Source organism: Oryctolagus cuniculus, chromosome 7 (genome assembly GCF_964237555.1).
Source record: "Oryctolagus cuniculus chromosome 7, mOryCun1.1, whole genome shotgun sequence".
NCBI classification, from domain to species: Eukaryota; Metazoa; Chordata; class Mammalia; order Lagomorpha; family Leporidae; genus Oryctolagus; species Oryctolagus cuniculus.
This window is the reverse complement of record NC_091438.1, coordinates 41,931,759-42,040,206: the sequence shown is the minus strand read 5'-3', so window position 1 is coordinate 42,040,206 and position 108,448 is coordinate 41,931,759. Positions and strand designations below refer to the sequence as shown.

General features: G+C 56.7%; 4 protein-coding genes and 1 long non-coding RNA gene across 14 annotated transcripts; 2 read left to right on the top strand and 3 right to left on the bottom strand.

The window, feature by feature from the left end:
- Positions 1-7,722: 7,722 nt before the first annotated feature.
- LOC138850526 (uncharacterized) lies at positions 7,723-9,058 on the bottom strand. The gene is made up of 2 exons (XR_011390356.1): positions 8,900-9,058; positions 7,723-8,680 (listed from the first exon to the last, which is right to left on the bottom strand). It is a non-coding gene; the product is annotated as an uncharacterized lncRNA (long non-coding RNA).
- A 683-nt stretch (positions 9,059-9,741) lies between these two features.
- PRCC (proline rich mitotic checkpoint control factor) lies at positions 9,742-40,192 on the top strand. Its single transcript, XM_051858531.2, has 7 exons — positions 9,742-10,501; positions 25,838-25,885; positions 27,915-28,481; positions 33,124-33,219; positions 35,452-35,595; positions 38,064-38,129; positions 39,745-40,192. Exons 1-7 carry the CDS (start codon positions 10,034-10,036, stop codon positions 39,829-39,831), a joined length of 1,476 nt encoding a protein of 491 aa, XP_051714491.2. The 5' UTR covers positions 9,742-10,033; the 3' UTR covers positions 39,832-40,192.
- A 4,003-nt stretch (positions 40,193-44,195) lies between these two features.
- Positions 44,196-52,485, bottom strand: SH2D2A (SH2 domain containing 2A). 5 transcript variants are annotated; one of them, XM_008264291.4, is made up of 9 exons: positions 52,301-52,443; positions 52,074-52,201; positions 51,606-51,766; positions 50,753-50,937; positions 50,222-50,311; positions 49,875-50,043; positions 46,822-46,974; positions 46,410-46,691; positions 44,196-45,265 (listed from the first exon to the last, which is right to left on the bottom strand). In XM_008264291.4, the coding sequence occupies exons 1-9, from the start codon at positions 52,309-52,311 to the stop codon at positions 45,110-45,112; spliced, it is 1,335 nt and encodes a 444-aa protein (XP_008262513.1). In that variant the 5' UTR covers positions 52,312-52,443; the 3' UTR covers positions 44,196-45,109. The 5 variants fall into 5 exon arrangements, with proteins under 5 accessions (XP_008262513.1, XP_008262514.1, XP_051714492.1 ...); XM_008264292.4 differs by having other exon boundaries at positions 46,822-46,971; XM_051858532.2 differs by lacking the exon at positions 52,074-52,201 and having other exon boundaries at positions 52,301-52,485.
- Positions 52,486-70,053: 17,568 nt separating this feature from the next.
- Positions 70,054-87,952, bottom strand: INSRR (insulin receptor related receptor). 6 transcript variants are annotated; one of them, XM_002715312.5, is made up of 22 exons: positions 87,367-87,939; positions 83,186-83,737; positions 80,548-80,851; positions 80,309-80,451; positions 79,978-80,122; positions 78,621-78,835; positions 78,341-78,467; positions 75,740-75,978; positions 75,198-75,365; positions 74,912-75,107; positions 74,705-74,746; positions 74,400-74,620; positions 74,028-74,164; positions 73,782-73,944; positions 73,514-73,619; positions 72,967-73,019; positions 72,645-72,874; positions 72,047-72,157; positions 71,749-71,908; positions 71,347-71,476; positions 71,116-71,250; positions 70,054-70,921 (listed from the first exon to the last, which is right to left on the bottom strand). In XM_002715312.5, the coding sequence occupies exons 1-22, from the start codon at positions 87,449-87,451 to the stop codon at positions 70,621-70,623; spliced, it is 3,963 nt and encodes a 1,320-aa protein (XP_002715358.3). In that variant the 5' UTR covers positions 87,452-87,939; the 3' UTR covers positions 70,054-70,620. The 6 variants fall into 6 exon arrangements, 2 of the variants coding, with proteins under 2 accessions (XP_002715358.3, XP_051714489.2); XM_051858529.2 differs by having other exon boundaries at positions 70,780-70,917; positions 87,367-87,941; XR_007924213.2 differs by lacking the exon at positions 71,347-71,476 and having other exon boundaries at positions 70,780-70,917; positions 87,367-87,942.
- Positions 87,953-89,454: 1,502 nt separating this feature from the next.
- Positions 89,455-107,911, top strand: NTRK1 (neurotrophic receptor tyrosine kinase 1). The gene is made up of 17 exons (XM_008264290.4): positions 89,455-89,736; positions 92,627-92,698; positions 92,937-93,008; positions 94,597-94,665; positions 95,395-95,540; positions 95,775-95,917; positions 98,080-98,218; positions 100,470-100,796; positions 101,225-101,242; positions 101,410-101,465; positions 101,760-101,862; positions 102,369-102,515; positions 102,938-103,068; positions 103,187-103,359; positions 105,635-105,875; positions 106,102-106,260; positions 107,521-107,911. The coding sequence occupies exons 1-17, from the start codon at positions 89,525-89,527 to the stop codon at positions 107,704-107,706; spliced, it is 2,394 nt and encodes a 797-aa protein (XP_008262512.1). The 5' UTR covers positions 89,455-89,524; the 3' UTR covers positions 107,707-107,911.
- Positions 107,912-108,448: the final 537 nt, after the last annotated feature.

The following is a 108,448-nucleotide window of genomic DNA, read 5'->3' as shown; positions in this document are numbered from 1 at the left end:
CCAGTGTCCCAAGCAATGGTTCAAGCACTATGCCAAACACCTACCCCCGGTTTCCTTCATAGAAATGTTATTAATTTGTGTGCACTCTTCCAGTGATGTTCCATCTATATAACTTTTTAAAAAGATTTATTTATTGGGACCAGCATGGTGGTATAGCAGGTAAAGCCGCTGCCTGTGATGCTGGCATCCCATTTGGGTGCTGGTTTGTGTCCTGGATGCTCCGCTTCTGATCCAGCTCCCTGCAACAGCCTGTGAAAGAAAAGCAATGGAAGATGGCCTAAGTGTTTGGGCCCATGCTACCCACGTGGAAGACCTGGATGGAGTTCCTGGCCTTGCCCTGGCCCAGTGGTGGCTGTTGCGGCCATCTGGGGAGTGAACCCCGGATGGAAGATCTCTCTCTCTCGCTCTATAACTCTAACTTTCTTTTTTTAAAAAAAAAAAAAAAAAAGATTTATTTATTAATTCGAAAGTCAGAGTTATACAGAGAGAGGAGAGGCAGAGAGAGAGGTCTTCCATCTGATGGTTCACTCCCCGGATGGCCGCAATGGCCAGAGATGCACTGATCCAAAGCCAGGAGCCAGGACTTTCTTCCGGGTCTCCCAAGTAGGTACAGAGGCCCAAGGACTTGGGCCATCTTCTACTGCTTTCCCAGGCCATAGCAGAGAGCTGGACAGGAAGTAGAGCAGCCGGGTCTCAAACTGGCGCCCGTATGGGATGCCGGCGCTTCAGGCCAGGACGTTAACCCACTGAGCCCCTCTACCTTTCAATTTGCCATTTATTTGAAAGGCAGAGTTACACAGAGAGAGATAGTGAAACACAAAGACAGTGATATTCCATCCGATAATTTATTCCCCAAATGGCCACAATGGCCAGGGCTGGTCTAGACCAAAGCTAAAAGCCAGAAACTCCACCCAGGTCTCTCACATATGGGTGGCAGGGGCCCAAGTCCTTGGGCCATGCTCTGTTTCTTTCCCAGGAGCATTAGAAGGAAGCTGGATCAGCAGCAGAGCAGCCAGAACTTGATCTGCTGATTTGATATGGGATGCTGGTATCACAGGCTAAGTCCAACACCAGCTCCAATCTATGTAATTTTCATTTTATTTTTTTTTATTTATTTTTTTTTTTATTTTTTATTTTTTGACAGGCAGAGTGGACAGTGAGAGAGAGAGACAGAGAGAAAGGTCTTCCTTTGCCGTTGGTTCACCCTCCAATGGCCGCCGCGGTCGGCGCGCTGCGGCCGGCGCACCGCGCTGATCCGATGGCAGGAGCCAGGAGCCAGGTGCTTTTCCTGGTCTCCCATGGGGTGCAGGGCCCAAGCACCTGGGCCATCCTCCACTGCACTCCCTGGCCACAGCAGAGGGCTGGCCTGGAAGAGGGGCAACCGGGACAGAATCCGGCGCCCCAACTGGGACTAGAACCCGGTGTGCCGGCGCCGCTAGGCGGAGGATTAGCCTAGTGAGCCGCGGCACCGGCCGCAATCTATGTAATTTTCAAGCAAAACCAGAGATGCCTGTTTCCATTACACACACTGTAACAGGCTGTATAACCCGCACTTGAATTTTTGTTAGCAGATGTCTGGAGATGCCCTCACGCTATTACATGAAGATCCGCCCCATTCATTTTAATGGTAATTATGATATTATGATACTTTTTTTTCATCCATGACTATTGGCTCCTAGCTCCCTCTCCAAGGCAACTCCCTAGAAAGTAAAACTTCACTTCCCTGAGTTGGGTTGTAAGAACTCTAATCTCCACCCGCTCTCGGCCTTGGAGCTGGCCATAAAGCAGCTGTCTGACCTCCTTGTCTGAAAGCACATTGTAAGACCCCACTGCAGAGGGTCCAGCCCCATCCCATCTCCCAGCTTGAGGAGGGGAAGCTGGAGAATCTGGACAGGCCTTGCTGGACTTCTTACACAGCCGCAGTCTATTAGCAGTCATGCCCACGCATCCAGGTCTGCGCACAGGCCCAGATGGACAGGGTTGGGAGGGCCTCAGGAGAGCCAGATAATGGAGGTTCCTGGAGAGAGAGGTGCGCCTGGACAGGGCCTGGAAGCTCCGTGCCCTTCTCCCATCCCTCGCTGTGTGCGGCGCTCTATCCATCTCCTTTGTGCCATCCTTTACGATGAGCCAGTAAACCTAAGGAAATGTTTCCCACTTGGGCAAATCAGCCCAGCCCCAGCAGGGGTCCTGAGAACACTGATTTAGAGCTGGTCAGTTGGAGCACAGGTGGAGTGACCTGGGGCTTGTCACTGGCCTCTAAAGTGGCAGGGGCAGCGTTGGGGACACCACCCAACATCACCTACCTAGAGGCGGTAGGATTTAGGGGAACACCACTGGTGCCCAGCAGAGCTGTGTGCCTGCTTCCTGCTAGGGAGCAGTACCCACACCTGTTGAGCTCCTGGAAGCCTGTGTTGACTGTGGTCTGAGTTTGAGTCTCTTTCCCCCCCTCCTTTTTTTTTTCTCAAAAAAGATTTATTTAGGGGCCAGCACTAAGGCATAGTGGGTAAAGCCACTGCCTGCAGTGCCAGCATCCCATATGGGCACCAGTTCAAGACCCGGCTGCTCCACTTCTGAATCAGCTCTCTGCTATGGCCTGGGAAAGCAGTGGAAGATGGCCCAAGTCATTAGGCCTCTGCACCCATGTAGGAGACCTGGAAGAAGCTCCTGGCTCCTGGCTTAGGATGGGTGCAGCTCTGGCCCTTGCAGCCTTTTAGGGGAGTAAACCAGCGAATGGAAGACCTCCATCTGTCTCTCTGTCTCTGCCTCTCTGTAACTCTGCCTTTCAGATAAATAAATCTTTTAAAAATTATTTATTTGAAGGCAGAGCGAGCGAGAGAGAGAGAGACAGAAACAGAAAGGTCTTCCATCTGCTGGTTCATTCCCCAGTGACCGCAACGGGAGCCTGGAACTCCATCCTGGTATCCCACACAGGTGGCCAGGACCCAAGCACGCGGGCCATCTTCTGCCTTGCCAGGCACATCAGCAGGGAGCTGCATCAGAAGCAGGGCAGCCAGGACTCAAACCAGCGCTCTGATATGGGCTGCCGGCATCTCGAGCAGCGGCTTAATCCATTGTGCCCCAAGGCTGGCCTCTGAGTTTGTTTTTTCTAAACTCAGTAATGGTTCATAATATTTCTGCGTCATAAATTACTTAACCAGTCCCTTGTTGGTAGGCATTTGGGTTGATTCCTTGCTTTTGACAACCCAGACAGTTCTGTTGGAAACAATACTGCGCCCACCGCCTGTCATTCCGGAGCGAGTGTCTCTCACTATTTCCTCTCCGCTTGGCCTGTGAAGAAGGTATAAGGCCCCTTGTGGCAGTGCCTTGCAGGGTTTGCCCTGTGCTGGGCAGCAGGTCTGGCCTTGCAGGACGGGCTGAGTGTGGTTTCTATGGAGACAGGTGGGAGTGGGAGTTGGGAGTGCTTAGATGCTTAGAGGCCATTTCTTATGATTTTTAACTTTTTTTTTTTTTTTTTTTTTTTTTTTTTTGCCAGGCAGAGTGGACAGTGAGGCAGAGAGACAGAGAGAAGGTCTTCCTTTGCCATTGGTTCACCCTCCAATGGCCGCTGCGGCCGGCGCACCGCGCTGATCCGAAGGCAGGAGCCAGGTGCTTCTCCTGGTCTCCCATGGGGTGCAGAGCCCAAGCACTTGGGCCATCCTCCACTGCACTCCCTGGCCACAGCAGAGGGCTGGCCTGGAAGAGGGGCAACCGGGACAAAATCCGGCGCCCTGACCGGGACTAGAACCCGGTGTGCCGGCGCCGCAAGGCGGTGGATTAGCCTAGTGAGCCGTGGCACCGGTGATTTTTAACTTCTTTTTATTTGGAAGGCACAGAGATAGAGACAGAGGGTGATCTTTCATTTGCTGATTCACTCCCCAGATGCCTGTAACAGCCACGGCTGGGCCAGGCCGAAGCCAGGAGCCTAGAACTCCATCCAGCTCTCTCACATGGGTGTCACGGATCCAAGCACTTGGGCCGTCACCTGTGCCTCCCAGGGTGCGCATGAGCAGAAAGCTGGATCTGAAGCGGAGCAGCCAGGACTCTGCCCAGGCACTCAGACAAGTGGTGCCTGACAAGCAGCGACTTAACCACCCTCACAGGTCATTTCTGCCACCACATCGCCTCTGGGCTCGGGTGTCATTCGTTTGCCAGGTCATCCATTCATTCACCCCCACATATATTCCTGGGATGCTGGTAGGTACTGTGCCAGGCCCTGGTGAACGGGGCGTGGGGGTGGCCCTAAAGATGACAAGGACAGGTGGCTGGCCAGGACCGTGAAAAGGCTCATCCACGAGGAATCTGTTCTCCAGCCCTGGGCCTGTCAGTCTCCCTGCCACACCCTGCTCCTGCCCTCGTTTCAGTGTTCCACTTTGGAAGCCTCTATTTTTCTCCAAATGTCATGCTTTCCTGCCCTTTCGCCTTTTTTTTTTTTTTTTGATGCTTTTTTTTTATTCAAAGTATTTATGCAAACCAAAACAAAATTATGTCAGAACTATACATAGTGTTTACAAATCCATAAAGAAAAAAGACCACAATGCATGAACAAGAGTTTCATACAAGCAAAAAATATACATCTCTGATCCACATGTGATGGGGTACATAGTCTCATTAGCGACTGGCAAAATTCGAACCAGGATCACAGTAAGAAAGGAAGGCATTGTGGGTAAACCACTGAGTCCAGTTCCAGTCCAGGCTGCTTGCTTCCAAGCCCGCTTCCTGCTCATGCACTGGGAAGGCAATGGATGGTGGCCCAAGTACTTAGGTCCCTGCTAGCCATGCATGCAATCGGCACAGAGGTTAAGCTGCCACTTGCATCCCACATGTCATATGGAGACCTGCCTCTTCCACTTCCTGCTTACGGGCACCCTCGGAGGCAGCAGCGGGTGATGACTCAAAGTACTTGGGCTCCTGCCACCTGCATGAGGGATGTGGGTGGAGTTCTGGGTTCCTGGCTTCAGCCTGGTCCAGTCTCTGTCTCCCTGTCTTTCAAATAAAATGAAAAAAATTTTTTTTACTTTGATAAAAGATCCCAGTAAGAAACCATGTATACTCATTCAATAGACAAAAATTATGAAATCTGACAGTACCAGTTGTTGGAGGGGTTGTGGAGCTGCAGAATCATGGCCAGTGTGATTTTTCCTTCCTTCCTCCCTCTCTCCTCCCTCCCTTTCTCTCTTTTTCTCTTTGTTTCTTTCAGATTTATTTATGTGAAAGGCAGAGGGGGAGAGGGAGAGGGAGAGGGAGAGGGAGAGGGAGAGAGAGAGAGAGAGAGAATCTTCCATCTGCTGATTCATTCCCCAAATGGCAGCCATAGACAGGGCTGGCCCAGGCTGAAGCCAGGAGCCAGGAGCTCCTTCTGGGTCTCCCACATGGGTGGCAGGAGCCCGAATACTTGGCCCATCTCCTGCTGCTTAGCATCTTCAGGTGCATTGGCAGGAGATGGATCAGAAGCAGAGCAGCCAGGACTCTGGTTTGGGATGCCAGTGTCATAGGCAGCAGGTGGCTAGACTACCATGCCATCCCCAAAGCCATATTATTAAAATAGGAAAGTAAAAAAGAGACATGTTTAATGTGGGTGAACCTAAAGATTTTATAGGGTAAAAAAAAGCCATTATGTATAACTTGGTATTCTTTAGACAAGGTTAAAAACAGCTCAAACAGGAGTACCTACACATGTCAAAAAATCTGTGGAAAATGGACTTAAAACCTAAGTTTTGGGGCATACATTGTGGCACAGCAGGTTAAGTCACTGCTTGGACACTTGAATCTAGTGTCAGCGCCTGGGATTAAGGCCTGCCTCTGCTTCCAGTCCAGCTGCCTGTGAATGTTCTTGGGAGGCAGCAGGTGATGGCCCAAGTACTTGGGTCTCTGATACCCATGTGGGAGAGCAGAATGCAGTTCCTGGCTCTTGGCTTTGGTCTGGCTCAGCCCTGGCTGTTGCAGGCATTTGGAGAGTGAACCAGTAGATGGAAGATCTCTCTCCCTTCCTCTGTCTTATGCTGCCTCACTATGCTTTTCAAATGAATAAATCAATAAATCTTTTTAAAAATTAAAAAATAAAAGGTAAGTTTCTTCTGATGCAAAAAAATTAGAAATCCATGGATGGTTTTTCTTTCTTTCTTTCTTTCTTTTTTTTTCTTTTTTTCTTTTCTTTTTTTTTTTTTATTGACAGGCAGAGTGGACAGTGAGAGAGAGAGACAGAGAGAGAGGTCTTCCTTTGCCGTTGGTTCACCCTCCAATGGCCGTTGCTGCTGGTGCGTTGCGGCCGGCATACCGCGCTGATCCGAAGGCAGGAGCCAGGTGCTTCTCCTGGTCTCCCATGGGGTGCAGGGCCCAAGCACTTGGGCCATCCTCCACTGCACTCCCTGGCCACAGCAGAGAGCTGGCCTGGAAGAGGAGCAACTGGGACAGAACTGGCGCCCTGACCGGGACTAGAACCTGGTGTGCCGGCGCCGCAGGTGGAGGATTAGCCTAGTGAGCCGCGGCGCTGGCCTGGCTGGTTTTTCTTAATACACATTTCCATGAACTTTTTGAAGGCCCTCGTGTATATACCTATATGAGTATATACCGAAACAGATTTCAGGGCAATGATCTCGTTCTTTCTTTTAAGATTTATTTATTTATTCAAAAGGTAGAGTTACAAGGAGAGAGGAGGCAGAGAGAGAGAGGGGCAGAGAGAGAGAGATCTCACTGGTTCACTCCCCCAATGGCCCCAACACCCGGGCTGGACCAGGCCAAGCTGAATCCTTGGTACCTGCTCCTGGGTTCAGAGTAGGGTGCTAAAAAGTCACCTTGCTCTCCTGGGCACGTGCCTGGGGCTTCTCAACTGACAGCTTTGCATGGGGGTGAGCTGGTGTCAGACTCCAGAGGTCTTTCTGTTTGGGCTGAACAGATTTTCCACAGAGACTTTTCCAGAATCTTCTCTGGGGCCTGTCTTCTGGCAGAAATGGGGCTGGGTTCTGGATACCGCACAGGCATCTTGCTTTAGTTCCCCCGATTTCTGTGCCATCCCCCTGCCCTGGACTGTGCCTGGCTCTCTGCATAGCAGAAACCATGTCTTATCCTCTCTTACGAATAACCCGCTTTTATTTTTTCTGGGGTTGGAGAGAGCAGGTTTCCTCGAGCGGGCGTGGGTGTCTGTTTCTCAAACAGCATTTAACCCGCCCTCGGCTGTCTTCGCTTCCAGAGCTCCTTGATGCCACCGCTCTGTGCCTTCTGCGGCTTCTGCACTGTGGCTCGACATCCATGAGGCTGATCCATACCCCCCGCCCCGCCTCTCGTTTCTCAGCTTCTCTGCGATGTGCCAAGTCAGCTACCTCTGGTGAAGCTGCCCTCCACCTTCCAAAATGCTGCTATAGTTTACCTTACTTTCTACAGTAAGAGAAAATACAGCTTAGAAAATAGTTATTGGGGGGCCGGTGCTGTGGCATAGTGGGTAAGGCTGCTGCTTATGGCACTGCCATCCCATGCAGGCATTGGCTTGAGTCCTGGCTGCTCCATTTCTGATCCAGCTCTCTGCCTGGGAAAGCAGTAGAAGATGGCCCAAGTCCTTGGGCCCCAGCACCCATGTGGGAGACCTGGAAGAAGCTCCTGGCTTAGCATCAGCTCAGCTCCAGGCATTAAGGCCTTTGGGGAGTGAATCATCGGATGGAAGACCTCTCTCTCTCTCTTTCTCTCTCTCTCTCTGCCTCTCGTAACTCTCCCTTTCAAATAAATAAAGTCTTTTTTTTTTTTTTTTTAAGATTTATTTAAGTTGAAAGTCAGAGTTAGAGAAGAAGAGACAGAGAGGGAGGTCTTCCATCCGCTGGTTCACTCCCCAAATAGCTGCAACAACTGGGACTGGGCCAGGCTGAAGCCAGGAGCCAGGAGCTTCCTCCAGGTCTCCCACACGGGTGCAGGGGCCCAAGGACTTGGGCCATCTTCTACTGCTTTCCCAGGCCATAGCAGAGAGCTGGATGGGAAGTGGAGCATCTGGGACTCCAACTGGCACCCATATGGGATGCCAGCACTGCAGACAGCAGATTAACCTGCTACGCTACAGTGCTGGCTCCCATAAATAAACGTCTTTGAAAAAGAAAATAGCTACTAAACAAAGGTAGGTGTCTGTCCTCCCCCTACAGGTCAGCAAGCCGTGCTAGTGCTGAGCCCTCTCCCTGTGTGCTAACGGCAGGCGTTTCTTGCGCAAGTGGGACAGGGCCCTGTCATGCTCTATGCATTTTTCAGAGGTGGAAAGTGAGACTCAGAGACCGGTCTACCTAAAGTCCCCAGGGTGCAGCGTGGGGAGGCCAGATTCCAGGCAGGCTGCAGAAGTCAGCGTGGTGCAAGGCCTGCCAGCTGCCCGGCAGCACTTGCCAGGCCAGTTTCTCCACATGTGCCTTTTTTGGGTTTCTCCAAGATGCAGATCCCACACAGGGTGAAAAGGAGCCTCTGAAACCAGAATCCAGGAGTTGGACTCGTTCAGAAGCTTTCCTCGCGATGGTCGAGCATATTGAGGTTCGAGCACCATTGCAGAGAAGAAACTCCAGGCATCCAGAGGAGAAAGCCAATGTGCATGGAGGCTCAGCAGGCTTTGTGGAGAAGGCGGTGTGATGAGTTTGCCTATGAAGCCGGATGCACTGAGCTCAACAGGATTCTGCTAGCCGGGAGCAGGGAGCTGGCGCCCACACAGGGGTGGATTAGCCTGTAAAAGACAGGCAGGGCTCTCAGCCCCGGGCAGGCAGGCAGGGGCAAAAATGGAGAAACAAGAGGACACAAAATCACGAGGGGACAAGGAAGGCGAGCTGCTGGGCAGATGGCCCCAGGCAGGCATGAATGCCCACACACATGGATGGACAAGGAGGGCCAGCGCAGCGGCAAATACCATCGGGACACACCCCGGGGCATGGCAGACAGCACTCACGGGGGAGGCAGAGGCCACCTGCTGACGGACCTGCGGGGCACAGGCCAGTAGGGACGGACGCGGGTGATTCCTTAGAACTGTCCCTTTAGGGCGCTGAGCTGAGGAGCTGGAATCAGCCCCTAGGACCTGGCTCCCAGGGCGCTGCCATCTTTCCGTCTCGCTGGTTGCTGCCGGGGAGGGGGTGGCCAGGCCCAGACTCCAGGGTGTGGTGTGCTCCTGGATGCATCCTAGTCATGGCAAAGGAGGTCGCCTCCTTCCTATTACGCCACAGTTACTTCAGCTATCTTACACGTTTATTAATGGGTCTGCAGCCTCGCTTTCTTTCTGGCGACTTGCAGTTCAATTTCGTACAGACGCCTCGGATCCTGGCTTTTTTTTTTTTTTTTCCTCCTAACTCCCAGTCTCAGCGGACTCAGGAGCTCCATCAGTTCACTTACAGATCACTTTCCCTTTAAGCTATTTACACCCACGCCCCCTTCCCCCGCCCATCCAATCCTCCACCTTCCCAGACTCCCTCTCTTTGCGACATCACTTGGAGTTTGTAAGCACACCACATATCCCATAAGGCTTAGCGCCCAGGGGCCTACCCTAGTGAACTACAAGTACCGAAATGCTCTCTCCTACAAGTCTTCATAATTACCGCGGTTGCCGATGGGGCTGGTAGTCACCTAGGACTTACCATGTAAACAACAAAACTACTCAACCCACAAGTCCCTGCGCCAGAGGCGGGTTTCCCTTCTGTCTTTCTGCGCGCCCCTTAATCCTTTCTCGGACTCCAATTCCCGCCTTGCCTTGCGCTGAGATCCCTGTGGTGGAGAATGGGGCTGTTTCCAAAGTGTTCTCTGGGAGTAGTAGTTCTTATATTGGTGCGCCGAAGAGGAGGCGGAGTGACTCGGCGGCCATTAGCTGTGTGTAGTTGCCCGGGACTAGGAGCTTAAGTGAAGAGGGAAGAATTACTCGGTGGAAATCAACCGTGGCCATGGGCTTTTGCCGGGGCTAGACCTAGAGTTCAGAGCAAACGGGCTTTTTGGTTTCCCGCCCTGCCGAGTAGCGGGGCCTACTAGGCCTCCGGGCATCCCCGGTCTCAAGTAGGCCTCGTCTGCCGGCAAGGGCGCCCCAAAGGCGGGAGGCGCCATGTCGCTGGTTGCTTACGCCAGCAGCGATGAGAGTGAGCCGGATGAGGCTGAGCCGGAGCCAGAGGAAGAGGAGGCAGAGGCCCCTACATCTGGGCCCGCTTTAGGGGGCTTGTTCGCTTCTCTCCCTGCACCTAAGGGTCCGGCCTTGCTGCCCCCGCCCCCCCAGATGCTGGCCCCAGCCTTCCCCCCGCCGCTGCTGCTGCCCCCACCCGCCGGAGACCCCAGGCTCCAGCCTCCTCCCCCGTTGCCCTTCGGCCTGGGCGGCTTCCCCCCACCTCCAGGCGTGAGCCCTGCAGAAGCGGCGGGAGTCGGGGAGGGGCTGGGATTGGGGGCGCCCTCGCCCCGAGGCCCTGGCCTCAGCCTGCCCCCCCCTGTCGGCGGTGCCGGGCCCACCCTGGGGCTTCCCAAGCCAAAGAAGAGGACGGAGCCCGTGAAGATCGCGGCGCCGGAGCTGCACCAGGGGGATGTGAGTATCGGGGAGGGCACCCCCGGACTGTCCGGCCAGGCGGCGTTTGGCTGTGGCTCGGACGGATGCTGCCGTCGGTTGAGGGCCGCTGGAATCCTCTGACGACGGGATGGAGCTGAAGTCTGGTGACTTGCTAGGGAGTTGGGATGTTTGGTCCGTGCGGGCCCCTCGCGCCCCTTGTCACCCTCACCTGGCGCCGACGACCGGTCCAGGCCTCGGACGCTGGCTCCGCATCTTCACTCCAGGCTGGGTCTTGACAAAATGCCATGTGGCACCTGAAGCGGTGACAGGAGGCCCGGCTCCTGGGCCCTTGGCCAACCTTTTCCTTTACCTCCGATCTTAAAAAGCATCCGTCAGGGCCGGGAGGAAAAGGGTAGGATGCCTGGCCTCTGTTTTTGGGGCGGAGTTAGAGAAGAAGTCCAGCATTTGTTGGATGCAGATCACTTGCCGGCCGGTGGCCCCTGTCTGCAGTTATTCCAGAACTCGGGAGATAAAGCCGTAGCCTCAGAAACAGGGGTGCGGCAGCCAGTGCCTCCCCTGTCGAGGGAAGAGTGGGGAGGTGGGCCTGCCTGCACCGCAGACCCGATGCCTCCGTTTCGCCCAGCCTAGGTGGATTAGCACACGTGAACCCCATTTCTAGAAGAGGCAGCTCCGCGTGTGTGTCGGAGCCAAGAAATACTGCACACTTGCGCTGTGAGGGCTGTGGGATGAGGGGACTTTCAAGGTTTCCCAGGAGCTGTCCCCGGCTCACCTTTGTCACTGAGCGAAGTGTCCTGCCGTTGTCTTTGCTTTTCTTTGCCCTCTCGACTCTGCTGGGGCAGAGTTTCCATTTTCTCGCACTGACTGATGCTGCTGTTTCTCTCTCCAGGTAACCCTAGCATTTTCTCCCCTCCTCGCTCAATCTTGGGTTAAAGGACTATTCTCAGTGGGGACTTCCTGAGCCTTACCTATTTATTGATTTCTATTTAAAATTTTTGTTTAGTTTTATTCAAAAGGCAGAGAGAGAGAGATTGATTTTCTGTCCTCTGATTCCTTCCCCAAATGCACACAACTGCCAGGGCTGGGCCAGGTTGAAGCCAGGAACCTGCAACTCCATCCAGGACACCCGTGTGGGTGGTGGGACCCAAGCGTTGGAGCCATCATTTGGCACCTCCCGGAGTACACAGCAGATCTGGAAGCTGGAATCAGAAGCAGAACCAGGATGCAAACCCAGGCATTCCGATGTGGGGTGCAGGCTTTGTGAGCTGGTCTCAACCTGTGCCAGATATGCCTACCCATTTATGTAAATACAGCTTCTTATCGCCGATTCGCATCCCGCTGAATAAATATGCTTATTTTTTCCCAAGGCACCCACAACAGCTCACGTACCATATATATATATATTTTTTTTTGCTTCACTTATTTTTAAGAAGGCTTATTTATTTATTTGAAAGGCAGAGTTACAGAGAGGCAGAAAGGTCTTCCATCCGCTGGTTCACTCCCCAGTTGGCTGCAAGGGCCGGAGCTGGGTCGATCTGAAGCCGGGAGCTTCTTCCAGGTCTCCTACACGGTGCAGGGGCCCAAGGACTGGGCCATCTTCTACTGTTTTCCCAGGCCACAGCAGAGAGCTGGATCGGAAGTGGAACAGCTGGGTCTCAAACCAGCGCCCACATGGGATGCCGGCACTGCAGGTGGCGGCTTTACCTGCTATGCCACAGCGTCGGCCCCTGAACTTCACTTCTTCTATAGTATACAAACTCTTTGAAGGTAGGAGTTTTTTGTTTTCTGTTTTTTTAATTCAGAGGCAAAGAGTGAGCCCCCGTCCACCAGTTCACTCCCCAAGTGCCTGCAGTAACTTCGGTCCCAAAACTCACTCCCGGTCTCCCAGGTGAATGCAGGAACTCATGTACTTGAGCCATCACTGCTGCCTCCCAGGGGTGTGCGTTAGCAGGAAGCTGGAGCTGGAAACCAGAGATGGGCATCTCACCAGACACTGCCGGTATGGTTGCGGGACTGATTGTTAACTGCCAGGCCAAACACTTACCCCTCCCTCCCCGCCACCTTTTTAAAAAAATTCTTTATTTTTTAAATAAATATTTTTTTTGAAAATTTATTTATTTATTCGAAAGAGTTGCACAGAGAGAGAGGCAGAGAGAGAGAGAGGTCTTCCATCCGCCTCTTCATTCCCCAGTTGGCCACAACGGCCGGAACTGCGTTGATCAGGAGCCAGGAGCTTCTTCCGGGCCTCTCATGTGGGTGCAGGGGCCCAAGGACTTGGACCATCTTCTACTGCTTTCCCAGGCCACAGCAGAGAGCTGGATCGGAAGTGGAGCAGCTGGTCTTGAACCAGCACCCATATGGGATGCTGGCACTGCAGGCCAGGGCGTTAACCTGCTGTGCCATAGCACTGCCCCCCCTCCCTTTTTTAAAAATTCTTTGTTGTATCCCTAGTGGTTAAAATAGTGTGTGGCACATGCTAAGTACTCTATAGATATTTTTTGATTGAATGACTGAAATGAATATGAATTCTTCTTGGAAGGAGGTTCTGGAATCTCCCTCCTTATATTGTTTCTTCCATATCATTTCCCTTCTCTGAGTCTATCATTTTGAAGTCTTGGATCCAAAATAAAGCCTTCTGTTGTGCCACTGAAGCTCACCTCAGCCTGGATAGAGCCTGGGACAAAGGCCCCTGGGGGTGGGCTAAGCCGCTTGCTGTGCGACGCCACCATCCTGCAAATGCTGGTTGGAGTCCCGGCTGCTCCACTTCTGATCCAGCTCCCTGCTGATGTGCCTGGGAAAGCGGTGAAAGATGGCCCCAGTATTTGGGACCCTGCAACCACGTGGGAGACCCGGATGGAGTTCCAACCTCCTGGTTTTGGCCTGACCCAGCCCCAGCCGTTGTGGCCATTTGGGGAGTGAACTAGTGGATGGATGCCCTTGTGTGTGTGTGTGTGTGTGTGTGTGTGTCTTTGTCTTTCTCTAGCTCTGCCTTTCAAGTAAGTAAATGCATCTTATTTATTTATTTATTTAAAAGAAAGAAATGTCCCTTGCATTTTGCTTATTCGCCTGTTCTTTTTCTCCTAGGCTTTGTATCTACCAAATTCGGATATGTGGGGGAAGGTGACTTTAGCAACAACAACAAAAAAAATTGTTTTATTTATTTGAAAGGCAGAGTGACCAAGAGAGAAGATGAGACAGAGAGAGAGATCTTCCACCAACTGGTTCACTCTGCAAATGCTGCACTGTCCAGGGCTTGGCCAGGCCCAAGTCAGCCTGGAGCTCCATCTGGATCTTCCAGGGAGATCCCAGGGACCCAAGCACTTGGACCATCTTTCACGGCATTCCCAGGCCATTACCAGGAGCTGGATCAGAGTGGAGCAGCTGGGATTCGAACTGGTGCCCCTATGGGATGCTGGTATTGCAGGCAGCAGCTTTACCCACTTCATCACAATGTAGGCCCCAGGTTATAGAGTACTCTATTTTTAAGATTCATTTATTTTATTTGAGAATTAGAGAGAGAGAGAGAGAGAGAGAGAGAGAAGCAGAGACAGATCTTTCATCCACTGATTGACTCCCCAAATGGCCGCATTGGCTGGAACTGGGCCAGTCAGAAGCCAGGAGTGAGGAGATGCTTCCTGGTTTCCCACGTGGGTGCAGAGACCCAAGTACTTGGGTTGGGGCTGGCATAGAAGGTTAAGCCTTTGCCTGCAGTGCCAGCGTCCCATATGGGCGCTGGTTCTAGTCCTGGCTGCTCCACATTTGATCTAGCTCCCTGCTAATAAACCTGGGAAAACAGTGGAGGATGGACCAAGTGCTTGGGCCCCTGCACCCATGTGGGAAACCTGGAAGAATCTTCTGGCTCCTGGCTTCAGCCTGGCCCAGGCCTGGCTGTTATAGCCAGTTAGAGAGTGAACCAGTGGATGGAAGATTGTCTCTCTGTGTCTTTCTCTCTGTATCTCTGCCTTTCAAATAAGTAAATAAATGTTTTTTTTTTTTTTTTTTTAAAGATACTTGGGCCATCCTCTGCTGCTTTCCCAAGCATGTTAGCAGGGAGCTGGATCTGAAGTGGAGCAGCAGGGACTGGAATGGCGCCCATATGGGATGCTGGCACTGCAGGCAGCTGCTTTACCTGCTATGCCACAGTGCTGGCCCCAGGTTGTAGAATATTCTATGTAGGTTGGCTGAGGCAACAGCAAGCTGAGGATTCCTAACTTGATTTCTCCTTTGTCGGTGTAATTCACTAAGTATCTGAGGTGTGCTGTGACATGGCTGATGAGATTAAATTTAGTCCTAGCCCTCAGATAGTTGAGCTCTTCACTTTTGTTTGGTTCAAGTGGTGTTTTTTGTTGTCTTTACACCTAATTCCTGGGGTAAGGCAGCTTAAGAATGTTCTAGACGGTCGCCTGGGCAACCTTCGTCTTTGAAAGAGCTGCCCCTCATGTTCTCAGCACTTAATTTGCCCTCAGTGCACAGTGAAGGGATGAATCAGCTTTTCTTACATCATTTCCTTTTGGAATCTGGTACTGAAATATAAGTAAGTAATTCTAAACTTTTTTTCTTTTTTTTAAAGATTTATTTATTTACTTGAAAGAATTACACAGAGAGAGGAGAGGCAGAGAGAGAGAGAGAGGTCTTCCATCCGGTGGTTCACTCCCCAATTGGCCGCAACGGCTGGAACTTTGCCGATCCGAAGCCAGGAACCAGGAGCTTCTTCCAGGTCTCCCATGCGGGTGCAGGGGCCCCAGGACTTGGGCCACCCTCTACTGCTTTCCCAGGCCACAGCAGAGAGCTGGATCAGAAGTGGAGCAGCCAGGTCTCGAATCGGTGCTCATATGGGATGCCGGCACTTCAGGCTAGGGCATTAACCCACTGTGCCAAAGCGCTGGCCCCTTCTTTTTCTTTTTTAGATTGATTTATTTGAAAGGCAGACTGACACACACTTAGACACATGGATATCTTCCATCCCCTGGTTTACTCCCCAGATGGCCACATCAGCCGGGCGTGATCCAGGCCCATGCCAGGAGCCTGGAACTCTCTGTGTCTCCCACATGGGTGGCGGGGGCCAGGCGCTTGGGCCATGCTCTGCTGCTGTCTCAGGCTTCAGCAGGGAGCTGGATCAGAAAGAGGAGAGTTGGGACTCAGACTGGCGCCCGATACAGGAAATGGACATTGCAGGTGGTGGCTTAACTGCTGCCACCACACTGGCCCCTAACTCCGTCCTGTTTTCATCCATTCATTCATTCATTCATTCGTTCTGTATTGAGGTGCTTCTCTGTGTGGAGCTCAGGGTGGCAGTGAGTGTGACGGGCTGCCCAGAAGGAACGAGTAGTCATCTGGGGAGGTAAACAAGGAAATAGGTTTTAGGTCTCGTCAGAGAAGACCACGATGCAGCTGGTGCCAGTGGGGCACACCACAGGGGGACGCACCCAGTGTGAGGAGGTTGGGAAGCTCCTAGGAGAGGGAGGTGTCAGCGCGGATGAAGCAGGTGAGCAGGAGGCGGCAGGAGAAGGGGCAGCGTGGAGAGGAGCGTGTCGTCAGAGGGAGCGGGCTGTGCAGACGCTCGGACGTGAGGGGAAGATGCTTTGAGGGACTTGAGTGAGAAAGGCGTGGTGGTGAGAAACAGGGCGTGAGAGAGAGGCAGAGGCCTCAGAGAGCGGGCCTTGGATGCCTGGCTGAGGTCTTTCTGCTTCGTTCTGGGGTGGTGGAGGAATTCCCTGATTGCGGTGTGCTGAGCGCCTTGGAGGGAGCAAGACCGAGACGTGCAGCCGCAGTGTGAGAGTTGCGGGGGGCCTGGGTGAGGCAGCAGGGCATGGAGAGACCCAGAGGATTGAGGTCTGTTCAGGAGATGGAAGCCAGGCGGAGGACTGGGTCGGGAGTGCAGAGAGCTGTCAAGGTCGACTGCCCCCTCTTCTGGCGCAGGCACCAGGGGAGGGTAGTGCGGTCTTTTAATTAGGGACTGCAGGAGGCAGAGCTGGCTGGGGATGAGCTGGATTTTGTGGGTTGCAGTGTCAGAAGCCAACTGAAGTTAGCTTAAATGGTAACGCACGGGAAGTACACCGGGAGGGGGGAGCTGGAGATGGCCTAGGGGGCCCACACGTGGCCTGTCTGTGCCTTGGATTCTCTCTCTGCTGTCCAGTTTGTTCTGTCTCTCAGCCTTTGTTGCAGGTGCAAGGCTGCCACCCACACACACCTTCTTGGGTTTTGTTTTCTTCCCTTTAGAGATCAGGCAGACTGAACTACACTGTTAGTACCAATCCTGATCGTCCATGGGAGAGAATTAGATTATTTGGATCTGGGTCAAGGTAGTGTCAGATTCTCGCTCCAGGGGTGTTCCTTGACCACTTTCCGTCAGCTCCTGTTTGGTGTGGGAATTTTGGAATGGTCCACAGAGAGGATCAGCACCCTCTGCTTCCCCCTTTGCTTTTCTAGCTGTGACCCAAGCCCTAGTGGCTGATTTCATGGCTTCAGGGGATGCAGGCTTCTTGAAATTAGGGTGTGAAGAGTACAGAAAAGATGAGTTTTGTGGCATCAAATGTGTATTCCAAAGCAAATAGAACTCTTAGGGTGCCCTGGTGTTAGCATTCCCACTGTCAGAGTGGTTACTTATCTAGTAGAAAATTCAGAGCTCTGAGGCTGTGATTTCACGAGGTGTTGTCATTCCTCGTAACCAGATCATTGAGATACCTGCAGGAGATGCAGGGAAGCTCTGCCTGGATGGAATGGGCAGGTGAGTGCAGTCGCGTTTGTGAGCTACCTGCTCCGTTTCTGACTGTGCTTGTCCCTAGAAGGACATGGGAGAGCAGAGGTGATTTACCTAACACCGCATAGCTGGGTTGTAGCAGAGGCGGAATTTGGTCTTAGTGCCTCCTGATGAAAGATAGTGGGGCCTGCGTTGTGGCTCAGTAGGTTACTCTGCCCTTGCGATGCTGGCGTCCCATATCAGTGCTGGTTTGAGTCTCACCTGCTCCACTTCCAGTCTGGCTTCCTGTGAATGCGCCTGGGAAGGCAGTAGATGATGACCCAAGTGTTTGGGTTCTTGCCACCCATGTGGGAGACCTGGATAGAGTTCCTGGCTCCTGGCTTTGGCCTGGTTCAAACCTGTCTATTGCAGCCATTTGGGAAGTAAACCAGTGAATGGAAGATATCTATCTGTCTCTGTCTCTCTTCCCTCTGTCACTCTGACTTTCAAATAAATAATAAATAAATATTTTGAAAATATTTGAGAGGTAGAGTTACAGAGAGAGGGAGAGACAGAGAAAGGTCTTTCTTCTGCTGGATCACTCCCCAAATGGCTGCAACGGCTGGAGCTGGGTTGATCAGGAGCCAGGAGCTTCTTCCCAATCCCCCGCACAGGTGCAGAAGTCCAAATGTTTGGCTCATCTTCTACTGCTTTTCCAGGGCATAGCAGAGAGCTGGATTGGAAGTGGAGCAGCTAGGACTCGAACCGGCGCCCAGATGAGATGCCAGCACTGCAGGCAGCAGCTTTACCCACTCTACCACAGTGCCAGCCCCTACTAAATAAATATTTTTGGAAAGGAAAAGAGAAGGAAGAGCCACAGGCAACCCGAATTCAGAAAACGATGTAAATGAAGAGCACAAAAATAGGAGGAAAAACAAATCCTCACTGATGGTCGGATGTAAGCAGGATACTGGGGACTGGAGAGTAAGAAGTTGATGAATTGAGCTAATCAGGATAATCGTGGTAGTAGTTAAGAGTTGGGAGCCCTGGGGGGAAGGAGTCTGTTGTTGAACCCTTATTTCCTCCTTGGCTCCTGGCCCTGGCAGTGAGTGATTGCTTTTTGGAGAGGACTCTCAGAACCAGGGCCTGAGAAGATAAGAGGGAGGCTGCCATGGGGAGTGAGGCTCTGATAGATTAGCAGATCCCACTGGACCTGGCTTAATGGAAAATGTCTGTTTCCGTTCTTGCTCAGCAGTCTCGGGGTGTGTGTGTGTCTTGTCACTCCTGGCAGCTGGAACGGAGAGGACAGCAGTGGCCGTTGAGGTTCAGGTGCTTGTGAGGCCAAAAAGAAATGGAATACTTTCTTCTTAAGGACGCAGTCAGCTTGTGCCCCAGAATCTGTGTGTGCCTGTTCTGACCCCGCACACTCTTCCAGCCCTGGGTGCTCTGCTGTTCTCGCTCTTCTCTCAGCCTGATTGCACGGGCACAGTTAGGTCACCGTTCGCTGATCTGCAGTGTGCTCTAAGATTGGACTCCACAACCTCTGTTTAATATACCCCTAAGTATAGCACATCTTGGTGGTTCCTCAAGAAGTTAACACACGGCTGGGTATCTGGTGTATTGATTAAGACACTGCTTGGCAGAGCTGCCTGTGCTATCAGAGCCTGGGGTCAAGTCCTGGCTCTGCTCCGGATTCCAGCTTCCTGCAGATGCGTACCCTGGGAGGCAGCAGTGATGGCGCAAGTACCTGGGTCCCTGCTGCCCACATGGGAGACCCAGAGGGAGTCCCAGGCTCCTGGCCTCAGGCTGTCCCAGTTGGGGAGTGAACTGGGGAGTGAACCAGGGGATGGGAGAAATCTGTTTCTATTGCTCTTTCTCTCTCTCTTAAATAAAGTAAGTAGATGCAAATTAAAAGTGAAAGAAAAAACTAAAACGAGGGATGACCATACAATCCACCAGTCTCACCCCTAGATGAAAAGAATTGGAAGCAGGGACTCAGATACTTGCACACCCGTGTTCACAGCAGCACTACTCCCAGTAGCTGAAGGTACCAGCCCCAGTGTTCACCAAGAGATGAACATGACACATCCATACACTGAAATATTCAGTCTTAAAAAGGATCGAAGTTCTGACACATGCCACAGCGTGGATAGGCTGTGAAGACATTGTGCTCAGTAATGTAAACAAAAGGACAAGTGTGTGTGATGCCACTCATGTGAGGGACCGAATAGGCAAAGGCGCAGCGACAGGAAGCGTGTTCTGTGTTCCGTGTTCTGTATAGAGGCTACCAGGGGCTAGAAGGAGCGGGGTGAGTTGCTGTTGTGCATACAGTTTCTGTTTGGGGTCATGGAAAAAGTTCTAGAAATAGATAGTGATGATCGCTGCACAACACTGTGAATGTATTTCGTGCCGTTGAATGTATACTTCAGAATGGTTTGGGGGGCTGGTGCTGTGGCATAGCAGGCCAACCGTTCATCTGCTTAAAGATTTATTATTTGTTTGAGAGGCAGAGTTACAGAGAGAGAGAGGGAGAGGGAGAGGGAGAGAGAGATCGTGATCTTCCATTTGCTGGTTCACTCTCCAAATGGCTGCAACGGCTGAAGCTGGGCTGATCCAGAGTCAGGAGCTGCTTCCAGGTCTCCCATGCGGGTGCAGGGGCCCAAGCACTTGGGCCACCTTCCGCAAGAGCTGGATCGGAAGAGGAGTAGCCAGGACATGAACCAGCACCCAAATGGGATGCTGGTGCTGCATGTGGACTCTTAGCCTACTACTACTACACAGTGCTGGCTCCAAAAAGTAAAAATCTTAAAAAAAAAAAGAAAAAAGAATGGTTTGGAAAAAGTGGTTACAATGGTAAATGTTGTGGTATGATTTTACCATCACAAATAATTCAAGTTCTCTTTAATGTCTAAATTAAATCCTATATGCTTAGTCTAAACCTGGTTTCTCTAGTCCAGTTCTTTTTTATATGTATTAAAAAATTTATTTGAGGCCGGCGCCGCGGCTTACTAGGCTAATCCTCCACCTGCGGCGCTGGCACACCGGGTTCTAGTCCCGGTCGGGGCGCCGGATTCTGTCCCGGTTGCTCCTCTTCCAGGCCAGCCCTCTGCTGTGGCCAGGGAGTGCAGTGGAGGATGGCCCAGGTGCTTGGGCCCTGCACCCCATGGGAGACCAGGAAAAGCACCTGGCTCCTGGCTCCTGCCATCGGATCAGCACGGTGCGCCGGCCGCAGCGCGCCGGCCGCGGCGGCCATTGGAGGGTGAACCAACGGAAAAGGAAGACCTTTCTCTCTGTCTCTCTCTCTCACTGTCCACTCTGCCTGTCAAAAAAAAAAAAAAATTTATTTGAAAGGCACAGTTTCAAAGAGAGAGAGCGAGATCTTCTATTCTTCCATTCACTGGTTCATTCCTCAAAATGGCCACAACAGCTAGGGCAGGAAGCAGAGCAGCTAGGACTTGAACTGTCACTCCGGTATGGGATGCTGGCATTGCAAGCAGTGGCTTCGCCCACTGTACCACAGTGCTCACCTCTTGTTAGTGTTCAGTCAGGCCCCTGCATGCCCAGAACTGTTCTGAGTAACATTCAAACCTCTTTCCATAGTGAACCTGTGAGCTCTGTATTTCCCACCTCTTCTAAAGTGGAGCTGGCTGAAGTTACTACAAGGGGCAGGTGGCAAGTCCTGTTTGCCCGCCTCCCTGTTCCCCTGGCTTCCTTTGGCCATGAGGATCCCTGCTTGTCAGCTTTGAGAAGTAAAGACAGTCCTGCCTCTCCCTCAGAGATGAGTAACAGTGACTTAACAAGAGCTCAGAGCCCAGCACATTCCTGAGTTCCCTGTTTTAGCGCTTGTGTCAGGAGGTGTGTCATACTTAGTGTGTGTCATGAGGTGGCTTACAGTGGGATTTGGTAAAGGTATAAAATGCACAGAGAGAAGGATTATTGTGAGTAGTCATAGCAGTCCTCCAAACCCAGAAATAATGGGGTGTTCTGAAGTCTCCCTGCAGTGTTTTTTTGTATTCATGTGTGTGCTGTTCAACTCAGGTTGTCAGTATAATGGAAACAGTCTGCCTGTGACATTTAAAGAAAAATTGAATTTTCTTCCCACAGTTTATCTGGCCTTCAATCCTGTTAGCCATAGGACAGTTTGCTACATTGCACAGTTCTGCTTTTTGTTTGTCACAGGAGCCCACAAATGAAAAATATACACGTGCAATTTTATAAAGATAATCTTAAATTTGGGTAAAATGTATTTATTATCTGATTGTTGCCATTGGACCTGTTGCCTAACTTGCTAAATTTTGTTTTTCCAAAAGATTTATTTATTTATTTGTTAGAAAGGCAGAGCAAGAGAGAGAGAGAGGGAGAGATAGTGACAGATCTTCCATCTACTCCTCAATGGCCACAGTGGCCAGGGTTGGGCCAACCCGAAGCCAGGAGCCAGGGACTCTATCCAAGTCTCCCACATGGATGGCAGGGGCCCAAGTGCTTGGGCCATTGCTGTTGCCTTCCCAGGTGCATTAGCAGGGAGCTGGATTGGAAATGGAGCAGCTGCAACAGGAACCACCACTCTGCTATTGGATGGGATGCTGGTGTCGTCGCGGCAGCTTAACCCCACTGCACCACAATGCCAGTTCTGTAATGTGTTAGAATTTAAATGTGCCCCTTTTCACCCAGTGTCTCTACATCACTCATTTTTGCGGGGATGGTGTCCTCTGTTAATTCTGGGTCATTTGTGCCTGCTCTGTAACTGTAACATCTTTCACGTGTGTATTCCACCTGCACGTGACAGCAAGAGCCGTACCCAGCAGGCAGGGAGGCAGTGGTTTTCACCCGTACCTGCTGCCAGATAGATTTGAAAAGCCAGTTAAGGGAAGTCAGTGTTGGTGCTGAAATGTGGGGGATAAAGTGCAGCGCACTGGTTCTCAAATGACAAACTCCTGCCTAACGGAGACCGTGCTCCTGGGACCTTTGACTGTCATCTCCCCAGCCTCCATTAGCTCCACTCTCCTCTGTGCTTCTGTGAATCCATTCTTTCAGATTTCGACATACGAGAAACACGCTATTTGTCTTTCTGTGTCTGGCTTATTTCACTTAGCATAATGTTTTGCAGGCATCTCTTCAGTGTGCTGGGTTCAAATCTTTTGGGTAAATACTCAGTCGGGGGCTTGCTGAATCATATGCTAGCTCGGTGCTTAATTTTCCACAGTGACTATACTCATTGAGGGGATGTTTGAACCTGATGTTCTGATCCTTTCCTGCTGTAATCTTTTATGACAGCTGGTTGCATGCTTGTCATTCTTACTGGAGTGCAAGTTCTTTAAGGACAGGTCATGACACACAGAGAAAAGCTTTGAAACACCCTGCGGTAAAGTGCCCGGGTTGTATCTCTGGAGATTTGGGCCAGGCCTCCAGCTGCTGTGGGCTCCGCCCGGGACACTGGCTGGGAAACTGCGGTACATAGCGTAGTCGCTACAGGACCTGGAACCATCTTGCATCCAGTAGGTTCTCAGTAATATTATCATAGGAGAGAAAATAAAAAAGGAACATAGGAGATAGGGGGGTCAGTTGCGAGACAGGATTTGAGTTCTTAAAGAATCTAGGAGCCGGCGCTGCGGCTCACTAGGCTAATCCTCCGCCTGCGGCGGCGGCACCCCAGGTTCTAGTCCTGGTTGGGGCGCTGGATTCTGTCCCGGTTGCTCCTCTTCCAGTCCAGCTCTCTGCTGTGGCCCGGGAAGGCAGTGGAGGATGGCCCAAGTCCTTAGGCCCTGTGCCCGCATGGGAGACCAGGAGGAAGCACCTGGCTCCTGCCTTCGGATCAGTGCAGCGCCCCGGCCGTAGCACACCAGCCATAGCGGCCATTTGGGGGGTGAACCAATGGAAGGAAGACCTTTCTCTCTCTCTCTCACTCTCACTGTCCAACTCTGCCTGTGGAAAAAAAAAAAAAGAATCTAGGAAGTGGGGGCCGATGCTGATGTGCAACTGGTTGACGCCCTGGCCTGAAGTGCCGGAATAATCCCCTATGGACTCCAGTTTCAAGTCTCGGCTGCTCCACTTCCAATCCAGCTCTCTGCTATGGCCTGGGAAAGCGGTGGAAGATGGCCTGGGTCCTTGAGCCCCTGCACCTGGGTGGAAAACTGGGAAGAAGCTCCTGGCTCCTGGCTTTGGATTGGTGCAGCTCCGGCCATTGTGGCCAATTGGGGATTGAACCATCTGATGGAAGACCTCTCTCTCTTTTTTTCTCTCTCTCTCTGCCTCTCCTCTCTGTGTAACTCTTTCAAATAAATAAATAAATCTTTAAGAAAAAAAAGAATCTAGAGGTGAATAGGCGTTTAGATTCCTGCCTAATCATGTCAGAACCTTGGATTCGAGGGTTGGGGGCAGCATTGTGGCACAGCTAGTTAAACCAACTTTTGCTACGGAGCCCTGGTTTGAGTTCTAGCTGTTCTGCTTCTGATCCAGCCCCCTACTAAATGTTCCTGGGAAAACAGCACAAAATGGCCCAAGTGCTTAGTCACTGCAGGCCTGGCCCCACCTGGCCCAGCTCCGGCTGCTGTCATCTGGGGAGTGAGCCAGTGAATTCATGACTGTTTCTGTCTGTCTCTCCCTCTCTCTGCCACTGCCTTTCAAATAAACAAAATAAATCAAATAAATCTTTTTTTTTTTTTTTTTTTTTTTTTTTTAAAGGTGAGGGCTGGCGTTGTGGCATAGCAGGTAAAGCTTCACCTACAACACTGGCATCCCATATGGGTGCCAGTTCTTGTCCTGATGGCTCCACTTCTTCTTCTTTTTTTTTTTTTTTAATATTGATTTTATTTATTTGAAACACAGAGTTCCAGAGAGAGGTAGGCAGAAAGAGAGGTCTTCTATCTGCTGGCTTACTCCCCAGAATGACTGCAACAGCTGGCGTTGGGCCAATCAGAAGCCGGGAGCCAGGAACTTCTTCCGGGTCTCCCGTGTGGGTGCTGCTGCTCCACTTCTGATCCAGCTCCCTGTAATGGCCTGGGAAAAGCAGGGAAAGATGGCCAAGGGGCCCCTGCCTCTCACGTGGGAAACCTGGAAGAAGCTCCTGGCTCCTGGCTTCAGCCTGGCCCCGCCCTGGCTGATGTGGCCATCTGGGGAGTGAACCAGCAGATGGAAGATCCCCCCCCTCCCTCTCTCTCTCTCTCTCTCTCTGAAACCATGGCTTTCAAATAAATTAATATTTTTTAAAAGACCTTGGGAACAAACAAAAAGTTTCATGGGCCTTGGTTTGGTTTTGTGTGTGTGTGTGTGTGTGTGTGTGTTTTGAGACTGACTTATTAATTTGAAAGAGTTACAGAGAAAGAGGGAGAGACACAGAAAAAGAGGCCTTCCATCTGCTGGTTCACTTCCCAGATGGCTAGAATGGCTAGGGCTGAGCCAGGCTGAAGCCAGGAGCCAGGAACTTCACTGGGTCTCTCACATGGGTGGCAGGGGCCCAAACACTTGGACCATCTTTGACTGCTTTTTCCAGGTCATTATCAGGGAGCTGGGATGGAAGTGGAGCAGCTGGGACACTCACTGGCACCCATAAAGGATGCCGGCACCACAAGCAGTGGTTTTACCTGTCATGCCACAATACCAGCCCCCGGGGTAATTTTTTAAAAATAATAAAAAGTTTGTCAGCACTTGCTATTCATGTGCTCTTCATCTTTCCCTTTTTTCTTTAAGATTTATTTTAAGATTTAAGAAAGAGTTATAGGGGGAGGGAGACCTTCCATCCACTGGTTCACTACCCTGATGGCTGCAAAGGCCAGCGCTGGGTCAGGCTGAAGCCAGGGGCTTCATCTGGGTCTAGGTGGCAGGGGCCCAAACACTTGAGCCATCTTCTGCTGCTTTTTCCAGGCCATTATCAGGGAACTGGATCGGAAGTGGAGCAGGACATGGACTGGCGCCCGGGGGAAGCTGGCCTTGCAGGTGGCGGCTTTACCCTGCTGTATCGCAGCGCCGGCCCCCGCATCGCTCTTCAGCTGAGGGTGCTGAGGAACTGTGTTGAGCATAAAGTGTTGATACTTCTCAGCTTCGCTGCCTCTCTTAGAAGCAGTCACGTTGCGTTGGGGGACTGCGCTGTGACCTCCCGTCTTGCCCCAAATCCTCACAGCCATCATTTGCCTGCCTTCTTCCTGATGGTGGGCAGCTCTGTCTGGCAGACAATAGATCATACTCGGAGAGGGAATGGATTTCTCCAAAGGCTTTGACCTTTAATGCCTCATAGAAGAGTAGTTAACACACCGCTTAATCCCACCGGAGCTCCCCAGCCCTGTGGTTATGTAGTCTGTGTAAGTGGTTTTAAGTGAAGCTAGATTGGGTGAGATTGTGGGCCAAATACCATTCATCTTCCAGCGGACAGATTTATAGAAGAAGAGGGGATGGCCTTTTCTGCCCACCAAGGACCAAATGGAAGGAAATAGTCTTAATTTAACAGAACAGAAATTGACACCAAGAAGGCTGTGCAACAAGTCCAGGGGAGGGGAATGAGGCGCTGGGATGGCGAGCACGCCCTGTTCTCGAAGCTCTTGGCCATCAGGAAGGAAGCCGCGCTGTTTGGCTGTGCCCTTGTGGAGGGGCTGCACAGACAACCCTGATGCTTATGGGCTTTGTGTCATGTGGTTCTTCCACTGTCCTAAAACAGGGAGGCCTTATTCCATTTCTTTTTCTCTTAGTCAGATTCCGAGGAAGATGAACCCACAAAGAAGAAAATTGTTCTTCAGGTAAGCTTTGTGTCCCCCCCAGGAGCCGGGTCTTATCTTCCCGCGTGGTTTCCTGAAGACAGCACTTGCAGGGCCCAGCAGCGTTCACGTCAGATCAAGAGCAGGTGTAGGTGTGCGCTTTCGTTTTCCTTGTGCGACTTCTCCCCATGTGGCTTTGGTGCAATGGTGTCACCTCCGCCAGTCGACAAACAGTGGCAGGAAGATGGAGCGGGACTTGGTTCAGTTCTTCACATTTCAGATTATTTAAGGAGGGCCGAATAAATGGATAGATCGACGATGTTAGGGAGTATCTGTATTTTAAAATTTGTCTGCTTTGTCCCAGTCATGTTTTTATCCTGGGAACTACATACTTAAATAGCACTGACTGTTAACCAGGCACTGTTCTCTGCTTTCCTGACACGGAACTGACGTCACCCTCACAGTAGTGCCTAAGCAGTGTCATTTTCGTTCCTGTTTTCCATATGAAAAAACCGAGGAACTGGCCCAAGCAGAGACAGCTACAGGGGCAGAGTTTGGGGTCAGACTCAGGCAGTGACTGCCGCACTTAAGCTTCTCCCCATCACTCTTGACCGTGAGGCCTCACCCAGATGGTGCTGTTGGGTGCTGTCCCTGCTGCTCGTGTGTGTTCCCCCGCGTCCCAGGACCTTTATTCTGGCCCCCAGAAGCTTCTTCCTGTTCTGCCCACACTTGGTGACACTCTGACCTCGTGTTGATCATGTGTGTCAGGAAGAAGCAAAAGCCATCCTGCCTTAGTAAATAAATAAGGTGGTTGTCCCAGGGTTCGGGTTTGTGATGCTGATGCTGCCCCTCCTGCTAACTCTGCCAAGGCAGAGGCCTTAGAAGGACGGGATTGTGCACAAGTTAGGAGACAACTGGCAGGGGTAGTGTGGTGTCCGTGTTGATAGTGAGTGCGACGGAGGAGGAGTCATGGCAGGAGCTGCTGAGCCAAGGCTGAGGCCAGTGATTCTGTTGCCAGGACGGCTTCCCGGAGGAGGTAGACTGGCCCAGGAGGCGCCCCACAAGCCAAGAGCAGGGTTCCAGAGCACAGGGAGACATGAGGGGGTAGAGGCAGCATAGGCTGGTAAGGCACCGAGGGGCGCAGTGGGGACCCAGCGCTATAGAGGAGGTCGCAGGCTCAGAGGTAGCCTGAGGATGTGCTCTGACCACACCTCACGGGTTCCCATGACCCAGACCTGTGCGCACTGCCAGCGCAGAGGAGCCCGCCCTCCACCCAGGACAGGCCTCCTGCCTCGCCCACTTGACCTGGTCTTATTCTGTTCATTCAGGGCACTTCTTGCCTGAGGACTGGGGCACACTGGGACTCTAGGACAGTGACACCGGGTGCCAGTCAGCGCCCCTTCACCCTATGGTTAGACCAAGCTGGCCTTTTGACATGCAAAGAGCGGAGTCTGTGAGATTCTTAGGAGCAGTGGGAGTTCTGGGTGGGCTGGGCCACTTAGTTTAGATGTTGCTAAGTTGAGTATTTGACTCTGGCATCAGCAAGCTAATGTCCCACCTCCATAGGGCTTTCCTTGGGCAGGCAGGGGCCTTCGGGTACCTGATATGTAGATCTCTTTTGGACAGTTTGTTCTTGACTTGGGGTGGCAACCCGCAGGACAGGTGGGTTCCTATGTTAGGAGGCCCTTTCAGGCCACGGAGGGAGGTGACGGGCTGGAGACAGACTTAGGCTCTTTGGGAGGAGGGGTGATGCGAGATGAAGGTATGGAATTGCTGGCAGCACAGAGTTGGGGAAGGCTCTGGCGTTGGGGCCAGTGGAGCTGGGCTGGGGAGGGGCGGGGGAAGAAGGGTGGTGTCTCTGCTCAGACGTGCAGCCCGCAGAAGGGCCTGAGGTCGGAGGAGGCAGGCCCAGGTTGGATGGCCTGCGTGGGTGGAGGGATGGTGGAAACAAGGCTGGTGAGATTTTGGGCTGAAAGTGGAGCTGTTACTCCTGTTGGCTGTGTCGCTGGTTCCTGATATGAAATTCCACTTGTTGTCTTTCTTCCTTCCTGCCCAAACCTGGGCTCATCAGGGATCCGGTGAGGGGACTGGTTTGTCTGCCTTGCTTCCCCAACCTAAAAACCTGACTGTGAAAGAGACTAACAGGTTGCTCCTGCCCCACGCCTTCTCCCGGAAACCCTCGGATGGCCCCTCTGAGACTAAGCCCTCCAGACTGGGTTCTAAGACCAAGCCTTCCTCTCTTGCCCCTGTTGTGGGCACTACAACCACCACTCCGTCGCCCTCTGCCATCAAGGCTGCCGCCAAGAGTGCTGCCCTGCAGGTGACGAAGCAGATCACGCAGGAGGAGGATGACAGCGACGAGGAAGTAGCCCCCGAGAACTTTTTCTCCCTCCCTGACAAGGCTGAGCCGCCGGGAGTCGAGCCATACCCTTACCCTCTCCCCGCCGTCCCTGAAGAGCTGCCTCCAGGCACGGAGCCAGAGCCCGCTTTCCAGGACGACGCAGCCAATGCCCCCCTTGAATTCAAGATGGCGGCAGGCTCGAGTGGGGCTCCTTGGATGCCTAAGCCTGGGGACGACTACGGCTACAATCAGTTCTCCACATACGGCGATGCCAATGCTGCTGGTGCTTATTATCAGGTGGGTAGGGGCCCGGAGGGCAGGCCTGTCAGTGCCAGAGGCCCCTGTGCCGTCACCTGGGTGGAACGGAACTGACCTGCTGCCGTCAGGCCTCGGAATTTGCTACGTGTGTTCTAAACCCTGTGATGTCAGGTGCCCAGATCTTTTTTTTTTTTTTTTTTTTTTTTTTGACAGGCAGAGTGGACAGTGAGAGAGAGACAGAGAGAGAAAGGTCTTCCTTTGCCGCTGGTTCACCCTCCAATGGCCGCCGCTGCAGCCGGCGCACCGCGCTGATCCTGGCAGGAGCCAGGAGCCAGGTGCTTTTTCCTGGTCTCCCATGGGGTGCAGGGCCCAAGCACCTGGGCCATCCTCCACTGCACTCCCTGGCCATAGCAGAGAGCTGGCCTGGAAGAGGGGCAACCGGGACAGAATCCGGCGCCCCAACCGGGACTAGAACCCGGTGTGCCGGCGCCGCAAGGTGGAGGATTAGCCTATTGAGCCACGGCGCCGGCTTAGGTGCCCAGATCTTAAAGTCTGGCAGGGTGAACTTCGTAACTAACACTTTTATTCTGAAATCGCAGCCCTGTGTGGGAGCTGCTGCAAGGTGTAGGGAGAAGGGAGGGGGCCAGGTGCTGAGCCCAAAGTACAGGAGAAACTCAGGTGTGGACGAGAGGACAAGGCAGCTGTGGCCTAGGTTCTCGCAAGTAGCCCCAGAAGCGCCTGGGGAGAGTGAGAGTACTGAGAAAGCAGGGAGGAAGAGGGCAGCTGAGGAAGGGGTATCTGTGGGGCTGATGGAGAGGCCTTGATGGAGTCGGAAGCTGGGAGGGCGTGGCAGGTGCCCTGGAAGGAGAAGGCAGTGGTGGAATGCATCCTGGCCAGTGTGGGTTCTGAATCCCAAGCTCCGTGAGTTTGGGCAGATTGTTTACCTGCCTTGCCAAGTCCAAGACCTCAGCGGCAAAATGGGATATGATAGCAGCCTCATCGGGTTGCTGGGAGAATTGCATTAGCTTAGTATAATGGTGCCTGCAACATAGCAAGTACTCAATAAATGGTTATTATAACTATCTCTAGTCACATGCTGTATTCAAGTGTTATCTGCAAGAGGTATTTAGATTGTGTGGCCTCAGAGAAACCGTAGGATGCCAGCTTGTGACTAGATTTAAGAAAGAACTTTCTGGTAATCAGAGCCTTCTTAGTAGGAGAGGGCTCCCAGAGGTGGGGGGACTCAGCAGCCGGAGGAAGTTTGACTGCTGGCTGGGGATGTTTGGGTGACAGGAGTCCCCTTTGATCCACTGCGGTTCTCTGGTGTCAGTCTTATTTTCAGTCTAGGCGTGAAGAGGGAGGCCAGGTGGGCTTTGGGGGGGACCCTGTTCTGACCAAAGACTCTGAAAACAAGTGTGTTTCCTAAATCTTTGCTGTTAAACCTTGTTGAATGCTATAGGTTGTTCAGAGCTGGGCCATCTCCCTCAAGGTTGTTGTCAGAAGGAGGGAGGAAGATGATGAGTGACCTCTTTAGCAAAAAAAAAATAAAAAAATAAAAAAAAATGCTGTTAGAAACTAAGAAACCACTAATGTACATACAGCAAACAAGCAACACATTGGCACTCTTTTTTTTAAGATGTATTTTTTATTTTTATTTTTATTTTATTTTTTTTGACAGGCAGAGTGGACAGTGAGAGAGAGAAACAGAGAGAAAGGTCTTCCTTTGCCATTGGTTCACCCTCCAATGGCTGATCCGATGGCAGGAGCCAGGTACTTATCCTGGTCTCCCATGGGGTGCAGGGCCCAAGCACTTGGGCCATCCTCCACTGCACTCCCTGGCCACAGCAGAGAGCTGGCCTGGAAGAGGGGCAACCGGGACAGAATCCGGTGCCCCGACCGGGACTAGAACCCGGTGTGCCAGCGCCGCAAGGCGGAGGATTAGCCTAGTGAGCCGCGGCGCCGGCCTGTATTTTTTATTTTTTAAAGATTTATTTATTTTTATTTGAAAGTCAGAGTTATACAGAGAGAGGAGAGGCAGAGAGAGAGAGGTCTTCCATCTGATTCACTCCCCAGTTGGCTGCAACGGCCGGAACTGCACCGATCTGAAGCCAGGAGTCAGGAGCTTCTTTGGAGTCTCCCATGCAAGTGCAGGGGCCCAAGGACCTGGGCCATCCTCCACTGCTATCCCAGGCCATAGCAGAGAGCTGGATCGGAAGAGGAGCAGCCGGGACTTGATCCAGCGCCCATATGGGATGCCGGCGCTTCAGGCCAGGGCGTTAACCCACTGTGCCACAGCACTGGCCCCAAGATTTATTTTTTAATTTGAAAGAATTAGGGGTGGGGGGACAAAGAGATTTTCGATCTGCTGGTTCACTCCTGAAATGGCCACATGACTGGGGCTGACATTGGAGTTCCATGTGCAGTTATCAACACACTGAGGTAGTCTGCAAATTGAAGCACTTTATTTTATTTATTTATTTATTTTTTGACAGGCAGAGTGGACAGTGAGAGAGAGACAGAGAGAAAGGTTTTCCTTTGCCGTTGGTTTACCCTCCAATGGCCGCCATAGCTGGCGCGCTGCGGCCGGCGCACTGCGCTGATCCGATGGCAGGAGCCAGGTGCTTTTCCTGGTCTCCCATGGGGTGCAGGACCCAAGTACTTGGGCCATCCTCCACTGTACTCCCTGGCCACAGCAGAGAGCTGGCCTGGAAGAGGGGCAACCGGAACAGAATCTGGCACCCCGACCGGGACTAGAACCTGGTTTGCTGGCACCGCAAGGCGGAGGATTAGCCTAGTGAGCTGTGGCGCCGGCCTGAAGCACTTTAAATAGGGAACTCTGACATGATTTGATTTAGAAATTAAAAAAAAAATTTTTGTTTAGATTTATTTATTTGAAAGGCAGAGTTACAGAGAGGGAGAGGCAGAGGCAGAGAAAGAGGTCTTCCATCTGCTGGTTTGCTTCCCAAATGGCTGCAGCAGCCAGGGCTGAGCCAGACCAAACCAGAAGCCAGGAGCTTCTTCTAGGCTCCTACACAGATGCAGGGACCCAAGCACTTGGGCTGTCTTCCACAGCTTCCCCAGCTGCATCAGCAGGGAGCTGGATCAAAAGTGGAACAGCTGGGACTTGAACTGGTGACCAAATGGGATGCTGGTGCTGCAGGTGGCAGCTTAACTCGCTATGGCCCCTCATTTAGACATGTTTTAAAAATTTATTTGAAAGGCAGAGAGTTAAAAAGAGAGATCTCCATTGCTGATTTATTCCACAAATGCATGCAGCAGTCAGGGCTGGGCCAGGCCAAAGCCAGGAGCCTGGAACTCAATCTGGGTCTCCCACAAGGGTGCAAGACCCAAGTATTTTTTTTTTTTTTTAATTTTTTTTTTTATTTGACAGAGCTATAGACAGAGAGAGAGAGAGAGAGAGAGAGAGAGATAAAGAGAAAGGTCTTCCTCCCATTGGTTCACTCCCCAAATGGCCGCCACGGCGCTGCACTGATCCGAAGCCAGGAGTCAGGTGCCTCTTTCTGGTCTCCCATGTGGGTGCAGGGGCCCAAGCACTTGGGCCATCTTCCACTGCCCTCCCAGGCCACAGCAGAGAGCTGGACTGGAAGAGGAGCAGCTGGGACTAGAACCCGGCACCCATATGGGATGCCGGCGCTTCAGGCGGAGGATTAACCATGTAAGCCACGGCACCCCCCCCCCAAGTACTTAAGCCATCACCTGTTCCCTCCAGGGTGCATGTTAGCAGGAAACTGGAATCAGAAGAGGAACCAAGACTCAAGCCCAGCACTCTAATATGGGCTGTGGGTTTCCCAAGTGGCATTGTATTATTGTGCCAAATACCTACCCTGACTCTGAAATCTAAACGTATCTATTGAAAACTATTACAGAAGATCAATACTCTTAATTGCTCTGGATTTTTATATTATTTTTTTGTAGTGACTATTAAACTTGTTTCCCATTTAACCCATTATAGGATGAATGTTCTTAGAAGGGCATCTCTGGGAGTTTGGGGTGAAGGTGGGAAAGTAGGAGGAGGCAGCCCTGTGGCTGCCATGGGGACCTTGCCCTCGCTCCACCCCCTCTTCCTTGGGAGTCCATGGCAGTAGCTGAGCAGCTTGTGTCTGTGGGGAATCAGATTCCTGAGCTGAAAATCTAGTACCATAAACCTAGTTTGTTCTCAGCTTTGTAAATCCCTTGGTTCCCTAACAGTGGTTTGTTTCTTAGCAGAGATCCACAGCCTGCCCACCCCCTACAGAGAGTCTGTTTGTGTCCAGAGGGCCTTGGGCGGAAGCAGAGCAGGATTGGCCTTGTACCCTCTCATCCCTGCCCACGGCACAGCGCCCTGGGGGCTGATGAGCGAGAGCAGTGGGGCTGAGGGAAGGTGAGGGGAGGAGAAAGCAGCAGGAGGCGCTCTTGGGAGGCAGCCGAGGGAGTGGGGCGCAGATTGAAGCAGGAGGGAGTGTCTTTATTCCTTGTCACGCTTTCCTAAAACATACCCATGTCTGCGTAGTGCAGATCAGGCAGCTGCAGGGACTGTTCTCGGAGCGCAGGGCAGGTCGTTGGGATCTGGACCTGCAGCTGGCCTGTTGGCGGGGACTGTGGGGAGGGCACTGATTCTCGCAGACCTCGTCCCCCTCACTGTGCTCTCAGTTGGTGTGGCTTTCTCTCTCCTTGGCTGCAGGATTATTACAGTGGTGGCTACTATCCTGCACAGGACCCGGCCCTGGTTCCCCCCCAGGAAATCACCCCTGATGCCTCCTTCATCGATGACGAAGCAGTAAGTGAACCATTGTGGCCTCTGGGTTTCAAATCTTAGCACAGCTGTATCAGTTAGGATTAGGTGGGGCAACATGTGACTGAGAAGCTGTACAAAATGGTGGCGTATATAAGGGAATACAGGAGGTTTAGTTGGCCTCATAAAAGAAGACCAGAGCTAGGCAGGAGGTGGGGGTAGCAGCTCCATAGAGTTGTCAGGGATCAGTCTTTCTGTGATCATAGCTTGCTCTCCCTGGACTGTGAGAGCAGCCAAGCCTCAGCTACCATGTCGGGATTGGAGGTGCAGAAGAGGAAGGGGTGCCTTCTCTTCCTTCCTAGGAGACTCTTGAGGGTTCCTGTGGAAGTATCCTTTTTTTTTTCTTTGAAGATTTATTTATTTAGGGGGCAGAGTTACAGACCAAGAGAGGGAAGGACAGAGAGAAAGGTCTTCCATCCACTGGTTCACTCCCCAAGTGGCTGCAGTGGCTGGGGCTTGGCCAGGCTGAAGCCAGGAGCTTCTTCTGGGTCTCCCATGTTGGTGCAGGCCCCTAAGCACTTGGGCCATCTTCCACTGCTTTCCCAGGCCATTGGTAGGGAGCTGGATTGAAGTGTAGCAGCTGGAATTTGAAGCAGCACCCATATGGGATGCCGGCACTGCAGGCAGAGGTTTAACCTGCTGCACCACAGCGCCAGTCCCAAACGTGTCGTGCGTCCTCTTGCGTCTTGCTGACTAGAATTTGTTCGCATGCCCATAGCTAGTTGTGGGGGGGCTGGGGAATGTGGGCTTCCCACTGGGTGGTAGCATGCCTAGCTAAACTCCTGGAGAGAATGGGTTTTGGGAGACCCCCAGCAGCTATGTTAAATAACCCCTGTGTTTCACATGACTGTCCCCCTGCGGAGCCTCTGGGAACCTGTGTAGGAGGAATGGTGCCTGCTGCTCTGGGGTCACGTGAGAGCCCTCGGGGAGTCACAGCCTGTCAGGAGAGAGTGGAGACCGCTGCTGTGTTGGTGTGGAGGCTCTTGGAGACGTAATTCTCCTCCGCCTGCCTTTTCCCGGAAGGGTGTCCCTCCTGCATGCTCGGGCCTGGGGTTGATGCTGTGCTCAGCCGCTCCTCCAGGTGTAGTTTGTGTGGCAGGCTCCATGGTGGGGTCCTTTCTGACCTAAGCCCAGGAGGCAGCTGGGAACGCGTCCACTGGTGAAAGTCAGTATCTTACAGGTAGAGTGAGCCCAGGGGGCCTCACTAACATTCAGACGAGGACCTTGGTCTCACGGAAGTGTTTAGGTTTTCTGGTTTTTGTTTTTTAAAGATTCATTCATTTATTTGAAAGGCAAAGTAACACAGAGAGGAAGAAAAAGAAAGAGAAATCTTTCAACCGCTGGCTCACTCCCCAAATGCTCACAACAGCCATGGATGGACCAGATTAAAGCCAGGAACCTGGATCTCCATTTGGGTCTCCCAGGTGGGCAGCAGGGACCCATGTACATGGGCCATCACCTGCTGCCTTCCAAGGTGCATCAGCAGGGAGCTGGATCAGAAGTGGAGCAGCTGGATGTAAACCAACCTCCAGTATGGCATGCTGGCATTGCACGTGGCAGCTTAACCTACTGTACCTCAATGTCTGCTCCGAGTTTTCTGTTTTGGATGTATGGGAGCACCTCTCTGACTTCTCTGGCTGACTTGGGGTGTGATCTACGTCTTTTTGAAGCATGGGGAAGAGGAGCTCTCTCCTAGATAATTTGCTGGCCCTTTTTTGGTTTTGTTTTTTTGCGGCCCCCTCTACCCAGCTCAGTTCTCCCTCGCTGACAGCTGCTCTGGTTTGGAGCATTCTGATTTGGTGATGTGGAACCAGTGAGAAGGAATAGAGATGAAAAACCAGTGTTTAGAGGAGAGATCCTTGAATTGTTTTTTCCTTTTTGGCCCTGAATTAATAATTTGAAAACTGTGTGCAGTCCTTTTGGGCAGTTAGAATTTATATGTAATTAGGGAACCAGTTCATACTCTTGGTTCTTTGCACTCACTTGTTCGGGGAGACCTCTTGCTTCCCTTCCCCTGGCTCAACGAGACCTTCTGAGAGGTGGCCTTTGGTCTGGTCTGCAGGCAGCGAGGTCAGTGGCAGGTGGAAGGAAGTACAGCAAGGAGGGGACTTGCAGGCGGTGGGCTTGTGGTCACAGAGCCTTCCGTAGACTCCAGGTCCTTAGCAGCGTCTCCTGATCCCTCACTCAGATTTCTCACTGCTGCATTTTCTTTTCCAGTTTAAGCGGCTACAGGGCAAGAGGAACCGGGGGAGGGAGGAAATCAACTTCGTGGAGATCAAAGGTGATGACCAGCTCAGTGGGGCCCAGCAGTGGATGACCAAGTCGTTGACGGAAGAGAAGACCATGAAGTCGTTCAGCAAAGTGAGTGAGGAGAAAGGTCCAGGGGGTGGTCAGCGTGGGAGGCTCCAAAGCAAAATCTGTTCTCTTCCCCATCCTGTCCCCACACCCCATTGTTACTGTCACCACTCCTTAGCACACACGGGCTGCCCCCGGTGCCAGGTCTGCACTGAGCCTCTGAGAGTTGCTGCCTTCTAGAACTCTGCAGCCTGAAGCTGCCCTCCAGCCGGTGCAGGAGTCTGCTGCTGGATGGAGCGGCTGGGCAGAGCTCTGACGTGTGCTTGCTCCTGCCCCGCTGGTTTGCCCTCTCTGCAGCCCCGGCCCTCTCTCATCCTGAGAAGTGGGGCCTAGCTCGGCCCGTCTTTTCGGTTACAAGCTTGCCACCCCTCTCCTTTGTCCTTGTAGCCTGCCACCATCTTGTCAGACGCATTTCTCCTTCACATTTCCCTCTGCACACGCCTGCCCTGTCAGTGCTCGGTCTCAGTGCCGTGAGCGTCTCTTCACTCAGCAGCTGAGTGTAGCAGATACGGACATTTGTGTGCCTGCCACAGTGGGGAGGACGTGGGGAAGCCTTGGATGTGCTCCCAGCACGAGCAAGGCCAAGGTCGAGGATTTTATTCCCTTCTCCCCTCGCCCTCCCATTTGCTTCGCTTTGTTCTGTGACCACAGATGGCCATCGGAGCCCTGGCTGTTTGTTTTAACTGAATGCTGGCGGTCATACAGGACAGAGCAAAGGATTGTGGTTAGATCAGCTCGGATCCATCGCTGTTTACTGGAAAAACCACTTTGGTGAGCAAGGCCGAGTAGCTGCAGGTCGAGAGTGACGACACAGTGATGGCTGCTGTTGGTGCTCACTGCGGGCCAGGAGTGGAGCTGTGGGCTTTAACGTTGTACCTGCCACATGGGGGGACACCACACAGCAGCAAGGGACAAGCATTTGCTGTTTTCCCAGTTCCAAGTTTTCTTCCCACCATCTCTTTGTGTGGACCTAGGTTTTTATTTTTTATTTAATTTTTTTACTTTTTAAAAGATTTATTTATTTGAAATGCAGAGGTACAGAGAGGGAGAGACAGAGAGAGAGAAATCTTCCATACATTGGTTCACTCCCCAAATGACTACAATGGCCAGGGCTGGGCCAGACCGTAGCCAGGAGCTGGGATCTTCTTCTGGGTCTCCCATGTGGGTTCAGGGACCCAAGGACTTGGGCCATCCTCTGCTGCTTTCCTAGGCACATTAGCAGGAGCTGGATCAGAAGTGGGGCAGCTGGGACTTGACTGGTGCCCACAGGATGCTGGCATCTCAGGTGGTAGCTTTATCTGCTGTGCCACAACACTGGCCCCAGACCTGGGTTTTTATTTCTTTGAAAGGTAGAGCTACAGAGGGATTTTCCATCCGCTCGTTCACTCCCCTGATGGCCACAACAGCAGGAGCTTCGCCGATCTGAAGCCAGGAGCCAGGAGCCTCCTCCTGGTCCCCCATGCAGGTGCAGGGGCCCAAGGACCTGGGCCACCCTCCACCGCCTTCCCAGGCCATAGCAGAGCAGAATCGGAAATGGAGCAGCTGGGACTCAAACTGGCGCCCACATGGGATGCCAGCACTGCAGGTGGCCGCTCCGCTTGCCGCGCCACAGCGCTGGCCCCCAGACCTCGGTTTTTAAAAAGCAGCTGTGATCGCTGCCATGGAGGAGTTTGAGAGCGTAGTTGAGGTTCGAGGACAGCACAGATGGATTACCTAGGCATGGAGGAGACTCTGGAGATGAGTTTCAGGAGTGGGGTGGGGCTGATTAGGAAGCTTCTAGCCTGAAACAACTCTCTCAGAGGACAGGAAAACCACAGAATGAAAGCCCAGGCCAGGATAGTCTTTAACAGTAACTCATTTGCGTCCAAGTTTGGTTGGGGGCTCAGTACAGCTGTGGGTGGGGCCGGGAGACGGGAGAGTGGTGGAGTGCCTGTGAGATTTCTAAGCCCGGGGAGCTGCTGGCACTAGAACTGGGGGGCGGGGCCTCAGCCGAAGGGCACTGGTGAGAGAGTTCAGTGAGCAGTAGGTAGGAGATGGCGAGACCTTTGTGCCTACTGGGGCCAGGGTGCAGGGATGAGAGGGCCTAGAGGAAGGGGTGAGGAGCTCCTGCGCCCGGCACCTACACTGCCCTGGACACTGCAGGCAGCAGCATGGGTGTCAGGCCCACTGTGGACAGAGCCCTGCGCTCGCTGCCGGAGCTGAGGTGGGGTTGAAGCAAGCCGGTCCTGACCTCACGAGTATTTCCGGTCTGAAAGGGACGTTAGCGGCTATTTCAGGCAAGTATTCTGAGCTTGGGTTTTTTGCATAATGGCTTCTGTTTGATGAGCATACAGACAAAAACAGCTGCACGCTGGCTCTTCTGCCCCAGGATTTGGGCTCTGAGGTTGATTTCCCAGTGCTCAGCTACGCTGTCTGCGGGTGCAGGAGACACTGCTTTTCTTCCCGGGATTAATTGCTGTTTTCATCCCTTGCAGAAGAAAGGTGAACAACCAACAGGCCAGCAGCGGCGGAAACACCAGATCACGTATCTGATTCATCAGGTGAGAGGGCTGAGGGCCTGGCTCAGGAGTTAGGCTGCTCAGAACTTGGCCCGCTCTCAGGCGTCCTGCCTTGTTCTCCGTGCGGCCGCTAGGGGGGGATGTGTGCTTCTGCGGGATGGGACTCTACCTCTGCCTGCAGACGCTCGGGTGCCAGGCCATGCAGTGAACTCTGTCAGTGAGGATTCAGATCGCCAAACGTGACTGCAGAGGGGCCTGAACTAGTTTATCTTAGGATCCTTTTAAATAGCAGTTTTTCCCCTCATAATTTAAAAAGCTTGAAAGTTGAGTTGCCAATTTAGCAAAAACATCTACTGGAAACAAAGTTGGTTTTATATTTTCTACTTCTGTGGAGGGAAACATCAGCACTTTTGATTGAGAATTAGAAATAATCCAAAAAATGTCTCTTCGAACTAGACTGTGTTCTTGGTTTTTATTTGCTCTGAGCAGGCAGCTTGCAGGTATTTGTCTGACATTGAACATCCTTTTGAGGCCTACACAACTAAATGCTGCCAATGACAGACATGAGTAAGACCTTCCCCGGCTCTGCCCAAGTACGGACGTTTGGGTTGGCAGCACAGGGGCAGATCTTGCTTCCATCTGCTTGTTGTACGTTCTCCGTCCTCTGGGGAACCCATGCGCACTCTTTTCCTAGGTTGTGATTTTGCATTTGCCCAGGCAGAGTCTTTGTCAAACCCAGATTCTCAACACTGTGGCTGGTGTCAGATAACCCTGGGCTCGGGGAGCCCGTGTTCCAGGGTGGTGTGTGTGCATTCCCAGAATGCAGTGCAGAGCCGGGAGTTGTTGAGACAGAACAAAGTCGCCATTCTTGTGCCACACGGTTTTGCACAGCTGGCGAGGCTGTCGGGGGTCCCTCCTCCGCTCTGCCCAGCACAGCAGCCCAGCGGTGTCTCCAGACTCGCTCGCTGTTGGGTGGTGGCCTCCCCTCTCTGCCGCTCTGGTCTCTCTCTGAGGGAGCGGACGTGTTCTCCTATAAGATGCCGAATTCTAGTTCTCGCTTGTCCGTTTGCCACTTTAGTGTTTCAGCTTTAATTCTTTTAAGATTTATTTTGTTTATTTGAAAGGCAGAGTTACAGAGAGAGAGCTTCCATCCACTGATTCACTCTCCAAATGGCCACAAAGGCCAGGGCTGGGCCAGACTGAAGCCAGGAACCAGGAGCTTCTTCCAGATCTCCCACGTGGGTGCAGGGGCCCAAGCACTTGGGCTGTGCCCTTTGCTGCTTTCCCAGGCATAGTAGCAGGGAGCTGGATTGGAAGTGGAGCAGCTAGGACTTGAACTGGTGCCCATATAGAATGTTGGCACTGCAGGCGGCGGACTTACCGCTATGCCACAGTGCCTGTCCCATTGGTTTTAATTTTACCAGGAGATATATCGGGATTCCTGAGTATTTTTTGTGGTAAAACCTTGTTAGCTTCTGAAAGGGATGATTTCGCTTTGCTTTCTTATAGTCTTGGCCTTCTGCTTCTGTGTGGCTGAGGGGATTTGCGGCTTTCCCCGTAACTCTTAGGATCGGGGACTGTTTTAAAGTTGGGGAGGCGCGATGGAAGTGTCTCTCAGGATCCCCGTCTGACTGCCCCACCCTCCTTCTTGCTGCAGGCTAAGGAGCGGGAGCTGGAGCTGAAGAACACCTGGTCGGAGAACAAGCTCAGCCGCCGTCAGACCCAAGCCAAATACGGATTCTAGGGCTCTGGAGCTGCTCGCCCCCAGGACCGCCTGCCAGCCCAGCTGGCCTGGCCCCCGGCGCAGCCTCTGGGACCCCAGCTGCTCCAAGCCCAGGACCTCGCTCCCTGAGGACCCAGCCCTCGCCTCTGCGAGAATGAACATATTTGATAGATTTTTCTTACCACAAGTTAGAAAATTCAGCTCCTTTCTGTCTTGGAGCTAGCAAAGGCTCGAGCCATGCCTAAGGGGAGGTGCTGAGGTCCGGGACGGGCGCTCTGCTCCCTCTGCGTGTGTTGAGATGGTGACCCCTCCCCGCTACTTTTTTTTTTTTTTTTTTAAACCAGGGATGTCTGTTCAAATAAAACCTTCAGTCTGACAGACACCGGCTGCCCTGTCGCTGGCGCTCCGGGTTGACCACGTGGAAAGCGCTCCGCAGGCCGTCTGAGCTGCCCGCCCATTGCCGAGCTCAGGCGTCTCCAGAGCCTGGGGGAAGTCGGGAGCTCCTGGGGCACGAAAGAGTGGTTAGGCCTGGCGCTGCCTCCAGCAGGGAGTGCAGTGTGGTGTCTGTCCCCAGAGCCGATTCATGTGTACCCTGCTGGTCACAGGCCGAGAGCTCAGCAGCTACACAGATAGCGGAGACTTCAGGTCCCGACCAGGCTGGGGAAGGGAGGTGGCGGGGCCTGTAGGCTGCAGCAAGCTGCTGGGCACCGCGACAGGACCTGACGGATGGCATGACTGCTTCCTGTCAGGGCAAAGGTCAGGTAGGGCGGGTCACGAGAGCAGCATGCAGATCATAGCCCAAACTACCCCTGACACGCGGCAGAGGGTGCAGGGCTCCAGGAGGCGGCTGCCGGGGCTTCCTGCAGGAGAGGCAGGTTGAAAAGCCACCTGCAGGAGGACCCTTGGGTGCGGCTGGGGGAGCCACTGACCAGATGTAGATACCGGAGACCAGTTCCAGGAGCACCTGGAGAGGATTGGTGTTGGGTGGTCCCCGGGACAGAGAGGACAGGAGGGCAGTGTGAGGAAGTGGGGGGGGGGGCAGGAGTGAGGCGTCTCCTGTGCCTCTGGGTCTGGTGCTGGGGTAAGTTGAGGAGTCTGTTTCTCATTAAGTACAGAGGAGGGTTTCATCACTTACAGGAAAACCACCGCTTATCTGAAATCTGACCTACTTCGGGTACAGCCAGACAGGGCTCCTGCGTCCCACAGGGACACTTGGGCTGGAGTTGTCCGAATCTGTGCATCCAGCCAGCCCTCGGCAAGGAGACCGGCTCCTCCCACACTCCTGCCGTGCATGGAGGCCAGGGCCCTGCTCTGTCCCCTGGGGTGTCTGGGGGGCGAGGGAGGCTCAGCAGGGCCCAGGAGTCTAGAGATGCTGAGTCAAACGTGCGTGCTTTCCTGTATGCAGCGTGGCCGACGTGGCCCTTCCCACCCGGACTGCCCCGCTCTGGGGATCACCAGTTCCACTTTCTCGCCCTGGGGACTCATGTGGGAGCTGTGGGGAGGCTGAGTCCCAGTCTCGGAAGGGGCAGAACTCGGGAGACATCCCGCGGGGGTCCTCTTGGCTCCGGCCTTCGCAAATTCTCCCCAGGTAGTCTTAGGCTCCCCTCCAATGGCCCCTTCCGCTCCCTCCCCTTTGAAAGCCATTTTTTAGTTCTACGAAACACGGCAATTTATTTGGTGGCTGGGACTCCCTGGTCGCCAGGGTCATACTAGCAGGGCAGAAGATGAACAGCCTTCATTTGGGAGGGCTTCCTGGAGGTAGCACCTCAGGTTCTCATGAGTGAACAGGAAGGCAGAGGGATACATGGTGAGGAAGAGAGAACAGGTGGAACTTGGTAGAATGCGCCTGGCTCGGAGGCGGCTGCCCCTGGTCCCGGTGTTGCACTGGCTGGGACGCGGGGCTGGGGTCGCAAGCAGAGATGGCGGAACTGCTGTAATGCGGTTTCAGGGGCTCCCCGCGCCACCCGGCGCTGAGGAGGGCGGGGCCGGCTGTCTTCACCCCCACTGGGTGCCGACCTTGCTGTTGAGAAACCCCAATATGCTGAGGAGCCAGTTGAGGTTGTGGCGGCGGAAATGCAAGGGTGTGGGAATGATCTGGGTGGCCTTCGCCCGCCTCTGCTCAGCTGTGAGGTGAGGGCTGGCAGAGCTGAGTAAGGGGGACAGCTGGCCCCCAGCCCTCCCCAAGGGGCTTGTAGAATGTCAAGTGGGTGCTCCGTGAGCTTTTGGTGTGCCCGCAGGGGTGTGAGGGGGTGGTAAGAGACTCATTCCGCAGGTGTAGAGTGCCGTGGGCCACAGAGGCCTGGTGGGAGGGGTGGGGGCACCGTGGGTGGCCGTCTGCTGAGAAGTGCCCTCCCTGTCCCGGCAGGGTGGAGGCTGGCCGGCTGTAGGGGAACCCTGCTCAGCACAATGGCCCAGTACCACTGACTCAACTCCTCCTCTTGAGGTCTCCCCGCAGGCCCTGGCCTCCACGTGGGAGTGAGGGCAGCAGGCTGGGGAAGGGTGCCCCCGCTTGAGAGGGGAAGGGAGTTTCTGCCACCTTGGCCTTCAGGGCTGGGCTGCAGCTGGAGCCCTGGGCAGCACTGGGCCTTCATCCTTTTCCCTGGTTGAACACTGGGCTGGAACAATATCTGGGCCCCGCGGCAGGCACTGTGGTGCCGTAGGTGGTAGCCCCACTTGGGATGCCCACGTCCCACACTGGAGTGTCTGGTTGGAGTCGTGGCTGCTCCACCCTTCCAGACCAGTTTCTCCCTAACGTGCCTGGGAGGCAGCAGATGGTAGCCCAGATGCTTGGATCCCTGCCACCCATGTGGCCCGGTTGTGGTTCCTGGCTCCTGGCTTCAGCCTGGCCCAGCCATGGCTGTTGTAGGCAGTTGGGGAGTGAACCAGTGGATGGAGGATCTCCCCTCCCCATCTCTCTTGTCTTACCTTCTCTGTCACTCAAGTAATAAATAAATCTTTTCTAAAAACACGGAGTCAGGCCCTGGGGCCTGCCTGCCTCCAGCTCCCTGTCTCCTGCCCTCTCTAGATTGAGCCCCAGTCAGTTACAGAGGCTCTCCGGTTCCCTTCTAGCCCCAGCAGCCCTGCCTTTCCAAGCTCTTCGCTTGTATGGGCTCCGGTACAGCAAGCCCTGAGCAGATAAGGAGGCCTGAGCTCCCTCTGGTAAGGGGCGGGGGGCACAGCGGCACAGAGGGGGACTCCCTTGTGAAGGCTGCACGGCCGGCCGGCAGCGCTGTGGCAGGGGCCTGGGGCTCCTGATGGCATCCTGTCCCCTGGATTCTGCCGCTGCTTCCGTGTGTGCACTCCAGGCTGAAGGAAGGGGAGGGGCCTGGGGCTTTGCTGCTCCACAGCAGGTGGGTCACGGGGCGTTTCTGGCCCCCGCCCTGCACCTGCCCGAGGCAGAGGGAAGCCTTTCTGTCCTGTTTTCCCTCTTCCATCTCTGCTGCCTTTACAGAAGCCACTCTTCAGCCCCCTCTCTCTGCCATGAGGCATCGGCCACGTGGTGTCTCCCTGAGCCTCGTCAGACCTTGCACGTTCAGCAAAGCCATCTGCTTTCTCGCTCCCTCTCCCTTTCCCCCCGCCTCACCGCCCCTCTGAGGGCCTCTAGACCCGTGGACAAAGGAAGCGGAACCCCAACTCTGTTGACTCAGCAGCCATGTTGCTCCTCCAGCTGAGAGCACTGGAGTGGAAAGCGGGGAACTGGCTGTCATTGAGCTGCCGCCGGGCCGCCTGGGGGGGCATGAGTTCCCTAAGCAGCCAGGCCTAGAGACCACGTTTGAGGAAGCATTTCTGGGCCTCACACAGGCACAGGGCCCCTGAACAGGTGTGCAGGAACAGGCTGCCCAGGTGGGACCCACCAGTACCAGGCCTGAGCAGCTTCCAGGGCGAGCTCTGTTCAGCCCTGAGGGCCATCAGGAGCAGAGCTGGCCCTGCCTGGAAAGCCCCCAGTCCCAGCCAGGGCAGACACTTCCAGGGGGTTGGAGCTGGGGCGGCAGCTGGCCTGGAGGTGGGCGTGGGCAGAGAAGGAGGGGAGTAGGGAGGTATCACAAAAGGATGGGAGTGGGCAGGGGGCCTGAGCCCTGGGGGTCAGGAAGGCCTTGCAGGGGGCTCCCCCTGCCGCCCCTCTTCACCAGCACCCCCAGGTGAGGCAGCCACCCCTCTGCCCCAGGCTGCCCGCTTGGCTCACCCCGATTGGGGATAGCATCTTTTGCAGACAGAGGTCTGTGTCTCTTGCCTTGGAGTGGCACAGCCAGCAGATGTGTGGCCCTTGCCCAGGTGCCTCTGAGCCCCCAGACCCTCTGCCCTCGCTGCAGTGGCCGTTCAAGCACTTGCCTTCCACAGTGCAAGAGAGACAGAGGCACAGAGACCGAGACAAGAGCCTGGAGGACTTGGATCCCTATGCGGGGAGGTTGTTGGTGATGATTTATTAGCCAGACAAGAATCAACAAACAAGTTCCAACATCTGTTCTCACCAAACCATTCCTCAGACAACAGCAGCATTGGACCAGAGCCCAGACTCAAAGGTGCAGAGGGCCAAGGAAATTAGACTCCAGGAGGAGAAATGGGGCTGCGGGAGCCAGCAAGGCTCTCCTAGCACACTTCCCGGCTGTCCTACAGGGTGGCCAACCCCCGAGCCACTGGGTTCCTGGGGACTCCCGGGAGGGAGCCAGTGTTCCTAGGAGGAAGCAGACCCCACATCTGCGTCTCAGACCTCCAGGCCTCTTGGGTGGTGGGTGGTGGTGTCCAGAGGAGGGGACCCTGCACCCAGGCACCCATGCGGCAGGACTGGGGAAAGCAGCCAGGTTTCCTATTTGAGGAAATCTCTGATGCTTCCTGTGCAGAGAGCCGGTGGATGTGGGGTAAGAACAGAGCACTAAACGGGGGGATCAGGAAGCCTGGGTTCTCAGTCCTTAACCTTGGTGGGTCACCACCATCCCTCTCTGGCTTTGTTTTCTCATCTGCCTCCAGAGGGAGGTGGACTTGATCAGTAAGGGCAAATGAAATGCTGCTGCTTCTCCTCCTCCCTCCCTCTCCCAGGGCAGACATCACTAATCAATCATGGGGTTCTTTTCTGCTGAGTTCAGACATGACCTTAATATCCTTTCCAAGGCAGCGCTCTAGGCAGCCACGACCAATGGATTGGAGTTGGCATGCGAGATGACACCTCTTTGCCAACCTTGCAATAGATGAGGCTGAGGCCCTTTCCAGCTTCGATCACCCATGCTTTGTTCCACCCGCGTTTCCTGAGACGGCCGCCCAGGTGTGTGTGAACCCGATGTTCCGAGTTATCCTGACTCACCACCTACTGAGGAGGCCCAAGGGGTCCTCTGTCCTGAAGCACCTGTCTAGAAAGGTTGTGGGGGAGGGTGTGCCTCCAGGGCAGCGGGGGCTGCTGGGGCAGAGGAGGGCCTTGTCCAGCCACGGCGCTCTCAGATGGCAGCTGCCCGCCACATGGGTTCTGTAGAGAGAAAAACAATCGCAGGTCTCTCTACCTTCTGTCTCCTGGGACTGCCTGCAGCTCAAGGGCTAAGATGCTTGGTCCTTATTAGGACTATTGTCTTTGACTTCCAGAGTGGGGGCCCAATCCCTTTCATTCATTCATTCATTCATTCATTCAACAAGCATTTCCTGAGCACCTGTTCCATGCCAGGCACCAGGCTGAGTGTTTTGGAAATAGAGCTGGGTGGGTCCCGGTCCCTGCCCTCAGGGAGCTCCCACTCTCTTGGGGAGCTAGAGAGATGGGAAGGGAGGGTGTCCCCGGTGACCAGTGGCAGGGCAGGTGCAGTGCGTGGCTTCTGTGGTCCGAGAAGGGAAGCCTCTGGAGAGAAGTAGGCACTCAGCAGGAAGTAGTGGCGTGGGGGTGTGTGGGAAAAGGGAGATGGTTGAGCGGGCCCTAGGACTCAGGCTGGAGAAATCGCAGTCAGGATACGGAACATGGCAGGGAGGGAGCAGTCGGAGCTAGGGCCAGAGCAGCGCTGGCTGTGCTGGGTTTGAGGAACCATGGGGCACCATGGAGCTGACCAAGGGCATGGAGAGAAGTTGGGGCGGAGATGCGGACATCGGCTCTAGGACAGCAGTCGTTGGCAGAGGTGCGGGTGAATGAGAGCAGGCACAGGGCTGTGGGGCCTGGGGCGCAGCAGAGTGGGAGGGTAGAGAAGGGTCTGAGGGGGCGGGGTTGAGGGCGAAGGTGGGAGCAGCCAGTGGTTCTAACACACTGGACCCATCAGTGAGAAGTGGGGGTGGGGAGTGCGGATGTGCCTCGCCTGAGCTCATCCGAGGTCCCCAGGGTCCCCAGTGCTCTTCTCCAGGATGGCAGGGCCATGACGTGGGGTGGACCCCAGGTGCTTCCACAGAGGGACTGAGGGACGAGACGGCCGAGAGCCCAAGGCAGGCTCCAGCGAGGGAAGGCCGGGGTGCCTGGGCTGGGCTGAGTGACCAGGCCGAGGTGGGGGGGGGGGCAGGGGACCCACCCGGGCTGGAGCAGGTTGCTGACAGCCTAGACGGTTCTGTCCCTCTCCTCTCACCTCAGGCCCCTGACCTTAGCCCTGACCCAGGCTCCACGTCTAACCTGCAGGAAGTCCTTCCCCTGCACTCCTGCTTACCTGGCCTCCCGGGACCGGCCTGGACCAGCACTTCCGGAGCATGGGGTGCCCGGCCGTGGCGGACGGCACTTCCACCTCCTCATAGATGTTGCCAGGGGCCTCCCTGGGGCTGCCCTGGCCCATGGCGTAGAAGGCTATGGGCTCATCAGGCTCGTGGTAGATGGGGTTGGTGGGCTTGGGGGGTAGGGCCGGGCGGGGTCGCGGAGCAGGGCTTGTGTAGACTTCCGGCGGTGGCTGGGGTTTGGCAGGCACAGGAGGCTTGGGCCTGGGCGGCTGGCAGAGCTAGCCAGAGAGCAGGAAGAGTCCGTGAGAGTAACTGAGGCAGGGCCAATCTCCTTCCTGTGCAGGCTCCGCCTCCTCCCTCTGGCCCCACCCCAGCCCTGCCCCCACCCTCACCGCTCCTGCCCAGTACCTCCTTTGGCTCCCAGGCCCCCTCTGTCCGTGTTGGGGCCGGGGCCTGCCCCTGCTTGATGACTGTGCTGTACTGGGGGTTTGGATCCTGGCTTTTGCCTCCAGAGTCTGCCTCTTCAGTCCTCAGGGAAAGTCCCGCAGGCTCCGGAGTCTGCTGGGGAAGAAGGAGGCCTGAGAGACGTGGTGCCACGCCTGGCAGGATGGAGGGTGGGCAGGTGACCCTCGAGGTCCAAGTGAGGGACGGCGGAGGGTGAGATGGACACAGAAATTTGGCCTGGGCTGGGTCCCGTAGGGGAGAAGACGGAAGAGGCCAGGGAGGTACAGGCTCTGGGCACAGGCTGGAACTGGCATTGAACTTGATTTCATGTGGAACACAGGGCCAGGCCAGTCTGCATTTGTGCCTGTGCTTGTAAAAATGCAACAAAGAGAGCAGCGTGGTGGCGTAGTGGGTTAAAATGCCTCCTGTAGTGCCAGCATCCCATGTGGGCGCCGGTTCATGTCTCAACTGCTCCACTTCCAATCCAGCTCCCTGCTAATGCACCTGGGAAAGCAGCAGGAGATGGCTCAAGTACTCGAGACCCTGCAGCCACATGGGAGACCTGGATAAGGCTCCTGGCTCCCGGCTTCCACCTGCCCCCCCTTTTCTCTCTCTCTCTCTCTCTCTCTCTCTCTCTCTCTCTTTTCCCTCCCTCCCTTTCTCCTGCTCTCTCTAACTCTGCCTTTCAAATAACTGAGTAAAGCTTTAAAAAACGTGACAAAGCCTTAGGAGACTTTCTACGAAGCGATCAGCCCGGGGACCGACCTGTACGACTGCTGAGCCTGCGTTAATTTCTGCAGGGGGGAGCAGGTCACATGTGGAGATACACCGCTGCATCAGGGACGCAGCTGGCCGGCCTCATAGCAGGAAGCTACCGTCCTGCAGGTGTGCTTCTAGCTCAGTGTTAGCCCCAGGCTCGAATGCCTGCTGCCTTTGGTAGGCTAAGGCCACAAGGCTTTTTCTCAGGCTCCTGCGAGCCACAGGTCTCCATCTGGGGGTGCACTGCAGGCTTAAGGGGTCCAAGTCAGATTTCTCTCTCCATGCTCCCCACCTTTGCCCACCCATCCCAAAGGAGCCCCTCCTCCCTGCTATGCAAACAATGCCTTGGGAGGCAGCCCTGGCACCTCCGCCTCAAATCCAGGGCGGGCCGAGCTCTCTTCCCCTGCCTGAATGCCTCTCACATGGGCTGCCTTCCTCCAGCCCCGCAGCCACCATGCTTGGCCAGGCCTCCTCCCCGATGCTCCTGCCTGTCAAGCCGTTCTCCAGGCTTGGGGCAGGGGTGATCTTACACAGACGCCCTCACAGTCCTCCCGTGGCTGCCGCTGCTCCGGGATAAATGGACTCCTGAGAGCCTGAGTGACTGGCACAGTTCCCCGAGGGCCGCATGGCCTCTCCCTCACCACCGCCTCCCTGCACTCAGTTCCTGCCGCTTGGGCGTCTTCGGGTCTCTGCCTCTTCCTCACCATTGGCACTCTCCCCACTTCTTTTGAGTTGACCCCAATCAAGCTCCGTGGAGCTGCTCTCATTGGAGTCACCAGTGGCTTCCTCTCTGAAATCCAAGGTCAAGTCCTGAGCTGCCACGGCCGCTCACCCTTGCTGGGCTGGCTTGGCTGCCGGAGCTCCGAGCCGTCCTGGTTTTCCTCTCGGCTCTGGCTGCTCGGCTTTCTCTGCAGGTTCCCCTCGTGTGTGCAGGCTGCAGGTGCACATCTTCCCTCCTCCTCCATCGACACTGACTGCGGCAGACCCCGCCCCAGCCCCAGCCCCAGACGCTTCAGAGCCCCTCTCCGCGCTGACGACTGCCCAGCGTTTATCCCCGGCCCAGGCCTCAGACACGTGGACACCCTTGTTTGCATGTTGAACAGACATCCCGAGCTGTGCATGTCCCAAACTGAACTTCCCCCATCGCCCACCCCTGCTGGACCGACTGCTCCTACAGCTGTCCTCATTCAGACAATGACAACTCCACCTTTTCACACTTCTCTTCCAATGCTGCAAACAGCCCCGCAGCTCTGCCTGCTGTGCAGGGCCACGCTCCTCACTCCTCCACGTCGGCTGCCCTGGCCCCGGCTGCCAGCACCTCGCCTGACATACGGCAGGAACCCCACGTCTAGCAGCCTCCTCCTCACCTCTCCTGAGCTGCCAGGTCACACGACTCCTCAGCTTGCCACTCTGCAGAGTCATCCCCCACCCCCCACTCGGTGTAACCTTCCAGATCCATACAGGCCCCCTTCCCTCACCTCCCTGTTCTCGTCTCCTACCTGCCTCGCCCTCAGCCGCCCCGATGCACCCCAGTTAGTGATCCTCCAAACACATCAAGCACCCCCAGGGCCTTTGCACCTGCTCTTCCTGCTGTCTAGAGCACGTTTCCCCCAGTTCTCTGCAGGGCTCCTTCCATTACTCCATTCAGGCCTCTGATGTCCCCGTGAGAGTGACCTCCCTCGATGTCCCTGTGTGAAACAGTCGCTCCCTTTCCCATTCACTACTGCGCACTGCTTGTTATCTGCACCATTTGCTGTCTATCTCCTCCGAGGGAAGCTCCGTGAAGGCAGGGATATTTCGTTCAGCTTCGCTCACTGCTGTCCTCCCGGTGTGCAGAACAGTGCCGGTACACAGCGCCGCTCAGAGCTGCTGAACTTGTAACCAGGGAGGCGTTCCCTGCGGGCTGTGTGGTTTCTCCCGGCTGCACACTGCGTGCTTGGTTCCTATCAGTCTTTGCTTCCTAAGAGAAAGCTTTGTGCGTTTGAAACCTGTCTGCCTTGTCCTTGGGTCATTCCCAGGGCCTGCCGGCGCTTGGTGTGCCCTCCCCACCCCTCCTGTCCATGTGGCTGGGCTGGTCTCTCAGGGTCTCTTCTGCCCCGTTCTTTCTCCAATGACTTCCCATGGTGGTGAGTAGGCAGGGGAGGTATGACTGGGGCCACAGCCCTGGGCCTGGGCTCTGGGTGGGGAGGATCATGGGCCTGGGTCCTTGGGTCTTGGGTCAGGTGGGGGGGGGGCGGGGCCAGGGGTCGGCGGCGTACCTGGCGGGCGAGGGGCTCCGTGAGGGTCTCTCCGTAGGGGCTGAGCGGGCAGGCCGAGTAGTGCTGCAGCAGGTCCTGCAGCCGCGTGTGGGCGCTGTCCTCGCCCAGCACCACGTGGCGCCCGTCCGCGAGCTGGGCCAGCAGGAAGTGGCGGCAGCAGGTCCGGCTCCTGGGCGGCACCATTCGGGGTTAGATGCTCTCCCTCCCTGCTGCCAGGGCCAGCGGCTGGAGGTGTGACCCTTAAGCCCCTACCTACTCTGTGATAGGGTCCACACCAAGCCCCCCCACCCCCCACCCCCCGCCCCCGCATCAGTTATCCCGGAGCCCTGCCTCCGCGCCCTCAGCACCTGTACGTCAGCACGAAGGTCACGGCGCTCTCGCTGAAGCGCACCAGGTAGCATCCCGGAGGCTTGGGCTCCAGCAGCCTCTCGGCCTCCCTGTGGGTGTCAGAGAGAGGGGGCGGAGCCTTGCTCTGACTCATCTGCCGCGACTTCTGTCTCCCTACTCTCACCAGGGATCCCTAACTTGAGCAAGGGCTAGGGTGCAGGTAGGGAGAAGAGGGCGCTTGGGTCCGCGTGGACGGGCTGGGATCCTACTCCGGAGACCCCTGAGCCCTGCAGCCTCCAGGAGCCTCGTCCTCCAAGGGTGGCTTGGAGAGAGAGGGTACACTGGAGCCTAGAGAGGGGAAACTGAGGCATGGGCACGGTGTTGGGCTGGAGCTGCTCCAGTGCTCTCCAGGAGAGAGGTTTCCGTGTAAGCCCAGGAGACCCTGGGAGCCAGTGCCTGGGCTGGTGGCCTCCGTCTCCCCCTGCCTGAGGACCCGAGACTCTGCTCTGGGTCTGCCCCTCTTCAGGCCTCTCTCCACCCCTGTGACTCACTTCCGGGTGATGAAGCCGTGGAACCAGGCAGGGGCGGCCCCGTCCTGCAGGAGCTGGTGGGCCTGGGTCCTCTGGAACCAAGCCCGGGCCTCGGCCTGCAGGGTCAGGCCTCCTTCTCCAGGCACCTCCTCAGCTCTCTCTGCTGGCGCTGGGATGGGGGCAGCCCCCGAGGCCTGGGGCCATACCTGGACAGGGGAAGAGGAGAAGGAGGGGAAGTGGCCACGATGGAGGGGCCGTCCACTGCCTCCGTGCCGGCAGCCGCCCTTGCCCTCCTGCCTGTCCCTCCTGGCTAGTTCAGGCCCTGATTGCCCAGAGGAGCCTCCTGAGATTACCGACTCAAACTTCACTCCAGCGGCCTGCTTCCCAGACTCTCGCCCTTGCCTTGTCTCTGGGTCCCGGGGGCACTTGGAACCGTGGGCTGGTGCACTGCTCCAAAAGGCTGAGGGGCAGCAAGGTCTTCCCACGGGACGGAAAGCCATGGGGCTGAAGGGAGTCACCCCAGAGGCCTCGCTGAGCGAGAGTTCCCAAGGACTGTGTGGATGGAAAGGGCTGGGACGGCACCTGGGAGAGGCTGGGCACACCAAGACACCTGCTCCTGCCACGCAGGGCTCTGCACCTGGCCGCCTGTGGGCTCGGCTGAGCTTCCCAGGAGCAGAGAAGTGGCGCGGGGCCAGCCCGGCGTGGGAAGGAGGCACTGCCCGCCATCTTTGTCTCCCTCCAGGCCCCTAGCCTGTTGGCACCTGCACTTCATCCCAGCTTCCTCTCCTGCTGACCTTGTCCACCTGCTAGTCCTCACCGTGGAGGGGTGGGAGGAGACGAGGGAGCTGCACGCCCACCCCAGGGTCCCACTCACCGTGGTGTGGACAGCCAGGGCCCTGGGGCTGGGCTGGGCTTCCTCGCCCCTCAGGGCCTGCAGTCTGGGCCTGGGGAGCAAGCCAAGGCCCTGGCAGCTCCCGCGGGTCGAGTCCATGGTCTGGGACGTGCTGAAGGTTGGGCTGGGGGCTCCGTGATTTCCTGTTAGCATAAAGGGGTGCTCAGGGGGGGTGCTGCCTCTCTCTCTGCCTCCCACCCCTCTCTGCCAGGCTCAGAGGAACCCCACATTCCCCGAGCAGAGGCCTGGGGACAGGGAGACGCAGAGGGGATTTGTCAACCCTGAGGAGTAGGGAGCCCAGGGGGCACAGAGGGACGGCGGCTATCAGAGGGGGCGGCCAGGGAAGCGGGGTGCCAGGAGGGAGGGCTGGGAACAAGGCTGGGAGCCCCCCAGGTGGAGAGGTAGCTCCCTTCAGAGCAGGCCCTGTTTGGGCCTGGGATCCTCACCTACCGTGCACTTCGTCTTCTTGCTCCCTCGCCTTGCCTGCCTTTGCGCCCAGGGAGGATGGGCCCGGAGCTCCCCCAAAAGGGAATGGGGGAGGGGGGCGAGCTCTCTCACCCCTGAGGTGGGCGCTCAGGCTGAGGAGAGAGAGCAAGGGTGGTGGCTGTGCTGACGTCTGTCCCCGCACTGACGTCTGTCCCTGCACACCGAGCCCCGATCTTGAACATTGCACTTACCTTGGGGGCATATCTGGGCCAAGGGCACCTCCATGGGGCAGCCTATGAGGGGCCCCCAGCACAGGGTGGGTGTCTGGGCTCGCCCGAGGTGTGCATGCTCAGCAACTCCTTGCTCCCCTCGCCCTAGCCCCCGGGACAGGAAATGTCGCCTCACCCACAGCCCGCGCCCGCCCGGCAGAAGACTCGCGTCACGGAAAGCACTGAGGCAGGTGTCCCGCCCCCGGAAGTGGGGCAGCTGACGGTGGTGCAGTGGCCTGGTGGGGCTGCTGTTCCTGTCACTTGGTGTTGACGTGTTGGGAAGTCCTGGCTGATGTCTGCTCTCCACCCCTCCAGATGCTGTCTCTGCGCCCCAAGCCCAGGCTCGGACTTCCTTTTCTTTCTTTCGTTGTCTCAGCTTCTGACTTCTTCCTGGGAAACCTCCCAGTCTGGCTCTCGTTCTGCTCTGAGCGGTGGGAATGGGGAGCTTCTTCTGGGTCTCCTACACAGGTGCAGAGGCCCAAGAACTTGGGTCATCTTCTACTGCATTCCCCAGGCCGCAGCAGAGAACTGGATCGGAAGGGGAGCAGCTGGGACTTGAGCTGGCGCCCATATGGGATGCTAGTGTCACCGGCGCAGGTTTTACCAGCTACCCACAGCGCCGGCCCCTATGCCTTTTCCTTAATGCTAGGAAGTACAGAGAGCAACGTCTTGTCCTATATAGCTAACTCCAAGCCAGGGATTTTGGAATGAAGGTGGTGATTGTGGGAATCCAAGGAGATAACACACACAATGGAGTGAAAAAATATCTTTAAAAAATTTGTTACTCCTATCATTTAAAAAAATCTTTATTATTTGAGAGGCAGAGTGACAGAGAGAGACAGAGATCCTTCATCTGCTTGCTTCGCTCCTCCCAAAGGCCTGCAGCAATCAGGGATGGGCCAGGCCAAAGCCAGGAGCCAGGAACTCCATCCAAATCTCCCATGTGGGTGGCAGGGACCCATGTCCTTGGGCCACAATCCACTGCCTCCCAGGCACAGTAGCAGGAAGCTGCATCAGAAGTGTGGAGAAGCCAGGTCTTAACCAGGCACTCTGATGTGGGTGCAGGCATCCCAGTAGATGGCTTAACCCACTGCACCACAATGCCTACCCCTGTTTCTACCCGTTGCAGTAAGGGGACAAACTGATGAGTTTTTCCTTTTACCTTCCTACCCTACGTGTGCAGACTTGACCCATAGCCCACCATTGCCTTGTCTAATCAGTTATGATTTGGTAAATAACTGCCAGGGCCTGGCTTGGTCTTATTTGAGGATCTCCTGTCACCAGTTTACAGGTAGGACCACTGAGATCAAGACTGAGACACACAGATTCAGAGAGCAGGTGTTTAGGCTGGTGGTTACGACTCCCACATCCTGCATCAGAGTATCTGGATTCGATTCCTGGCTCTGGCTCCTGACTTAGCTTTCTGCAATGATGACTCAACCGACTGGGTTCCTGCCACTCACACAGGAGACCTAGGTCTTGTTCCTGCTTTGAGTTCCCAGCTTTGACCCCAGCCCAAAGCCAGCTGTCACAGGCATTTGAGAAGTGAACCAGTGGATGTTGAATGTGCTGCCTTTCTCTCTCTCTGCCTCTCAAATAAATAGAAAATAGTAAATAATTTTATTTTTAAAAATTTCTTAAAGATTATTTATTTGAAATACAGAGTTATAGAGAGGCAGAGGCAAAGGCAGAAAGAGAGAGAGAGAGAGAGAGAGAGAGAGAGAGATCCTCCATCTGCTGGTTTACTCCCCAGATGACTTCAATGGCTGGAGCTGGGCTGATCCGAAGCCAGGAGTCAGGAGCTTCTTTTGGGTCTCCCACATGAGTGCAGGGACTCAAACAACTGGGCCATCTTCCACTGCTTTCTCAGGCACATTAGCAGGGAGCTGGATCAGAGTGAAGCAGCTAGGACTCGAACAGATGCCCCTATGGGATGCTGGCGCTGTAAGCAGAAGCTTTATCCACTATGCCACAGAAGTAGCCCCTGAAAATAGTAAATAATTTTACAAAGACTCAGCTTTAGTCATACAATGAGAACATTAATCTGAACCTGAGGCTTCCATGTGGGACTTTCTTTCTTTCTTTCTTTCTTTCTTTCTTTCTTTCTTTCTTTCTTTCTTTCTTTCTCTCTCTCTCTCTCTCTCTCTCTTTTGATTCATTTATTTGAAAGTCAGAGTTACACAGAGAGAGGGAGGCAGAGAGAGAGAGAGAGAGAGAGAGAGAGAGATCTTCTATCTGATGGTTCACTCCCCAATTGGCTGCAATGGCCAGAGTTGTGCCGATCTGAAGCCAGGAGCCAGGAGCTTCTTCCGGGCCCCCAACGCGGGTGCAGGAGCCCAAGGGCTTGGGGGCATCTTCTACTGCTTTCCCAGGCCATAGCAGAGAGCTGGATCGGAAGAGGAGCAGCTGGGACTAGAACCGGTGCCCATATGGCATGCTGGAGCTTCAGGCCAGGGCTTTAACCCACTGCATCACAGCGCCGGCCCCTGCTTTCATGTTGATGACAGCTGAGGAGAGCAGAAAAGGAGCAGGGCTTTCAACGCCTTTAACTATTGCTGGAGCAAAAGAGCCCTGTGTGGCTTTCCTTGGGAAGATCAGTTTCAGGCTTCAAGAAAACCAGAATCTTAGGGGCTGGTGTTGTGACAAACCGGGTTAAACTGTTGCTGGCGACAACAGCATCCCATATCCAAGCACTGGCTCAAGCCCAGCTGCTCCTGCTTTGATCCAGCTCCTTGCTAATGCACCTGGGAAGGCAGTGGACTATGGCCCAAATACATGGGTCCAGGCCACCCCGACCTGGATGGAGTTCCTAGCTCTTGGCATTGGCCTGGCCCAGCCCTGGACAGTGCAGCCATGTGGGGAGTGAGCCAGAGGATGGAATCTCTCACTTTCTGTCTCTCCCATTTTCTCTGTGTCACTCTGCTTTCTAAACAAGTAAATCTTTTTTTAAAATTTATTTCCCCCCAAAGAAATCTTTTATTTAAGGAATACAGACTTCATGCATTTCACAAGTACAACTTTAGGAATATAGTGATTCTTCCCACCATACCCGCCCTCCCACCCACTCTCCCACCTCCCCTCCTCCCTCTCCCATTCTCCACTAAGATCCATTTTGATTAACTTTATGCACAGAATACCAACTCTATACTAAGTAAAGTGTTCAATAATTTGCATGGGGAAAAAAACAAAAAACAAAACAAAACAAACAAAAAACTGTTCCTCAACAGTTGAGACAAGAGTTGTTCAAAGTCATTGTATTTTGAAGTTAATTTCACTTTTTTTCCCCCTAGAAACTTAGTTAAATTTAAAGAAGCACCCAAGAGTGATAAACTTTTGTGATTATTCAGACTTAATTATAATGCAACTCTTTGAGATTAGAGGTCTTGATGGGAAGTTAGTGTATGGTGACTCTTGTTGTTAATTTAACAATTAACACTCTTATGTATGACATCAGTGATCATCTGAGGCTCTTGACATGAACTGCCTAGGCTATGGAAGCCTTTTGAATCCACAAACTCTGTCAGTATTTAGACAAGGCCATAAGTAAAGTGGAAGTTCTCTCCTCCCTTCAGAGAAAAGTACCTCCTTCTTTGATGACCACTTCTTTCCACTGTGGTCTCACCCACCGAGGTTCTTCATGTAGGGCATTTTTTTTTTTTTTGATAGGCAGAGTTAGACAGTGAGAGAGAGAGACGGAGAGAAAGGTCTTCCTTCCATTGGTTCACCTCCCAAATGGCCACTATGGCTGGCACGCTGTGCCGATCTGAAGCCAGGTGCCAGGTGCTTCCTCTTGGTCTCCCATGCAGGTGCAGGGCCCAAGCACATGGGCCATCCTCCATTGCCTTCCCAGGCTATAGCAGAGAGCTGGACTGGAAGAGGAGCAACTGGGACAGAACCGGTGCCCCAACTGGGACTAAAACCTGGAGTGCCAGTGCCACAGGCAGAGGATTAGCCTAGTGAGCGATGGCGCCAGCCATGTAGGGCATTTTTTTTGCCACAGTGTCTTGGCTTTTAGTGACTGAAATGCTCTTGTGAGCTTTTCAGCCAGACCAGAATGCCTTAAGGGCTGATTCTGAGGTCAGAGTGCTATTTAAAGTGATTTAAAAAAAAAAAAAACAAAACACTGTTCCTCAACAGCCAAGACAAGGGCTGTTCAAGTCGTTGCTTCTCAAAGTGCTAATTTCACTTCTATAGATTTCTGTGTGAAAGCCATTCTAACTGGGGTGAGGTGAAACCTCATTGTGGTTTTGATTTGTATTTCCCTGATGGCTGGTGATCCTGAGCATTTTTTCATGGTCTATTGGTCATTCGGATTTCCTCTTTTGAAAAACGTCTGCCTAAACCCTTTGTCCATTTCGTCACTGGGTTGTTTGTTGTTGTTGAGTCTCATGATCTCTTTATATATTCTGGTTATTAATCCTTTATCAGTTGAATAGTTTGCAAATAATTTCTTGCATTCTGTTGGTTGCCTCTTCACTTTCCTGAGTGAAGGAAAGTGATTTTGTAGTACAGAAGCTTCTCAATTTGATGTAATCCCATTTGTGAAATTTGGCTTTGATTGCTTGTGCCTCTGGGGTCTTTTCCAAGAAGTCTTTGCCTTGCCAATGTCTTCGAGGGTTTTCCCAATGTTCTTTAATAATTTGATGATATCGGGTCATAGATTTGGTCTTTAATCCATTTTGAGTGGATTTTTGTGTAAGGTATAAGGTAGGAGTCCTGCTTCATACTTCTGCATGTGGAGATCCAGTTTTCCCAGCACCATTTGTTGAAGAGACTGTCCTTGCTCCAGGGATTGATTTTAGGTCCTTTGTCAAATATAAGTTGGCTGTAGATGCTTGAATTGATTTCTGGTGTTTCTATTCTGTTCCATTGGCCTATCCATCTGTTTTTGTACCAGTACCAGGCTGTTTTGAATATAACTGCCCTGTAGTACGTATTGAAATCTGGTATTGTGATGCCTCTGGCTTTGTTTTTGTTGTATGAGATTGCTTTAGCTATTCAGGGTCTCCTGTGTTTCCATATGAATTTTGACATCACTTTTTTCTATATCTGAGAAGAATGTCCTTGGTATTTTGATTGGTATTGCATTGAATCTGTAAATTGCTTTTGGAAGTGTGGACATTTTCCAAACAAGTAAATCTTAAAGAAAAGAAAAGAAAACCAGAATCCAGGACACTTTTCTCCCCACTGGCTCAAACTCCCCCTTTTTAATAATGTGTGCTTTGCAGCCATTTCAACCCGAAACACGGGCTCATCTGTAGAACCCTCGCATCTCTGCACGTAGTCTTCTGTCTAAACATGTTTGTGGACACCATGTGCAGTCATAACCTGCTCCCACGTCGCCTCGGAAGGAAAGTGACAGGCAGACTCCACACAGTTCCTCTTCCTTGAACAGTGCCAGGCATTCACAGAACCAAAACATCATTTGGCTCTTAGTCATTATGGAGAGTGACTCTTCCTATGTCTATTTAGTCAACAGGGACTCTGTGCCTATGGCACACCAACACGCTAGGGGCTAGGCATGCACAGGTAAATGAAAACCCAGCTCCCTCCTCTTTTTTTTTTTTTTAAGATGTATTTATTTATTTGAAAGTCAGAGTTACACTGAGAGAGAAGGAGAAGCTGAGAGAGAGAGAGAGAGAGAGAGAGAGAGAGAGAGAGAGAGGTCTTCCAACCACTGGTTCACTCCCCAATTGGCCACAATGGTTGGAACTGTGCCAATCTGAAGCCAGGAGCCAGGAGCTTCTTCTGGGCCCCCTACGTGGGTACAGGGGCCCAAAGACTTGGGCCATCTCCTACTGCTTTCCCAGGCCACAGCAGAGAGCTGGATTGGAAGTAGAGCAGCTGGGACTCGAACCGGTGTCCATATGGGATGCTGGCACTGCAGATGGCGGCTTTACCCGCTATACCATGGTGCCAGCCCCTGATTGTGCTTCTAAACCACAGGTTTATTATGGAACTTGTGCATGGATTTATAATGAGCAGGCCTAGAGAAATGAGTCCTTGTATTTATGAAGATATGAAAAAGAACTCCTTCATAAAGTAATACAGAATATAATAATCCATCCATTCATTTGTAATGTCATTTCAGTGTTGATATTGATGAACTAGATAATCTGATTGGTTTTTAATATATTGGGAGGGCTCAAAGATCAGCTGATGCACTCGTGTGGACAATGAACCAACAGCAGTGGTACTCTCAGGTTTATTTTCCTCACTCCTTTCCACTCGAAGGTAGAGACTTGCTCTTACTTACATTGAATCCCCAGTGCCTGGCAAAATGCTGGCATCCAGGAGAGTCTGAGCAGTTATACACTGACATTTCAAGGGGAAAAAGAATGGAAGAGGAGGCTTTAGAGAGTAGCAGCCCCTCTGTGCAGAGAGGGCTCGGTGTTGGCTGCCCCTGGCCCCGCACCCTGCATGTGCAACTGTTCACATTCATGCCGACAGCCTCTCTGTTGTAGCAGCCACATTACCCCTCCCCCACCTCCACCTTGTGCATGCAGGAGCACCTGCACAGAACAGAATGCGAGGCAGAGGGGATGGTCTACCCTCCCACTATACTAATGGCTATGTAGCTGTGGGAAGAGAATAGGAATCAGGGTCTGTTTGAGCCTGGGCACCGCCACCAGTGAGGCCCTTTGACCTGGGGTAAATCCTGCAGGAATGAAATGGGGATAACCCAGACCAAGTCATTGTAGACAGACAATGAGCGATGACTCAGCGTAGGGCTTTGTCAGCGGTCGAAGGCGACTGCATTCAGGTTGGGGATTATTATCATCTTTATGCTTATTATAGCAAAGAGTAATAGGAGAAATGGATGTCTATGCAGTCAGCTAATTCAAGAGCTAAGCCCTCCCCCGCTGTGGCAGATCCCGGCTCTAGGGGACAGCAGCCAGCAAGTAGGGCACAGAGCTTGCTCCTTGGGAGCCTTGGTTCTGCAGAGGGAGAGAGAAGCAGACTCAGGAGCCGATAAGAAAGGTGATTTCAGGGGCAGGTGTTTGATTCAGGGGTTGGGTCATTGCTTGGAATACCTGGATCTCTAGTGCTTGGTTCAAGTCCCCTCTGCTTCCAATCCAGCTTCCTGGCATCTCAAATACTTGAGTCCCTGCCACCCATGTGGAAGACCCAGATTGAGTTCCAGGCTCCTGGATTTGGCCTGGCCCAGCTCTAGTTGTTGGATCTGGGGACTGATCAACGGTTGGAAGATCTTTCTCCATCGGTGTGTGTGTGTGTGTGTGTGTACCTTTCAACAGAATGAAAAATAAATAAATGAAAGGAAAGGCCAGGCCAGATTGAGATTCAAGTTACAAAGATGCTCTATTGTTCAGGGACTTGGATGTCGAGCAGCTGTTGGCTTGCGGAAGGTGAGGCGGTGACCAGGTGTGTGTGCGTGTGGGGGGGTGGGGCTGGCCATCACCATTCAGCCAGTCTGGGGAAGGTGGGCAGCACAGCCTGGAGCAACACAGCCCAGTCACAGGCTCCCTGCATTCCCTTGTCCCCACGTCCGCTCTTTCAGCATCCGAAGCAAGCTGCCTGCCCTCTAGCCGCAGAGCTCAGCCTGAGCCATACGTGCGGGTTTCTCCGAGGTGCCCCTTTGTCTGAGTCAGCTACAGGAGCACCTGTTCCTACAGTTTCCTGACACTGTGATATTTTTTTCCCTCCAGGAAGTATGGAGGGATGGACCAGGCCTGGGAGCAGGCGGAGAAGGGCTGGTAGGTGCTGGAGAAGATGGGCAGGGGAAGGAGCGTGGGGGTCCCCTGGGCCCCCTCCAGCCCAGAAGTCTGCGGAGAGTTCCAGATTCCTGGCTTTTGGACAGGGAGTTCCCAAGTGGTGGACTTTCTGTTTCTGTGCCTCCGGCTCTGGCTGCGGGGAAGCTGTGAGGACCAGGACAGCTTGGTCTGCAGGATCCCTCCCTCTCGTCCCCTTTATTTTATTTTATGACAGGCAGAGTTAGACAGTAAGAGAGAGAGAGAGGCAGAGAGAAAGGTCTTTCTTTTTCTGTTGGCTCACCCCTCAATGGCTGGCGCGTAGCAGCCAGCGCGCTACACTGATCCGAAGCCAGGAGCCAGGTGCTTCCTCCTGGTCTCCCATGGGGTGCAGGGCCCAAGCACCTGGGCCATCCTCCACTGCCTTCCCGGGCCACAGCAGAGAGCTGGCCTGGAAGAGGAGCAACCGGGACAGAATCCGGCACCCTGACCGGGACTAGAACCTGGGGTGCCAGCGCCGCAGGCAGAGGATTAGCTTAATGAGCCGGCCATCCCTCTCTTCCCCTTAAGATCAGTTCTTGTCCATTTGGAAAGGGATACAGGAGGCCAGCATGTCTGCTCACTAGTCCTCAAACACCTGATGGCCATCTTCCCCAGAACCTGCCCTGAAACGCTGGTGGCCAGGAGCCGAGCCCAGCGCAATCTGGGGGCAGCGCCGACGACCGCCCGGGCTGGCCCGGCTCTGCTTGGCTGGAGCGCCGCTTTGCACAGCCCACTTCTGGAAACCGTGCCCAGCGCTTTGATAACGCTGTGTGGTAACTGCAGTGGAAGCATTTTTACCTGTAAAAAGGAGTCGCTCACTCCCTCGGTGACGAAGCCTGGGCCAGGGCCAGCAGTCTGAAAGGCCCAGGAACGCCGCGCCGCGCCAAAGGTGCTGACCCAGTGCGCGTGCGCAGCCCAGGCAGCCCAGGCTCGGGTTTTCGAGCGCCTGGAGGCTGTGGCCCGGCCCTCACCTAGTTCACATCCTCAGCCCCTCCCGCTGTGCCTAGGTGAACTGGGCGACTTGGCTGAGCTCTCCTGCTCCGGCTGTCTGTCTGGAACCGGGGCAGGACGCCGCTTCAGAAGCGAGCTGCACTTGGACGGCCGCCGGCCGAGGGTCTAGTGCCGGGGAGGAGTTCACGTGGTGGTCAGCCCCCAGGCCTTCCCTCTGCTGGATTGGCCCCTGCCCCCAGCTCCCTTCTGCCGCTGCTGGGCTTTCAGAGGTCTAAGCCGGTGCCCTCCTATCAGACAGGAGTACAGAAGGGGCTCTCCTCTGACTGGGGTGAGGGAGGGGAGCACAGACTTGGGGCATCTGGGCTGAGCCCTAGAAGCTGAACAGGCTCCAGCAGAAAGTCCTGGGTATGGGTGAGAGCCTGGCTCTGTGGTTAGGCTGCTGCTAGAGACATCAGCATCTTGGATCAGAACTCCTAGGTTTGAGCCCTGGCTCTGCTTCTCATTCTAGCTTCCGGTGAATGTGCACCTTGGGAGGTGCCAAATGATGCCTCAGGTACTTGGGTCCCTGCCACCCAGGTGGGAGACCCAGATAGAGTTCCAGGCTCCTGGCTTTGGCCTGGCCCCACCCTTGCTGTTGCAGGCATTTGGGGAGTAAGCCAGCACATGGAAGATCTCTCTGTCTCTTCCTTTCAAATTAAATGGAAATAAGTAAGAAAGGGAAGGAGAGGGAGAGGGAAGAGAGAGAGAGAGAGAGAGAGAGAGAGAGAGAGAGAGAGGTGTATTATGGGTAGAGAGGGTGTCCTGGCACAGGAACAACCTGGGAGAGACTTAAGGCAGGCTGGTTGTGGGAGTTTGGTAAGAGCACACTGGGGGCTGGCGCTGCGGCACAGTAGGCTAAGCCTCTGCCTGCGACGCCGGCGTCCCATCTGGGCACTGGTTTTAGTCCCGGCTGCTCCTCTTCCAGTCCAGCTCTCTGCTATGGCCTGGGAAAGCAGTAGAGAATTGCTTGAGTGCTTGGGCCCCTGCATCCACATGGGAGACCTGGAAGAAGTTCCTGGCTCCTGGCTTTGGATCAGCCCAGTTCCAGCCATTGCAGCCATCTGGGGAGTGAATCAGCAGATGGAAGACCTCTCTCTCTGTCTCTCCCTCTCTCTGTGTATACCTCTGCCTCTCAAGTAAATAAACAAAATATTTTTTTTAATTAATTAATTAATTTATTTATTTTGACAGGCAGAGTGGACAGTGAGAGTGAGAGACAGAGAAAAAGGTCTTCCTTTGCCGTTGGTTCACCCTCCAATGGCCGCCGCGGCTGGCACGCTGCGGCCAGCGCACCACACTGATCCAATGGCAGGAGCCAGGTATTTATCCTGGTCTCCCATGCAGGTTCAGGGCCCAAGCACTTGGGCCATCCTCCACCACACTCCCTGGCCACAGCAGAGAGCTGGCCTGGAAGAGGGACAACTGGGACAGAATCCGGGACTAGAACCCCGTGTGCCGGCGCTGCAAGGCGGAGGATTAGCCTAGTGAGCCACGGCGCCGGCCAATAAACAAAATCTTAAAAAAAAGAAGAAGAAGAAGAAGGGCACCCTGGGTCAGCCTGCTCCTTCCCTGCTTCTCTCCTCCTGCTCCCCTGCTGTGGCTGCTCTGCTGCCAGAAGTTTCCTCAGGCTGAGTTTGCTGTTGGAGTGAATTGCAAAACAGCAGAGGCCAGACTTAGCTGGGGCGGCAGGAGCGGGGAGGGGGCAGTTCTTCACAGCTGGAGTCCATGCCGGCCAGCTGTGTGTCCAGATGGTGCCAGGGTTGGAGCTGGCAGTGCCTGGAGGGGGTGGCGAGGGATGATGAAGAGAAGGAGGGATCCTGGGAGCCAGGAGAGGCTGGTAGAGAGGTTGTTGGTGACCCCCAGAGTCAGGACTGCTTGGAAATGATGGGGAGGAGAGGCCCATGGAGAAGTAAGAAGATTGTGGTGGTCTCGAGGGACCTCAGGTGGCTCAAGGAATCTCTCAATGAACCACGGAACCTGTAGATCTGAGGGTGTGAAAGGATCCAGAGGATGGGGGTGCCAGGGAGATGTGAGAGGGATTTAGGTCTCACAGATGCGGAGGCTGGAACTACAGGGTGAGAAGGATGGAGACCTCCGTCACCCACCTTCTCACCTCCAGGGTGTGCCGAGTGTAGACCGGGGCTGAGGAGTCGGGGCAGCCAGGCCTGCAGCCACCCTGCTGCAGCCCTAGGGGCTGAGGTCCTCACCGGGGTCTGACCAGCACTCCCGACTGCCTGGAGGAGGAGGCAGGTGGCCTTGCAGAGTTTGGAGTCAGGCATTGCCCCGCGACGGCCTGGCATGCTTCCCATGGAGGAATCCATGAGGATTGGAGAAGTCAGTCACTGCTCTGCTCAAGTGCACTAGTGAGCGTACTTAATGAAGAGTCACTCTGAAGGTCGTGTCTTTCTCCTTTCTGTGCCCGCTGCCCTTAGCTGCATTGTTAGGAATTCGCTGAGCGGCGGCTGAGTATGTGCAATGTGCCGGAGTTTGTGCTTTTTTCAAGGGCCAGGTGCGGTGGCGTAGCGGGATAGACCACCGCCTGTGACGCTGGCATCCCATATGGGCGCCACTTGAGTCCCAGCTGCCCCACTTCCCATCCAGCTCCCTGCTAATGGCCTGGGTAAGCAGTGGAAATGGCCCACGTTGTTGAGCCCCTGCACTGACATGGAAGACCCGGATGAAGTTCCTGGATCCTGGCTTCAGCCTGGCCCAATCCTGGCCTTTTTGTCTACCTGGGGAGAGAACCAGCAGATAAAAATACCTCCCTCTCTCTCTCTTTCTCTCGTTCTCTCTGTCTTACCCTCTGTGTCATTCTACCTTTCCAATAAATAAATAAATATCTTTTTTTTTTTTAGGTGAGGGGAGCAGGTGGTCCTCAGGATAAAGGAAAAGGAGTGGGGAGAGTGCTCTGGGTGGCAGGAGGAAGCGAGCAAGAGTGTGGATGCCTGGAGCTGCAAAGCCCTCTGGGGCTGGCACGCAGGGCGGGAGGTGAGGGATGTGGGAGAGGCTGCCTGCCTGCGAGCTGTGTCTTTAGCTCACAGGCACTGGGGCGCCGTGGAGGAGGTTCCAGCCAGGAAGTGTTGAGATCTGAGTTCCATTACTCTCACTCTCCACGGTGCTCTCTGCATGTGGTTCTCACATGGCACAGGCGGCCTGCAATGCAACTGTGTCAACTGCTGCGGGACCTCCCTGGAACAGCCATTCGGTGCCAGACACGGCTTGCTGCTGGGGGGCTCACAGATATCATTCCCGCCCTTTGCACTTAGGCTCACCCAGATCCAGGGCCCCCTAGACCCAGCATGGGGCACCGTGCAGGCGCAGCACGCGAGTGCAAAAAGCATGGGCAGACCTGGTACCGAATCCCAGCTCTGCCACTTTCCAGCCGTGGGCCCCTGGGCAAGTTATTTCACTTCCTTTAGTCTCGAAACGCCAGTGATGGTGTGAAACCCACCAGACGGAAGTCAGGTGCGGACTAGCAGCACACAGGGTAGCTTAGATACAGTAACAATGAGGAGTAAGGACCACAGGTGCTGGCCCTTTACCCACTGTGGCTCAGCTCAGTGTTTCTTTCCCTGCTCTGCTCTGGCCGACCGAGGCCGAAACTCTGCAGATCGCGTTCCCCAGACTGCCCTGCAGGGAGGCAGGGAACTCACCTGGCCCTGTTGGCTTCCGTCAGTGCCCTGCGGCCTCACCTCCTCTGAGGCCCAGATGCCCCCTCTTTGGTGCCCCTTCCCTGAGTTTCTAGATTCCAGCGAGTCCACCCTCACCCAGCCCGGAGGCGGTGGCTTCCTCCTGCACTGTCTCTGGGTGCCTTTGTGTTCCCTCTTTGCTTCTCTGCCCTCCCACAGCAGGAAAACCAATCCTTTATACTCGGGCCTCTCTGCGGAAATACCTGTTGGGGTTTCTGTTTTCTATGGGGACTCCCGGCACCAGCAGCACGGCCGTGCGTGGCAGGGGAACTGAGTACCGTGCAGATGGTACAGGGAGCAGGAGGGGTAGGGATGGGGTCAGATGTGGAGGACAGTCTCAGAAGACCCAAGAGCCACGCCTGGTGACGGGTGGTGTGGCACACGCTGGCAGTTGGGATTGAACCATGGGATCTGCGCTGGGCAGGGCCATTTGTAGGTGATAGAAGGCAGGTGCAGCTAAAGCCAGGGTTTGAGTGTGGGAAAGAGGCAAGTTAAAGACAAGGACTGATGGGCCAGGGAGGACCACGCTGTCCTCTCGACTGGACCCTGGGGTGAGCTTGGGCAAGTCGTTTTCCTCTCAGATCATATATGTTATCTTCTCTGAAACAGATTAAAAAATAATAATAATGGATTTACTTCTGTTTGATGGTTGAAAGTTCTTTGCCAGTGTAAGGAACTACTGATAGTAGGTCTTATTCTCAGGAGAGGGGTGACTCTTGGCATTGTTTCCAGGTTGGAAAGAGAGGAGGGTGCTGGGGAAGAGTTTAGGGGGGCCTCTATGGGGGTGATGATCCCCATCAGGCCGGGAGGCGAGGTTGAGCAGAGGAGGAGGGACAGGGTGGAAAAGGCAGGCACGCTGAGCGGGGGAGGGTTTGCGTGAGAAGGGAAGTCATTACACACACGTCACCGGGTGGGGAGGGGCAGGTGCCCTCCGTGAGCCCGGAGCCTAGGAAGCCCTGGGAAGTGACTGCTTTTCCTAACACCCTGTTTTGTACCTCCCCAGCGGGAAACACCATGCAGATCCTGGGTTCAGGAGAATGGACCTCATGCTTACCCCCGGTGGAACATGCTGGAAAACATTCTTGGAAAGGAGAGTGTGTGGGGGACAGACCCCAGGAGGAGAGAGGGCAATCGCAGGGGCCCCAGCAGGGCCTGGCCTCAGCCTTCCCAGAAGGCTCCCCTCAACCCTCTGTACAGGAGCAAGGGTTCTTTTAGGAGCAAGCTGCTTGTTTCCCACTATGGAAATAATGCATGCTCTGTAAACACGTGGGGGACAGGTAAGCAAAAGGAGGCTGTAGATCACCCTCTGCCCCATTGTCCAGCCAGAATGTGCCCGTGGTGGCCTGCAGCCTGCTCTGTCTCCCAGGGCTGCAGTTCGCCGCCGCCGCAGTCCCAGGCCACTCAATGCGCATCTGCGGTAGCATTTTCAATGCTGTCACAGTTGGATAACAGCGGCCATAATGCGTACGGTGCTCCACAGCTTACAAGACATCCATTATCTACGGCGGCCCTTGACCTTCCCCTGTGGAGGTCTCTCCCTTAGGAAATCCTGCTTCCAAAAGAGGCTGCCCCGCCTCCTGCACACCTGTGCCTCCTTGCAATCCCCCCCCCCCCCTGGAAGCCGGTCCAGTCCCAACCCTGCTCGTCCTGCTTCAGCGGCCATCTGACTACCCAGGGGTAGCGTTAGGGTTAGGGTGAGGGTTGGAGAGCTGCTGCCTCCAGCCCCTCTTCCATCTGACCCAGCTGTCAATCTCTGTCCTCTCTGTCCATCCTTTTCCTGAGGTCTTCCTTGTAAGTCTGACTTTCCTCCCCACGGCTGTCCCAGACTTCTCTGTGTCACCACTCCTGCCGCCATGTCCCTCTTCCTGTCCAGTTCTCTACAAGGACACAGCTTGAGCCAACCGAGAGGGTGGGGTCCTGAGCAGGTGCTCCCTTGGGATGGGACCCCCCTCTACCCCCAGAAGCGACCAAGCAGACTCTGCCCGTTGTGGCTGACAGGCAGAGTGGGTCAGGTGCCAAAGCCACGCGGATCCCAGGGGCAGGGCGGGGAGGCAGTGCTGGGCGTCTCCAGAGCTTCGGGGGCTGCGTGGAGAGCTCTCCCAGCTCCAGCTCCCTGCCGCCCTGCGTCCCTCTCTTCCGCTGCCCTTTGCCTGCCGCTCCAGGTCCTCTTCACCTCCCTGTCTCCTCCATCCTCCCTGTCTGCCTCAGGGCTGCCCACTCTGGGGAGGGCGAGGCAGCCAGCATTGTCACGTGCCCCTTTCTGTCCTGGCACTTCCGTCGTCATCGTTGTCCTGTGACTGTCTCCCTCCTGCCCTTTGTCTCTTCTCCTCCGTGGCGAGAGCCACTTCCGGTCTGCTGAATTAAGCACCCAGAGCTCCCCGAGGTGCGGATCCAGCTGGGGCTGGGTGGGGATTGCACCTCTTGGCCTTAGAGAATAGGAAATGTCCTAGAGTTAGGGGGCTCCGGATTCCAGGCCAAGGGTCACCCTGCTCTTTACCACACCCACTCTGAGCACTGGGCCCGTGCCCTCCTGCCTCCTTGGGCAGGTGGGACATCAGAAGTCTGAGCCGTGTGGCTCCTTGGCAGAGCTGTGCTGCAGTCAGTTATCGGGGCAGGCGAGGACGTGGTTTCAGCTCCTGACTCTGCAACTGGGAGGGCAGCAGGTGCCCTCTGCTCTCATTGTGCCTTGCTCACCGCTGGGGGACCCTGCTCCGACCGTGCATACAGCGGCTGGCCCGGCACCCTCCACTGTGACGCCCACCAAGCTCCCTGTCCTCTGAATTTATGCCCAGTCCCTCCCACTGGGATCCCTGATTTGGCCCTGTTGAGTGGCTCAGAGGTGCTCATGTTCATAGCAGGTAGCCAGGAGAGGACTCAGGTGTTCGGGCTCTCTGGCTCCCCACCTGTCCGTCTCATGAGGATGGGCCGGCAGTGTTGGTCTGCGGGGCTGCGCACGGGGCCTCTGGCTGCCAGAGGAAGAACCCGCTGTGGGCTGATTCTGTGTTACCTCCCCTTTGTCCATAGGCCTCGGCACAGTGCACGGACCATGGTGGAGGGAGCTCCCACAGCTGACACTAGGCCAGGGTGAGTCTGTAGTCTCCACTCTGGGATTCCTGCTACCTGGGCATCCAACCCAGCTCCCTGGGGCATGGAGGGAGCACAGTGTCACCGGGTAACAGAGGAGACTTTGCCACAGCAGGGCCAGGATGCTGGTAGCTCACATCCTAGTATCCGACTCTTGCTCCCACATGGTGATGTCCAGGCACCACCTCGGCTGCCCCCTCTGCTCTGTGACGGGAGCCTTGAGGGAGAGGCACTGTGGCCACCCCCACCTCATCACGCCTCCACCCGGGTCCTGGCTCCATTGAAGAGCTCAGCTGGTACAGACCCCTCCCAACCCCCTCTCCACGGCCTCACTCTGTGCTCCGCACCCCTCAAAGATGGCTCACTTGGTCCTTGAGCTCAGAGGGGATCGGACACCCCTTTGCCCAGATGGAGGACCTGTCACAAGGCCACGGGGCAGTGGAGAAGCGGGTTGTAGACATGCAGTTCTCGAAGTTTCCTCTGTCTTCATTTGGGGCTCCGCACCCCATCCCTGCCACCTGCAGGCTGCTATTATTACTATTGTTATTACCAGCTTGAGTTCTGTCTCAGCTTGGGGGGAGGGGAGGACCCAGAAGTGTGTTGCTGGATCATGTCGGAGACCCTGCCCGTCCCCTTCTGCCTCTGTGGCAAGTGTCCCTTCCTCCCACACAGATCGACCTATTGTCACTCTCTAGTTGCCTCCCAGAGAGCAGACGCATCTGCCTTCTGCACAGCTTGCCTGGACAGTTGGGAAGTCCCCATGAAGGTCAACCTCCCCCTCTCGCTGCCTCATCAAAGCCTCTTCTCTCCTAGGATGTCCCACACCAAAGGTTCTTCCAGGTTAGCCACCTGCTGCTCATCTCTGGAGGTGGAGCTGTCTTTCCTTCAATTCCCAATCCCTTCCTGAAGCTCCTCCCCATCCAGATGTCCAGCCCCGTGAAGGGTGGCAGGTACCAGTGGATGGGAGACAGAGTCACCCCACTGCTGCGCCCAACAGGTACGTGCAGGTGCAGATGTGCCTGCGGGCTTGGTGTGAGTGTGAGGTCTCATAGCCAGGGCTCTGGAGGGGAGTGTCCTCTCCTCCACTCTCCTGGAGCCCTCTAGGGACCAGAACACAGGAAGGGGAGAGGACACCTCGCGGACTTTCTCTCTCAACTGCAGTTCCCATGGCAGCCATCAGGGGTCACTGTTGCCCCAGTCTCCACGGCCAGGCTAGGGAAGGGGAAGGGCGTGGTCCTCACAGGCAGGTCCTAGTTGCCCACTTCGACCCCGACGAAGTAACAGGGTAATTGTTGTTATACAGAGAGGCTCGCACAGACTGGCGCACTACGCTCGGGCCTTGCCTGAAAAAACTGGGGTTTGCGGGACAGCTACTGGAGTGAGCAAATGTGCTTGGTGTGGCCACGTGTGACCCAGCCCGTCCTTCTGCCACTCCCTTCACCAAGGTTTGGCCATTCGATGGCAACTTCCCCTTCAAAGGCCCTCATGGCACTGACATAAAAGTCAGGAAAGTGCATGTGCGCATGCCCTGTGGTGCAGCTGCTGAAGCCACGGCCTGCGGCGCAGTATCTCATAGCGGCTGGTGCCAGTCCAGGCTGCTCCACTTCCCATCCAGCCCCCTGCCCAGCCCTGGCTGTTGCATGTTACAGCCATTCGGAAAGTGAACCAACAGATGGAAGATCTCTCTCTGTCTCTCCTCTCTGTAACTCTTTCAAATAAATAATAAATACATCTTTTTTTAAAAAAAGCCTGGACAGACAGCTGGGCGATGTCAGCGTGCCCCAGGCGTTCTGCCCCGGGGCCAGAGGCTGGCTCCCAGTGTGAGCACAGGAAGCTGATGTGCAGTGTGTCCTGCACAGCAGCAGACGTCACCAGCACCCCTCCCTCGGCCTGTTTCTGTCCTGTGCTGCCTGTGGACAGCCACTGCAGAGGACAGAAGCCAGAGGCAGAGTGGGGGCCTGGCGCTCACACCAAGCCGCCTCCCCGCTGAGTTCAGCCACTTCTGGCCTGAGCCGGAGACAGCGGCAAGATTGTCCCGTGTCACTGCCATGGCAACCCCGGCTGCCCAGGCCCTCACGGAGGTGCTGGTGGACCGCAGCCGATTCATCCTGTATCCCGGCCGTAGGGTCACCACCTCAAGTCCCCCAGGAGGGAGACAGGAAGTTCATCCAGTGTTAACGCCATGTAGATGGAGAGATAATGGGCTGCCCAGGACCAGGGTACAAACAGACCTCAGCATTTATTGTGCCTTCTCCACTCTTCCCGTGGGAGGCAGGGGGTGGGGGGGCGAGGGTGGGGGAGGGGAGAGAGGAAGCCGGGCTCTTAAATCCTTAATAATCCGAGGCTAATAACTGAGGGGGAAGGGGCTGGAAAAGGGGGTGGATGCAACCAAGGGATGCCCCTGGGGGAGGGGGAGGAGCACCAAGCTGGGGGTCCCTGGGTGGGGCAAGAGGAGAGGAAGTGGCTGGGCTGGCCGTTCTCCGTTCTCCCTAGGCCAGGCAGCTCAGGGGCAGAGGGATGAGTGAAGAGCAGTGATAATCAAGTGAGTCCCAGAGACACCCTGCCCCAGTATCCTGACTTGACCAGGGGTCCCCAGCCGGGGTCTGGCTGCTCCTTTGGTTTCAAGCATGTGAAATCAGACATCAGCAGAAGACCTGCTCTGGTCCCCTCCCTCCTGTTCCTGCTCTTGGCTGCCCCCTCCCCCCACCCCGGACCCATCCCATCCCATGTGAGTAGGGGCTGGGGGGGTGGGGTGTGTGAACATCCATGTATCTCCCGGCCACAAAGGTCAGGTCTCTTCCTCTCTGCCCATGGGAGGCCGGTAAGCTGGGGAAGGGGTGCCCCTCAGTGCCCTGGGCCCCCCGTTTTGGGGGCTGCAGTCCAGGGAGGGCCCTTTGGGGTTGGGCGAGGAGTCGGGCTCTGCGTCGGCAGGCAGCAGGGAGCCCCGGGCACCCCGGCACGCTGGGCTGTAGTAGAAGGAAAGCAGGCGGAAGGAGGGCCGAAGCTCCTCCTGTATGCTGTCCAGGATGTGGGTGAAGGTTGGACGCAGGCGCGGGTTCTGCTGCCAGCAGCGGCTCATCAGCTCCTGCCTGGTGGGCGTGGGAGCAGAGTCACAGGGGGCCTGGACCCTCAGCCTCCATCAGTGCGAGTGGGGGGAGCGGCTGGCAGCGGAGGGGGGCGTTTAGAACTGGGGACCTCATTGTTGGGCATCAGTGGAGGCAGAAGCCTCAGAGGAGGTGGCCAGGGCAGAGGGACGAGGGAGGGCCGGGCCGAGGCTACTCACAGCTGAAGGGGACAGCTCTCCAGCTCCTCCAGGACCCCGCCGTCCATGACGAACTTGAGCACCTGCTCATTGGAGAGGCCCTGGTAGGGCTGCTCAGCCAGCGTCACGATCTCCCAGAGCACCACACCGAAGGACCTGGAGCACACACAGGAGGGCCCGCGCTCAGCCCCCGTCACGCTGCTCCGTGGACCCCAAGGCCGGGACGTTCTAGGCCCCTCCGCAGAGCCCCACCAGACATCCGAGTGGGTGGTGAAGACTCCATCCTTGAGGGACTCGGGGGCCATCCAGCGCACAGGCAGCAGCCCCTTCCCACCCTTGCGGTAATAATCTGTCTCATACACGTCCCGAGTCATCCCGAAGTCTGCAAAGTGAGGGTAGAGCAGGGCGTGGGCCTGAGAAGTCACCCCCAGCGTCCGCTCCGGGGGTACCTCTCCCAGCCTCCCCTCTGTCTTCCTAGATCACCCTGTAGAAACCCATCTTCCCTGGGACTAGGAGACTGGGAGCTGGGCTGGGGGTGACCTGCAGGCTGTCAGGGTTGGAGATGTGGGCCAAGCCTGGGGTTCTTAATGCCTGGCTTAGGGGCGTCTCTCTATACTATTCAGGCTGCCCCTATCTGCCTGGTACCCACTGTACCCCCAATCTTGACGGTCAGGTCCTGGGACACCATGCAGTTGCGGGCTGCCAGGTCTCGGTGCACAAACTTGTTGGCGGCAAGGTAGGCCATGCCATCTGCGATCTCACCAGCCATCTGCATCATATCGCCCAGAGCTGGCCGTGGGAGCCCAGGGTTGTTCTAAGCCAAGAGAGGGAGCTGGTGAGGAGGAATGCAGAGGCACGATCCCTGCCCAAGGATTAAGTCCTCTCTGCTCACCCCATGCCCAAGTCTCCTCTAACTCCCCAGCCCCGTGGCCCTGATCGTCCAGGTCCCCACCTCTGCCTCAGGTCGCAAAGATCGAAGATGGCTCTTGAGGTCTCCACGGGTCATCAACTCCATGATGACCAGAGTTGGCTGACCCTGAGACACCACACCTAGGAGACGTACCTAGAATGGACAAAGAGCTTGACTGTAGGTCCATTCAGCTCCCCGTGACCCACAGGGCCAAAACCTTGACCCACTGTGACTATAACTTGACCCAGACACCAATCCTGACCCTAACCTCAACCATGACCACAAGCCTGATCCTGACCTCAAAATGGCCCTGACCTTAACACATGACCTTGGTCAAATTTGACTATCATATCAATTATGAACTTGGACCAACACAGACCTAGACCCCAGTCATGAACCCAATAATTATCTGGACCCTCAGTACTGACCCCCGAGCCGTGACTGAGCTCAGCCCTAGCCATGACCCTACCCTGGCCCCGTTTGACTCTAACCCCCAACCATAAACTTTGCCCCAGTGAGGTCCTAACCTCACTCCCAGCTCTGACCTGGAGGACACCCTGACCTCCTCCGTGCTCTTTTCCCCTTACCACATGGCCTCCGCCCCAGTGACGACCCTGGCAGTGCCCCGACCCTCCCTTACCACATGATGACACTTGAATGCCTTCATGACAGACGCTTCCTTGAGGAACTCGATGCGCTCCCGTGGGCTGGCCAGCTCATTCACCGTCTTCAGGGCCACGGGCGTGGACTCCTCCCCAGCCTCAAGGCCTTGCACCAGCCCCTCATAGACCATCCCGAAGGAGCCCTGGCCCAGTTCCCGGATTATGGAGATCTGCTCCCGAGGCACCTCCCACTCGTCAGGCACGTACACTGAGGGAGGCAGGATGCTGCTGGCGCCACGCCCCCACCCACTTCTCTCCTGTCTCCCTGCCCCGCCCCTCCTGTCCACCCCCCAGACCTACTCTCAGAGGCGCTGAAGTACTCCGGGTTCACAGAGGTATACAGGGTGCTGTTTCTGCAGTGGGAGGCGAGGCATTCAGGCCAGAAGGGTCCAGAAGGAACGTGCAATGTCAGAGGACAAGGAGGCAGGACCTCAGGGAGGAGGAGAACTGGCCACAGCCCAACCCCGGTCGGGGGGAGCCCAGGGAGCCCCCCAGGCTGGGAACAGGGAGAATGCAGAGGTCGAGGGGCCAGGCCAGGCCGCCCTTTGCCTCTTGGACGGCTGACATGGAGCATCCTGGGACAGAGCCTAAGGTGACCAACCGTCCCAGGGGGCCCAGACTGGGGATTCCCAGGAGGCGGGACTTGGACCCTGCCCACCAGCAGAGTCCCAGGTTCAGCAGGAAGAACTGGTCACCATGGCCGAGAGGCATGTCCCCACGCCAGCCCCCAGGGGACGGTGGCTGACTGTAAGGAAGTCCTTTCTGAGGTCTCTCCTCTGCCCCTGCGTGCACTGACCTCACGAGGAGGGCTCAGGGAGGGGGCGGGAGCCAGGGGCTCTGTCATCACCTCTTCTTGCCATAGAAGAGACCCAGGGCGGCGAGGACGATGAGCAGCATGAGGCCCACGGGGGTGACGGTGAGGAGCACGTGCAGGCCCCCGGAGTCCTCCTCCTCTGCTGGTCGGAGGACAGAGTTAGGGGGCGGCAGAGGGCAGGATTTCTCGCACTGCGAGGTGGGGATTAGGGAGGCTGGAAAGCAGGGGCCTGTGGTAGTGGGGGGGAATGGAGGGGCAGGGGGGTCCCCCTGTGGGCAGTCTGGGGACAGAGGCTGTATACCTGGGCCAGGGATGTAGAAGGCCACACTCTCTGTCCAGGAGCCATTGCCAGCCAGTGAGGTCGCTCGAACCCGGGCAGAGTAGTTGCCAGGGGGCAGCAGGGCCAGGTGGACCCCACCGAACTTGGCATACCGCAGACGGGACACGCACAGCACAGTGGCTTCCTGAGGGGAACAAGAAACAGGTGGCTGGGAAGGGATGGGGGCACGACAAGGAGGCTGGGATGCGGGTGCCCCGGGGTACCCACCTCTCCCAGGCGGCGGTACTTGATCTCGTACTTGAGGACCAGTCCGTTTGGGTCCGGGGGCTCAAGCCAGCGCAGGAGGACGCTGCTCCGGCTGGCAGCCTCCCAGGCCACCTTCCCGGGGATACCATCGGCCTCTCCTGCGGGAGGGGCATCTGGCAGCCAGGCCACAGTAGTTCCTCTCACCTCCATACTCAAACCCAAGCGAAACTGGGCGAAACTGAGAGGTTTGGGGCAGCTCTGGGATTATGGTGACCAGGAGGGGCGAGCAAAGCTGGGGGGGGTCTGGAGCCAGCGGGAGGTCAACCCGGCCAGGCGGGGCATTCGTTGCACGGGGTCCTTGGGGTCAGTGGTGGTGGTGCGGGTGTCACCTACTGTGCGGCATCGTGCGGGCAAAGACGAAGGTGGCGGCGCTGCAGCCCACGGTGTGCGCTGCGTGGTTGCAGGCGTGGATGTCGATCCGGTATTCGGTGAAGTGGCGCAAGCCACTCAGCACCGCTCGCTCCCGGGGCACCTTGTCCTCCTGGATCTCGAAATCCGAACTGTTGCCCCCGAGTCGGAGGGTCCCGGCTGACCGGCGGTGCCGCCCCGAGTCGCTGGGGAGGGCGCGGGTGAGAGCAGCGATCCCGTCCCGGAGCCACGCCCCTCGCCTCCCAACCTCCCGCCCCGTCCTAGCTCACCTTTGGGGACTCTTATTGATGGACGTGACCTTCCAAGGGGATCTAGGGAGGCCAAGGGGGCTCTTATCAGAACTCGCTCGGGACGGGGCCTGCACCCTCGGCTGCCACCCACAGCCTCCAGACCCACCTGCAAGCCAGGCCCCGCCCACAAAGCCCCACCCCCTCTCCAGCCCCTTCCCGCCAGCCTGCGCCCCGGGTCGCACGCACTTGGGGATGGTGATGGCATTGTGTAGAAAGTTCTCAAACTTCTTTTGGAACGAAGCCTCTTGCGCTTCCAGCGGGGGCACGACCTGCCCAGGGTGTGGGTGCTGGCAAGGGCAGCAGCCCGGCTCCGTCTCGGCCTCAAGTTCCCCGTCCTCACGGTCGAAGCGCGGGTCGGTGTTGCTGGTGGGCAGCCGCAAGCCTGGCGACAAGGCGGGCAAGAGGACAGTTAGGTGAGGTCCCCGCCCGGCTCCCCGCTGCCCTGCCCTGCCCTGGCGCCCCGCCCCGGCACCGCGGTGGCAGTAGTCGTTGAGGTAGAGGTCGGCGTCCTCTGCCAGCCGCTGCCACAGCACCAGGTAGTAGGTGTTGTTTCCGTTGCGCTGCGTGGGTGGCTTCCAGCGCACCAGGAGGTGGGAGGAGGAGTTGGACGTGGAGATGACCTCTTGGGGCACCGTGGGTGCTGGGGGTGGGAGGACAGTAGAACTCAGGGTTGTCTGCCAGGATCCCCTCTCTCTGGGGTCCAATTCTCCCCTTCTTCCAAGGAACAGGTGGCCCTAAACTCCGCTTCCAGAACCTGGCTTTCTGTTTTGTCTTTCCTGTCACCAAAGGCCCTTGAGTTCCTGTTACTCTTCCTCTTAGCTGTGTCCCAGCCCAGACTCCCCCGGGACCCAGGCAAATGCCCTGATTTCTTTCTGGGACTCAAGTGGGTGGGCCCGCAGCCCCCAGCGCCAGGCACTCGCTGTCCCGGCCGCCCGATTTCTGGTGCCCCGCGTCCCGCAGCTTCACCAGGCCTTGGGGACCTGACTCTCACTGCCTTGGAATGCTTCTGCATACCTGCAGGCAGGGTGCGCAGGTAGACGATGGGGCTCTGGGCCCCCGGATGGGGGCTGTCCTCTGCGGTGGTCAGCGTGATGGCCCGCACAAACACTGCATACTGTGTCCAGGGTTTGAGGGGGGCCAGGGTCACCCCTGGCTCCTGGGTGCGACTAAGGGGCAGCTCCACATCCAACAGGTTCCAGCTCTGGGTGCCACAGGCATCTGGACCCACATGCTCCGTGGCATTCTGGAATGGGCTGAAAACACCCCAGCACGGGAGCTGAGGGGCAGCTCAGCCCCAGCCCCAGGATTCAGCACCCCCTCCTCTCTGGTCACCCACAGAATGTCCTTGTCATCCTCTGGGATGCATGAGGGCACAGCCACGACTCCAGCCACCTGTGAGACCCTGTGGGGGCTCTGTGGCATCTGTGCTGCCAGCCGAATTGGGGATGAAATATCTCTCCATCGCCGGCAGGAAATGTCGAGCTTTAGTCTCTGTAAATATTCTGAAAGCCTTGCCTGGTACAATAAGAGGTCTCCTTCCTAGGGACAGTAAGTAGCGGGGTTATCCTAACTCATCCCAAGTGCATTGCCTGGAACCACAAGCCGGACCACTCTCTTTCCAAGGACACTGTGTCTTCACCTGGGCCCATGAATGGGCTCTGGCAGTCTAAAAGCCTCCAACACTATAGACAACATTTTGTATGTGTGTGGTTCTCTAGAGAGAGGGTTCCTAGCTTCCAGCAGCTTCTCACACATGTCCATAATCCCAAAAGACCGAGATCCACAGCCACAGAGAAATGATCGGGGCCAGAAGCCCCCAGTGAAGGAGGCCAGGGCAGGGACAGAGGGCAGGGCTTGGGGAGGGACCAGTGGCACTAGGGGCAGAGGAGGCTGGTCCCTGGGGGAGACGAAAGTGGAGCCCACAAGGGAGAGACCGAGCTAGAACACGGGGAACAGCGGAACATTCTACGAATGTTCTTGTGGGTTTCTTTGGAGGGAGGGGAGTTCAGGCTGAGCCAGGGACAGAAGGAGGCTGTGGTGGTGCGGAGCTTGAGGCCTGCCTGGAAATGCCTGTCCTCGCTGAGACCCAGAAGCAAGATAGCCGAGGAGCAGGAGGGGGGTGCAGAGTGGATGCCATGGAGCGCATCACACTGAGTAGATCTGGGTCTGCTCAGAGCCAGCATCAAGCCAGCGTGCACGGGGTGTGTCTTTGCGAGAGCCCCGCCACAGCTACACTGCCAGGCAGTGATGGTAGGAGAGCTCCCCGATGCTCTCTGCCCTTTGAGCCCCGAGGCAGCTGTGTAGAGCTGCGCAGATTGTGAACTGCACAAGCCGGAGGGTGTCACCGCTTTTTAAAGTGTGATCTGTGAACCAGCAGCTTCGGCAACACCTGGGAGCTTGTTAGAAATGCAGATCACCGGACCCCACTCACCACTGAGCACTAGCTGAATGTGACTGTAGAAGTGGGGCCCAGGAATCTGCATTCAGCAGGTGCTCCTGCTCCCCATGGCAGAGACCTTCTCTCTCTCTCTCTCTCTCTCTCTCTCTCTTGACAGGCAGAGTGGACAGTGAGAGAGAGACAGAGAGAAAGGTCTTCCTTTGCCGTTGGTTCACCCCCCAATGGCTGCTGCAGCCGTTGCACCGCGCTGATCCGATGGCAGGAGCCAGGTGCTTCTCCTGGTCTCCCATGGGGTGCAGGGCCCAAGCACTTGGGCCATCCTCCACTGAACTCCCGGGCCACAGCAGAGAGCTGGCCTGGAAGAGCGGCAACCGGGACAGAATCCGGCGCCCTGACCGGGACTAGAACCCGGTGTGCCAGCGCCGCAGGTGGAGGATTAAGCCTAGTGAGCCGTGGCATCAGCCATAGAGACCTTCTCTTACCACTGATGCCTAGGTCAGCCTTGGACATTCAAGTGGGCCTTCAACCCACCGGCTTCCATCCTCCCTCCTCCAGGGCCAAGCCCTGGCTATTGGTCAGCTAAGACCTCTCTTCCAAGTCAGGCGGCCCCATCTTTTACCCACATACAGGGAGAATATGCCTGCCCTCTAGCTGGTCATCCAGAGGCCACTTACTTTCCCTAAGGAGACCTCTTTTGATTCTTATCCACATTTTTGGAGCAGTCCTTCCTGCGGTCTAACCACTATCCTTCCTGCTAGGGTCAGTCCACTCCAAAGAAAAAGAGCAGCTGGTCCCCACCAGTCCCTGTGCCCTCCCTCCTTCAGGCTTTAATGCAACAATGGCAAAACTCATAAAATTGGCCAAATTAGTGGGCACTCCCCAAACCGCTGCTGGGGCAGGAGCATGTGGTCAGTAGGAGCATTAGCATAGTGAATTGGAGCTTCATTATCAGAGCCTTCCCAGCAGAATGGCTTTCCTGGGCTCCCAGAAGTCATGACCCTTCCATTCCACTTGGCTGGGAAACTGAGGCTCGGAGGAATGAGGAGAGTGAGGGCAGAGAGCCAGCCGTGACTCAAATGTTCGGGTGCGGCTTGGGCATCCTGATTCCTCAGCTTCCCACGGCCCTGCTGAGCTCTGCCCTCACCTGTCCAGGGAGGGTGGGGGCGGGGCAGAATTGGTTTGGCCCCGCCCCGAGTGGCCCCGCCCCCGGTACTCACGACTCCTTGTAGTACACGATGAAGCTGAGCAGGTCGCGGGCCTCCTGAGGCTCGTAGCGCTCCCAGCGGAGCAGGATGCGGTTTGCCTCCGTCACGTTGGACACGAAGCGCAAGGTGCGAGTCTGGCCTGGGCGGGAGGTGAACACCTGCTCGTAACGACCCTGTCTCTGGCGGGGGACCCCGCCCCGACCCCGCAGAGGCTTTGCCCCTCCCCCGCCCCCAGTGGCTGCTGTGTTTGAGTGTGTGCGGGCTCGGGCTTTGGGGAGGGGCCCGGGCTCACAGGAGGCGCGGTCCCCGTTGGTGCGCGGGTTGATCTCAGCCTTGTTCTGCCGCCCTCTCGTGCCTGTCACCTCCTCCAAGCGGTAGATGAGCTCCAGGCAGAGGCGCGGGTTGAAGGCAAAGTAGATCTTGCCCACCGGGATGGTGAGGCCAGTGGCCACCCAGGACCCCAGCTGCTGTAGGTTCTGGTTGTCCAGCACATACAGAGTGTAGTTCCTGGGGGGAGGCCAGGGGACCTTGCTCTGCAGGGAGGTGGGGGCAGGGGGCGGCCAAGGGGATGCTTATGGGCTCTTTCCAAGAGGGGCTGTGCTGGGGGGAGGGAGGGCACTCAGCCTCTAGCCGGAAGGAGTTGTACACACATTCTGCGATGTGGGGCAAGCCACCCACCCTCTCCATTTTCCTCAACAGTGACATGGGGTCAGTAAGCTCCCTGGCCGCTTCCTTCCTTCATCTCGCTTTAACTGAGCATCTGCTAGGTGCCAGGCTGTGCTGGTTTGGGGACACCACCAGGGAGTGGTGGTACATGCCTCTCCACCCAGGGTGTGGGCACCTTGGGGCCCACGAGAAGCCATGGAAACCACTTGACTGGGTGGTTAAGACGTTTATTTTATTTTTATTTTTATTTTTTTTTTTAGCTTTATTTTTTGACAGGCAGAGTGGACAGTGAGAAAGAGAGACAGAGAGAAAGGTCTTCCTATTCTGTTGGTTCACCCCGCAATGGCAGCTGTGGCCGGTCCGCTACAGCTGGTGCACCTTGCTGATCCGAAGCCAGGAGCCAGGTACTTATCCTGGTCTCCCATGGGGTGCAGGGCCCAAGCACTTGGGCCATCCTCCACTGCACTCCTGGGCCACAACAGAGAGCTGGCCTGGAAGAGGGGCAACCGGGACAGAATCCAGCGCCCCAACTGGGACTAGAACCTGGTGTGCTGGCGCCACAGGCGGAGGATTAGCCTATTGAGCTACGGTGGCACCAGCCGTTTATTTGATTTTGAAAAGTCCCGTTACCTTATGGGTGGGCCTTGACAGGTGGGTAGTAGGAACGGGTTTCAAACTCTGGCAGTGTCACTGTGCAGCTGAGGGGATCGGGTGACTGTAGCCCACTTTTACAGCTACCTTCAACCACAACTTACGTTGCATCTACTGCATTAAAAGTAAGATTCACAAAAGCCCTAAGCAAGCAGTCATGTTAGCCCCATTTTACAGATGGGAAAACCGAGGAGTTAAGTAACCTATCCACAGCCAAACAGCTAGTACACAGAACTGGCCCCAGAGCCCTTTCTCTTTAACATTCTTTTGGGACAACTGGGGGGAGGGGTGTGAGAGACTGGGCTGGTCGGAGGCCTGATCTGACCCCTTACCCGTCCACCATGGCATCCCCCCGGATCAGTTTGAGGTTCTTGAAGAAGCTCAGGGATACGAGGGCAAAGGAGTGCTTGATTTTGAGGAAGCCGGTGATGGTCTCGACCAGCCCCAGGCTGCGCTGCAGCTCCGGCTCCAGGTTGTCTGGGGGGCGGGGGAGGGGAGGGAGACAGGGCTGGAGCAGGAACACGGAAGCCTCTGGGCCCACAGGGCAGGGGTGGGGGTGGAGAGGGGCCCGGGGGGTGGGGCCTCGGGGTTGGGACCCAGGGTGGGGGGAAGCGGAGCTCCATCGGCCTTCAGAAAGGGTGTGGGCCCAAAGTGGGTACTAACAGCCCTGCCGCAGGTTGAGGATGAGGCTTCCCTCCACGTGGGTGCAGCCCGCCAGGTCCTGTGCTGCTTGGATGGAGTCGATGGTCTTGGTGCCTACCTTGCACTCTTTGGGACACAGCCCCTCACACTTGTGGCAGAAGATGCTAGCAGGGGCAAGCAGATACGTGAGCTTCGGACCAGTGTGGGCCTCCTCACTGCTCCAAAGCGAGCCTCCCCCATCCACCCCACCCCACGCTCACCTGCTGCCATTACGGGTGAAGCCTGGGGGGCACTGCGCCAGGCAACTGCCTTGGTGGATGCCGAAGGTGGAGGTGCGGCCAGGCACGGCGCGCAGGCTGGCGCAGTCCTCGGCCGTGACGCAGCGCCAGGACTCATGCTGGTAGGTACCTGGAGGGCAGGCGCGGAGGCAGGCACCCTGGAAGTAGAGGTGGCGGCAGGCTACACAGGCACGAGGGTCTTCAGGCTGGCTGCAGCCCCCCAGGCACTCGGCGTGGCAACACTCGCCCCTTGCTGTGCAGGCCAGCCCGTGGGGGCAGGGACACACTGTGGGCAGAGTGCTGGGTTAGGCCTTGCCTGTGAACCCTCAGTCCTGTCCGCCCTTTCCAACCCTGGCCCCTTCCGTGACGCAATCTCTGAACCCAAGTCCCTCCAGGTCACGGCTGCCCACTGTTTCTGCCAAGGACCGCGGCCCTCTCTGTAGCTCTCTGCCTCCCACAGTGCCTAGTCGGGCTCAGGACAGCACAGTGACCTTGTCCATCAGGGTTGCTGCTCTGCTGCCTGCTGTCCTGTCTAGGCCTGGTGCCCAGATCATGGCTGGGCACAATGCCAGGCTGGGCCAGCCGGCCTCTCCTGAGCAGCCAGGTCCAGGGCACGGTGGGCCTGGGGATGTGTGGCGGGAGGAGCCTCCTCCAGTCACCAGCCTGCCATGTTGCGGCCCCGGTATCGGCGGCAGCAGCAGCAGCAGCGGGTGGGTTTTGGAGCTGGGGGCCCAGTAGCCTGGAAACTGCACAGTGGCAGCTGGATGTCTGCGGGAGCCAAGTATGGGGCGGGGTCGGCCGGGGCGTGTTGACACTGCACACAGGAGGACGTGCAGCAGCTGTGTTTACAGCCAACAGGGAGGCTTCGGGGAGGTGGGCTCAGCAGATACACCAGGGATCTGGTTACCCTCTCCCGCCCTGCTGCTGCAGGCCCGGGACGGGAGGAGAGCTGGCCTTCAGGAGCTCTGTGCAAAAGACCTCCAGGTTGGGAGACCCCAGATCTGCTCCCAGTTTCTGAAAGGTTTTCCTCTCCTCCTCCCCAACTTTCACTTCCTCCACCTCCAACCATCCCTTTCCTCCACTCCCTTTCTTTTCTGTATTTGAGAGGCAGAGAGTGAGCAGGCATCTCCCATCTGCTGATTCACCCCTCCCCCGCAGTGTCCCCAACAGCTATGACTGGGCCAGGCCAATGCTAAGAGCTTGGGGACTCAAGCTAGGTCTCCCACACAGGTGGCAGGGACCCAACCACCTGCTGCCTGCCCAGGAATGCATGAACAGGAAGCTGGACTTGGGAGCAGAGCGGGGACTTGAACCCAGGCACTCCAATCCATCTGGCACACGGGCATCGTAACCTGGTGGTGTCCTAACTGTTAAACACGTGCCCCCTCCCTTCCTTCTGTTTTCTCCCCATGTCTCTTACGTCCCAGGGAAGATGCCCTTCACACACTTGCCCTCACCTCTCTTGTTCTTCATCCTGTGCCTCCTCCTTCCTCTCCCATGCAGCTACCACCTCCCCGTTCCAACACTGCCAGCTCACCTCGGACCACCTGCACTGTGGCCACTTTTATTAGGAACATAGAATGGCTGCCCTGGAGGCTGGCGCTGTGGCGTAGTAGGTTAAACCTCTGCCTGCGGCACCAGCATCCCATATGGGCGCCGGTTCGAGTCCCGGCTGCTCTGCTTCCCATCCAGCTCCCTGCTAACGGCCTGAGAAAGCAACAGAAGATGGCTCAAGTTCTTGGGCCCCTCCACCCACATGGGAGACTTGGAAAAAGCTCCTGGCTCCTGGCTTCAGATTGGCACAGCTCCTGCTGGGTAGTGAACCAGCAAATGGCAGATCTCTCAGTCTCTGTCTCTCCCTCTCTCTCTGTAACTCAGCCTTTCAAATGAAATAAATAAATCTTTAAAAAAATAAAAAAGGAATTGCTGCCGTGGTTCCGGTACCGCTCTGATACCCTGTGGAGTAACTCATTGCTCACAACCACCCTGTGGTCATTTTACAGAAGCGGGAGCTGAGGCCCGCAGAGGTGGGGAAGCTTTTATCTACCCAGGGCAGGTACTTAGAACACACTCTGTGGGCCATACGAAATGAGCATCTGCTATAGACTTCTTGAATTTTGAGTCCTGCCTGTGGCTGCTTTGGCAGGGCCAGTCCAGATGATTTTGCGGGCCTTGTAGGGCCCACAGGCTGGACAGTGCCCACCCCTCAAGGAACAGAGCCAGTGAGCAGCAGAGCTGAGACTTGAACCCAGGCCATCGGGCTTTGCACTTAGCTGCTGCCCTAAACTGTTTCTGGCACCACCTTGCACCCGTATGTTCCTGCCCTCTTCCCTCCACGCCCACCTGTACCTGTGGTGTACCTACTCCACAACTACTTCAGCTTGTCTGTGCTTACTCCATGGCTGCCTTATGCTACATTATTTATTTAACTTTTCTGAGCTTCAATTTCTTCATCTGCGAAATGGGAATAACAATAGGCTATGCCCCATAGGATGAGTGACGGTTAAAAACCAGTGGCAGCAAAGCACGTGCCCACACCATCCTACTCCACACGTACCCGGTCCCATCTGGCCCTGTCTTCCCTGAGGTCCTCCCCTTCGTGTTCTGTGCCAGTGCCTACCTCTCTGGCAGTGGCTGGAGGTCCAGCACCTGTAGTCTGTGTGCCCACTGAAGGTGGTTCTGGCACAGGGCTCACCAGAGGCCCCCAGCACACCCGGGCACACGTCGGCACACTCTTCGCCCAGTTTGTTGCCCACAATGTGATTGGCACCGGGCGCAGGCTGCAGCAGGCCCCAGTCGATGGTGGAGAGGTGGCAGAGCTCCTGGTTCTTCTCCACGCGCACCGCCCCACGCAGCACGGCCCCCAACGCTGGCAGCCCCACGTCGCGCAGGTGCGGCATCTCGAAGATAACCAGCGCGTAGCCCAGGAAGAGGCGGGCGCCGCGGATCACCGCCAGGTTGGGGAAGAGGTCCCGCAGGCTCTCCAGGCCGTAGACACGGAAGAGCAGCAGGTAGTCCGTGACCTGGGTGAGGCGGGGGAAGCTGAGGCGGCGGAAGTCCTCCCCCGTGGCCGTGAACATGAGCAGGATCTGCAGGTGGCCCTCCACCACGCTGCAGTTCTCCAGCCGCCGCAGCTCTGCCACCTCGGAGCGGATGTCCAGGCTGGGGCACACTGCGGGCATACGGGGAGGGGAGGGGACACTGAGTGGGGGAGCCGGGCTCTGCTGGGTGGGTGGCCTCCTCCCTGGGCCTGGGCAGCTCACCTGTGGCTGGTGAGATCTCTGCCGCAGGAACCACCACGGGCAACAGGGAGCCCCCAACATTCCCACCTAAACCTGCTTCCCCGTCCCGGTTCCTGCCATGTCATGCTTGTAGGCAGGCTCCAAACCTAGCGTCATCCTGACTTCTTCCCCTCGCTGACCCTCGCATCCTGTCTTAAAGCACATCCAGAGTCTAAGCTCTTGTTCCTGCCTTCGCTCTCGGGCTGTCTCCCCACTGCCACCTGCATCCCCGCTGATCTTCACCCCAAACACAGCTGCGTCACATCCTCCCCTCCCTGAAACGGACTCCCTGCCTGTCCCAGCTGTAGCCCCTCCTCCAGCAGGGAGGCCCTGCACAATTTCGGCCATTGGAACCTCTCTGATTTCATCCCCAGTCTCCCTTCCGCACCCACATAGAGCCTTGTGCTGTCCTTTAGACATGCCAGCCAAGCTCCTGCCTCAGGGTCTCTGGACTTCTGTTCCTTCTTTCAGGATCACCTTTCCCACTGCAGAGTTCACTCACCCTGGTAAGGCTGTGCTCAAATGTCACCTGCTCAAGGAGACTTCCTCTCATGGCCCTACTTAAAATTCCTGCTTGGAGTCTGTTTTGGGGTAGCCAGTAAAGCCGCTGTCTGCGGTGCCGGCATCCCATATGAGCTCTGGCTCGAGTCCTGGCTACTCCACTTCCCTTCTGGCTCCCTGCTAATGTACTTGGGAAAGCAGCAGAGACGGTCCAAGTGCTTGGGCCCCTGCACCCACCTAAGAGACCTGGAAGAAGCTCCTGGCTCCTGACTTCAACCTGGTCTGGCCCTGGTTCTTTTGGCCATTTGGGAAATGAAGCCGTGAATAGAAGATCTCTCTCTCTCTCTCTCTCTCTCTCTCTCTCTCTCTGTGTGTGTGTGTGTGTGTATGTGCAACTCTGCCTTTCAAATAAACAAAAGCAATCTAAACAATTTTTCTACTTGGAGCCCATATTGTGGTATAGAAAGTTAAGCCTCCACCTGCAGCGTGGCATTGCATATGGGCGCCGGTTCGAGTCCCAGCTGCTCTGCTTCCCATCTGGATCCCTGCTAATGTGCCTGGGAGGACAGTGGGGAATGGCCCAAGTGCTGGGGCCCTTCCACCCATGTGGGAGACCCGGAGGAAGCTCCTGGCACCTGGCATTGGCCTGGCCCAGCATGGGCCACTGTGGCCATTTGGGGAGTGAGCTGGTGGATGGATAACCTCTGTCTCTTTCTCTCTTTCTATTTCTGTCTTTCAAATAAATAAATAAAGATTTTTTTTAAAATTCTGCTTTATTTTTCTCTGTAATTCTTGAAGCTGGCTAATAAATAATTCACTTTATTTCTTCTGTTGATTGTAAGCTCCATAAAGGCAGGAATCTCGTGTAATCTGTTGCGGTGTCCTGATGCCCAGTGTGGTGCCTGGTACAAAATCGTACTCCGTCAGTGTCCGATGAATGAATGAATGAATGAATGAAGCCCAGGACTGGGAAGCAGCGGTCTGAGCTTCCTGCTCCTCTCCCAGTCTGACGGGAGCTGGAAGGGACATCACAGCTCCCCGTTGCCTTAGGCTCATGCCTCGATCCCTCAGCCTGACATTTCGGGGTGTAGACAAGCTGGTGTCCATTCGTATCTCCAGCCTCAGAAGGACCCCTCAGTCCTTATCCTGCAAACCTCAGGCCAAGCCTCCTCCTGCTGACGCCGAGTTAACGGCTTTCCTCCAGGCCCGGCTGTCCTGGCTCAGCGCTCGCTCCCAACACTGCTGTCCATCTCTGCCACCCCTCCCAGGGAGGCGGGGGTCTCTACATAGCCAGCACTGTGACCACTGGGCACTCAGGGGCTCATCTGGCTTCCAAGTCCATGACTCCCGGGGGGACTCAGGTGTGCCTGGGTTTTTCGGACCCACAACCCAGCTCTACCTCCTCTTCTTTCCCCTGAAGGCGGCTGGATGCCCGGATTCACTTGCTCCCAAGGGGACCTTCCATAGCTCCCCACGGTAGAAAATTCAAGTCTGAATTCTTCAGCCTGACGCTCAGGTTCTGCTAATCTCCCCCCAGTCTCTACTCCCTTGTTTCCCACCCAGTGTTCCAGCCACCCTGACCTGTCTAGCCCCCGTCCCCTGCCCCCTGCCCCCTGCCCCCTGCCCCCCGTGGTTTGTTAGAAGGGGTCTGGGCAGGCAAGGCTGGCTCCCCGGGCTTCCTTCAACCTCCCCCCATTGTCAGTCAAGGTCCTGAGCCTGGCCCTGTGCAGCAGCTCTGTGTGTGTGTATGTGTGTGTGTGTATGTGTGTGCCCACGCACACACGCACACAAAGGAGAAGAGAGAATGAGAAAACACTTCTATGCCCTCCATGTGAAGGCCAATCAGGCTCTGTGAGGCAGATGGGGGGTTCTCTCCGGCGCCCACTTCCCATCATGCCCCTGCCTCTCCAGGGCTCCCCTGATGGGAGTCATTTGGAAAAACAAATCTAAGACCTCAGCAAATTAACCCCTGACTTCCCTCAGAACCTGGCTCTGTAGAGAGCTGCACTGGGAATGCGACATCTGGATGCCCTGACCAAACAGCAACCCTCCACCCCCGCCGCAGGACAACGCTTCCGTCCTGACAACTGTGCTCCTAGCTGGCATCTGCTGTGCCCTGTCCTGGCTGGGCGGGTTCCATTGGGGGGAGGGGCGTTATGTCTTGCAGGCAGACCCTCCGTGACTAGCACCCATCAAGGAACCCCCTCCTCCAAGCCATCTGCATCACTCCTGTCCCTCCAAGCTCCCAGTCTGAGGGGCATGGTGGGACACCCCCCTCCCAGGCTGACAGCACTGGATTCCTGAGTTTCTCAGTCTGGAGGGGAAATGGGGAGGGGGCACAGCCTGCCCTCCTCCCCCTCTGAACCTTTCACCCTCAGCTCTTCTCCCTCTCCCAGCCAAGCTCCCACGAGGGTCCTTCTGTCTCCACGGTCCCACCCCATTCCCCAGATCCGACTCAGAGGCAGTGTGGAGCCCGGGAGACAGGCCCTGAGGCAGCCAGGCCTCCCCCTGCCTGGGAGCCATGCGCGGAGGGTGGGGACCACCGGGCAGGGCTCAGGCCGCAGTCTCACTTTACTATTCAGTCGTCGGAGCCTCAGTTTCTGAGGCGTACAATGAACTCAGCTACTCCGCAGTGCCCGGTGCTCGGCCACCTGCCCCACAGCCCCTCCCTAGCAGTGACCTCTACTCACAGCCCCATTCAGCCTCTGCTGGGACCAGGACTGCACGAGCCAGTTGCGGAGTGGACGACACCCACTCAAGCCCGTTTTGAAGTCCTCACCTCCATAGGAGCTGGGAGAAAACATGTTCAGGTGGGGAGGACTAGCTGTTCCTCCCCAGGAAGGGGGAGAGGAAAGAGGGGAGAGGGCCGGGGGATGGGAGGGGAGGGGGTTCCAGAGCTAACCCCAGTCTGCACGCTGCAGTGCTGAGCAAGTAGACTTCCTCTGGCTGCGGGCACAGTTTGGCCTCCTAGTTGGCTGGGAGGCAGATGGGATTGTGGGAGACAGGGCTGGGGACTCACCCTCTAGAGTGTCGAGGCCAAATCCCAAGGAGAGAAGGATCCCAAGCAGGCATGCTCCCAAGGGCCACGGGCTGAGCACTGCCATGGTTCCCCGTCTGGCTGGTGCCCAGTCCTGGCTGTCCTCCAGGTGGCTCCGGGGAGGTAAAGGACCTGACAGTTCCTAAGGGACACAGAGACCCAGGCCACAGAGAGGAGGGAAAGGCCAGGAGCTAAGACAAGGAATGCCGCACAAAGAGTGCGGGAGAAAGAAATAAGACAGGGAGTACAAAGACAGTGCCGCTGGACACAGCCTCAGTGTAAGTCCGGAGACAGAGGTGGGACAGAGATGCACACGGTGACAGGGCAGCCAGAGGAAGAAGTGACACAGGGCTCAGAGCCAGAGGCAGGCCAGAAGGCCTGGCGACCCCGAAGGCGGTGCAGAAAGAAGCCCCGCGTGCGCTCCCGGGGAGCGCCGAGAGCAGCCCCGGGGCGCGGGGAACACGACTGGGAGACACTCCCCGGACCCCGCGGGGCGCGCTCGGCTCGCAAGCGCCAGCTGGCAGGGCTCTCTGCCGCCGTTCCCGGGGCGGGCACGCAGGGGCCGCGCCCAGCTCCCGCCTTGCCCGCCCCCACTCGAAACGGATTGGTTTGCTGGGCCCTCTCCGTTCTCTCCGCCCCTCCCGGCAAGCCAAAATATTTAGCCTGACAACTGAGGGTGGACAGGTCTGTTGGGGAAATAAGGCCAGAACGCGGCGGGGGGAGGGGAAGAGAGGCAAAGAACGGAGCTCCCCAACCCCGCTGCGGCCGTGGTGGGGCCTCTGCCATCGCCACCCCGCGCCCGCCGCTCGCCTCTTCCGCGGAGATGCGGCGGCTCTGGATGCGGCCACTCGGGCTCTGACACCTGCGAGCTAACTTCTGGCAGCCTTGGCTAGCGCAGCGAGCTCCTAGAAACCTGGCCAGAACGTGGGCAGTGTCTTGGAGCCTTTCTCGGCCAGGAGGCCCCCCTGGCCATTCTTTCTGGGTCCCTTGGCGCGAGCCTTGGTTTTCGCCACGTACCCCAGTCCTGGCCAGGATCCCCTTGAGGAACGCGATCACCCCGCGGGGATCTGCCTGTCTGGTCACCTTCCTGGTGACCCGGACTGCTCAGACGTTCCTGTGTGCCCCAGCCCCGGGGAATCGGGAGACCAGGGGTGCTGCCTGAGCTCGCGCCCTGGGGCCCTTGTTTGCCCCTCCCCTCGGCAGAGAGATCGGGCCCTTGTGGCCACCAAGGCCCGCAGGAAGCCCTGCGTGCTGGGAATCCCGGTACTTTCCAGGTGCGCGGCCTCCGAGGGCCGGCCGGTCCCCAGCTCCACCCTCGGGCGGCTCCCGCGGCCGAAGGGCTAAGAGAAGACCTATTAATTTCTCGGCGCAGAAATCGATGCTCTTGTCAAGGCGGCGATCGATGCCAGCTCTGCTCGGCCTGGTCCTGCCCGGCCGGGCACCGAGGGCTGACGCTGGGACCCGTGGCATGGCGCAGAAAGGGCTGCAGACCGCACCCCCGCATCCAACCACCCAACCTGGGTCCCAGGCTTGCACCTTAGCGCGCAGGCTTCTAGCGCCACCCTGTGGCCTTTGCTGGACGGCAGGGCCTCGGCTCCCTGACCCCTTCCCTTTCTCTGTCCCTTCTGTTTTGCAATTGGTCCTTTTTTGGGGGCTCCTCTTCCTTTTCTTCCTAGGGTTCAGAGCGTTTCACCCAAATTACCCCAAATGACGTCACTCCCACAGACGAGCACACCGCGAGGCTGGGGGCTGTCTACGCGGACCTGGACGGCTCAGTCATCTCCCCTCCCCCCAAAATGTCAAAAGGCAGCTGCTTGAGGCTGGGAAAAATAATGTATCAACTTCCCCGTGCCCCCACGGCCAGCCAGAGACCTTCCGCGGCGGCCCCTCCGCCCCTCCCAGACCTGGGGGAATCTTGAGCTACAAGGCTGGCGCTGCGGGCTCCCGAAAGCCGAGGCGGCGGAGGTGCGGGAGTTGGAGAGAAGGGGCGGGGCGGGGCCGGGCGGGGGCCGCTGGCTCCGCCCTTTCCTGGCGGCTGGGTCTTTAACACCGCCCCGCGCACATGTGCGGGGAGGCCCGGCAGCCGCAGCTGGGAGCTCACAGACGGCGGCCGGGCCGGGGTAAGGCGAGCGCCGCCGCGATGCTGCGAGGCGGACGGCGCTGGCAGCTTGGCTGGCACAGCCAGGCGACGGGGCCGGGCACCTTGCTGGCGTGGCTAATGCTGGCATCCGCGGGTGCCGCGCTCTGCCCCGATGTCTGTTGCCCCCGCGGCCCCTCGGGGCTGCTCTGCACCCGTCCTGGAGCCCTGGACAGGCTCCGCCACCTGCCGGGCATCGAGAACCTGACAGAGCTGTGAGTGTCCGGCGGGCGAGGGGGAGCGCGGGGACGGGCGGGCGTCACCGAGCCCCGAGGGCGCGGACTCACCGCCTGCCTGCTGGGTCAGGCGCGGCGGGAGGCTGGCCCTGCGTGTCTTTTGGCGGGGTCTCGGCGGTCCTTCGCCGCAGCCGCCCCTGCTAGCCCCGCCGTCACTACCTGGCTGCCGCCTAGGGCTCAGGCCAGCTGTGGCGCCAGGTTCGGGGAGAGCGAGCGCATTTTCCGTGGACCAGGTCTGAGAGAGCCCGGCTATCTTAAGGCACTTTCTGGAGCTCAGCCAGGAGCCCGAGCTCTGCTCCATTGGAGGCGGGGGATTGGTCGCGGAGACCCTCTCAGTTTGGCACCCCTACCATCTTTTCCTTTTTCTAGGGGGCATGCTAGCCCCCACGCCCTTGTCATGACCGGGCTCTCCAGGCCCTTGCCCTGGGACTGGGAATTGAGCTGGGATTGGCGGAACCTAGTGGCTCCTCTCCCGGTTTCCACCATCCCTTGAATCCAGGATGCCTTGGGTTGGATGTGGGGAATGGGACCCCCTCCTGGCTTCTCCAGCCGCCCCCCTCCAACCATCTCCCTTTCCATCCTTGTCTCGACTTGGGGCACAGTCAGGCCTTTGCTGAGAGCCCCCTGCCCAGCCCCCTCTACCCGCTCCCCTTGCTGCCCGCAGCCCAGGGGCATCTGCAGCGTTTTGCACTACTCTGATATCCTGCAGCCATTTGCCACCAAATACTCTGCTACTTTCTAGCGGCTGGGGAAACCTATGGGAGTATGCTGTAATAACTGGCCCCGAGGTACTGAAGCATCACAGAACAGTGGCTGGAAAATACTCAAGCATTGCCAGCAGGACTCCTGGCAGCAGGGACGAGCTGCTAGAAAAATCCTGCTCCTGTGGCCTGGGGCTGAGAAGGTGGACAAGGGACCCTGGCCTTGTGCAGGGAGGGGCTGGAAGGTGTCCGAGGCGGGGTCTACCACCACTGTCTGGAAGTTACTTGAGCAGCCTGTAATAATTGGCACGGACTTGCTCGGGCATCTCGTGGTAATTAACGGGAAGGTACTCAATAGCTCTCTCTAATGGCCCTGGGGAGGCTAGGAGCAGAGGAGATGGCCTTGTCTCGGTCTGGGCCTAGGTCTCTGCATGCTGGGAGGGGACCTGAAGCCTGTCCAGTCATCGCCCCAGGCGTCCCAGTGGGACCCCGGTTCCCTGTCACTGCTCTCATCTCCCAGTGCCCTTCCAAGCCCCAAGAAGAATAAACGCCTGGGGGAAGGGTGGACAGTCCAGGGTCGGGGGCTAGGAGGTATGCAGGGGGTGAGCTGAGATGTCCCCCTGGGTGGACCAGCAGCCCCCTCCCTCCTCCCTCACCCTCAGAGCTAACGAGGAGATAATGGACTCCAATAGACAGATTGATTACGAATCCAAACGAATGGGGCAGCCTTGAGGCAGCCTTGCGCAAGCTGCCTGACAGCCTGCACACACCCAGCCCGCCACCGCTGCTTCCCAGCTCCCCGGGCCCCAGCAGCCTGAAACCCTACGGTCAGGTGCTGTAGGGTGGAGAGGACCAGGAGCTGCCCTCCTTCCGGGTCTCTAGAGGTTGCTCCCTGAGCCTCAGGGCACGGAGGACCTGATTCTTGCCTGGCCTCTTGGGATCAAGGCTGGGAAGGGGGGCTGGGAGGAGGAAGAAGCTAGTCTTGGTTCCTTTATTTGGTCCTTACTTAGGAAAAGTAAGAGGTAGAGTGGGAGCATTCTGAGAAGCGGCGGTGAGTCAGGGCCCCGGGTGCCCATGTGAGGGCCACACTGACGTGCAACTTGCAGAACAGCCGAGTGCCCAGGACCTCCCTGGCACACTGGGTGCAGAAGCTAGCCCAGGGCTCCCGCCAGCCCCCAGCCCAGGTGCCTGCTTGCTCTGCTTTCTTTGCTGTCTTCCTATCTGGCCTTCTCTGCCTCTTTGTCCTTATCTCTCTGTCTCTGTCTCCCTTTCCTTATCCTTCTCCTCTCTCTCTCTGCCAGTCTCCCCCTATCAGCTTCTCTTTCTCACTCTCTCTGTTTCTGTCTTGCTCTCTTTGTTTTTCTGCCGTCCCTTCCCATCCCTCTCTCGCCATGTGAGCCAGCCAGTTCACTCCCACTCCATTCTCTCATTCCCTTTCTCCTCCTGCCTGGGCCCCTCCTGGGGCAGGGAGGGGTCCGGGGGTCCATGCCTGACAGCTTCTATGCTTCTTGCTTGCTCTGCCCAATGGGCAGGGGTGGAGGGAGGAAGGGGTTGATGCTTGAGTGTGGGAAGGGGCCAGAGGCTTTGAGGGGGTGGAGAAGGTGGAGTGTGTACGTGTGTGTGTGTGTGTGTGTGTGTGTGTGTGTGTAGTGGTATGAGTGGGCCCTGGGCAGGCGTGATTGGGGCACATGCTTGCAGGGACACAGGGTCTCTCCGTGCTGGGTGGGGCAGTGGCAGGGCTGAGCCCAGCCCCTTGTGGAAGCAGGTGTTTCAGCATGACCCCCATTGTTGAGCACACGCAGGGGAGGTCTGGAATGAAAGCAGAATGCCCCGCTGAGCATGCGCTCGTGTTGTTTGTGAATGCATGTGCATACACTCCCATGTGTGTGAAGGCATGCACACGTGACATATGAGTCTTGCCTGCATATGGCTCCATGTGTGAGCATGCATGTGTGCGTGCGTCTGTTCCTGCACACATGTGTTTGTGTGTGACATGCGAGGAGCTCTGTCTGTGTGCATGTGGGTACACATGTGCATGTATGTGCCTGTGTACCTGTGCAAGCTGGTCTGTGTGTGAGCAGAGGCGTGTGTATGTGCATGGTGGGGAGGGAGGTGGATGGTGGGCATGGGACCGCCTGCCCCTGTGACGCCCCTCCCTCTCCCCACAGCTACCTGGAGAACCAGAACCTGCAGCATCTCACGCTCGGTGACCTGAGGGGCCTGCGGGAGCTGAGAAACCTGTGAGAGGCTCAGGACTGTGTGGATGTGGGCTCAGCATGGGGCTGGGGGCACCAGGGGTCAGGGAGGGCTCAGGCTGTGGCCTGAAGGGTGGGTGCGGGTGAGGAAGCTCAGGGTCTGAGAGATCCAGGGTAGCTGGGTGGGGGCAGGACAGGGTGGGAAGGGGTCCAGGGATCACTGCTGGGGACTTGGGGGCTGGGACAACTGAGGCCTGTGGGCTGATCCTCCCGTGCCCCCCAGCGCCATCGTGAACAGCGGCCTCCAATCCGTGGCGACAGATGCCTTCCGCTTCACTCCCCGGCTGAGTCACCTGTGAGTGGCCGGGGCTGGGCCGTGGGGTGGGAGTGGGAAGCACCAAGACTTGGGCCGATAATGGGTCTGGCCCTCCACAGGGAGCAGAAGCCCCTCTCCCCTGGGGCTTCTCAAGGGCTTCAGGGTTGTCAGTGTTCTCAGCTGCTCCTGCCAGCTGGAAGTTCTTCTTGCTGTCTCATTTCCAGCCCGCATGTTGCAGGGGTGCCTGCCAGGTTCTGTCCAGGGTTCAGACCCACACCAGTCCCAAGAGAGCAAGGGGCAGGAGCAGGACTTCTGGGCTCTGGCTGCAGCGCTGTCCCCTACCCCTCTCTGTTGGCGAATCATCAGCTGGGCTCTTGGGAATGGGGGTGTCGGATCGGCCATGGTCACCGCCCCCTCCTGAGAGTGGCAGGGACACCTCCGTGGAGGACACAGAGGGGCACGCCATGGGCAGCTACCTGTCCCTCCCTGGGATCCTCAGGGCAGGAGGTCAGCTCCGCTGGCCCTACCACGAGCAGGCAGAGAGATGGGATGAGTGGCTCGGGCCATCCATGGAGCTGTGTTGCAATTCAACCATAGGTAAGGGAAGAGAAAAAGTGATACATCACCAAGTGTATACCAGGGCTTCGGTTAATGTGTGCCCAGTGCGGTGTCACCACATACGTCCTTGAACTTTCTCAACCCACCTGGCCAGAGAGGTGCCATCGATGGCTCCTTTTAGAGAGGAGGATTCTGGGCATCAGAGAGGGTCATTTTCCGGGTTGCAGTCACACAGCTGGAAGTGGCAGGATGAAGCTCACAGAATGGAGAATTGTAAATCAGGTCTCTTGTTGAGTTTATCTCCACCTTGTTGATTGACAGTTTGGTCTCCAAGATTGTACTTAAAAACCCGAATACTATGGGGGCCTTTTGGGTTTTTTCCTCTTTTGGAAGTCCCCCTCCATGCCACTCTGGCTGGAAGTCTTTGACTCTAATAAATCTTTTTAAATCTCAAAAAACAAACAAACAAACAAACAGGCAAGGGGAAGGGGTCCAGGCAGCTCCTCGGGGTCCCTGATGCTGTGGCCTAGCATAGGGCCCAGAGCACTGGGGCTCCCAACCAAGCTCCACCCCCCCCCAGCCATGACCTGGAGCAGACCCCTTGCTGGCTCACTGTCTCCACCTCTCCAGCTGGGCAGCTGGGATCCCGGGTCCTTTCCTGGTTGTCCTTGGTCCCTGAGGAGGGGCAGGAGGGGGTTTAGGAAGTCCGTTGAGAGCCTTGTCCTCAGTTGCTGGGCAGAGGCGTGTGGAACCTCGGGCCGCCCCCACCCCGGCCCTTCCTGGGCTCTGTGGAGCAGGGAGTACAGATGGAGCCCCTTCCCCCAGCTGTGGCCTCAGCACTTTGCCAGCTGGGACCAAAGGGCTGGGGGAGGAGCGGCTGTTGCCTTAGATCCCCCTCTCTGGGGTCTGAGGAGGGGGTTAAGTGGGGTTAACCCTTGTTGTCCCAGGGCTGGATCTGGTGGCCGGGTTGGGGAGGAGGAGCCAGCTGCCGGCGTCTCCTCAGCGCCTCCCCTCCCGCTGGGTCACAGTGAGGTCGGGTCGCTCACGGGGTCCCTGTCAACTCCCACAGGAATCTCTCCTTCAATGCTCTGGAGTCTCTCTCCTGGAAAACCGTGCAGGGCCTCCCTTTACAGGAACTGTGAGTGCGGGGCTTGCTTGTGTGTGTGTGTGTGTGTGTGTGCACCTGCGTGCACTTGTGTCTCTGTGCCGTGCTATGTCACTGTGTCACTGTGCAGGGGCAGGAGAGGGCTAGGGGGGCCTCTCCGGGGACCCTGGTTTGTGAGCTGAGCCTGAGGACAGTGTATGCTCGTGATCCTCCTCCCCCACCGAGGGGCTTCTGTCCTCGGAGTGTGGGGCGGAGCGAGGAGCTGGCCTGGACGACCAGTTCTTTGTGGGTCGGCACCAGGCTCCGGGCTTGTGCAGAGCAGACCACAGGTTCTCTGGGTGCACACAGAGGCACGTGAGCCCATGTGCCTGGGCACTGTACACCTGGGATGGGTGGGACAGCAGTGGTCCGTGAGTATTTGGTGGGCACTGAGGGTCTCTGGGACCCTCTGGAAGCTATACCCTTCCCTCCTTGTCACTGTGCTGAGAGCCCTTCCCTAGCTTATCACCCCCTGGGGCCCTGGGGTAGGGGAGCCCCAGGCAGCCCCGCCATTGGCTGGCTGTGACTTTCTGCATCCTGTTTCTTTTAATGACATCTTGCTGCTGGGGTCTTTCAGGGCAAGCCCCCTGCTCCGGTGTCCCCAGCCTTCCTCTCTGCCCTGGGCAGCTCCCTCTTATCCTAGGTCCTTCGGTCCCTGTGGCTCCTCGGGTCCAACTCCTGCCCTTTCTCTGACGTGGTACTCAACACCCCCAACCCCACCAGGGTCCTGTCGGGGAACTCTCTGCGCTGCTCCTGTGCCCTGCGCTGGCTGCAGCGCTGGGAGGAGGAGGGGCTGGCCGGCGTGCGGGAACAGAAGCTGCGGTGCTCCGAGTCAGAGCCCCTTGCCCTCATGCCCAACGCCAGCTGCGGTAGGTGCTGGAGGAGGTGTAAGGGGGCGTGGAGAGAGTTCCCTGCATGGGGCGGGGGCACTGAGCACGCACGGAAGGGGGCTGGGGAACAGCATGGCCGAGGGCTCAGGGCAACTAAGGGGAGGGGGTGTTGCTGGGGCTCAGGGTCATGGAGGAGGACGGGGCAGGAGCCTGGCTGAGTGGTGTTCAGGGGCCACTCCCAGCTCTAACCCCCCTTGGGTATCCTGGTGCCAGGTATGCCCACGCTGAAGGTCCAGATGCCCAATGGCTCGGTGGATGTAGGGGACAGTGTGTTCCTGCAGTGCCAGGTGGAGGGGCAGGGCCTGGAGAAAGCTGGCTGGAGCCTCACGGAGCTGGAGGAGCTGGCCACAGTGATGGTGAGAAGCCCTTCAGCCTCCCGGCCCCACACACCCAGGCGGCTTGGACAGGGCATGGTGCCCAGAGGGAAGGAGACCACGGAGAGGAGAGCACCAGGGGTGGGAGATGGACGGAGATGGTGGGGGCCCCTGGGCTCAGGTGCATGCTGGGGGAAGCCCAGGGCGCATGGGTATCTCAGGATCCCCAAGCTCTGCTGGGCGTCTCAGAACCTAGGCCCCTGTCTGGGAAGACTGCCGGTGCAAGAGAGCCCCGGGCCCCTGAGCTGGAGCCGAGAGGGACCCACAGCCCACCCCTTTCCAGATGAGGAGGCTGAGGCCCAGGGAGGGGGCACTAGGTGTGGCCCAGGGGGAGTTCTTGGGGTCTGCTGGAGTGTTTTTTTTTTTTTCTCTGAAGATTCTGGAAGGAGCATCCTTGGGTCTGTGATGAGCATCTTAGCGAAGCAGGCACAGGTCTGGTCCCAGCTGTCTCGCTAATTAATTCCTGGAGTGGCTCTCAGAGAAGTCTGCCTGCACTCTGGTTTTCTTATCTGTAGACCGAGGTGGACATGACAGCCTTCTGATGTCCTGCCTGCCGCTGGGCGTCCTCTGGCCTCTTTCTCTGGCACCCAGATGCGCCTTTGGGCACCTTCCCGGGCCCTGCCCATTGTCCTGAGACTGGTGACGGGCAGCCAGGAGTCGCCTCCAGCTTGTGGACAAAGCCAGCAGAGGCTGATGAGGGGCTCTGCCCACCAAGAAAACTGGCCTCACCTGGGTGGCATCACAGGGAGCAGGGGCACGGGCCGGTGGGACAGAGTGAGGCCTTCAGTCCGGAGGCCCTCACTTTTGGAGGGGAACCAACCCCGGAATTGCTGGAGGCCCTGGTGCCGTGTAGAAGAAGGAAGCACTGGAGCACTGAGCCTGGGGTCTGGACATTCAGAGGAGCCCCAGGCAGACTTCCTCGTCCAGAGGTCAAGGCCACTGGAGTGAGTGATGGGAAGGGGACGAGGCAGAGGCCAAGCCTACTCGTAGATCAACTCTGTTTGAGGAGATGCCAGGGTTTTGTTTCTCTTGGGGGAGATTTACATGTTTCCTAATGTCTGCATTTTCTTTTCTTTTCCTTTTTTTTTTTTTAAAGATTTATTTATTTATTTGAAAGTCGGAGTTACACAGAGAGAGAAGGAGAGGCAGAGAGAGAGGTCTTTCATCGCTGGGTTCACTCCCCAGATGGCCGCAAGGGAGCTGAGCTGATCTGAAGCCAGGAGCCAGGAGCTTCTTCTAGGTCTCCCATGCGGGTGTAGGGGCTCAAGGACGTGGGCCATCTTCCACTGCTTTCCCAGGCCATAGCAGAGAGCTGGATAGGAAGTGGAGCAGCCAGGTCTCGAACTGACTCCCAAATGGGATGCCGGCACTGCAGGCAGTGGCTTTATCGGCTACGCCAGAGCACCGGCCCCAACACCTGCATTTTCTAGGAATTTCCTACAGAAAAGCCACACCCTAAATGTGTGGAGAGGACAAGAGGCTGCCCGTCTCTCCCCCCACCCTGTTAGGAGAGTAAGGGATGGCAGAGCAGCACACGGGGGAGAGCTGTTGGGAGGTCAGACCCCAGGGTGCCTGGAAGAGGGGGCACAGCAAGATTGAGCATCGGCTTAGGGTTGTATACCTTACGCATGACTCATCGCGGTTTCTAGGAAGAGACTGAACCTGACTCGATGTCCTGACAGTGATTCAGAATCGAGACACGTGGCCTCTGTCACCTGGCTCCTGGCTTCGTCTGCCGGTGCCCTGCTATCAGCAGCATCTCTGTCTCTGAGACCAAGTGTGTTAGAACAGACCTGTGTGTAAAGCCAGAACGAGTAGCTGGTGGGGTTCTAGCTGGCTGCCAAGGAGCTGTGCTTTGAGTTGGGTGCTTGGGCTTTGCCACGCCGCTCTCGCTGCTCGGGTGGCTGGAGGTTTGAGTTTTGGCCTGGGGTATTTTGTGCCTACGTCGAGGTTATTGGTCACGTTTGGGACCCAGGAGCGAGTCTGGGGACAATCTCTGAAGGAGGAAGCTTGTTCTCTGGTATCATCACTCCATCACTCCCCTCGTCCCTCTTCCCCTGCCTTGTCTCCCTTCCGTCCGGAGCTAGCGGGGCCCCAGCCCCAAGCCTGTCGAAATGCATCCCCATTTCCCCCTCTCTTTCCAGATCCAGAAATCTGAGGATCTGCCCACCCTGAGGCTGACTCTGGCCAATGTCACCAGTGACCTTAACAGGAAGAACGTGACCTGCTGGGCGGAGAATGATGTGGGCCGGACCGAGGTCTCCGTTCAGGTCAACGTCTCCTGTGAGTCCCGAAGGCTGTCCCTCGCCCCGCCCCCACCCTTCTTCCCCCAGGAGAGGATGTGGGTTGGGGCCTGGAGGAAAGGGTGGGATGTGGATCTCCACAGCTGCTCTTCCCAGCTGTTTCCAGATTCCCATGAAAACCCGATCCTTTGGGGACAGTCCTGGGGGCTCGTCAGGGCCAGAGGGGCGAGATAGATTTCTTTCTGGCCCCCTGCCCAAACCTCGCTACCTGAGGCCTTCCGCGCCAGCTGCCTGGCTGCTCCCACCGCCCCAAAGCCCTCCATGCCAGCCCCTCCTCAGGCCCTGGTTTTAGAAGAGGAAATTTCCCTCCTGAGTTCCTTTTTTAGGCCCGCTGCCTAATTTCTGTAAGTCTGTCAGCAAATTGTCTTCGATCTTCTACTCTGAATCATTTCTCGTCTCTTGTGAAATGCGTCAGAAATGCACATGAAATCCTTGCACCGAAAACAGTAGCGACCTGGCCAGCGCGCCAGGGGGTGCCCCTCGCCTTCCGAAAGCCCAGGCCTTGCTCTGACCGCCCCCGGATTTGGGCGATGACCGTTTGCTTGCCTTTCAGACTAATCGTACTCACGTACGCTTCCCTTTGAGTTTAGCTTAGTTTCCCCTGTTGTACATTCCCTAAACGGAATTACAACAGTCACGTGTTGCTTAATGATGGGGCGGGGGGGGGGGGGGCGCAGCCTGAGAGCTGCGTTGTTAGGGGATTTCGTTGTCACCTGAACGTCATAGAGGGGACTCACAGCAGCCTGGGTGGGCCAGCGCACTCCACACCTGGTGTGGGCGAGCCTGTGAGCTGGGCTTCTACGGGGCAGGCAGTGCAGTAGGTGTGTCTACAGCGGCATCACCACCGACACCTGAGGAATGTGTGGCCCCACTGCGTTGTGACAGTGGCTGTGATGTCACTCGGCAACAGGGCTTTTGCAACTGCATTCAGACCTTCCGGGACCACCCTGGTCCTGTGGCTCATCCCAGACAGGGAAGTCTGCAGAGCGGGGCTGTCTTGTTTTGTGTCTCCATAGCACCGCTTACTCAGTGGGACGCGTTCTGAGAGACACACTGTTACGTGATTGCCATTGTGTGAACATCCTAGATGCTTCCTCAAGCCGGGGAGGTGTGGCCTGCTACAGACCTAGGCTGGAACGCTGTACAGCGTGCGACCGTCCTGAACACTGTAGACAGTTGTGACACAAAGGGAATGCCCAGATCTAAATGCAGAAAAGTACAGCCCAAATCCAGGTGACAGGCAATTTCTCAGCTCCATTATACTCGCAAGGGAACACCATCATCTTTTGTCTTTGTAAAATTCATCCCTGATAATGAGAATAATGGTTCATTTGGCTCACTGCTGAGTAATATTCCATTGTGGCTGGAATTCCAGTGTAAACTTACGTTAATGCACACATTCATGTTGTTTTCTATTACTGAAGGGCCTTTGCTTTTTCCAGTTTGAGTCTATTTCAAACGTTTTTCAAGAAGTTTTCAAACTGTGTGTGTTTATATGTGTATATATATATGTATATATATATATATATCTTGGTTATTTTAAAGATTTGCTTATTTATTTTGAAAGTCAGAGTTACAGAGAGAGAGAGAGGTCTTCCATCCACTGGTTCCCTTCCCAGATGACCATAATGGCCAGTGCTGGGCCAGGCTGAAGCCAGGAGCCAGGAGCTTCTTCAGATCTCCTGTGTGGGTACAGGGGCCCAGGGACTTGGGCCATCTTCCTCTGCTTTTCCCAAGCCATTAGCAGGGAGCTGGGTTGGAAGTAGAGTAGCTGAGACTTGAACCCAGTGCTGATATAGGATGCCAGCATTGCAGGTGGCAGCTTTACCCACTATGCCACAGCGCCGGCCCTTGCTTGTTTGGCTTCTAGGCTCCCTGCCCCTTTTTCATAAGCATGGTTACCCTAAAGTTTTCTAGGTATCTTATCCAAAAGACTCCATATTTCCTTGCCGTAAGCCCGTACTCCACTTCTCTAGGGCTGTTCTTCATTTTAAAGCTCCCACCAAAGGCATTCAGCTCTCAGAATTTTCCCCTCCTCTGCCAGAGTCACTGAGCACTTACTGTGAACCTCTTCCAAACCTTGCTCCTTGTGAGTTTCTTAGGGCCTGCCCACCAGCTTCCCCTTGGGCCCTTTGACTTCCGGTTCCACCCCGCCTGCCCAGGACTCTGCAGGTAGTGGTGGGCCCCCTCCTGCTGGCCCCCACATCCCGCCATGTGCTCTCCGCCCACAGTCCCGGCCAGCGTGCAGCTGCACACGGCGGTGGAGATGCACCACTGGTGCATCCCCTTCTCCGTGGATGGCCAGCCGGCTCCCTCCCTGCACTGGCTCTTCAATGGCTCCGTGCTCAACGAGACCAGCTTCATCTTCACCGAGTTCCTGGAGCCAGCGGCCAATGAGACCATGCGGCACGGCTGCCTGCGCCTCAACCAGCCCACCCACGTCAACAATGGCAACTACACGCTGCTGGCCACCAACCCCTCGGGCCAGGCTGCTGCCTCCATCATGGCTGCCTTCATGGACAACCCTTTCGAGTTCAACCCTGAGGACCCCATCCCTGGTACAAGAGTCACCCTGACCCCATTCTGGACGCCATCGGGGGTGGAGATCCAGGTGTCCAGGGCTATGACCCTGACCTTGGAAGTTGGAGTGCCTGGTCCCAGAGAGAAAGGAGCCTGGAGTCTTGGTGTCCAGCTCTATGCTGGCCTCCTTGCCCCTCCCCCAGCCAGGGCTTGCCATAGCTAGTACCCCAAAGAAGTGTTGAGCTGCTCCCGAGGTCCTGAGCCAGTCCCTCCACTTGGGGGCGCTGCAGAGAGAGCCACCAGGCAGCCATGGCTCAGACGCAAAAGGACCACCTGCGCCTTCTCCCTTGAGGCCCAGCAGCCCCACCCGCACCCCACGCAGGGCGGAGTCCCGGGGGGAGGGGGCCGGGGGCTCACTGCTGTCCTCCTCCATCTGACTGCTTTCTCTCCTGTCCTCCTGCGGCAGTTTCCTTCTCGCCAGTGGGTGAGTAGCCCAGTCCCGGGGCTGGGGGGTGGGTGGGGGAGGGCAGGTGCCGTGTGATCCCTGGAGCTGAGGCTGGGTCAGAGAGGCGCTCTGGGACCGGGTGGGGAGTTGCTGGAAGGGACACGGCGTGTGCCAAGGTGCCCCCTTCCTGCCCGGTGTCCTCACAGATGCCAACAGCACCTCTGGAGACCCGGTGGAGAAAAAGGACGAAACGCCTTTTGGGGTGAGCACGGCGGTGGCTGCTGACCCAGGACACCGGGTCGGGAGGCTGGGGAGCAGCCGCGAACCCTTCTGGCCAGAGCAGGGAGGTCACCTGTGGTCTGGCCTGAGCTCTGCCAGCCACCTTCACGGCCAGGCCTGTGTCCCTGGGGGAGGTGGAGGCAGGTGGTGTGTGGCTGGGGGCGGGGAGTGGTGGTCTTGGCTCTGCGCTCCTATGCAGGATGGAAAAGAGGTTTGCTGGGGGCAGGGGTGCGCCCTGGAGTGCGGCAGGCCCTGGAGCTCCCCGCCCCGCCCCCAGGTCTCGGTGGCTGTGGGCCTGGCTGTCTTTGCCTGCCTTTTCCTTTCCACACTGCTTCTCGTCCTCAACAAATGTGGACGGAGGAACAAGTTTGGGATCAACCGTGAGTTGGGGCTGCTGAGGGCTGTCTGTCTGTCTGTCTGTCCTCCGGGCTTTGTCTCCTGCTGGCTCAGGCCTCTGTCTGTCTCTGCGCATGTGGTGTTCCAGGGGGTGTGTTTGGGGTAGAGGCGAGGCCCGGCTGTGGGGCCCGTGGATGTGAGTGTGTGTGTGGCGGGGCTGGTGCCGCCGTAGTTTCGTCGGGAGCAGCTGCTAATTGGCGGCTGGATCGCACTCAAGCACTAAGTGGGTCTGGGAGGCCTGGGCTCGGTGGGGGGGTGGCAGTGGGGGAGTTCTTTGGTGCCCATGGGGCCAGGAGTTGGACAGGAGCCAGACAGAAGAGAGGCTGCGATGCCGCCCCTCCCCCTGCCTGCCGACTCGCTCCCTAGCTCCTGTCTGTCTCAGGCCAGTTAGGAGCTGGGGGTGTCCTATCACCCTGCAAACAAGGGTGGGTGAGGGCCCAGGTCTGCACCTGGCCTGTGACCCCTCCACCCGGCTGTGTCTCTTCCCCAGGGCCTGCGGTGCTGGCTCCAGAAGATGGACTGGCCATGTCCCTGCATTTCATGACATTGGGTGGCAGCTCTCTGTCCCCTACTGATGGCAAAGGCTCCGGGCTCCAAGGCCACATCATTGAGAACCCACAGTACTTCAGCGATGCCTGTGAGGGGCTATGCTGGGTCAAGGATGGGAGCAGAGAGTGAGAGAGAGAGAGAGAGAGAGAGAGAGAGAGAGAGAGGAGAATATGCATGTGTGTAGCAGAGGCCTCTGGGCCATCGTCTTTGCCTGTTCCAGGCCCTCCCTGCCTCCCACCTCCCCTACCCCTTCCCCAGCAACATCAGACCTTCCCCAGGCTGAGATCAACCTGACTCCCATCTGCAGGCCCCCCCCCGGGGGGGCCACCCAAGGCCCACACCGTGTCTCTCGGGGGCAGAGGCAGCCCCACACCAGCACATGGGGCTTGGTGACAGAGTGCAGGCTGGATTTCAGTCCCCATCCACCCCTTTGATGGCCCTGCCTCCTCTCCAACCCTCCCCCGGTGCCGCCCCAACCTGGGCCCTGCCTGACCCCGCAGCCCCCTCCAGGTGTCCATCATATTAAACGCCGGGACATCGTGCTCAAGTGGGAGCTGGGCGAGGGCGCCTTTGGGAAGGTCTTCCTGGCCGAGTGCCACCACCTGCTGCCCGAGCAGGACAAGACGCTGGTGGCGGTCAAGGTGAGACCCGGGTCTCGAGGCAGCCGCGTCTGCCCACCCAGGATTGGCAGGGTGTGAGGGGGAGGGGGGGTGTTTGGTGGGGAGGGGCTGGGCCGCTCAGTCCCTCCCCTGCCCCCAGGCGCTGAAGGAGGCGTCTGAGAGCGCGCGGCAGGACTTCCAGCGCGAGGCCGAGCTGCTCACCATGCTGCGGCACCAGCACATCGTGCGCTTCTTCGGCGTGTGCACCGAGGGCCGCCCGCTGCTCATGGTCTTTGAGTACATGCGGCACGGAGACCTCAACCGCTTCCTCCGGTAGGAGCCGCTGGCGCCGTGGCCCCTGGCTCTGCGTGCCCTCTGCGCTTCCCCCGCCCGCACGTCCCCGCTGGGCCATCAAACCTGGGAGGACCCCTAGAAGGAAGAGAAGAGAAAGGCACAGCGCCTGTCCCTGAGGATCGGCGAGCTGGGAGAGGGGGCAGAAGTGGGACCCTTAGGTAGCCATGGTGACAGCGTCAGCAATAACACTCATCAGGTCCTTTCTGGGTACTTTATAATTCACTCTTGCTACGACTCTGTGCTTGCACGTATATATTTTGTACAATAATACAAATCTATATTTTCTTTTTCTAAAGATTTATTTTATTTTTATATGAAGGGCAGAGTTACAGAGAGGGAGAGAAAGAAGAGAGAGAGAGAGAGAGAGAGAGAGAGAGATATCTTCCATTTACTGGTTTACTCCCCTCTTCTGGGTCTCCTACATGGGTGCAGGGGCCCAGGCACTTGGGCCATCTTCTGCTGCTTTCCCAGGCACATTAGTAGGGAGCTGGATCAGAAGTGGAGCAGTCAGGATGCGAACCGGTGTCCAAATGGGATGCCAGCATTCCAGGCGGTGGCTTACCCCATTCCGCCACAACGCCGGCCCCCAAATCTGTATTTTCATAGTCTCCAAGTATGTATGGCAGTTTCAAGAAGGTGACCAGAAATTTGTTTCTTTGGTTTTGTGTTCATTAATTTTAGTAATTTCAAGAAATTGTGCCTGTTTCACAGAAAAAGCTTAGAGGGCTTAAGTGGCTTGCCCAGGGCCACACATGTAGGAGATGGCCTGGGATGGGGGGTGGGGGAGATGGGGAGATGTGACCCCAGGCAGAGCCCCTACTTCAATGTCATGGGCACACACTCCCCGAGGCTGGCTCTGATGAGGTAGTCCCTGCCAGGGTGGGCCGTGTCGGTAGGCAGCTGCCACTTCTTGGCTGTTTCTTGGCCTGGTGGTTCTCACTTTTCCCACCAGGAATGGGGTTCTGGAGAAGACAGTGCCTGGGGGTCATCCAGTTGAGGGCAATGGGGATGTGTTCCTCAGTCAGCCCCCTGGGAGTGATGGGTACGCAGTCAGGCCGCACAGACGAGCCAGGAGACACCCCTGGGTCTGAGCTCATCCTGTAGACTTGGTGGGTGGAGGAGGGGGTACAGGCCAGACACCAGGGCCTGCACACAGAGGGCTGCACGGAGGAACCCAGGCCATGAGAAGGCAGAGAGGTGCTTGTCTCCTTGCCAGCCTCGATGCGGACTCAGTGCTGGGCCCTGGGGGGACATGGGGCAGGCAGGAGATGGCACCATCTAGGGCCTCGCTCTGGGACAAGCTGTCCCAAACAAGGGCTGGAGCACGGGGAATCAAAGACAGGAAGTCCTGAAGGCCCCTGGGCGAGTCTGGAGGGCTTCCCCGAGGAGGGGCCACCTGTTCCTTCCCCCCACCCTCGAGCCTTTGTTCCCTCTGCCTGTAACCTTGGGCCTCCCTCACAGCCACTTCCGCCTCCCCTGCCCAGGCCCCCACTGAGTGCCCCACTTGGTCCCTTCCTCGGGATTTGAGTCTCCATTGGGTGTCCCTTTCTCCAGGAAGCCTTCCCTGACTTCCTCCATCCCCACCCCTGGTGTCTGGGAGGTGGCCATCCCCCTGCACCGCTGTCGCCTGTTTGTCTACATCATGCTGTCCACCTTAGCTCGAGGGCTTGGCGGAGGCCCTGGTGATGGTTAACCAGCAGCTGGGACCGGTGAAGGAGAGGAAGGTGGCCAGTGGGGCTGGCGAAGTGATCAGCTCTGGCAAAGGTCCAGGAGAGGAATATTGGGGAATGGAGATGGGTGGCCAGGGGTGGCCTGGAGTGGGGGCTGTGGGGAGAAGGGCATTCTGGGAGGCTCCAGAAGGAAAGGCGGGCCCACCAGATGGGCTGCATACTGAGGGCAGAGGGGAGGGGAGTCCAGGGGGACCCCCTGGTGTCAGGCTCCAAGCTCGCTCCATTGTCGGTGGAACCTATTGAGCCCAGTTGGCCAGGGTAGAGGCTGCAGTGCCTGTGGCAAGAGGGGCAGGGGTCAGTGGGGTTGGGGCTCCAGGGGGCTGCCTGAGAGGCAGGCTTGCACGGGGTCCGTGGGCTGGCTCTGTGGGAGCCCTGGCAGGGGGCACAGCTGTTCTGGCCCGCAGCCCGGCCCCATTTCCACACCCCCAGGCTCACCCCACCTCCCAGCACACCCCCTACACCCCCTTCCTCAGCCTCCTGGGAGTTCTGCTCTCTAGCCCACCCTTCTCCCTGTCCCTCCACAGCTCCCATGGGCCTGATGCCAAGCTGCTGGCTGGCGGGGAGGACGTGGCCCCAGGTCCCCTGCGCCTGGGCCAGCTGCTGGCCGTGGCCAGCCAGGTGGCCGCGGGGATGGTGTACTTGGCGGGTCTGCACTTCGTGCACCGGGACCTGGCCACTCGCAACTGCCTGGTGGGTCAGGGGCTCGTGGTCAAGATTGGTGATTTCGGCATGAGCAGAGATATCTACAGCACCGACTACTACCGCGTAAGGATCTCCGGCCGGGGCGGGATGGGATCTGAGATCCTGTGGCCCCGGTTTTTAACCCCTCCCATCCCTGACCCCCGGTGCCGCTACAGGGTGTATGGGTGTATGGGTGGGTGGGGGGAGGAACAGCACCATCGGTTTTCCCCTCTTGGCCACATCTGTCTGGTTTGGATGAGGGGGCTGACTGGGCGGGGGGCTGGCAGTGACGCAGCGCGCCCCGCGGCAGGTGGGAGGCCGCACCATGCTGCCCATCCGCTGGATGCCGCCCGAGAGCATCCTCTACCGCAAGTTCAGCACGGAGAGCGACGTGTGGAGCTTCGGCGTGGTGCTCTGGGAGATCTTCACCTATGGCAAGCAGCCCTGGTACCAGCTCTCCAACACCGAGGTCAGCCCCGCCCGGTGCCTGTCTCTGCTCCCTTCTCCTCGGGGCTCCGGCCTTCTCTCTGCCCGGCGGCGGCCTGCAGGGGGCGCTCTCCCAGTGTGCCGCGGGCGCCATGCTCCCTACTCGCGGCAACCCTGTTCTTTCTCTCAGTCTGGCCTGTCTTGCCTTCACTGACCGTCTGTGCCCAGGCCCTGTTAGCCCCTGGGGGAACCCCAAAGTACTTTGGAACTGGAGCTCAGGACCACCCTTCCCCAGCCCTAGCTGCATTTTGTAGACTTAGGGGTGGGCGCTATCACCATGGAAGGGAGAGGCATGGGGAGAGGGCCTGGCTCTGTAGCAGGAAGGCTGGAGGTTAGACTGTCAGAAGGACTACCCCTCTCCTTGGCCAGCCTCCTAGCTGGCTGGCTACAGCCAGAACAGGTCCCAGGTGCTCTGTCTCCCAGAGCTGCCCCCCAACCCTGCCTTGGCTCACAGCTGTCAGTTTCCATTTCTCGTCCTAATGCAGTCTGCTCCCCGGAGGCTGGTGGGGCGGGGGGGGGGGTTATAGATTTTAATTTTCTCAAGTGCTGAGAGGAGCACTGGAGTTAGTGCCGCCCGTGACCCAAGTTCGCTAATGGGGAGGGGGAAGAGGGAGAGAGACTGCAAGGCCCCCTCACACCGGCTCTCTGCTGCCTTGGATCCCTTAGCTTCTCCAGCCGTCCTTCCCGGAGTCTGACTTTGATCTCTCTTGCTGCAGCTTCTTTTCGGAGGAGCTGGGGCCCCTCAGACTGGTTCTCACAGAGGGAGGAAGTGGGGGTTACCGTCCACGTTAAGCTGCATGCCGCCATTCCCAAAGCCTTCAGCTGCAGTTTCGCTCTATTTTCCATTTTTCCCCCTGGAGCCGAGAGGCTGGGGACCCTGCTCCTCCTCCCTTCTCCTCCAACCCTAAGCCACTGGGTTTGACAAACGCGTGGCCCCTCCCCTTCCTCAATCCAAGTGGCAAGTCTTCTTTGGGTCTGATTCTAGCCTCCCGGCGGCCGGCGGCAACACTGGCCCTGGCCCAGTCTTCCCAGAGTCTGACCTTAACCCTTCTCACTTCCCAGCATCAGGGCACAAAGCAGCCTCGGGGCTCACTGTGCACATTACAAGCAGCCACCAAGAGACCCCCACAAGCTGTGACGGCCGCTTTGGGAGGCCTCTGCAGGGCAGGGTGGCGCCGGGGCCGGCCTCGCTGTCCTGCCCACACTCTTCTGTGCCCTCTCCTCCATGTCTCTGGCGACCCAGGTGATCGAGTGCATCACGAAGGGACGTGAGCTGGAGCGGCCGCGTGCCTGCCCGCCGGAGGTCTACGCCATCATGCAGGGCTGCTGGCAGTGGGATCCCCAGCAGCGCCACAGCATCAAAGATGTGCATGCCCGACTGCAAGCCCTGGCCCAGGCGCCACCCGTCTACCTGGACGTCCTGGGCTAGGGGCCTGGCCTGGGCTGGGAGTGGGGTAGCCAGCACCCCCAGGGCCTGCCCTCAACAGCCCCCAGAGCTCCCAGCAGCCCAGGGTGATCAAGCATCTAAGGCTCCCTCAGCATGCGGGAGGGGACAGGCAGGGGCCAGGAGTGGAGAGGAGGCTCCGCTTCTCCAGACAAGGTTCTGTCACAGCAATTATATTTATTACCCCTTGGCTGTGTCTCTTGCCAGTTCTTGGGGTGACGTCGTTCTGGGAGGGGGGGCTTTGGCACGCAGGTAGGGGCGTGGCTCTCTGAGGGTCTTTCTGCACTTGAGCTCCTCCTGGTTGTCTACCCCTGTGCCCTGCAGCTGTCACCCCTACCCTGTGGCTGTGGTTTGGATCTCGGACCTGGGGCCGCTTGTTTTACCTGGTGGTGGTGGTGGGGGGGCAGCCTCACTGGCAAGCTCCCCAGACCTTCAGGGAAGGGAGAGAAAAGTCCTGGTGGACAGCTTGGAAGTGGTGGTGGGTGGGTTTTCCTTGTAGTGGTGTGCCCAGGACTGAACACACACTCCGTAGAACGAATGGATTGTGAGTGTGTGCATGTATGTGTGTGTGTGTGGGGGGGGAGGAACAGGGGAGGAGCAGGATGGAGGACCCCCTGTTGCTTCCTCTCCGTCCTCTTTCTTGGCTGTGCATGCTTTGAGATTAGCACGTGGAGGCCAGTGAGTCTTGGGCAAGGTGGCTTTTTCCTAAGGACAGCACCATCTCCTG

What these genes read in the sequence shown, in the direction of transcription:
- PRCC (XM_051858531.2), top strand. Translation starts at nt 10,034, where the DNA reads ATGTCGCTGGTTGCTTACGCCAGCAGCGATGAGAGTGAGCCGGATGAG. An exon ending in CCATGAAGTCGTTCAGCAAA is followed by an intron (nt 35,596 to 38,063) that starts GTGAGTGAGGAG and finishes CATCCCTTGCAG; the next exon opens with AAGAAAGGTGAACAACCAAC. An exon ending in TCACGTATCTGATTCATCAG is followed by an intron (nt 38,130 to 39,744) that starts GTGAGAGGGCTG and finishes TTCTTGCTGCAG; the next exon opens with GCTAAGGAGCGGGAGCTGGA.
- SH2D2A (XM_008264291.4), bottom strand. An exon ending in CACGGCTTCATCACCCGGAA is followed by an intron (nt 50,312 to 50,752) that starts GTGAGTCACAGG and finishes TGACACCCACAG; the next exon opens with GGAGGCCGAGAGGCTGCTGG. An exon ending in GGCCGGTCCCGGGAGGCCAG is followed by an intron (nt 45,266 to 46,409) that starts GTAAGCAGGAGT and finishes TTCTCTCTACAG; the next exon opens with AACCCATGTGGCGGGCAGCT.
- INSRR (XM_002715312.5), bottom strand. Translation starts at nt 87,451, where the DNA reads ATGGCAGTGCTCAGCCCGTGGCCCTTGGGAGCATGCCTGCTTGGGATC. An exon ending in CATTCAAGTGTCATCATGTG is followed by an intron (nt 72,158 to 72,644) that starts GTAAGGGAGGGT and finishes TGTCCATTCTAG; the next exon opens with GTACGTCTCCTAGGTGTGGT. An exon ending in CTTTGCGACCTGAGGCAGAG is followed by an intron (nt 71,909 to 72,046) that starts GTGGGGACCTGG and finishes CTCTTGGCTTAG; the next exon opens with AACAACCCTGGGCTCCCACG.
- NTRK1 (XM_008264290.4), top strand. Translation starts at nt 89,525, where the DNA reads ATGCTGCGAGGCGGACGGCGCTGGCAGCTTGGCTGGCACAGCCAGGCG. An exon ending in GGCCTCCCTTTACAGGAACT is followed by an intron (nt 94,666 to 95,394) that starts GTGAGTGCGGGG and finishes CAACCCCACCAG; the next exon opens with GGTCCTGTCGGGGAACTCTC. An exon ending in GACCTCAACCGCTTCCTCCG is followed by an intron (nt 103,360 to 105,634) that starts GTAGGAGCCGCT and finishes GTCCCTCCACAG; the next exon opens with CTCCCATGGGCCTGATGCCA.